This window comes from Aulonocara stuartgranti (assembly GCF_965226115.1).
Source record: "Aulonocara stuartgranti genome assembly, chromosome: 4".
NCBI lineage: Eukaryota > Metazoa > Chordata > Actinopteri > Cichliformes > Cichlidae > Aulonocara > Aulonocara stuartgranti.
Genome location: NC_138942.1, coordinates 26,149,031 through 26,270,926, shown reverse-complemented (window position 1 = coordinate 26,270,926; position 121,896 = coordinate 26,149,031). Strand labels below are relative to the sequence as shown.

General features: G+C 41.9%; 6 protein-coding genes and 2 long non-coding RNA genes across 17 annotated transcripts; 4 read left to right on the top strand and 4 right to left on the bottom strand.

Annotated features, from left to right (window-relative positions):
* Positions 1-1,038: 1,038 nt before the first annotated feature.
* LOC309705831 (transmembrane protein 184B-like) lies at positions 1,039-17,746 on the bottom strand. Of its 2 annotated transcripts, XM_082531840.1 has the most exons (10): positions 17,229-17,746; positions 14,645-14,878; positions 9,389-9,554; positions 4,740-4,830; positions 4,517-4,592; positions 4,203-4,294; positions 3,918-4,087; positions 2,889-3,083; positions 2,542-2,568; positions 1,039-2,027 (listed from the first exon to the last, which is right to left on the bottom strand). In XM_082531840.1, the coding sequence occupies exons 2-10, from the start codon at positions 14,876-14,878 to the stop codon at positions 1,798-1,800; spliced, it is 1,281 nt and encodes a 426-aa protein (XP_082387966.1). In that variant the 5' UTR covers positions 17,229-17,746; the 3' UTR covers positions 1,039-1,797. The 2 variants fall into 2 exon arrangements, with proteins under 2 accessions (XP_082387966.1, XP_082387967.1); XM_082531841.1 differs by lacking the exon at positions 2,542-2,568 and having other exon boundaries at positions 17,229-17,744.
* Positions 17,747-17,822: 76 nt separating this feature from the next.
* Positions 17,823-31,613, bottom strand: LOC309705832 (casein kinase I). Its single transcript, XM_082531842.1, has 11 exons — positions 31,386-31,613; positions 28,804-28,894; positions 28,421-28,531; positions 28,072-28,220; positions 27,077-27,305; positions 22,017-22,187; positions 21,689-21,837; positions 21,381-21,576; positions 21,111-21,250; positions 20,175-20,242; positions 17,823-20,076 (listed from the first exon to the last, which is right to left on the bottom strand). Exons 2-10 carry the CDS (start codon positions 28,877-28,879, stop codon positions 20,210-20,212), a joined length of 1,254 nt encoding a protein of 417 aa, XP_082387968.1. The 5' UTR covers positions 28,880-28,894; positions 31,386-31,613; the 3' UTR covers positions 17,823-20,076; positions 20,175-20,209.
* A 2,393-nt stretch (positions 31,614-34,006) lies between these two features.
* LOC309705813 (trinucleotide repeat-containing gene 6B protein-like) lies at positions 34,007-59,623 on the bottom strand. 5 transcript variants are annotated; one of them, XM_082531804.1, is made up of 21 exons: positions 59,458-59,623; positions 51,932-52,019; positions 51,108-51,129; positions 50,420-50,854; positions 47,337-50,138; positions 47,051-47,203; positions 46,669-46,856; positions 46,476-46,538; positions 45,882-46,037; positions 44,404-44,541; positions 41,971-42,162; positions 41,681-41,797; positions 41,202-41,409; positions 40,657-40,809; positions 40,343-40,510; positions 39,928-40,074; positions 38,935-39,027; positions 38,549-38,764; positions 38,363-38,433; positions 36,200-36,339; positions 34,007-36,103 (listed from the first exon to the last, which is right to left on the bottom strand). In XM_082531804.1, exons 2-21 carry the CDS (start codon positions 51,986-51,988, stop codon positions 35,530-35,532), a joined length of 6,093 nt encoding a protein of 2,030 aa, XP_082387930.1. In that variant the 5' UTR covers positions 51,989-52,019; positions 59,458-59,623; the 3' UTR covers positions 34,007-35,529. The 5 variants fall into 5 exon arrangements, with proteins under 5 accessions (XP_082387930.1, XP_082387928.1, XP_082387932.1 ...); XM_082531802.1 differs by lacking the exon at positions 59,458-59,623 and adding an exon at positions 53,361-53,704; XM_082531806.1 differs by lacking the exon at positions 59,458-59,623 and adding an exon at positions 53,361-53,704 and having other exon boundaries at positions 47,051-47,197.
* On the bottom strand, positions 54,518-74,143 carry LOC309705819 (caspase recruitment domain-containing protein 10). The gene is given in 25 exon segments (XM_082531824.1): positions 54,518-58,388; positions 60,025-60,140; positions 60,624-60,736; positions 60,832-60,990; positions 61,107-61,209; positions 61,323-61,392; positions 61,606-61,846; positions 61,973-62,096; positions 62,247-62,424; positions 63,236-63,302; positions 63,305-63,355; positions 63,487-63,533; positions 63,617-63,705; positions 63,793-63,830; positions 63,994-64,030; positions 64,422-64,526; positions 64,626-64,805; positions 64,924-65,049; positions 65,145-65,264; positions 65,377-65,547; positions 67,111-67,249; positions 67,965-68,151; positions 69,264-69,401; positions 70,528-70,773; positions 73,925-74,143. Coding segments are annotated over 25 exon segments (3,060 nt in total). The 5' UTR covers positions 73,932-74,143; the 3' UTR covers positions 54,518-58,180.
* LOC309705851 lies at positions 64,465-65,032 on the top strand. The gene is made up of 3 exons (XR_014276621.1): positions 64,465-64,588; positions 64,689-64,842; positions 64,945-65,032. It is a non-coding gene; the product is annotated as an uncharacterized lncRNA (long non-coding RNA).
* Positions 69,346-70,609, top strand: LOC309705852. Its single transcript, XR_014276622.1, has 3 exons — positions 69,346-69,435; positions 70,249-70,374; positions 70,531-70,609. It is a non-coding gene; the product is annotated as an uncharacterized lncRNA (long non-coding RNA).
* An 8,034-nt stretch (positions 74,144-82,177) lies between the features above and the next one.
* LOC309705838 (cdc42 effector protein 1-like) lies at positions 82,178-92,895 on the top strand. Of its 5 annotated transcripts, none has more exons than XM_082531853.1 (4): positions 82,178-82,400; positions 86,776-87,291; positions 88,282-88,836; positions 91,707-92,895. In XM_082531853.1, exons 3-4 carry the CDS (start codon positions 88,383-88,385, stop codon positions 92,336-92,338), a joined length of 1,086 nt encoding a protein of 361 aa, XP_082387979.1. In that variant the 5' UTR covers positions 82,178-82,400; positions 86,776-87,291; positions 88,282-88,382; the 3' UTR covers positions 92,339-92,895. The 5 variants fall into 5 exon arrangements, with proteins under 5 accessions (XP_082387979.1, XP_082387981.1, XP_082387980.1 ...); XM_082531855.1 differs by having other exon boundaries at positions 88,246-88,836; XM_082531854.1 differs by adding an exon at positions 83,004-83,174 and having other exon boundaries at positions 86,776-88,836.
* A 4,021-nt stretch (positions 92,896-96,916) lies between these two features.
* LOC309705835 (uncharacterized protein) lies at positions 96,917-104,222 on the top strand. Its single transcript, XM_082531847.1, has 5 exons — positions 96,917-97,399; positions 97,980-98,011; positions 99,264-99,366; positions 99,448-100,041; positions 102,639-104,222. The coding sequence occupies exons 2-5, from the start codon at positions 97,985-97,987 to the stop codon at positions 103,055-103,057; spliced, it is 1,143 nt and encodes a 380-aa protein (XP_082387973.1). The 5' UTR covers positions 96,917-97,399; positions 97,980-97,984; the 3' UTR covers positions 103,058-104,222.
* Positions 104,223-121,896: the final 17,674 nt, after the last annotated feature.

Here is a 121,896-nt window from a genome sequence, read left to right as displayed (position 1 = left end):
ATGAAACGCTCAGAACAAACACACTCGACCTTGATTTTAACTGAAGCAATGCAGGTTTAGTAGAAAGATACACAAGTAATGCGGTCACTGGGGCAGGAGGCGGCTGGATGGGATGTGGGTCACAGATGGAATCCAAACACTTTCACCCACCTTCTATTGGCTGAATATGATTTTCTCATTAGGACAAACTGAAAACGCACACATCACTTTGGCTGGTTTGACTCCTTTTCTCACAAAAGGTTGGGCTGTGATGTACTATGTGTCGACCCACAGTCACTAACTCCAGTCTGTTAAATCAATATACACTCAACGTAAACAGAATCTCAGCTTTTATACAGCTGTGCTCTGCCATTCAAACATTTAGAGCCACAAACCACATGCAAGTTTCATACCAGCCACTGTGTAAACGCATATTAAACATAATTGGATAAAATATGAATGCATAACTTAAACAGTTCCAGCCATCTTTTGGAAAAAGAAAACATAATGCCAACCAGAGGATTTCTGGCCAGCCCGAAGGAGTTTAGTCACTTTTCGTGTCCCTGTAAATGTACTGACAACCAATTTTAAAATGCTCAATATATTCAAGTACAAATGTGATTTCAATCTGATTTAAAGCCTTGTTTTCACCAGCATATCTTCGCATTCTCTATCTGTAGCGGCTAACAACGTGACTTATTTGCCGCTGCTGTCGTAGTGATGCCATTACAAATGACACCAGCAGAGGCAGGGCCGATCTGTGCAGTACGTAATGCCATTAATTATGAGATCACAATCCAGGGCGCATCACAGCTGGGCCGACTATGCAGGAAAGTGCTGCTCCATCAGTAATCTGTAATCTGTGTGGGCGTTGTCCTTCCGTCAGTCCTCCTGCCTACGCTAAAAATCTCTCCTACAGCTGTTACCGTGCTTCTCCGCAAACAATATAGAGTCTGGCCAACAGCTGGAATGCCATTACATTACATAATGATGACATCCACAGTAAACTCGTAAAATTTCTAGGATAACAATAACATACACCTTCGAGCTCAAACAACATTTAGATAAAATATTTATTTGTCATTGAAGTCATATATTAAAAATAACCCCTGCAATTCAAAGGTCACTTGAAAAAAACAACAAACCTAAACTTTAAGACAGTGTCTTGTTATTTGGAGCAAAGGGTGCTATTTGGCAATATATAATTACAAAGAGCGAGAGCGCTAGCAGAGAGGTGAGGAGGAATATTGATACTGATTATGAATCAGTGTAAAGAGTAAAGAATAAAGAGGCCACGTGTCTCAGAAGAAAATGGCACTTATTTTCTCCAGCTCATATCTAACTTTTTTAATGCCATAGTGTCATTAGTGCAGGATTAAGATGGTATAATGCAGGCACGGTTATCTGTACGAATCCATTTTCCACGGGTGAATACAAAAAATGCATTTCTTTTCAGCGATGGCCTAAAATCACAACTAAAACAACACAAATAATAGCTTGGACAGTTAAAGAATCAACCTCACTCCTCCCTCACTTTATTTGTAACATCTACATTCTTTTCACGCTCCTCATTTCCGTGCTGTAGCAAACATTTCCTTTTTCCTTAGAAAGAACTCTGCCCTGCCTCGGTTTCAGCAATCTGGCAACCATGTGACATGAATCTGATCTTTCACTGTTATCTAAATGTGAAATAACCAGAACCACAGCCTGAACTTCCATGTTGAGGTCGGGGAAAAAAGATCCGATTCTTCCGTGGCTGCTAAAAACTTGAGAAGGGCTACAGGAGTAAGGGTTAGCCTCTGAGTGTGTGTTTGAGTCTCAGAACTCATCATCAGAGCTGAGTAGAAGGGTCTTTTCATTGTCCCCGCGGGTGCTGATGTTACTGTGGCTGCGGGAGAGCGGTGGCCCTCCACTTCGCTCTAACGTAGACTGCTGGGTGTACTGCTGATAAGCTGGGGAGAAGTTGTGGATGGCGTCCTGGACCATGTCTCCTGGATTCATCGTCTCCTTCAGGCTGCTGGAAATGCTCTTCATTGGGGCACAGCGACCTGGAGGTGTGATGGGAAGGTGGTAAATATTAAAAAGAGACACTGAATGGAAGCAATACATGAGCGAAAAAGGAAAGAAACTAAGTTTCCATCCCAACTGCCAGCTGGATTGTCCAAATAAACCTAAGCATTGTTGCAAAGAATATAAAATATATTAAGATAAATATTATCCCTCCATCTGGCATATTTATTATCAAGGCAAGGGTTTACGACAAGGGTAGGACCACAGACTGAACAAAGTGGGAAGGTGGAATTAGCTGACTGCAAAATAAATGAGAGAACACAAAACAACACAGCGAAATATCCATCATTTCAAAATCTAATGGAAACATAAATATCTGTATTTTCTATACAATGCTGAAAATGAAACACTGAACTGAAACACATAACACAAGCGATGGAAATGCAATATTTTTTTAAACCACAATCAAGGAGAAAAAAAAGACATCAAATTCCATTTTAACATAAACAACTGAGTCACATACAGACAAAACATAGCTAACATCAGACGTACCGTACTGTCCATAGATAGGAAATGAGCCTTGAGTGCCGCAGAGTGAAGGAGGAGGAAAAGGAGAGAAAGAGATAAGAAACACAAGAAGGTCAAGATGAAAATAAAAGAATAGAAAAGAGGGCAGATGAAAAGAGAACAACTCAAAAATAAACAGATTGTTGAAGATAGGAATCAAAGTAAAGAGGAAGGGACACAAAGAGTGAGGTCAGATTAGCTTTGAAAGACTTCATCAAGAACCCTCTGTTAATCACATAATAACAATACTATAATACTGTTAGTTGCTCTTTGAACATTTCACTCTCTACCACAACCAGACATCAACGCACACACATAAACATGCCGCTTACCATATGAATCCAGCCTTTTGTCCATGTAGACCTTGTAAGTAAAAGCATGGCGCAAAGCAATAGCAGCAAAGAACATCTCAATGCAGATGATGAAGTTTTGGTAGCCAGCAGCAACTGTTCCTTCCCCCACAGAGAAATCAGCAGAGTTGATCTGGGGGATAGCGCCACACTTCTCCAGGATGGCCAGCAACATCCCTGAAATATACAAAGATAAGATATGAAAACATAAATCAAAACACTGATGTATTACTCCATGAGAGTTCAGCAACATTTGAATCTGTGCATGGAAATGCCCAAAACTGGCACTAAAATAAACATATTTGGACCTGGCACAAAAAACCTTTTTGGTCTGTAAAGCTAACAGACAGGTTGCTTTAAACAGTAAAAACTCTTTCAATGTTAGCGCCAGAGCCACACCGATTAGTGAATACTGAGAGACAAAATGAGCAGCTGTCTACTGGGGTTCTTTTCCATTAATTAAAGTCACTATGTTTGAGGTTGCAGTTCCTTATATGACATATATTGTAGTTTCCTCTGTGATTAATTCTTCAAACAACCCATCAAAGAATTCTGTGTTCCAGTTTTGGTGGGTTGTTTTTAGCACAAAATAGCAGGTATCTGTGTTGGTATGAACCCTTCATGGAGTCTAACCAAGCTTGGTAGGGTTAGATGAAAAATTTGCACTCCACCACATCATCCAAAATTGTCCATTCTGGCAAAAGCACAGCGGCAACAGCAATGATGCAAGAATCAAGGCTTCAAAATGTAAGAGAACCAGTGGCTATATCCATCTGTTATATACAGCCTAGGCTAGGGAGCCAGGGACTGAAGAGATCACCTCTCACCGGGACTGTTTCTACAGTATCTACAGTATAGTGACTAGAATGAGCAGTCTTCCTTGTTCCAACTCGCAACTCTTCAAGTCTGAGTTTACATTGGTCACCTTTGCTAGGTTTCCAGTTGTGTATAACAAGCTACTTCCAAGGTGAATTAAGAGAGGATGTATAAAGTTAATACACACACACTTACCCTGCCAGAAGGAGAGAAAGATGACTGACTTGACCATGAAGAACTTGAGCACTGGGTTATACGGGACGAGCAGCTCACGTGTGGCAAAGTAGAAGAGGAAGAGAGCGTAGAGGGACAGACTCACAGAGATGTTGTAGATAATTGTGATATACAAGTAGCCACTAGCCACACTGGAGGAGACAGAAAAAAAAAGAGATTATATAAATGCAAAATCAAACAGTCATTTCAACTAAAGCTAAACACTAAGATGCTGATGCTCTGGTTGACAGTGCTGTGGAAACATACTTGAAGTCTCCATCTCTGTATTTCCCAAAGGCCTGAAGGATGACAGTGATCACTGCCATCAGTGGTTTTACCACGCAGAACTGGAGAGTTGCCTGCACAGAAGTGAAAGACATAACAGTTGGTGATGTGTGATACCTACAGTCATTCAAGCTTAAAATATTTGCAAGTAGATATTTTGGGTATGCTTACGAACACGTTACACTTTTAGTAAATGGAGAAAACATGTATTAATACTTGTCTGTCACAGTGGACACCACAACACTCAAACAGAGTCAGTACAACCTAAACCTCCACCCAAACTAAAACACTCATACCTGTTTGCAAAACCTGAGGAAGCCAATGGAGTAGGTCCTGCCCCACAGACAGCATGTCCCATACATACAGCTTGACCTAAAGTGACATACAGGTTAAAAAATACACACACACACACACACACACACACACACACACACACACACACACACACACACTTAACATGAAACAACTGAAGTAACCAATTATATGGGCAATTATACTATGAAAAGGAATCAGACTTACTCGATGGGTTTCCCTCTGATTTCAGCCATTATGGCGCTCTCTCCTCCCAGATACTCGTAACACAAACTCAGGAAGTTGTAGATGACAAAAGCTGGAGAGGATGACACAGAGAAAAGGTTACAGTTTTCCAAAGTGGCTCTCTGCATCTGGAAAACAATTGCCAGATTTAAATTTTTTTTATTTTTTTTTAACTGGAGTTAAGCTGCATCAGAAAGCACAAATGAGAAACTGCGTCATCAAACTAAGGAACTGCATATCAGTGATATGACAGGAAGAGAAACCGCAACCTTCATAATCTTGCAGGATTTAGAACTCCAAAAACTAAGCAAACAAGCTAAAAAAAATACACTGAAATGACAGATATACAATGTGATCAACACACAGTGGTAGAGCTCAGGCAGTAGAGTAGCTCACCTACTAATCAGAAGGTTGGTGGTTGCTGCTCCAGTCTGCACGGGCAACATACTACTAACCCCAATTTGTTATCCAGCAGAGTATGATTGTGTGTGAATGTTAGGTAGAAAACACTTACACAGGAAAGACATAGAAAAAAGTACTTGTGTGAATGGGTGAACGAGGCAAGTTGTAAAGCACTCTGAGTGCTCATTTAGTGAGATATAAGAATCAGTCCATCTATCACACTAGTAAAGGAATTACTATGCTTTAATAACTCTGTGTAACTCTAATAGTAACAGTTAGATTTTGCTGACTCTATTTCAGAACTGCTGAGACTGCCATTTCTAGACAGGAAGTGAAACTTATCAGTAGTCTTATGAATGACTAGCAAACACAGAACGAGCCTTTGACTGTGCATCCAGGCACAGTAATTCTTCTATGCAGCAAAAAACACCCTGCAACAGTAAAAGCTTGTGACAGTAAACGCTTACTGAGAGCAGTGTTGGTCAAGTAATACCTAATTACTGATTACTTCCCCAAAAAAGTAATCCCGTTACTTTACTGATTACTTATTTCCAAAAGTAATTAATTACTTAGTTACTTTTTAAAAACACGATTTACAACCTGAATAGGTGATAAAGTGATAGATCTTTCAGCCCAATTCTACTTTTTCTACATAATCCATCATACAGAATGTAATCAAATGGAAAAGTCTCTTTTTAAAACTTGTTTTATTAGTTTTAATCTTTTAACTTTATGCATCAAGCAAAAATTTAATTATATGCAACATTCTCTGACTGGAAGAAATTTGTTTAATATTTAAACCTATTTTCTGCACATTCCAGCACATAAAATATATATATATATATATATATATATATATATATATATATATATATATATTTTTTTTTATTTTTATTTTTGTGTTTACATTCACTCTTTCAAATAGATGCAAGTAAAACACAACAGACAATAAATAGAGTCAAAGACTAGCGGTCCTGTTGCTCTATTTTCACCTGTAAAGCAGGAGTGGGGTAGGCGGAGGTTTACCCTGGTGCAGGTGAGCCGCGGTCAGTTGAAGAATCCGCGAGTTTCTCTGTGAGTTTCCCATTACGTCGTTGCGCACTCAATGCTTGCTCGGAAGTTTTAGGGTTTTTTTCGCTGTAAAAAGAAGTTTTCTTCCCACGCACAACGGACGCTAATGTTTTTGTCACTTTTTATGGAATCAAACTCAAAGGTCAGTACTTCCACGCTTTAAACTCTGCACGCTCATACTCTCTCCTGCACTCGATATATGATCCATTGTTGATCTGCACGCAACTGTTGTCACAAACGTCGCACTTGCTTACGTCACTGTCATGAGACATTCTCGCAAAAAAAAAAAAAAAAAAAAAAAAAAAAAATCACGGTTTTAGTAACGCAGTGTTCCTACGTGAAAGTAACGGTAATCTAATTACCGTTTTTGCAATAGTAATCCCTTACTTTATTCGTTACTTGAAAAAAGTAATTGGGTTACAGTAACGCGTTACTGCCCATCTGACTGAGAGAGAACATTTTTTTGCCAGAAATAAAAAAAACCCAAAAAAACAATTTACAGTTATATATGTAGACCATTGTGTAATTCATCATTATCTGATATCAAAAATGTAAAAACATTCTCCTGGATTTAATATCCATTATTCTTTAAAAATCTAAATATTTTTAGAAAAATCTCAACAAAGCATATAGGGCAGTTGCATCATACAGTGGGGCAAAAAAGTATTTAGTCAGCCACCGATTGTGCAAGTTCCCCCACCTAAAATGATGACTGAGGTCAGTAATTTGCACCAGAGGTACACTTCAACTGTGAGAGACAGAATGTGAAAAAAAAAATCCATGAATCCACATGGTAGGATTTGTAAAGAATTTATTCGTAAATCAGGGTGGAAAATAAGTATTTGGTCAATAACAAAAATACAACTCAATACTTTGCAATAACAGAGGTCAAACGTTTACTATAGGTCTTTACCAGGTTTGCACACACAGTAGCTGGTATTTTGGCCCATTCCTCCATGCAGATCTTCTCGAGAGCAGTGATGCTTTGGGGCTGTCGCCGAGCAACACGGACTTTCAACTCCCGCCACAGATTTTCTATGGGGTTGAGGTCTGGAGACTGGCTAGGCCACTGCAGAACTTTCAAATGCTTCTTACGGAGCCACTCCTTTGTTGCCCGGGCGGTGTGTTTTGGATCATTGTCATGTTGGAAGACCCAGCCTCGTTTCATCTTCAAAGTTCTCACTGATGGAAGGAGGTTTTGGGTCAAAATCTCATCCCATTCATTCTGTCCTTAACACGGATCAGTCGTCCTGTCCCCTTGGCAGAAAAACAGCCCCATAGCATGATGTTTCCACCCCCATGCTTCACAGTAGGTATGGTGTTCTTGGGATGCAACTCAGTATTTGTCTTCCTCCAAACACGACGAGTTGAGTTTATACCAAAAAGTTCTACTTTGGTTTCATCTGACCACATGACATTCTCCCAATCCTCTGCTGTATCATCCATGTGCTCTCTGGCAAACTTCAGACGGGCCTGGACATGCACTGGCTTCAGCAGCGGAACACGTCTGGCACTGCGGGATTTGATTCCCTGCCGTTGTAGTGTGTTACTGATGGTGACCTTTGTTACTTTGGTCCCAGCTCTCTGCAGGTCATTCACCAGGTCCCCCCGTGTGGTTCTGGGATCTTTGCTCACCGTTCTCATGATCATTTTGACCCCACGGGATGAGATCTTGCGTGGAGCCCCAGATCGAGGGAGATTATCAGTGGTCTTGTATGTCTTCCATTTTCTGATGATTGCTCCCACAGTTGATTTTTTCACACCAAGCTGCTTGCCTATTGTAGATTCACTCTTCCCAGTCTGGTGCAGGTCTACAATACTTTTCCTGGTGTCCTTCGAAAGCTCTTTGGTCTTGGCCATGGCGGCGTTTGGAGTCTGACTGTTTGAGGCTGTGGACAGGTGTCTTTTGTACAGATGATGAGTTCAAACAGGTGCCATTCATACAGGTAACGAGTGGGGGACAGAAAAGCTTCTTACAGAAGACGTTACAGGTCTGTGAGAGCCAGAGATTCTCCTTGTTTGAGGTGACCAAATACTTATTTTCCACCCTGATTTACGAATAAATTCTTTACAAATCCTACCATGTGGATTCATGGATTTTTTTTTTTCACATTCTGTCTCTCACAGTTGAAGTGTACCTCTGGTGCAAATTACTGACCTCTGTCATCATTTTAAGTGGGGGAACTTGCACAATCGGTGGCTGACTAAATACTTTTTTGCCCCACTGTATTCTGTGCGGTGGTCAGTGGTTTACTTTCTATTTTGCTGAGGAGTAACACGCAATTTAAAAAAACTGACTGGGCTGCACAGTGATCGCAGTTTTCCTGCTGGCCCAGGTGTTTGTCGGCTAATCTAAGGGTAATCCACAGACTCAGGCTCCCTGCTGCCTCAGCTTTCTTTACAGTTGAAAGCTGCTGAGCTTAAAAGTAAGCCTGTGATTGCAGCACATGGACGACAATTGGGTCCTGGGTTTTTCAGTACTGCATAATTACAGATACAGTATGTTTTAACTCTGAAACAAGAACATACGAAGAAGCTAATATTCTTTTGAATGGCTTCTCCACGTAAACCTAAGGTTTGAACAGTGGGTGGGTTGGGCTTTTGTGCCTAGATCACAATGTCATCATCATAAAGGGTACAAAAAAACTGACATGGAGTCCTTAGAGCAGTTTGAAATCTGAGCTTCTGTCTCACTGGGGTTGCGTGCACGTACACCGACATCCTAACCTAAAACTCTGTTTATGTTTATTATAAGCATCCACTACTAGTTACCAACAATATACTATAAATGACAGAAAATACCAAAAAGCACTTTGAATAATGGTGGGATACATCATGATTTATCTGCTTAGAAGTGAGATGCCTTCTCAAGCATTTGCTCTTTTTCCACTCAGTTGCTAGGATACCTGTCCCCCCTCCCTGCAATCCCAACAGGCCATGGAGACATGAGAACAAAGATGGCAACCTTTGTAAATGAACACACTGTAAAGGCCCTCTGTTAGTGGGCACAGCACATAAATTCTTACACCCTCACACTTACTCTCATTGTTGTGTTAAATGCTGACCATACTGTGATGGCACATGTGGCAGCGTATATTCCTGCGTGCAACATAATAGGCTAGTGTATTTAATTTGACTCTGTTACTTTGTCCACTCACCTTCATAGCAGTCTCGGACTGTGTCGAAGTACACGTAATACTCCTCGTTGGTGAAGAAAAGCAGGCTGAGCCAGGAGTCAAAGGCATAGATGGGAACTATGAAGAGGATCCTAACTATGTGCCGCTGCTCGTTTGGAGAGCTGTAGTAACGTAGGTGCATGTAGATCTGAAAAAGAAAAAGAGGTTAGAGAAACATAAGTTCATCTAAACATATAAAGTCATTTATTTAGAAATCTAAGATTAAACTGCTCCTATAAAAGACACCATCATCTAACAAGGAGCTCCATATGCTGGAAAAAGCCTCCATAACTTAAAGACAAAATTAAACGAGCAAGTAAATATTGTGCAGCACTGGCAAAGGTGTATCTACACTCACCACCCATTTGATTAGTTACTGAAGTTAGGTAGTTGCTGAAGTTCGAATTGAGCATGAGAACGAAGAAGAAATGTAAATTATGTGACTTTAAACTTAGCATGGTTGTTAAGGCCAGATGGGCTGAGTATTTCACAAAGTGCTGATCTATTGGGATTTTCCCACACAACCATCTGTAGGGTTTACAGAGAATGGTCTGAAAAAGAGAAAACATCCTGTGAAAATGCCCTGTTAATGTCAGAGAAGACCGAGAAGAATGATCAGGTTACTTTCAGCTGATTGGAACACAACAGTAACTCAAATAACTACTTGTTACAGCCAAGGCACAATACGGTCGACCTTGATGAGCTAGAGCAAATTGGAAAAACAATGCTTGATCTGATGCAACATTCAGATAGTAGGTCCACACAACATGGATGGACCTATCCTGCCTTGTATCAAAGTTTAAGGCTGGTGGTGGTGGTGTAAAGGTATTCAGGGTTATTTTCTTGACATACTTTGGACCACCAACTGCGCATCATTTAAAGGTGAAAGCCTACAGTATATCGATCTTTTAATGACTGCTTCCAGCAGGATAACGCACCTAGAGCTGGGCGATAGAACGATAACGATATGTATCGCGATATAACTTTTACTCGATAGAGAAATTAAGCTATCGCGATAGACCTCGCCGCTCTTGTCCTCTTAAAGAAAAAAAAAAAAAAAGGTCAGCCGATCCAAATTCAGTAGCGCAGAGCCGAACCAATCACAGCCGCAGCGTCACGTCGCGTGACTTGTTACGTACAGCACAAGTGCCAAGCCGCACGTGTGTTTGTTTGGGAAGCAGCCAGCAGGTAATGGAGCCAGCGCATAATGGAGGAAATGAGTGTGCCGACTAGAAAAATCAACCGAGCGTGACCGAAGAGAAAACAGACGATGGTTCCAATGCCGGAGAGATTGTCGAACGGAAGAGCCAAAGAAGTTCCGTAGTGTGAAGGTATTTCGGCTATTTCAAGTCTGACAAAAAACACTGTAAATTGTGCCGAAAGCAAGTCTGGAAATACAATAAACTGGTGCATGCGTCACACTGTGCGCCGCGTTATTGTTTCGGTGAAATGAATTTCTACAATACTGTTACTGTTAATTCTACTCTCTGCAGTGTTTAAATGCTTACATATACACACAGTTACTGTCCCTCCACACATACGACTCGGTTCTGCTTCTATGCCGCAGCTTTGTTTACTTTTTCCCACGAGGCTTCTAGACTTCTGATTGGCCAACATTTCTGCACGGTTAGGAATCTAGCGCCACCTGCTGCTTTGGCATGTTCATAGCAGCGTTTTCCTTCATTTCTGCCTTTATGTGTGGACGGGATTATTTTTTAAAACGAAAACGGAAAATCTCAGTTTTCAAAAATACCCGTGTACGTGTGGACGTAGCCTCAGTCTCTGACTGGAAGCGCTAATTCGTCATTCGGCTTTTGTCAGACTAAAGTAACTGTTAAAACTGTTTGAAAAGCTAAGCTATACAACAAGGAGAGATTGAGAATTTCCTTTTAGTTCTCAGTTTATTTGATATTGACAAAAGTTAGTCAGTTTTGTCTGTTCTTCTGTAAAACAAACTAAGATTTATTTTTAGAATTAATATTTTGTTTCTAAGTGGAATTGACAATTTAGTCTGTTTCGTTTGTTCTATTTTGAAACTTAAACGCTTTAGCGGCTGCCTTTTGTGTAGTTTTCAATATTTGCCTTTATTTATCTGAAAAAGTCTCATGTTCCTTAAGTACATCTACCCTGTTGAACTTATTATGGGAAATAAATATTTAAAAACAAGCTGCTGATTATTTCACATTTTACTTGTGAGCAACGGCACATTTAAATCTTACAAATATAGTTATTTGGCTTATATCGTGATAGATATCGTTATCGCCTGAAATGAAAAAAACATATCGTGATATGAAAAAATCTCATATCGCCCAGCTCTAAACGCACCACGTTGCAAAGCTCAAATCATCTCAAAATGGTTTCGTGAACATGATAAGATCACCGTACTGAAATGGTCTCCACAGTCACCAGATTTAAATCAAATAGAGCTCCTTTGGGATGTGGTGAAATGTAAAATTCACATCATGGATGTGGAGCTGACAAATCTGCACCAATTGTGTGATGTCATGTCAATGTTGACCAAAATCTCTGCTAAAAATCAATGCCATGAAGAATTCAGGCAATTCTGACGGCAAAAGCAGGTCCAACCAGGTATTAGCAACGTGTACCGAACAAAATGGTCAGTAAATTTAAACCTGCTCATGAGAGCATCTACACCTATAAAAACAGAGATAATGAAAAACCCTGTTGACATGCTATGTATGGGCTGCATAAACAAAGAAGGAAAATGGTATCAGGTTTCCACCAACAACCTAATGTACCACGTAATATTTCTAATTTTTAAAATGCAAACATACTGTATTTAAACTTGCCTATATAATGATTAAATTTCCTAAACTTTATTTAAAGTTTAGTTTAAAAAAAAATAGGACCTAAACTAAAACATGGTAAAGTCTGGCAGGGAGCGTGTTTGGGGCCTGCACATAGAGTGAGACAAAAGCTATCAGTGTCATGGAAAAGGGCGTGCTGGTACTGACCAAATAAAAGCGTCAATGCAAAAATGAAATGTGACCCAATAATTGTTTTATCTTGATTTTCTTGTTTTTATAATAATTGAAGCCAAAAATTGTAACTGAAAAAAAACGGGTTAGTAGTTGTCACATTAAAAAACAACAACAAAGAAACAAAAAACAACTAAAAGCACAACATGAGATCAACATGGATCAGTTTTCTCACTGCAAAACCACAGTTCAAAATGTGCTAGGTAATCAGGGTGGCCCAAAGTAATGGCTACCTCATGAAACCTGCATGTGTGCAGTCAGTATACACTTGCCAGAGTCTGATACTGGAATAGAGTGAGTTTGCAGGGTGTGTGTTGTGAGTGTGTGCTTGATGGGGGTAACTGATACTGAGCTTTTATCACTCCTTTTCAGAGAAGCAGATGGCAGGAAGGACAGGGTGGGCTGCTGTCACCAGCACCTCTGTCTGCGCCCTGTGGCTCTTTTCCACTTACACAATGTCCACACCTATCACCTTTCCTGGCCTGTAAACAGACACACCTCTGGTAAAATAACAAACATTGAAAGGGGAGGGGGGGACAACACACCAGGCCAGACAGTGCACTCACAGGCAATCGTTGTTAGGTGACCCTACTTTCAGCACACACATCTCCTGCTCCTGTACGGTGTTATACTCAAGCCAGGAGCACCTGTTGCCAGAGCGACACAAGGCTATTCTTTAACCGAGTGTGTGAAGAGCATCGGCAAACAATGGAAGAGAAATCATTCAACTATGCCTCGAGGTACAATAGATCCCCCTTACATAAAAGGGATGTTACCTGAATGCTTCAGTGTAACATGAGGGCTGACAAACAAAGAAACCTGACAAGGTAAACTGCTCTTATTCCATGAATTGCAGTTCTCTGCAGGGCTCACACACAGCACTCCACAGGCTTTTAGTACTGCTGAGGTCTTGCCATACAGCCATCGTAAATTGTCCCAAGCTGGATAAATTTAAGAGGGCCGGATTAAATTCAGTCAATCAAACTTGGCACTCTCGTGTGTTCGCGCTCAAGGTTGCCACAAACTAGAATATTCCAAGTTTTTACAGCCTGCAAGGAAAATTTATAGCATGTTGTTTTGCCCATCTCTTTTTCACTGCACTTATGTAATCGTACTACTGCCAGCCCCAAATAAAACACAAAGACATGTATTCGTTTTACTTGTTTCTAATGTTTAATGCTTGCAGCCATCTTAAACCTGGCTCCTAAAGGCTGCTTTAAAGATTTAAATGTGGCTCGGTGACTAAAGACACTAGACTAGGACAAAACTCAATGTCAGCAATTTAGGATGACTGTCTCCCTGCTCCCCGCAAGTCAGTGGAATTAAAGCCATAAAGAAGTAAATATTTCTGAGCTGTGGCAATGGGAGCTTTTTTCATATGATGTCTCCTGCAGCTAACACAACTGGGCATGGTAACAAACAGCAGAGTAGGTTTAGCTGTCTGTGTCAGTCCACATTTCAGCAGGAATTGTCAGTATACAGCCTAGATGCATCAAACTTGTTTTCCAAACAACAACAAATTAGATCCACGTGGCACAATTTGGCTTGCAATGAACCTGTAATGTTGCTGAAATCTCACCATGTGTAGGAGCCTTTAGAAAGCAGATTGTAGATGAGAATAAGTACTTATTTAACTTCTTCACGAACACAGTGTAGCCAATTCATGGGAATGGGATGTTATTTATCACCTTCACATCAAAAACAAAACAAATTTGCAGACAGAAAATCCCATAATATTTGGAAGAAGAATATTTCCTCATATGAAGCACATAACACTACATGTGCTTGGTGTGTGAACATCCACATAAAGAGTCAACCAACCTTTAATTAAGTCTAAATAAAATCAAACAATCATGATCATGATTCAAATTTGGGTTTTGAGTCACTTACCCAAAACACTGACATTGAGATCAATGTTTCGGGTAAGTGCTATGGGCAAAGACGGGAAAACAGATGTAACCACATTGAATGAAACCATTAACAACATGTTAGCAAAGAGTGCATTTGAGTTTTGCCTAGTGACATATTTTGACCAAATAAAAAGCATAACCTGGTTATTCCTTTAGTGAAACCACCACATAGTCAACAGGTTCCCAAATACCCTTGGACTGTAGAAAGAACTCTCAAAACCCTGTAATTATTATTATTTAACCTCTTAGATCACAGTTTACCCTCTCACAGGTAGCTGTTAGTGGAACATTTCATTTAAACCCGCTGACCATTTAACCACTCTGCTTACCTGGTGGCATGTGATCAGAAGAGCTGTCCAAACAAAAAACCCTGATATAGTTTGGGCAGTGGAGGTCATGAGGAAAATTGGCTCATCTGGTGTTACCACTGGGGTTTTAGGCACCCATGATGTGTTGGATCCTTGTGGGGCTGTAGTGGCTGGGGACCCCAGGGTGAGGCCGCTAGGAGAGTCATTCTCCAACCTCTCTGACAGCCGCTTGACTCGCCACCAAAGCTGACTCATCTGAATGAAGAAAGGACACTTCATCAACAAATATGCTTCTTGTATCACACTTAATTTACCCTCGACATTTTTAATAGCATGCATCGATCAACAGAACATGTTCCAGTTTGTAAAGCCTGAATAAAACACTCTTGATGTGTAAATGCATCTCAGTGGGCTCGTGCGGCCAACGACCTAAATCTCATGCCAATATCTGCCGAAGCTGGAACGAGAAAACAGCAAAAGATAAAGAGCAGAGCAAAGTAGGACAGTGCACAAAAAAGTGCAAATGACACTGCACGGCTGGCAGACGTATGAAGCCAGATCAAATGGAAGGAGTGAAAAGAGGAAGCACAAGGTAGGCGGGTGAGGAGGCACTGGTGAAAACGGGCAAAAAACACACACATCAAGACATGGAGCAGAGGGCTGAAAAATCCCTAAATCACACAGTGACAGATCCGTAAGATCTGGTGACCCAGTTTCTCCTCTTCTTGTTCCCAGTGCTCTGCTCTGGGCAGAATGAAGTGGAGTGCAGCTAGAAATAGCACTATGCACAAACATATCTCATGAGAGTAGTGAAACACCTTTGCACAAATTAGTCAAAAAACGCAGAACTAACACGATCATGCCTGTGGCTGCATGTGGTTGGTGAAAGCTGAAAGCAGTAGAAATTAAAGGAAACAACTGCACGCAAATGTACATTAGGAAAATGGATAAAGGTGTTCTGAAGTTTCTATTCCACAAAGCTAATGGAACAGCCTCAGAATCTTGGGGGCTGGAGGGTATCCAGGCTGTGCATCCTGAACAGGCCCATCACATGGCCAGACACATCCATGCTCTCATTCACACCTATAACCAATTTAGGCACAGGGGGAGCACACAAACTCCACACAGCTGCCTGAGTACACCACTTCTGCAGCTCATAATGACATAATTATGAGCTGCAGAAGTGGCATTCATCTCATAATTACACAGGACTGATGAGGACAAGTGAAAACTAGACAGGCGACCGGCCAAACCGGCACTCACAACATCACACACACATCGAGACAGATGCTCTGCTACACTCCCCCGCCCCCAATCATCAAATTACATCTCCCTGCAACCGTCATCTCTCCACCTACGTCAATGTCTTGGCACAGATTTTCAGGAAGGCAATAATCTAATAGTTTGCAGTGAAAACTAATTTCACAATGACTTTCAAAGCCTCCTGAAACACCAGCTAAATATAGGGTGATTGCACAGTGTTGTCATGGATGACTCATGCCACTTTGCCAAAGCCTAAATCAGCTTGTGGCAATGCAGCAACTGGGAATGAGCCAGTGTGTCGCTTTCTCTCTCTCTCTCTCTCTCTCTCACACACACACACACACACACACACACACACACACACACACACACACACAAGAATATGTTTTAGTTGAAAACAAAACAAACAAACAAAAAACAAACAAACCCAGAAATAAATTTAGAACCCTACAGACAAGTCTAAATGCTTTGCTTGTTTTTAATACCACCACAAAGACACAAGTAGAATATTGTTATTAGCATTATTACTGATTTTAGTTGTACTAGTAAATATTATTATTTGAGTAATTAAAGAGGTTTCAGTGTGATCAGGATCACGTTGATTTAACAGCTGAATTTCTATGTCCAAAATGATAATGTTATGTTTGGTTTTGCCATGTTCTGGTAAGTAAACAGTTAGAAAATGACTTTATTTATAGTATGTAAATCAGTTAAAACATGCCATGTTAAAATAAACATACAAATGATCTGCATATTATCCGTATTAAAGTCTGTGCTCACTGCTGTGCATACGCAATGGAGATGATCAGCACCTTGGACTTACACCTCGCTGGTTCCCAGTGGGCCACAGACAAGACAGATCATCAGTCCTGCTGACTGCACCCGGGGAAAGATTTCAAAACATGCATTGTACTTCGACATCAATCGAATTGGCAGTCTTTGTGACAAGAATTAAGACTTCAGGCCAGGAAAGCTGTCTGAAACATACTGTAACACACCAGGGCACCGAGGCTGTGTTCAGCCAGATGAAGTGAACACAACAGGATTCAGCAGTGGTTACAAGTCATTTTTATAGTGTTAAGAGCAGATTAAAGAAAATACACAAAGGACGAGAAGTCAAGCTTCCCAGCTTTCAACCCTTCGTATTAGTGCACACAGCCGTGCTATACATGCAATATCAGACAGGTGAAAAATTCAGGCGGGATAACAGTTAGCACACAAATGCTGATTTATGACAAGGTATTTGAGCCATTCCGTTATGAGTGTTAGGAAAGACACAATAAAAGCGGAAAATTACAGCCGCTGATCGGCGCTCATGACTCCGTGCTGCCGCTTTGCTTACCTCCTCTGCAGTTGTTTGATGTGCGCCGATTTGAATCCAGGCATCAACTTAGCTCATCGTCTCGAATCCAATCTCGAGCCTTTCGGGAGTATAAAAAGTTACCGAGCCAAGCTATTGCATTCAAACGAGGGAAAGCCACGTATGTAATCACTGCATCTTTCTTTCAATTCCGGAAACTGGCTTCTTCTGCGGGAAGAGTCGACAGCTGAGCTTTAATGACGCCGACCTCAGCTGCTAACCAGTGTTAGCGAGCCCTTTTCTAGCCTAACACAAACTTAGCAGTTACTTCTTCCAGTAGAGACAAACCAAAGACGTATAACACGGTTTTAGAAAGCTTTAAATAAAACACGACGCTGAGGTGTAAACTGAGAAAATAACTGGTATTAGCTTGCCATTTCCAATCCAATGCTAATGGACTACTAACGCCGTTATTTCACCCACATCAGCAGCAGCAGTTCTCTGTATCAACAGCAGCGACTCCGCTCAGCGCATGCGCAGTCACGCCTTTGTCGTTCTCCGTGCTTGGCCATTGAACATAACGCAACTTTCTATCCACACCCAGCACCCGATAACAAAATGATGAAAAGTCAGAAATTGTGAGCAACGTTATTAATTTTTATTACTTCATAAAATATACACAAATACTGTAAATAAAGAGTGTTTAAGAACTGTACATGATATCAGTACACAATACATAAAGTGAAATCCCCCCAAATAGGCTCATTCTCCATACCATCCCCAACCCAACAGTTACAATGCCACTGGGTCATGGTGGCCTGTACAAAGGTAATTACACACAGTACACTGCTATTTACAAATCCCTGCAAATTGCATCAGTTAAGCTTTCTTCTTAATGACATCGTCAAGGTTTCTGGAAGTTAAAAAAAAAAAAAAAAATCCAAAAGGTGACATCACACTATTGGCATTTTATTTTTGCAGGATACTGAAAGCCCTAAGTATTGAATAACGATGAAGGTGGACAGGCTTTGAACAACTGAGAAACAAAGGCATTCAAAAAACATAGAAGGTACGTCCAATAAATTACAGGATGATGAGTGACAGTTTAACATAAATACAGTTATTTAAAAAAAAAACTGCATACAAACTAAGACAAAGGGAATTTATTATTCTTTGCAGGGATTCACTGTATCACGCTTCCTTTCACACATACACAAAATGTTGGATGACCCAGCTGGCACAGCAACAGTAATCCATCCCACAATTTAGCATTTTAAATACCCAAACTTCAAATGCCTATTTCTGTTGTTAGTTTCCATTTTTCTACTTTACACTTTAAAACAAAAATTACCACATTTGGCTTTACATTGAAATAAAAAAATATTTACAGTGGAGTAAACAAACTTGGGTGTGGGAAAAAAAAAAAAAAAAAAAAGTATAGTTATAGTATATTACTGGATGCCCCCCCTCCCAGACCGCACCCTGAAATGTGATCCCAAATGTTGAAGGAGCCTGCCCAGTACCCCCTATTACCTTCAATAATAAAAGAATAAAAAAAGGTAATGTTAAGAACTATCATAAAAATTGCAGCCACTTTTTGTTAGCCAAAGTGGGCAGCTGTGGTCTCTGGTCGAATATAATCAGTTTGCTGAAAATTTCCTGAGGAGCTTCCCTCAAGACTTCAGAGTTCTGTCTTTATTTTTTTAAATTTTTTTTGTCATCTACCGTCATTCTTTACCATTTCCACTAACATTTTTAAAAGAAAAAAAGATTCAAAACAGGCAAGTAAGGGGTGGCGAAGACTTCCATGGCTACGTTTTGAGGGGCAGCAAGTAATCACAAAAGGGATGAAGGACAAGCAATCACCAAATGCTACTTCACCAGAAACATTACAGCAGCTAAAAACATCACTTACTATTCCTTTTTCAAAGTTACTCTTCATTTTGCCTTCTATCACCTGACCTACATGTCTCCATTTATTTATATTTATTTAAGAGGTTATTAAAAACAAACAGTAAAGGGGACCTATTATGCTTCATTTTCTTCCATAGTCTGTATGTAGTTTCCCTGTATAAGTAATCCATGAGCTAAATGTTTTGGCTTCAGACTGCTCTGAATGCCCAATTTCAGACAGTTTCTCTCTAGTCTTGGCTCTTTGTGATGTCATAGAGAGGGCATATCCTAATAAAGTTGTTATGTTTGGCAGAAACAGAAAAGTTGACTTAGAGGGGGAAGCCGTTCAGGGAAGAGATGAACAAAGAGGCTGCAAGGCCCAGTGTAAGACAAACATGGATTATTATAAACTGTGAATCATGCAAAGCTACTTCTATTAGTAGGCTCAAAGAATTCAAATATGGAGCAGGAAACGAGCATAAGAGGCCCCCTTTAAGAACAGGAGAGTACTCCAATGTCATTATGAAAATCAAAAGATGTTTTTGCTGTGTCTAAATTGAAAAATACATTTTTTTGGGGGAAAATAATGTCAGCTTATAATCAACCTTTGATTAAACACATGCATGTCCCGGATACCCTTCTGCTCCTTTGATGCCAACAGTTCTTCACATTTTTCAGAATGCTGAGGGAATGTTTTGAGGAAGAGGAGGGCAGGTATGAGCAACTGTCAAGGTGCAGCTTTGTCATTTGTATTGTGGTAGTGATAATCCAGGGTTCAGTAAAGAAAGTTCATGGAGAAGGAAGGAAGAAGCAGAAAAAAAAAAGTAAAAAAAAATAAAATAAAAAAAATTGCTGGATACCTTCGTGTATTTTCCTGGATCCTGAAAGAGTTACAGTCCTTTTCCAAAGACCCATGTGTCCATTTGCAATCATCTTTTCTTAGAACAAAGTAAGAATGAAGGAAAATAAACTGTAGCAACAACTATACCTTGAAGCCCTGAAACAAGAGATGTATTGTCATTAAAGAAGAAATTTACAGATAAATAGCAAATATTTAAAAAAACTAAACAAAACAAAAACCACGCTACACCTCACCTGTCAGTTTTACTTGCATGCAGAGCTGGAAAATTCTATTTTCCCATGTGCTCAAATGGCACGCTGACCTGCAGAGGACAGTACAGATTCAAGATAAAGAGTCAGCAATTACAGCTCTCTTTCTCTTTCTCGCACGCACGCACACACGCACACACACACACACACACACACGACAAAATTATCCCACACTGAATCATGTCCTAACCCCATTAGGTACAGTTCAAACAACACTGATAACTTTGCAAGCTAATTACAATGTTAATGCTTTCGTATTTTTTTTAAATCTCGTTCTGTCCTTGCTGTTCTTCTTCGTTAGTATTGAGTGCAGTCTTGGCAGACAGTATAGGCGATACTACACCATAGCGTCCTGTAGTGTATTGCAGTTACAAAAACATATATGGGCGAATCGTTGCAGCCCTACATACCATGTATTAATTTATCCTCTCCCAATTACATCAGTCATCTATCTGCCTGTCCTACCCCCAAAGTCTAACCTTCTGTCACCCTTGTATGCCGTTTTTTCTTCTGTTAAGTAGGAGGGGCTAAAATGTCTCTCTCAATGTCGAAGTTTGGCGACTCCAGTTTAGACGAATCAATGCTGTACAAAGTGGCATTATATATATTATTTAAATAATCAGGCCTGAGTCAAAAGCTCAAGCTTCAGACTACTTTAAACACTCTGCTATCTACTCTTAGAGGTTTATGATGCCAGAGCTAAGCCTAAAAGAAGAAATCTTTAACCGAACGGAACTAAAATGGCTAATTACAGACTGTGGATGAACACAGATGTTGCAAAAAGTCCCAGTATAAGAATCAAACAAAGCTACTTTAGTAGGGCTCAAGAATAAAAATGTAGAGGTAAAAAAACAAGCAAAACAAATTATTATCATCACCAGCCTTGTGGGTTACCTGATCAACCCCAGGGCCTTTTCTCACCTGTGACGTAGAAATTCTCGATTGGTCGTGGCGGGCTGTGAGGTCAGAGGATGATACGTTGGCAGGAGCACCACGGTGGAGCCGCATGCTCACCTTCCTCTCTCGCTCTGCACGAGAAATTGCACGTGGTGACGTGTTACCTAAAACACAATAAAAAAAAAACGCCTAGATTAGATAAAAATATTCAAGAAAAAAGAAAAATACTCCGGTGTCCGTCTTATTCTGTTTCCTCTTTTTTTCTTGTAATGCAGCAGTTGGCTGAAAACTCACCAGACTGCTGGACCCGAGAGGCAGGGTTAGAAATGGCTTGCTCAGGGCCGTTCCTGACTCTGTTGGGAGCTCCAGGATTTGGACCTGGAGGGAGGCCTCGTGATGCAGACCCCCTAGGGACTCCTCCGATCCGCTCATCTCTCTCATCCGCAGTCCTCCTCTCCCTATCCCCATCCTCAGCTGTCCGACTGGCACCCTTTTAGATGAGATAAGCCACATTCAAGCCTAACTACTGACAGGTAGCCGTATTATAATGTGGTGAAAATACAAATCAAAGTTCAAGTTAGAAACTGTAGATATAAACTTACAAATTTGAGCATGTTCCAGTCAAAGACATAATCGTAAGAGAAGCCCTGTCGGTGGAACAGATTCCTGAAGAGCTGTCGAAGGTAGGAGTAGTCTGGTTTGTCATCAAAACGGAGTGAGCGGCAAAAGTTCAGGTATGTGGAGAACTCAGCTGTAAGAGGGTAAATAAAAATAATGAGAGTAGAACAGAAAGTTCACTGTAGCGGTAAACTTTGTGTGATTAGATAATTGTTAGCATTCAATTTCATACTGAGAAAATACAATACAACATCTTAAAATAATTTCAGAGGTATGTGTAGTACGCAGAGGCGCCCTGTGAGCCTCACTTACATGGGTATCCTTTGCAAAGAACTTCAATGGGTGTGGACATTTTCTTCTCGCTGATCCGTTCATATTTCTGTCTCTTTGTGGCAGCCTTGAGGCCCTGCCACGGGAGTGACCCCAGGTTGAAGTACATGAGGACGTAGCCAAGAGACTCCAGGTCATCACGCCTGGACTGCTCTGTAGACAGAACGCATGAGAGAGAGGAAGAAAGATCATTAGTCATCATAACAATCATTACAAAAAGGCCTGTAAATTTGTTTAAAGAGCATCAGAATGAAATTACAAAGCAACGGGAACCCTTCCCCCCTATCCCCACAGTCCCAGATAACTCTTCCTTCTTTACAGCCTGTATATATATCAGATACAGTGATGATAAAACGATGCCGCAGCGAAGAGGCACATCCAAAATTAAATGGCTGAATAAGAGGGACTTTTCACTAAACAGAAAACAGAGCTAGAGTCAGTAAATTTCTACACAGAAGAAATATTAAGCACAAGGAAGAACTTCAAACAACATAAATTTTTTTTGGGTGCTTTAACTCAATCATGTTACGATTTGGTGAAAGGGAAAAGATCATAGTAATTTGTAAGATTCCAAGTATTCCACAAATCCAGGTATGTGCTAGAGGGTTTAAAAAGAGATGAGTGCCATAGAGTGGCTCTAAAGAATCACATTTAAAGTAATGTTTAGATGAAATCTCTACATCTGCTGTGGAGCTGATGAGATTTCTTTGAGTCACAAGTCTAAGGCTACTGAGACCACATCTTCATTAACACAGTCACACCAGTTCAATGAAATGTAAACCTTATGACAGAGAGAGTGCACTTGCTGTCAGCTCCACTGTGGAGCCTGCCCACCTGCCTGCTGTGAGCTCTGTGGTGAGATGGAGGACACACACACACACACACACACACACACACACACACACACACACACACACACACACACACACACACACACACACACACACACACACACACACACACACACACGTTGTTGTTGGTTCGTTAGCCGGCCACGGAGAAGAGCATAGAATGAGCTGAAGTGAAACAGATGAAGAAAAAAAAAAAATACTAAAGTGTGGACAGAGGACTCTTAAAGATTTTTTACTTTTTTTTTTTGCGCCATTTTCCCGTTCCTGATCAACTCCACTGTCGCACCCCACTATACTCCTGCCCACTTGTCAACCAATCAACATTCGGTAGTCGCATACATCATCTGCTTTAAATGGCACGCAGTTAGGATCTTGGAGTGGTGCATGGCCGCACATCTCACATGGGTGAGAACCTCTCTCCCTTCTGTCTGACCAAAAAGTGTACACAGATGAATATATTTACAAGGATAAACCCGTTTTAAGGTATATCGTCTCCATTGGTCATGATCACACAATTATTTCTTACGTTACAGTGCTCCATTTTAAACCAACATTAAGACAAGACGGACAATACACTAACTAAGAATAGTACAATATATACATATATATATATACACATACATACATACATAAGTCACTCATAAATAAATAGTTGGAAAAGAAACATGTGTAGTTGTAGCAGCAAACAGTGTGTTAAGTGGATGCGTTGTACAGGGAGATGGCCACAGGCAGGAATGATTTCCTGTGTCGTTCAGTGGTGCTTTTCGGTAATCTCAGTCTCTCACTGAACGTGCTCCTGTGACTGACCAGCATGTCATGGAGTGGGTGGGAGGTGTTATCCAACATTGTCTTTATCTTGGACAGCATCCGCCTCTCCGACACCACCTTGAGGGAGTCCAGCTCCATCCCCACAACATTGCTGGCCTTACGGATTAGTTTATTAAGTCTGTTGGCATCTGCGACCCTCAGCCTGCTCCCCCAGCATGCAACAGCATAGAGGATCGCACTGGCCACAACAGACTCATAGAAAATCCTCAGCATTTTCTGGCAGATGTTGAAGGACCTCAGTCGCCTCAAAAAATAGAGACGACTCTGGCCCTTCCTGTAAAGTGCTGTGGTGTTTTTAGCCCAGTCCAGTTTATTGTCAATGTGTACTCCAAGGTATTTATAGTCCTCCACAATGTCAACACTGACCCCCTGAATTGAAACAGGGGTCAAGTGTTTCCTGGTCTTCCTGAAGTCCACGATCAGTTCCTTGGTCTTTGCCACGTTGAGCTGCAGATGATTCTGCTCACACCACGTGACAAAGGAGTCGACCACAGCCCGGTACTCTGTCTCATCATCCCTGCTGATGCATCCAACCACCGCAGAGTCATCAGAAAACTTCTGAAGATGGCATGTCTCTGTGCAGTGGCTGAAGTCTGTGGTGTAGAGGGTGAAGAGGAAGGGGGAGAGGACAGTCCCCTGTGGTGCCCCTGTGTTGCTGATCACCTTGTCAGACACACACTGTGGGAGACGTACATATTGTGGTCTTCCTGTCAGGTAATCAACAATCCAGGACACCAGAGAAGCATCCACCTGCATCGCTGCTAACTTATCACCCAGGAGGGTCGGCCTGATGGTGTTGAAAGCACTGGAAAAGTCAAAAAACATGACCCTCACAGTGCTCGCCGGCTGGTCCAGATGGGTGTAGACACGATTGAGCAGGTAGATGATGGCGTCCTCAGTTCCGAGACGAGGCTGATAAGCGAACTGAAGGGGATCCAGATGTGGTCTTACTATGGGTCGCAGCTGGTCCAGGATGAGCCTTTCCAGGGTCTTCATGATGTGGGAGGTCAATGCCACGGGCCTGTAATCCTGGGGGCCACTGGGACGTGGCGTCTTTGGTACAGGGACGAGGCATGATGTCTTCCACATCACCGGGACCCTCTGCAGACTCAGACTCAGCATAAACAGTTTATGAAAGACTCCACACAGCTGGGGGGCACAGGTCTTGAGGACAAGGGGACTCACTCCGTCTGGTCCAGCAGACTTGCCTGAGTGAAGTCTCCTCATTTGCATCTCAACCTGGTATTGAGTGAAGGTGATGGGTGGGGGAGGGGTGTCAGGAATCTCACAGGAGGCAACATGTGAAGAGAGAGGCTGGCACAGTGGTGTGGTTCTGGATTCCAGGCTGACTACAGGTGAGGTTGTGGGGGTGGGAGCAGACACTGTGGTGTCGAATCTATTGAAAAACAGATTCAACTCATTGGCTCTATTCTCACCTCCCTCAGTTCCCCTGCTGTTGGTTGGCCTGAATCCAGTGATGGTCTTCATGCCCCTCCACACCTCTCTCATGCTGTTCTGCTGGAGTTTCCACTCCAGCTTCCTCCTGTAATTGTCCTTAGCCTCTCTGATCTTGTCCTTTAGTAACACCTGGATCTTCCTCACCTCCTCTTTGTTGCCCCCTCTGAAAGCCCTCTTCTTGTTGTTGAGGAGGGCTTTGATGTCCTTAGTCACCCACGGCTTGTTATTTGGGTAACAATGAACAGTCTGAGCTGGAACAATGGAGTCGGTGCAGAAAGTTATGTAGTCTGTGATACACTCAGTAAGCCCATTGATGTCCTCGGCGTGAGGCTCACAGAGTGTTTCCCAGTCGGTCACCTCGAAACAGCCCTGTAGTTCTGCTAAGGCCTCCTCTGACCACCTCCTGACAGTCCTGGTGGTCACAGGTTCCCTCCTCACAATTGGCACATAGCGGGGGGTGAGGTGAATCAGGTTATGATCTGACCTACGAAGTGGGGGGAGGGAGGAGGAGCTGTATGCATCCTTGACGTTAGCATACAGTAAGTCTAAAGTTTTCTCTCCCCTGGTGGGACAGTCCACATATTGTTTGAATGTTGGTAGTGTATTGTCCAGTGATACATGGTTGAAGTCACCCGAGATCACAATAAAGGCACTCGGGTGCTGAGTCTGTAGCCGAGCTATGGCAGAGTGGATAGTGTCACATGCAGCTGTGGGGTTAGCAGAGGGGGGTACATAAACAGCCACCAAGATGACGTGAGAGAATTCCCTGGGTAAATAATACGGCCTGAGTCCAACAGCACACAGTTCAGTGTCCGGGCAACAAATCCTTTCTTTGATTGTTATGTTGGCAGGGTTACACCACCGGTTGTTAACTAAAACAGCAAGCCCACCTCCTTTCCGCTTACCGCTAGCGATGCTGTCCCTGTCCGCCCGAACAGTGTGGAAGCCTTCCACGGAAGCATTCTCATCGGGAATGTCCTGGTGCATCCATGATTCGGTGAAACACATCAGGCTACACTCTCGGTATTCCCTCTGACTCCGTACCAGTGCTGAGAGCTCGTCGATTTTAATTGCCAACAATCGCACATTACCCATCACGATAGACGGCACACACGGTTTAAACCTCCTCCTCGCTTCGAGCCTCCGCTGTCTCACCGTCACCTTTTTTCTTCTCTTCTGTCCTTGACCTCTGCATCCCCGATGTGTTTTCCTCCAAATTTCAGCTGGTACTTCTGCGGGCCTGGCCAGCGAACCGGCCGGCATCAGGGCGATCAGCTGATCTCTGGAGTAAACAGTCCGTGCGTGTAGGAGATGTGCCGCGGTCCCGTTCCTTGATAAAAGTAACAGTTCCACGGCCACCAGAAGAACAAAAACTCTCTCAATCCACATGATTGAGTAAGAGATAGAAAACGGAGGAAAATACAAGTCAGGAAAAAAAAGAATACGTAGAAAAAAAAAGCTAAACTAAGAGAAAAGCAGGAGCGACTGTAACAGGCTGCACGCTGGTTGGCGCATGCGCACTAAGTACTTGAGAGGTGCACGACCACAAACACTGTGGGGCCACAGCGAGCATAAGAACAACATTACAGAGAGACTGTATCAGTTTAAATCATATAACTGATTATTTTAAAAAGGAAAGATCTGGTGCATCAGAAAATCTCTGAACTTGAACTAACATGGCACCTTAATACAGTTCTTTCTGCTTAAGGGAAGCTCTCTCTACTATATCAGTAAGAAACATTAATCACAATACAGAGCTGTAAGATAAATGCTTCAGATTATGTCTAAATAACTCAATAACAGCAGTACTCTGCAAAATTTAACACCATGGTTTCATATCCAACACACCAAAGCCTTCATTAAAATGCAGGCAAATTAGGCTCACGTGTCTCCTCCAAGTCTTACCGATCCCAAGATGTGTGTTGATGGAGGCATAGCGCGCTGTGCCCGTCAGGTTCTTGTTCTCCCGGTAAGGAATGTGCTGGTGTGTGCGGGCATCACGGTACTTCTTGGCCAGCCCAAAGTCAATGATGTACACCAAGTTGCCTTTCTTGCCGAGTCCCATCAGGAAGTTGTCAGGCTTTACATCTCGATGGATGAAGTTCTTGGAATGGATGTACTCAATGCGACTTATCTGGAGAGGAAAGGTGGGAGAGTGGTGAAACAATGTTAGCAGCACAAAAAGCCTCTAGGTAAAAACAAAGGTTACAATGGGACATGACAAGTCATCTTATATTTTACATCCCATGAGTTCAGCACTGCCCCTGTGGAGTTTCCCCGACTCAGAAAAACAGTTATTGTCACATGACCATTTCTTTTCTGAGTATATACTATCAAAACACTATATAAATATGCAAAAACAAAAAGTTCTGGAATCCAAAAATTTCACAATTTGTGGTTGTTATGAATGTGTCATAACAACCAGCGTGAGACTGCATATCACCTTCCGGCTGTCCTTTACACTTTATGACTTCCTGCCCAGCATATGCAATTAATATCTATTAACTGAAGCTACTGGTGTAAATGATCTCCACAACAGACTGAGCGTCACCACTTCCTGTGGAGTTTGTTTTTTGTTTTTTTAAAATCCCTGCAACCAGCAATGAAAGCTATGTAGACAAAATGTGTTCTCATCCCATCTAAAAAGCCAGCCATACCCTTAGTGCCCTCAATACATCTTGGCTTTCTCATTCCATTGATATGAAAACAAGGCAAAATGTGCCAGAGGATGTATAAAGAGAAGCTTCAGCTGGAACAAAAGGTGAGATCAGTTGTGCTTGAGAGAGAGCCACCAATAAAATCTAACATCTAGGCCAGCAAAGTCTACAAAAAGGCCAATATTACAAAACACACATATCACAAAATTATCCCTGACTTTAACTGAAAGGTTCGTAGCATACCATCTGGTCAGCCAAAAGCAGGACAGTCTTTAGGCTGAATTTGCGGGAGCAAAAATTGAAGAGGTCCTCCAGACTAGGGCCGAGCAGCTCCATCACCATCACATTGTAGTCTCCCTCTGCGCCACACCACTTTATAGATGGAATGCCCACTAGTGAAGACACATCAAATCAGAACAAAGCCCCCGAATCGTGGCGCACACACTGCTGGTTGGACATTTATCGTCATCTTCACTTTACACATTTAGCAGATTTCATAGGATTTGCATCTCCTATGCCGTCTTGGCCAATAAATTCAAGAAGGAATGTGTTGAAAAATCTTGACAAGCATGTCCAAGCTCCAATTTCTTACCTCCTCCTTGCATCATCTTGTAGAACTTGCTTTCAATGTGCAGCTGTGGGTGTTTGGTCTTCACACATTCCAGCTTGATGGCTACCTCCTCACCAGTGGCGATGTTGGCACCTGAAGAGACACGTGCAGAAATACCCACAGCAGTCAAGACAATTGCACCTTTGCATGTACGAGGACCAAAGACGAATGAGCATAAAGGAAAATCTGAGTTCAGTCCCCGGAAAAAGGAGGAAAAAAAAAGAAAAAAAAGGAATGGCACAGTTTGAAAAGAGAGGCTCTCCACACACTAATGTGGAAAGAACCTCACCGGGCAGAAAGCTGGGTAAAGCGTTTAAGAACTGAAGAAAAAAAAAAGAAAAAAGAAAGTGGATGCTTCAACTTACCGAGGTAAATGTCTCCAAAAGAACCACTCCCTATCTTTCGCCCGAGCCGGTACTTGTTCCCAACTCTCAGCTCCATGCTTCCAACTTGTCACTGTCACAGTGGGAAAACACAGATATTAAAATAAAGCAACAAACATACAAACTGAGCATCATCGCTCCTCTTTCACCACTTCAGCTATAACCATGACCATTTCCTGAACTTTCCCCTAAAGGCAGAAAGAGGGAATTTATCCTCAAGGGTCAGTCAACTGCTCACATGATGTGTACCGATCCCTCAGCACTCAAGTGTTCACATGTTTTTGAGACAGAATGTGGCCCAAACAGGGCCACTTGATCAGCAAACAGCTGTCTGGTGCCCAGAAATACAAGATCAGATTTGTAGGGCAGCTAGGGGTGAGAGAGAGGCGGCTGCAGTGAGATCAGCAAAAACATGGAAGGGAGGAGAAAGAAAAACAGGAAAAAAAAAAAAAAAAGAGAGAGAGAGAGAGAGGCCATGCACAAATGCCAGTTTCCACTTGGAAGTGGAGTGAACCAGAATCAACGGACTTGGCACACACGAGGAAATGAAACAGCTTTTTTGGGGGGGGGTTTGTGTGCGTGTGTGTCGAGCTGATTTGCACGTGATGCCGGAGCAGGATCATCACTTATTTAGTGCTCGCTCCACCACGCCACATTGTGCAGCCATTGCAAAAGCAAGACTAAGCTCTCTGCCGTTCTGCGCTGGCACTGCCAAGCGAGTGAAGGCATGAGCAGCCAGCCACTGACTGGCTTTATCTATGTCAAGGCCCTCACACAATTCTGTGTGATGAACTCCACAAAGCGCTGCACAGACTTTATCAGCATGGACATTTCTACTGTCGCCACCCTTTAACACTACTGCAACAAAACATCATATTACACTGACGCTCGTTTATAAAATGCTGTCGCTTTCGAGTTTCAACCCTCAACTTTCCAACCGAACGTTTGCAAAGCACAGAACGCCCTGCATCTTCTTCACCAATCCCTGTGTTGCATCTGCCAACTCAAGAACCTTTATAAAATCCCAACTTTAAATGACTCCACATATTAGTTTTGCTGGAACGCAGACACAAGCTCTAAAAAACACCCAGGAATCACCATCATGGATCAACTGAACCTTGCTTTTCATCAGCAGCAACTGCATCACAAAGGCCGTACATATCCTGATGAACTCTACCTGATGAGGACAGCCTGCTAGGAGATGTGATAGAGGCAGATGGATCTGGGTCATTAAAGAGTGAGAGTTCATGTCTCATGTGCTGCAGCCAGGTCTCCCGATTTAGGGAGGAACACTAACACAAGGTTACATCTAAAGGGTACAACGAAAGTGCCAATGGTTAATTACTGCATATAGGAACAGTGGCACAAGACGCTAAATATAAGACTCTACCCATATTATTTGAGATATTTTCTCATGAGCTACTAAAAGACTAAGACAGACTTTAGTACAGCAAATGCAGTTATTGCAGTAACGTGAAGAGTCTGTGATTTGAGGTTTCAAAGGTGCCTTGTGTGAAGTGAAGCAAGTGGAATTAGCCTGTCACACTGCACTGGAAAAAACACCATGTGCTATTACGGTAGTAATCGTCTACACGAGAGTGGATTGGTTAAGATGGTACAGTACACATCTGCTGGTTGGGGGGAGTCTTAGTGGTGACTGCTGAGACAGGATGTCCTGAGGATGTTGTACACTGTGGTTGAAAAATCACACACACAGACAATATATCACTAAAATGACCTCAATCTGAAGTTAAATTATCGTGCGTTTTCCGTACATGTAATCGTTTAGATGGATGTTTAAAAAAGTGCTATACTTGGAAATGATTATCGCTCTTTTAAAACAAACAAAACAAGTACTGTAACAGAGCCAAAAGATTTCACAATCACACGAAGAACAGAGCTAACGTTATGCCTCTCGCACACGGACAGCTGTCACTACTACACAAACAACTCGCGTGTTACAGACTCCACGCTGAATGCGTGTGTTAATATCGCCTAAAGTTGCAACAAAAATGTATGTTGTTGTTGTTGTTGTTGTTTTTTTATAACGGCAACGCTACATTTCTCTTTCCTGTTTGCAATTTGACAAGTAGCAAGCCAGTGGCGAATAGGCAAGAGCAACAAATCTGCCGTAGTTTCAGTTACGTTTTTTTTAAAATTGCTAAGATTTACTGAGTATTTACTGAGTGTTTATTGAGTGTTTCTGTATAATTTGAGGACGTTTCGAGTAACGTTAGTGAAAAACATCAGCGCTAGGCTGCTACGTTAGTTAAGAGTTAGCTGCTAAGAGTAAGCTAGGATAAATACGTAAACGGAACCGTGATGCGCGTAGCCCCGTTAATACTGTAAAAAATAAAATAAAGAAAGCTAATAATATTTAATATTATACTTCGTCACATTTTATATTATAACCGCACCCATGTATGTCACTGGACAAGCCTGTGCAGATCCCTACTACGCGCCCCCTCCCCCTCTCTTGGAAGCCGTGAATAGGAGCGTCTGATTCGGCCGAATCTGGCCCCTTTTCCCCCTTGGTTTCTCCGGTTCCCTGACCCAGCACTCACCCGATATTAGGTTCGTCCGAGAGCTGGGTTGGTGAAGGTTCTGATCCGATGGTTGTCAGTCGGACAAGAGCCCGGGTAGTGGAGGATGGAAGCGGATTCTGGTGGCTCTCATACCCCCAGCTCTTAGCTCAGTCGTCGACTGCACTCCCTGTTAATAGTCCCTGAGATGCTCCGGCAGTACGACGGCCGTTCTCCGCTCGAGTCTGTCTCCCCCTCTCGTTACTTAACGACGTGCGTGTTCACAGCGCAATGATGTCATTCCCTGAATGTCAGTGCACTGCCATTAAAGGAAAACGCCACATATAACGACTCCTATATCTGCAAATTTACCATTCACGAATAACTATCCAATACCATTATTACTGTCATTCGTTTTTAGTGTAAATAGTCAAGTGTGTGCATACTCCTGCATTAATAATGAGATAATTATGTAGTACTACTACTAATTATGCAAGTTTTTTTGTTTTTTTTTAAATCCCTGGTTATGTCCCTGCACAGTTTTTCACTTTGCCATTATTCTTGTTCCTACCTTCCATGTGTTAAAATCTGATGCCAAAGGGCGTTTCTTGAATCCAATCATTTTCAATTCAGTTTTATTTATATAGCACCAAAACACCAGTTGCCTCAAGGAACCTTGTATTGTAAGGTAAAGAACCTAAAATAATACAGAGAAAACTCAACAGTCAGACTTTAGCGCAAGCGCTTGGTGACAATTTTAACAGGAAGAAACCTCCAGGCTCCAGCAGAACCAGGCTCAGGGAGGGGTCAGCTAGGACCAGTTGGGAAAGAGAGAGAGAGTGAGCTCATCCTACATACAGCCCTAATCAAAAGTTTAAGACCACTTGAAAAATGGCAAAAAAAAAAATCCTATTTTGCATGGTGGGATCTTAACAAGGTTCCAAGTAGAGCTTCAACATGCAACAAGAATAATTGGAGATGAGACAAAAAAAAAAATTTGAGCATGCAATTTATTGAAAACAACCCTTAAATGGAAACAGGCTGCTTTACAGCTGATCTTTAAGACCACACCACCAAAAAAACCTGTAAACCCTCCCAAAACAGAAATCAAGTTCCCTACATGAACTCAGTAATGAGTAGCTCCACTGTTATTGTTGATCACTTCAAAAATTTGTTGCAGCATGCTTGATGCAAGCATTTCCATGAAGTGAGTGGGAACATTTCTGCAAGTGGTGAAGATGGTCACAGGAAGATGGTCTGGAACTGTTGTACACTTTTGTAAACTTCCCTTGCCATTGATCTGAAAAGGTTCTCAATTGGATTTAGATCAGGCGATCACGCAGGATGGTCCAAAAGAGTGATGTTATTCTCCTGGAAGAAGTCCCTCGTCCTGCAGGCATTGTCTACTGTAGCATTGTCCTGTTGAAAAACCCAGTCATTACCACACAGACGAGGGCCCTTAGTCATGAGGGATGCTCTCTGCAACATCTGGACATAGCCAGTGGCTGTTTGACGTAGTAGGCCGTTTTGAGTAGTGGGATCTACTTGTCATGCCAGTAACGTTGGAAACAATCAGGGCCATCAAGGTTACATTTTTTCTCATCAGAGAATAAAGCTTTCTTCCACCTTTCAATGTCCCATGTTTGGTGCTCTCTTGGAAAGTCCAAACAGTAAGTTCTGTGGCGTTCAAGGAGACAAGGCCATTGAAGACGTTTTTTGTTTTTAAAGCCCTTCAGTGTCAAATGCCATCCGATGGTTAAGGTGCTGCAGTCGGCACCAGTAACGGCCTTAATTTGGGTAGAAGATCGGCCTATGTCTTCACGGACAGCCAATTGGATTCTCCAGCTCAGTGCTGGTGAAATTTTTTGGGGTCTTCCACTTGAGTTTTTTGTTCCATAACCCTCAAGATCATTTAAGAAATTCCAATGACTGTCTTACTGCGTCCCACCTCACCAGCGATGGTGTGCTGCGAGAGACCCCGTTTATGAGGTTCAACAACCCAACCACGTTTAAAAAGGGAAATATTTTGCCTTTTCTGTCAGATTGTCATGACAGTGTGCCTACCTGACAGAAAATTACAATGAAGCCACATGTTTGCACAGATTTGTCTCTTTAAAGGCATGTGGTCTTAAACTTTTGATCAGCTGTAATCAGCCTGTTTGTTTCCGTGTTGTTTTCAATAAATTGCATGCTCAAAACAATGTTTTGTCTCACTCCCAATTCTTCTTGTTGCATGTTGAAGCTCTACTTGGAACCTTGTTAAGATCCAACCATGCAAAACATGATTTTTTTTTGGCCATTTTTCCAAGTGGTCTTAAATTTTGATCGGGACTATATGCAAGGGCACTTGAAAATTATATCAAGCCATAAAATTTAAGGTGTATAATAAAGGTTACATGGACAACCTCATACAGGTTTAACACAGGATGAACCCATAAAGGTTATCAGTGTGGGTAAATAATTTCATTCAGTAAGCACTGGCTTACCAGAGACTGACGCAAGTGTTAAATAGGATTGGTTTGTCAATAGTGATGAGAGGGTGACTGACATGTCCATACACCTTTTTTCTTTAGTCATGATCACCTGCTGAGCCAAGTGTGGATTACAGCAGACAGACACCTGAATTCACACACACAAATGACATAACAAAGAAGAAGAACAAGTTTAGAAGCCAATACTTTCATCTTTATTAATCTTGTTCTCATTTTGTTTAAATAAATTTTTTTTATTTTTTATTTGTAAAATCTCAAAACGAAAACACTGAACAGGAGTGTTAAAGCCTGTCTTAATTTAAAACGAATACACAACAACAGAACATTAAAAACGTACGGTAACGCTTACTCTGCATCTGTAAACAACCCATCCCACCCCTCCCTCCCGCTCTACACAGTTTGATAAGATTTTGGCATGTCCATCTTTTTTTCTCGACGCGTATGCCTTCAGCTCTTTGTGTCATCAAAATGTTCTTTTTTTATTATTGCAGGTCGGACAATAAAAAAAGACAAGTCTGCTTTTAAAAAAAAGAAAAAACAACTTCAAATGAGAGAGAAAAGCATTAGTGCGAATATTTCTTAACACACAGTCAGCAGTATACTGAATGCACTCAAAAACATTTTTGTATAGACCTTCTGTATAAGTAAGCAGCCTTGCCCACATTATGACAGGCATTAACATGCACACACATCATCCTCACATTCACGCACACGCGCACTCACGCATGACAACTGCGGTGGTTTAATCCACTTACTTGGTCTCAGTCTCACTCACGCTCAGTGTGTACGACACTACGCGTGCACACAGTATCAACACATGGAGAAATGCATCATAGCCTCAAACTGCCTGCAATTTAACATTTATCACTGCAACAGTAACAACCATGTTCAAGAGAGAATAACAGAGAAAAAGAGTGCGTGAGATACAACAGTAGGAGGTCAGCATTTTGAAAACAGAACAATGACATTTCAGTATTTTCACTGTTTAAAAATTAAAACCATACAAACAAAAACAAAACAGAAAACAAACTTAACATACACAGTAAGATACAGTTCTGCTGTCAATCAGAGCTGTTTGCATGGGTTTGGATTCGATCTCCATCTTTAAGGGGATGTGAATACAAACTGCACTTTAAACCTCACATCATGTAGTAGTTTTAAGTTCTCTTTTACGATGAAAGTAATGCTGTTTACAGTGCCTATCTGTCTGAAGGCTTCTCTGTATTTGGTGTGTGCATGTGTATGTAAATCTGCTGAAAAGTCACCTATTTACTAAGCACATTGCAATCCAGTCAAGTCTTTCAGACCAACTGACTTTTCATTCTTTTTTTTTTTTTTTTTTTTCAGGATTCAAGTCTAAGCAGTTGAAATCTTCATCTGTGGAAAAAAGGCTGTATACACATCTAACAGTCCCTGCATTTGTTTTATATAATAGCTTAAGTCTGGCCACGAGAATGTGTGTAAGCATGTCTCACATTTCTGCTTTGTGTGTGCACATAAATTTGCATACTACGTATACGTATGCACACGTGTGTATATGTGTAGTACATTTATATGCATACCATGTAATGCGTGTGTGTGTATGTGTATATGTGTGTGTGCGCGTGTGCCATAGTAAGTACATATGAATCCCAGTGTATGCTGTATCAGTGTGTCCAAACCTACACGTACAAATGGAAGCGGGGGGGGAATCCTCAGATGGAATCGGTTCCTCCCCCCAGTAGGTCGCCAGGCAACAATCCAGCAGGGCTGTCCATTTGGTGCCTTTCCTCCATCTGCGGTGCCCCCCACAGGCTGCTGCTGGGGTATCCTGCAGTCATGCCTCCCCAAAGCCCAGACCTCCCAGACTCTACTCCCCCGACGCCTCCTCCCTCCCCAGCCCCGTTGGTGCTCCACTGGGAAAATATCCCCAGCCCGGGTCCTTGGGCTGAGGAGCTCTCTGAAGAACTACCTGTACCATCAAGACTCTGCCAGCCAGAGCCAGAGGACCTAACTCCAGCTAGAACTGCTGCTCCACTCTCTCCTCCACTGCCATTTCCGTTTCCACCTGAAGTTGCCCCCACAGCTGCCCGCTCGCTCCCCGGAGAACTTCCTCCACTGCTGGCCACCACAGTTGTGCCTGTTCCGGATGAACCCTGTGCCCCACCGGTCGCTGCCCCTCCTGAGCTGGCTCCCTCTGCCCCTCCGGCCTGGGAATGTGCAACATAGCGAGCAACCTCTTCTTCGCTCACAAACTCCGCCAGGATCGTGGTGTTGCCCAGGACACACCTGTTTAAGAAAATTATAAGACAAGGTTCTTCAGGTCAGTATGTGCAGAATTACCGTTTGCTTCACGCGGAGCAGTGAGGGTATAGGTAAACTTACATGTGCAGTGCACCCTGGGCCTTGGCTGCTTCCTGCCGGGTGCTGTAACGAATCAGAGCACTGCCCTGGGTCAGGCCAAGGTGGAAGGTCAGCAGGGGGCCATGCTGCATACAGATAGTCCTCAGCGTGGAGCCATCAATCTACAGGGAAGAGGGAATAATTGTATAGATACCGTATAGGATTAGACTCTGGAGGGTGTTTGTCATATTTAGAAGGACCAATTTTGGTGAAAAATCTGTTACTGTGAAGAGACTCTTGATTTCTGAGGAACCCAAACATAACGCAAGACTTTTGATTAGAAAAGATTACTGATAGTCACTTTGTTGCAATGGTAGAGGTAAAAGTAAGGAGCGAGGAGTTATATTACATCGACCAATGTCCTCAGCAGAACGCGTGGATGTGTGATGTAACGTTCATAGGGCAATTATCCACTATCTTGAGTGATCACTTATCGGGCCAGAGAAAGGTCAGGTAAGGAGGCCACACAACAATGATTATGTACATGAAAAACTGTGCACTAATAAATAATGTGAGTGGTAAGGTGTGGCTTTATGACATGTAATAAAGTTACATTTACAGTAAGATCTTCAAGTTGTGCAAGCCTGCACGGGAGATTCTAACAAGAACAAACTTGGTCTTACTCTGGAAAACACTTTAATTTCTATGATTTTCACAGAGGAAGTCGTGGAAGTGTCATTTATACAAGCTCTAATTGCTTAAATGGCTCATCCAACTTGGCAATCAAATTACAGCTGGGTCATTCATGGGTCCGTGTAATTTGCATAGGACAGAGTGAAGGGGAATGCAAATGAATGAGAAAAGCAGTTTAAAGTGCCTAAACCCTGACCGATCTGTACATGTAGCTGTTAATATGGTCTAAGTATTTATGGCCATGATCAATTCTGTTGTGTCAAAGAGGTTTAACCCGTGAACACATGAAGTACTTAAGAAAATCGATTTTTAAAACTGAGGCCTTCAATGAACCATTCGAGGTAAAAACAAAAAACACTTTAAATAATTTGAATCGCATCTATAATTTTATCATAGCGTACATTATTCCTCATGACTATTTTATACTACACAAAGTCAATTGTGCACATTTTCATGTTGCATATGTAAACAGCTATGGTTTAGATACCTGCCTAATGAGACAAAGATCCCTGGTTTGAACCCAGGAGACAAATCCCACTGGGATCATTGTCAAGAGTGTTATTCAGTGTTTTTAAAAAAAAAAAAAAAAAAAAAACCCTTGCCAAATCAAACAGACACCTGCTTTTAAATAAGGGAAGAGCTGAAAGTAGCTACACTGGCTTTGGGTATAGTACTGTATAGCTTCCAGGTTTCTTTTCTTACCAAACAAGTCTATACACTTCGTTTTTTTTGTTGTTTTTTTTTAAACAACCTATTCCTTCATCAACTCTCAAAACAAGTCTCAAATTAACAGGACCCTTTGTTGTGCCACTTACTGTTGCACTCGTTTCTCTTCTTTGTTGTCTGCTTCACTGTGCACCTTTAAAGGTTGTGCAAAGATCACATTCATTTTATTAAACCGGATGATATAGTTCTGCTACTGATGGCAGGGAAAGCTCGTCCTGGTCTGACCACCAGCAGCAGCAGCACCTCTCTGCCTGTTAACGCCTTTATTGCAAAGCCAGAAGAAGAATAAGGGGCGAACAAAGTAATGGCACAGTTACTCTCCTTTTGGAATATGTAATAAAAACCACAAATATATAAATTACACAAATTTTTTTATATTAGAGTGTGATTATTACTGAATCATCATAATAAATTTTCCATGTGACTGCTTCACTGATTTTTAAGGTTTTCCAGCTGTAGCTTGATTGGGGGGGGGGGGTTCATTAATGCCATCACAAATCCCCCCCCCCCCCCCCTCCTCCCCTTTAAATTCCTTCTCTTATGTTTCACGAGAAAAGCTCATCCAAATTCCTTCAAGCTATTAAATTGTCGATCATTATTTTTTCACATAATTATATGAATGACGTGGCGATCATCAAACAAATGCATGAAGTGTGAGACACACTGCTCATACAACACGGTCCTGTTACGATTTTACATCACCCTTTCGCACAAGTTCAGTTTCTGAAGATGGCAATAACTGCCTTGTTTAGTCGTTTCTCAGTGTTTGCTTCTCCTCCTCCTTACCTGAGGGGTCAGGTTGCTCAACAGCAACCAACAGCTGCCTCTGGAGGCTGCACCATCACTCCAAGCTGAGCCTATAAATTAGGGATAAAATGACAAATGTAAGATTTCTTTATTTACACTGACTTCATCCTCTACATCATAAACAGTTAAGCTGTAAACTATGAAGTAAGGTCCCTGTAGAGGTACCTTGCCCAAATCTTGACTCTTGATTAATCCCACCCCCTCCCCAGCTCCGGGCTAACCGAGGGCCACCAGTACCCCATGGCGAGGGTGAGGCTTGCTTCTGATTGGTTAGGCCAGGAGGGGGGCGTGGCAGCTGGGAGCTGTTGCGACTGGTCTTCCACAACTTGTTCTGTCCAATGGGCTCTGGAGGCCAGCTGGGCTTGTAATCAGAGTACTTTCCTAAGAAGGAAAAAGTGAGTGGAAGAAAGAGGCATTAAAAAAAAAAAAAAAAAAAAAAAAAGAACTCAACTTGTAAAACACAGTGCTAACACATGACAGAAACAATATAATGAAGCTAATAAGTCAAAATGTAAATACAGTTTAACAATATCCACCAATCAAAAACCCACCTGTGCTGTGTGCATTGCTGAGGGGGCTGTCTGAGGCACTGTAGGGCCAGGCACCAGGTGAAGGCAGCGAGGTGTTGAGAGAAGGATTTGGCCCTACAAAACATTACAATATTATCTAAACACCACTACACTTCTGAAAAGTTTATACACAAAGGCCATCGCCACCCTGAATGCTGTGACTTTGTCATTGCCAAATCATTGTCTTTCATTTTATATTTAAAGCATAGTCTACCACCTCAAATTACCACCTTTGTGTGAGAGAATTTTTATTTGCTTATTTTCTCCATTTTTTTCCTCTCATCTCTTCTACTATTAGTAGTTTTTCCTATTTTATACTATACAGGGTGAGACACTGTTTAAAGCACTAGTGCAGCTTTTTTTTGTTGTATATGACAAATGCAGAACTAGGAACCTTAGGGGATGCAGCCACTATAACTTATACTGATTAAGAAAAAGCAGCAATATGCTTAAAATTGCTTTATCCGGTCCTGAGCTTGGCATAGCAGACAACTGTAGGCTACAAGAGAAACAGACAAAATAAAAATGTCATTTTCAGATCCGAGTCCCTGTTTTCTGGGATTTTTTGTTTTTAGTTGGTAGAAATCTGTGAAAGAGAGCCAAACTAACAGCTCTGTAGTAAGAACTAACACAAAAGAAATGCCTGCCATATAAAATAATCACCAGCTGACAGCTATAACAGTAAGTGGTGAAAAGATTTAGTACTTAGCCTTAATCCTCGTAGGGATGAGCTGCAGCCTTCAAAGGGGAACTTAGATTGTAATGCAGTCTATTAACAACTGCACCTTTAGTGATATAGCAGATTAGACGGCAGAATTTCAGATTCATGTTCATTCTCAAAATGACTAATCATTAGCACAGTGAGTCCCTGTAATCTATTCTGGGCTTTATTTGGGACAGAAGCAGAGTTCTTGTAATACAAATCATAATACCAGAGTCAAAACCAACACCTATGCTCGTCAAAACTTCAAATACCTATGTTGTCTCGCAGTAACTGGTGGTCAGAGTCGTTGAGGCTTGGGGATCCTGGGGAGCCAAGGACACTACCAGGGGTCATATAGGGATCAGACTCTGGGTCTCCACTGTTCTGTATGCCCTTCCAGGGCACACCGGGCTGGAATTCTGTAATTACGGAGGAAATACAACAAAAAACAAAACCCCGATTAACAAATATGCCGTGCAAAACAGTCCAACTTAATAACCGTGTGCCTGCAGGGTTTGTTAACTATGCTGGCTCCAAGTCTTCAACTTAAGTACTACACATACTGGATGTCCCCAGCATTAGAAGCAAATTATTTATTTTAGTTATTAAGATGAAAAACAGCTGTTTTGGTAAGTAGCAGACAAAAAAAAAAACAAAAAAAAAAAACCAGAAAAAAAAACCACTCACCTGGAGGCCAGCTTGATGTAGCAGATTTGTTCCCCATTTTACTACCAGGGGTCCGGTGCCAGCTGTCTGCAGAGCCCTGAGGGGGAATCCCCAAACCATCACTTCCCAGCATTTCATACTGGGAGTAAGGAGACCCTCCTCTAACCTTTACAGCACTGGGTAAAGGGCCTTTAAAAATGGGACATGACAGAGAAAGGAGGTCAGACAGACTGACATGAATATGTTTCGCAACATTTTGGTTCACAGCGGCTCATTCAGATACACTGTGAACAAAGATGATTACCAGACCAGTTGCTGACCATCTGTTTACCTACCGTTCTTGTGAATGGTTGAGTCGGGGGGAGAGGGAGCTGGCGAGTGTCCCTCCATCATCCATTTAAAGCGGGACTGCTGTCCTCCTAGATCCTTCATCCCTCCCATCATGGGACCGAGCTCCAGTCCTGACAGGTTATTTCCAGGAGTAAGCCCTGGCAAGATGGAAAAAAAAAAAAGTGTCAGCTTTAATGCACACATAATATTTTGATAGTCAGAGCCTTGAGCTTTCAGCATTTCTTCTTCACTCAATATTTACACACCACTCTGCATTTAACCATTGTTATTATTAATCTCTGGCTCTCTTCCACAGTGTGCCTTTTATCCCGTCTCCCTCTCCTCACCCACTACTGGTCACAGCAGATGGATTTGCCTTTCCAAGGCAATTGTTGGGATTTTCTGTCTATTATTGTAGGGTCTTCACCTTACAATATAAAGCGCCTTTAGGTGACTGTTGTGATATTTGGTGCTATAAAAAAATTAAATAAAACTGAATATTATGCAAATCCAGGGAGCGCTGAATTTACACCTAACCACAAGCACTCACCAGAGTACATCCCTGGTGTTTTGGTGTGAAGGTCTGATAAGGTTCCCCCAATTCCAGGATGTGGAACAGGGTCTACCATGGCCTGTTTGGATAGGCCTCCTCCCAGGTGAGAGGGGGACAGTTTGGAACTCCCTCCTGGTGCTGCTCCTCCAACTCCACCCTGCTGATGCTGTCTCTGTTGCTGCAGAATAGCCATAATCCTCGCCAGCTGACAAGATGAAATTTAAAAAAGTACAGTTGAATAGTCACCACTAATCTATATTTATATTACATAGTTTCACATATTCTAGTCTGACGTGACTGAAGCAAACACTAGTGTCACATCTGTCACCAAAGGTTAAAAATAAAGTGATGGTTCTGAACTACACCTCAGCTAATTAGCCTAACAGAACTTCTGAGTATTTCTGACCACATTTTACAGAGTACTATTTATAGTGTTGTTACTGCTCTGATGGCATTTTATTGGCATGCACGCTCACCTGCTGTGGGTCTGGCTGCTGCCTGAGAGGCTGAGGCTGAGGGAACTTCCTCTGGTTCTGCAGAAACTGCTGCTGCTGCTGTTGCTGCTGCTGCTGTTGTAGCAGGAACTGACAAGCCTGTGTGTTGGCGGACAAACAAAACAAAACAGCTGTTTTCACAAACATTTTAATCCATTACAAAGTGACATTATTTAGTCTACATCTTCTGCTTCGACATCAATGTTTTCCACTATAAACTAATAAGAAAAACTACTGACAATCAATCGATGACGTATCATTCAGGCACTTACCAGATGGAACTGCTGCATTGGGGGGTAAATGTTGCTGAGCATTGCTAGCTGCTGTGGGGAAATCTGGGGAGGGAACACGCCTCCGCCAACCCCTCCGACACTTCCAACACCACCGACACCTCCTACTCCTCCAACTACACCACCCACACTTCCACCAGGAGAGGGCATCTGCTTCAGCATAGGACCCGGCACCTGCAAGCCACAAGAATTCACAAGTATATGGGTGCTGAAAGACACTCCAGGCAAAGCACGTTATGAGAAACAGGGACACTCTATCAATAAGCCCTGTCAGGTTTCCAGCAGTGCAGGATAAGCTGGAGCATCGAAACCAAACGCAAGAAATGTATGAAAGCCCTGTCAAAAACTGATATTCAGTTTAAAAACATTTCAAATTGGTGTCACATTTACATGAGGCAGATTATGTGCCTGTATCACATGTGCTAGTGCATACTGCAGTGACTCTGCACGCTGTAGGCAGGCAGCTTCTAGTTCGATAAAACTGAAATTTTTATAGTCTGTGATTGCAGAATATGACTAAATATTAGTTGGCGACTAGAGCAGGGCGATATGGCCAAAAATATTTATCACGATATATATTTGAAAATTTGCGATAACGATATAACCAACGATATAATTGATGCGAGACAAAATACAACTCCACAACATTACTAGCGCAAAAAGACAACCTTCCATTTATTTTCACTTAAACAAGAAGCTGGTTTTTATGTACATTAAAGCTTTATAAAAATGTAACAGTGCAAATGCAAATTCCTTGCTGAAAGTTTAACCAAAAGGCATTTCCAGTAGAAATGGGCTGACATATCCTGAGCATAACCATGTATAATATCCACTGAAGTTAAAAAGAGGTGCTTTGCAACATTAAACTGCAGTGTGCAGTACGTATTTTTCGGACCATAAGGTGCACGGGATTATAAGGCACATTAAGCGAAACAAAGCAGTCAGATAAATCAAACTTTATTAAACTCATTCTTCTTGCTTCCTCCACTTCTGTACCATTGATTCATTAATGTTGAATTCTCTGGCAGCTGCTCTATTCCCATGTTGTTGCAGTATATTAATGACTAACCTCGTATTGTGGATGGATTATCTCAGTTGTTCTCCTGACTGAAGTTTGGTCCGTTTACAGTATCCTGCCATGCGATTGCATTTGTCTCTAACCATGAAGAACCTTCACGTTAACTTTTATAAGTGGAAAAGTGTTAGTGTTCGTCCTCCAGCTTCACTGTTTATGTTATGCTAACATAGCTGTGTCGCTAGCGATCACGTAGCACATCATTATATACCAGCTAGCCCAACTTCAGTAACCCTACAAACGTCACTGCTGTTTAGTTTCCTGTCTTCATTTATGTTGGAAGTGATAGCAGAGCTGTACGTTTGATTTTTTTCAGAAATCTCTCAGTCAGAACATGCTATATCATGCTTAGGTAACTAGCGAAACTAGCGAGCTAACTTCCGCTAGCTTCCTGCTAACTTCTAACTCCGTTAAATGTAATAACTTTTGTTTTCATGGATGCCTGGAAGTTAAACTTTATAGTTACACCTGGTAAAGCAGCAATGCTGATTGTTTTATTAAAGATGAAAGAATTTAGACAGTTTTTAACTCTCAGTGATGCTGCAGTGTTGTTTGACCTGAAGAATTACGGAGTTTAGGACCCAGATTACTCCCAGATTTAAGAGCATCTTAGTCCGACAAATATGACAATAACAACGGCCGCTTGCATGTTCTGCAAAAAAATGTGCTTTGTTGTGTATCTGACGGACAAACACCAAACCAGTTCCACATCACTGAAGTTGCACCATTTGTACAAACCAATTCTGGTTCATCTGTTTCACTCAACAATCGGCCATGTGCGTATGAAAACAAAGGCACTGCGCATGCGCGTTTTACTCCCATTCTATCGCGATATTTCATTTTCCTATCGTTGCCTAACATTATACCGGTATTACCGTGAACGGTATAATATGGCCCAGCCCTAGAGGCGACGCCATTATAATTACTTTAATAAGTGGTGGGAGTAGTCAGTAAAATAACTAAGCTAAAGTTTAATTAGTTGTTAAAAATAATATAATTATATTATATATAATTTAATATTAACTAACCAACTGTAATGCTATAATTTGTTTATGTCATGTATAGTGAAAATCAATTGTTTTCTTTACTTAATGTCACGTACAGGTTTCAGTTACCTTCATAAAATTGGCACAAAGTTTAATGGACTATGTTATTATATATATTTATTAATTATGTATAAACTCTTCTCAAAAAACTTGTGAGACCACCAGATGTGTGAGGTTAGCTGACCTTGATGACCCATTGCTCTGCATTTGTATAAGATATCCAATATACCAAAAAAACCAAACCAAACCTTGTACAAACAGCTTCATCATAATTAATAACAACAGGAAACAAACCTGAGCAGACAGGAACGGATGAGGCACTTGTGCACGTAACCCCTGGGAGGGGTTCATCGAATGCATGCCAGGCTGGTGCATCCCTCGAGGCTGAGACATCCCTCCACCACCACTGACAAACACTCCGTGGCCACCCATCTGGAACAGAATAGAAACAATTTACAACTAAAGCCAGGGCTCTCGAAGTGTGGCCAGTGGAGGCCCTTGGTAACATTCTGTGCAGTCCCTGAGCACAGCAAGAGAAAACGAAGCATCCACAATTCATATCATCCTATCTTTAAAAGGAAAGGAGCATTTCTCTTCAATTTCAGCTCCATGGTTCTACCTGCCATAATTGATTAAATCTACATAACACTGATAAAGCTTGCCAAAGTGTAGAAGTGCCACTTGACATCTAAAAACTTTCCAGCTTCCTTAACCCTTTAAGACCTACCATAGAACCAAGTCCGCCAGAGCTTATATTATATTTTTACATGCTGTGGAGCCATTTTTGGGAGCATTTCAAGTTGATATACATCAATACAACCATTATAGCCCAGATTTTAATAATATGTATTCATCAAGTGCATAGTAATTACATAAATTGCAAAAAAGTGCAATAAACTACAAAAAAATGGAAAATCGTTTTTGCTTTTTTAACATATATTTGTAGTTAGAGAAATTTAAGAGGCTTATCCCTCAAAACTGTAAATACAAAAAAGTTGCACAAAATAGTTTCCCACCACAGGAAATTTATTTTAAGTGTCTTCATAGTTTTATTTTTGAAATACACCAATTTATGCAGGAAAAACGAAAATAAATATTATACTGCAAATTTGCAAAAAAGCAGCATATGCATCAAAATAAACTATTTCCAGCAGTGCAATATGAGTCCTAAGCATCCCAGAAACGACACAGAAAGTCATAAAGTCAAAGATAACTTTTAAAAAGACCAGTATAGGCCCTGAGGCCCTGATGGTAAAAAAGACTACATTTCCGCGAAAATGACGTCACTTCCGGTTTCGGGCAGGTAATGGCGGAAATGCAAAAGTTCGCGCTGACGTCTATTCCAACGTAGGAAGTGTTATGAACAGCTGATCGGCTCGGCAAAGCGTGTTTCTGGAATATTATGTTTTTGTTCCTGCAAGCGCTTTTTATGCAGTTTTTGCAAAGCTTTATGTGGAAGGAAACCGTGACCTAGGACAAACTGATGGCATGAGATGTAAGTACAACTCCTCCGGTTTCATATGCAAAAAAAATTTTTGCGCTAGCTTACGTGGTTGCAGTGCTACCGGGATTTAAAAATAGTTACACAAAACAGAGCGTGCCCGCTCCGATCGGCTCTAAAGGGTTAATTGGTCATTAAAACCCTTACTTTATTTGTGGTAATATTTTATAACACTCAGTCGATACTGTGAGTACTAAAGTTCAAATTATTCAAACTGACAGCTACCTTTGTTCTTATAATAATTAAAGACTACTTAACACTCCCAACACACCTTTTCACCATAGGGCCCCATGTCAACAGGGCCCATATCTTTGGAACTAGGCATGCGGTAACCACCTCCACCTCTTCCTCCCCTCCGCATTTCTCCATTATAGTCAGTTATTCCTCTCTTGTCTCCTTCCATTTTTTTGTCGACACCTGGATCATCCTAGAGAGAGGTAGAAAAAAGAAAAGAAAATGACCTCACTCTTTAGTAGTACAGTGATAGCACCCTCACTGATAATGTAACCATTATAACAACATTAGTGATAGAGGGGGAAACAAAATCATATCAAATCATACAGCAGCAATGGCACTAAATACATGAAAGCTATAAATCCATCCACTCTCTTCCCTTATCTAATTCAGAGTCGGGGTGGGTGGAGCCTGTCCCAGCTGTCTTAGGGCAAGAGGCGAGTTACACCCTGGACAGGTCACCAGTCTGTCGCAGGACTAACACACAGACAACCATTCGCAATCACATTCACACCTATGGGCAATTTAGAATTACCAATTAACTGAACTCCACTAATTGCATGTCTTTAGACTGTGAGAGGAGAGCTAAAAAAATGTTTTTTCTTAAATAATTATCTTATTCGTATCTTACCAGAATGCCCATATTTGAAAACTGGCGTGACACTGGGTTCATCCAACTGTCCCCTCCTCCGGCCTTTAAGGAAAAAAAATCCAAACATTACCCTTTAAGTGCTAAACAAAAATCAAAGTGTTTTGTTGCAGTACAATGAACTTCAATTTGTAGTTTATAGCCGTTTGTGTGTCCTTGAATCTTTCTTCCCCACCTTCATGTTTCCTCTTTTCCCCCCATGTGTCTGACCCCAGCCTCCAGAGTTGAAGGAAGAACTGCTTCCCTGTGAGCCTGTGCTGTTCCAGGCTCCGCCACCACCATCTTCTTCCTCATCCCAGCTTGGATGACGGGAAGCTGAAATAGAGTCTCCTTTTCCAATCCAGTTTTCAATAGACTTGGCACCTGCAGTGAAAACAAAACAGATGGTTATGATAAAGTCAGCTGTTTCTCTATTTGGGGATTGTGGAGTTAACATTCATGAAGCCTAGTCATACTAAGAAGTGCAATGTTGCTAAATGTCTGATATGTGGTTGAGGCATCATCAACACATGAAAAACAAAATGCTGGGGTTTTTTTTTTTTGTTTTAAATCCTTACCAGGTTTACCAGGGTTGGGTGAAGGATTCCCCCAGCCAGAAGCTTTACCAGGTTCATCTGGATCAACCCAACCTGATGTTGCATCTGAAGCCTGACCCCAAGCTGCCGTACCATTATCCACAGTTTGTACACCTCCTCCCCACATGCCTGCACCTTGATAAAATTAGACATTGTTGTTTAGAAGAAAGTACTACGTAAAAGAAGCTTAATCGTTTATGATTTTAATAGCAAATGTCCATAAGGTTGTTAACAAGGCTGACACTGTGAAATAAAAGCTTTTTCTTACCCATGGCGCCATTGCCAGGAGTTGTGCTGCTGGACTGCATCCCCTGTTGTCTTCTAGGTGGTTGTTGCTGCTGCATGGATGGTGGTGGGGCCTGCTGACTGTGGCTCTGGCCTGGAATTGCACTGTTCTTGTCCCACAAGTTCACGTTCTTGGTGTTGTAGCGGTTTGGGTCTCCCCAGGCTGATGTGCCATCGTCGATTTCCATTTTGCGGCTGATGGACTGAGGGGAGGGCTCTTCCCAGCCGCTGGGTTCTAGGGTGTCACTACTGCCACCTCCGGAGATTTGGGGAATCGGGCCAGAGGTCCAGCCTGAACTTTGGTTCTGATTCTTGGAAGGTGGACCTCCACCTCCAACATTTGGCCGGCTGTTCCACCCTCCTTGTATGGGACCTCCTGGTGGTTGCTGACCCTGTGATTGGTGCTGCTGCTGATTTGGGGCTTTCATTGGTGTCGCTTGGCTGTTTGGTATCTGTGCTGCTGCTGTATGGGGCTTTGTACTCCCCCAGTCCGGGTGGGATTTGACGCCACCCCCATCTCCCCATCCTCCTCGCTGAGACCCTCCTTCATCCGATGCACCCCAGGAAGATCCCTCATCAGAGTTGCTCCCACCTCTACTCCTCCCATCTCCCCACCCACCTCCAGGTGTAGAATCTCTCTGTCTCCAGTCTCCTCCCCCCCAACCACTTGTCTCCCCTCTTCCACCTCCTTTCCACCCCCCTTTTCCTTTATTTTCTGGACCATCTTTCCACCCACTACCCTGTTCTCCTATGTCTCTCCAGTTACCTCCTCTTTGATCCCCCCATTGTTGTTCTTCAGCCCCCCATGTTTTGCCCTGGCTTTCAGGTGGGAGATCACCCCAGCCTCCAGCTGCCTTCCCCTGGCTGCCCTCTAGATCTTCTTCTGGTGATCCCAGCTTCCTTATAGTGCTACTTGGCATATGAGGACCACAGGTGGACTGTGCAGCGCCACCATCCCAGCCATCCCTTACTGTAGAGTTCAGGCTGGTTTCATGGCTGCCACCAGATGTATCATTAGTTACTGAACCAGTGTTAGATGGGTACCTAGGACTGCGAGTAGTGGTAGTGTTCATGGTTGCTGATGAAAACGCAGAGGAAGATGATGTGTTTCTTTCATTTCTGTTTCCGACTCCTGATGAGGTGTCCAGGTCCCAGGCCACATTCTGTCGAATCTGGGTCTGCCCCCAGCCCGTGTTTGACAGAACCTTGGGGTCCAGGTCAGGCCGATTGAGCAAGCTAAGTAAGGCCACTTCAGCATTGGAGGTCTGATGGGAGTGGTGGTGCCCAGATGAGGAATGCTCTTGTTTCTGTTCGCTACCACTCCCTCCTCCACCACTTCCAGCTATGGATCCTCCTCCACTAGAGGATGGTCCTTCACCTCCAGTGCCTCCACCCCATTCCATAACTGCCCCTTCCCCAGTATCAATCCCTTTCTGATTGTCCCAAGCTTTTGTCATAGTTGCAAACTTTGGTGAGGAAGAATCCTCCAAACTGCTGCCAACAACACCAAGGCTGCCTGCACTACTGCTGATGCTGCTCCCCTCTTCTCCTCTTCCACTGGCTATTGCTAAATTACTTGAACTTGCACTTCCTGCAGTTTCACCCCACTCTGCATCTGAACTGCTTCCTTCCCACGGTCCCTGAGATACCACTGGGGTAGTTGAACCACCACCATTTCTCCTGCCCCACCCCGTCTTGTTACCTGGGGTACCAGAGCCCCAAACATTCCCTTCCTGCCCCTGAGCTCCAGTCCCTCCTCCACCCCACCCATCTGCCTGTGAGGCCCCTGCACTGAGGTCAGTGGACACTGGGGGTATGGATCTCCAAGAAGAGCTGGCAGAGGAGGAAGACGTAGAGCCAGAAAGATTACTGCTCCCTTCTCCTTCACTAGCAGCCCCACAATCCCCCTCACTGCCACCTTCTTGATTTGGTCCTGCTTCTCGTGCCGCCCCGCCTGAACCCAGCTCCTGTCCTGGGTTTCCTAAGTGCTGCTGCTGCTGTTCTCCACTCCTGGCACCTGCAGCTGTTTCAGTGTGCTGCTGATAAAGATCAGTTTGATTCACAGATGAAAAAGTGTGAGTGGTGATGAGGGTGGTGTTGGCGGAACATGAGGAAGATGAAGTAACGGATGAGTGTAGTGGAGCACTGTCCCCAGCCGAAGTTGATGTCCCACTCTGCACCAGGGCGGGCCAAGCGGAGGGGTTCATGTCAGGGTTGAAATTGGCACCAGGGACACTGCTGCTGCTGCCACCTACAGGGCTCTCCTGAGGGCTAGGAAGAAGATGGGAGACTTTGGAATTGTAAAATGCTGCTAATCCTAGCCCCGCATCCACCTGAGATGAGGTGGGAGAGACCCATACACCACTGCCGCCACCACCACCACCACTTGACTGAACACATTCGTTTAGTGAGGAAGTGGAGGATAGAGGAGAAGAACGAGGGGGGGAAGGATTGTCCATGTTCCCTGCTCCTCCCTTCTGCTGGATGCTTATCTCACTCCATGAGGCACTACTGTTGTTGTTTCCGGGGCAGTCCTGCACCCCTCCTCCAGCCCCATCGGAACTCACTTTGGCCCCCCCTATAATGGTAGGCCAGTCCTCCAGGTCAGTCCCATCCACAAACACCTTCCCGCAGCCCTGAGAAGAGGACTGGCTGCCAGAGCCTGCCCCCCATGTGGAATTTGCATAAGTTGAAGTAGTAGTAGTAGAAGACGACGGAGCAGCGACACATAATGAGGATGAGGAGGAGTTTGGGGGTGAAGGGGAGGATGAACCCAGGTTGGAATCTACGGAAAAAAATCATGAACAACACTCAAAACTTTCAGAGTTTACTACATGTTGCTAACACTACCTGACTAATAAGAACAGTGAACGTATATCACTACTGTCATGAACAACTTTATAATGAATAAATTAATTGTAAAGGCCACTGATTGATTCTCTTCATTGCGTTATCTGTAAAAATTCACCTTAAAACAAAGTTTCTGTTCTAATGTAGGACAAGACTACTACTGGGTTACTGGACTACCTATTAAACTTGATCGTATGTTCTGAAACATTAACCCACCTGTGCCTCCAGCTGTGTTTGCATTGGGGTTATCTGCTCCCTGTGAGGGAAGAGGTGGGGCGGCCCCCCAGCCGCTGCCTCCTTCAGCCCCTCCAGAGCCCCCCTCACCTCCACCCAGCAGCATGGAGGACAGCGGTGGCTGGCCCCTCTTCAGTAGCACTTTGTGGTCCTGCTGGCAGCGAAATCTTGGTGGAACCTCGCGAGACATGTATCGCTGCTGCTGGGTGGTCTGACTTCCAGAGGGTGAGGTGGAGGGCTGTCCGTTGGCCACAGCAGTCCGCTGCTTTGCATTGTTCCCACCACCAGGAGGAACTTGGGCAGAACCCCCAGCTGCACCAGGACTGGGGGATGAGGGGGCAACAGGGCCAGGGCTGGGGGACACTGAGCCTGGGGTGACAGGTGGCTGGGAACAGGAGGGCTTGGCTGATTCTGGCACTGGCAGAGACACAAATGAGAGAAACCATCACTCTGTAGGTGCGTTACTCAATTTATGATTAGTTTAATAACATTCACTATGGGTCTAACATATATGTATGCATGTGCATAACCACATCCAACAAATTCCCTACGTCGTTACCTCATACTGAAGTTCATTACAGCATATTTAAGAAGAAGAAACAAAGTCATTAAACTGACATGTGGAATACTCAGTGATGGAGGAAGGAAGAGTGACATGAAAAACACATACCTTTGATTTTTTGTTCTGGCACCTAAAAAAGAAGAAAGAAAGAAAAGAAACTGAGATGTAAAGCAGGAGATAATTAGATTTTTTTTAATGCAAAAAAAGGTTTGCATTCATGTGACTACCTATGTCCACAGGGGACATTCCATATAAAATACCCATCTGAGAAGCTCAGATTTTTGTTCAGTACCTTAAGTTTATTTATGGAAGATTCTGCCACAATACTCTCAAACTTTTATGAGGTACAGGCCCTTGAAATAAATAACTTTTGATTTTGATTTTAGAGTGTTATTTTCCAGCCTTTTTTAGTCCTCTACAATACAGGAAGCTGGCCATGTGTGCACAATAAAGCAAACTGCAATTTTATATCTGCTTCAAGTGTCACAATCTAAAGCCAAAATCTTATTTCTGGTCGACTCAACATTTTTCTATGACCAGCATTAACAAAATATATAATGGGATATAATAGCTTCACTAGCAAATATTTACCAATTCAATGTCTATGACACAAAGGAAGAAAAACAATCGTTTGGCATGCTTGGTTTTTGGGAGGGGGTTTATTTCTTTGTGTGTGTGTGGTTTTTTTTAAAATCTTTTTTATCTAAACAGGGCATTTCGGCTAAACTTTCAAGAGTCATACCAATGTGTGGGATAGGCAGCTTGTCAAGTTACAGCATGTTAAAGCAATTTCAGCTCTGAAAATTTCAAATGATGTTATTAGGGCTCAAAAATCTGGCAAATAAACTGTAAATTTTATCAACTCCTGTTCAACACAAACAGTTAGTGATACAGAAACAGACTTTCTGCAAACTAGACAGAGCACAGCTTACCTTCTGAGAGGTTTCCCTTTTCTTTTTATCTTCTTTCTTCTTTTTCTTGTCTTCCATGAACTACTGTTCCCCTTCTTGATTCTCCTGTCTGAAAAGAGAAATATACATGTTCAATTATTTATCTAACTAAAGCCTCAATGAATTTGGCTTGTTGCTTAAAAAGAGAGCATACCATTGTTTCACACACATAAATTCTGGCTCGAAATTTATAACATGCCATCACGAGATCACCGCCAAATGTACTCCTACACAGTCAGTGTTGTAAGAACTGTAACGTTAACCAGAAGCAGACAGCTTGACAACAGCCCTTGGTAGTCTTGTTTCTCACTGCATAATTCATTAACCAGCAAGCAACTGCAATTCAACCAGTGGACAAACAGAGCAGCAGCCAAACAAACATGACTTTATAGTCTATGGCATTTCTGGGAAAAAAGGGAAAAAAAACTGGGATTTTTTTCAGGCAGTAAAGTAGGAAGTAAAATGGCTGCAATGACCCAAGGGGTACAAAAGAAAAAGAAATAGCGACCTGTCCACTGTTATGAAGGAGACACTTGTTTATGACCTCCTCACCATGCCAGAAGTAAACAAATGACATATGCAAACGCACAGCTCGCATCTAACAACAAAACAGATGACATTAAAATAGCAAAAACGGCCACAGAGGGAAACATAAAGGGATCCCAGCTTCTACAGAGCTGTAAATGTGACTAGGCCAAGTAATTCTGTTAGCCAAGCTGTTGATAATTAGCCCCACGACACAAGACGCTACTGAATGCTAACCCGACAAGTTACAGCCGTGACCCTTCACTGTTTAATGTCGCTCGCTGACATTACAGGTAATGATGAGAAGCACAGCCGGACATCTGCGCAGTACTGGGAGCAACCAACCTGCACCTCATGTAAATATCGGTCGGTAGGGAACAGACCTGCAGTCACGAAGGGGCACCGGGAGAGCAACTGGCTAATGGTAGCGGGTTTTAAAGCAGCTAGGCAGGTGAGCTCTCGCGCTTTGACCCGAGAGCCCGGGCTCGCGGCGGTGAGCTGTCACAGAGGAAGGTGCCTCTGTGGCTCCGCGCGATCGTAACCTGAGCGAAGTTGACTGCTGAGGCACGTCAGGCCCATTATTTCCACACGCTGCCCCCTCCTTTTACACGGTTTATTCTTGTAATTCGTAACGTCACGGCGGGCGCAAAACCCAGGACTAACATGTCAGCGAATACACCGAAAACCAGTCCGTAGCAAGGGGTCGACAGGGCCAAAACACACGACGAACCTGTGACGTTTCCCCAGCTTTTCAACGCCTAACAAGCGAGCCTATTCCAAAAACCGAGAAACCTCGAATGCTCGCCGTGTGAGTGAATAAATACTTCGCGTTTCTACTCGGTACTTCTGTTGTGTGAAGGCCAAACGTCCGTGTTTTAGTACTCACCTCGGGAATCACGCAGGACATAAAGTGCTTCTGTGCAAAAATTCTTGCAAACCTACCGCTAGCAGGTTAGCAAGGTAGCTACCCTAGCGAGCTAGTTCTTCGAGGCTTTCAAGGCTAAATTGAATAAGAAATGACATCACCGAAAGGCGAAATGTTAATCGTAGAAAAACTGAAGAAAGGCGAGTATCCTTTTTTGCGCGACTGTAGCTCTCAAGCTGTAAACAAAACATGCATAACCCCTTGATTACTGTCAGACGGTCTGTGATCGGTTAGTTTACTATCGGCCATTTTGCTTCTGTGTGGAGGTTTTTAGGCAGCGTATTATATCACCAGGCTCGTTGTTGATCAGAGAGGGGAGGAGGAGCAGAGCTCGCGCCTAAACTGTCCACCAGAGGGCGCTTTAACTCTGGAACATGATAACTCTGGAACATGACGTCATGCATAAATAAGTAAACAAATGTGCTGAAAAAACAACAACACAGCAAGCGCCTCCCACCCCACCCCCCCTTTTCCATGTTTGACATTTAATTAGTTTAGATAAAATAATAAATGTGCTCAGAAGTATTTATTTAATAATGACTTAATTAATACTGTAATAGGATATTGTACAAGATATGGTACTATTTGGAGCTTGTACTGAATTTTCTTATTCCTGTGAGCTATACATTAAAATGGTTAACACTGTGACACACTACATTTATCCATCAACCCACCCATCCATTTTCTTACACTCATCGAATTCAGGATGAGGCCCGGAGCTTAAATCACATCTGTTCTATAGCACATGTGACAAGCTCTAGGTAACCATTACTGCTCAGATTTACACCTACGGTCAACAAACTCAACACAGAAAGATCCCCCAGCAGGGTTAAAACCCAGGATCCTCTTGCTGTGAGCCCACAGTGCTGACCACGCTATAACCATTTTGCACACTGTATTATGTCACATTTTATGGCATTGTATATATATGTATTGCAGTAGAAATTAAAATGTAAATTATCTGCCTTTACTTTCTATTACTTTGTCTACATCTGTTTCACACTGTACACCGACCATGCAGGGGAGGCACTCCCCCTCTGGCCGCCTGTGCCTCATTCATATATATATATATATGCATTTCAATAATTAAAGAGAAAACAAATCACTTTAGACATGAGTGAAATTTAATTCATTTATTTTTTTAAATGGATACAAAAAGCAGTTAAAAGGAGTACACTATAGCAGAGAAATGCAGTACTCCCTGACTAGTCAAAAACAATCCACTTAAAATGATCAAAAAACGCACAGTTTGTGTTTTAAAATGTGTTCACATAAAGTCACATTGTTTAACACCGAAATATGATATGTATAGTTGTTTAGTGTCCATGCTAGAAGACATTTGAGGTCTGGGGGTGCTCCGCCCCCCGGTCTGGGGTGCTGGCCGGGCCTTGGGGGCTTGGGTCCTGGCTGTTGTGTCGCCGGAGCAGTGGGCGGGTGGGTGCAGGGGGGCTCAGCCCCAGTGCAGGGGACCTCCGGTGCATCGGCCCTACTAGGGGGCTCTCTAACTGGTGGGGAGGTTGTTATATTTTTGCAGGTGGTCTCCTCACTACAGGAGCTCACTCTGCAGGTGGGGGGAGAGATATAGGAGAGGTGGAGAATGAACTCAACCTGGGTGTCTATTGTCTTGTGTAGTTTGGGAGATGATTGGATGATGGGGTGGGTGCAGTTTTCTCTGGGGTGGAGTCGGGTGGGCTGCCCCGGACTCTGTGGGGCTGGGCGGTGCTGCTGCTGCGGGCCCCGGTCCGGATGGGCCTGGGCCCCCTTGCCCTGGTGGGTTCCAGAGTGTGGGGGTGCCTACTGGGGTCAGCAGGGGAGCTGGCCCCAGGGAGGGGCCGCTTGCCCCTCCCTTTCTTCCCTCCCCATCCTCAGCTGCCTCCCTATTCCCGCTCTACCACACCCACCCACACGCATGGCTTGGGGTGCAGGTATGTCACCAGGGTGCAGGGGAGGCACTCCCCCTCTGTCCCCTTCTGGCCGCCTGTGCCTCAATTTTATTCGGCAACCTAGACATCCACATTACTCACACTCTCACATAACACATACATATAGGGCCTTGGGGGTGGGCACGTTTTACAGCATCCAGAGGATGGTCGGTGTACTCCAGCCCACCTTTGGCGCTGGTGCCCTACCCTCAATTTTAAATGCATTTATACACTAAGGGTTTTCAGGAAGAGCTGTGCTGCTCTCTGAGAGGAAGCTAGTACCATGCTCTCCTGAGTTTTAAATGCACTTTAGAACAGCACACAGCAACACTACATATGAGCGGGCGTAGGGAGGTTTGAGGTCTTCCTCACCCCGGTTCTGTTAGCCGTCAGGGCTGGGGGGCTGGGAGGAGGTGCTGGCCGTCAGACTGGGGTCTGGGATGCGGGGCCTCCCTGCTACTGCAGATAAGGAGGTGGTCCGCTTGCCTCCACCCCAGAGAGAAGGGTTACATGTCCTGGGTCTAGGTGCGGCTTGCCCCTCTGAGGGCGGGGGTACCTGGACCTGGGATATAGAGTATGTTTGGGGAGTGCGACTGTCTGTGCAGTGTCTATTTGTGTCTGTCTACACGTTGGGTGAGTGCCGAGTATTTGGTTGTGCATAATAATAATAATAATAATAATAATAATAATGGATTGCATTTATGTAGCGCTTTTCGAGAACCTCAAAGCGCTTTACAATTCCACTATTCATTCACTCTCACATTCACACACTGGTGGAGGCAAGCTACAGTTGTAGCCACAGCTGCCCTGGGGCAGACTGACAGAAGCGAGGCTGCCATATCGCGCCATCGGCCCCTCTGGCCAACACCAGTAGGCAAGTAGGGTAAAGTGTCTTGCCCAAGGACACAACGACCCGGACAGAGAGCCCAGGGATCGAACCGGCGACCTTCCGGTTACAGATGCGATTCCCAACCCCCTGAGCCACAGTCGCCCCCAATATGGGGTGGGAATGCACGTCTGTGTCCGCGTGTGCCTGTTCGGCTGTGTCTATATGTCAGGTTGGGTCTTGGACTCAACCTCTCTGGGTACATCTCAGGCCCTCTAAAGTACGGAGGCCTATCTCCCCTCACCACACTCCCTGCCGGTGGCTGATGCCCTCAGACGTTGGTGTGTTGGTGGTCCTTGTCGTCTGGGGCTGTGCGCTCATGTATGTACCGGCGGGGCCGGGCGCCTGTGGCCCGGCTGGGCTCCTTCCGGGGGGGTGGGATGCCCTCAGACCTCTGGGCCTGAAGCTCTGTCCTCTCTGGGACAGCTGGCTGCCGGCAGAGCCCGCGGGCACGCCACTGCAACCCCCTCTGGCCTCTGCTCCGTAGCTGCGGGGTGACCTCTCCTTTGGGGCTCTACTCAGCTCTTCCCAGGAGGGTGGCACGGTTCCCCCCCCCTTTGGTGGTCCTCCTCGGGTCCTTGTACTCTGGGGCCTCTGGATATCTGGGGCCTGGATCTCCTCCATACCTACTTCATACCCTGGTGGACGGGGCTATGGCTCCCCACACTCCCTAGCAGATCATTACATGGAGAAACCTTTGGAATAAAAGCATGCTGATCCACACAGGTATGCACACAGGTGTACACACGGGTGTTCACAGACGCGGACTACACCTTTCTTGGCTGCTGCCTCAAAGCACATTGTGCGCTGTCTATCTTGCGTGCTGCACAATATCGTTTATTATTTAGTATCTACTGCTAGCTAGTTTATTGTGATGGTGCTGGTTTTTTTTATTATGTTGCTCTTTGTTGTTTGCTTTCTCTTCTGTTTTTTTTTCTCCATACAGGTGATCCAGGTGTTTTGTTTGTTTTTCTTTCTCTTTTTTTTTTTCTTTCCCCCCCCCTTCTCACCGTCTCTTCTCCCCTTTGGTTTTCTTTCTCTCCCTCTCTTTCTTTCATTCTTTCTCCCTGTCCTATCCCCCAGTCATGTCTGTCCCGTTTGTAGCAACTGAAAATAAAATAAATTCATAATTATAATAAAGGTCAATCAAATGGACCAATATGGCAAGGCCATGATGATCCACTTGGTAAAATAAATCCGCTTGGCATCTTTCTTGGCCTCAAGACAACAATTCTGACAGCTAAAGATCCAAACGGGACACAAAAAAAAAAAAAGAAAAAAAAAAAGAAGACATTTGAGCAGCTAAACCTATTGTTTCAGGCTCTTTGCTTTGCATTCAGTTCAGTTTGCAGTACATTCAGATTGAAATACAATAATGAATCCACTCCGTCTAAACTCGACACCTTAATGGAGCGTTCATTATTTCACTTCAAATGAAAAAAGCTGAAGAAAACAGGCTGACATAAAATGTAACTGTCCAAACAAACACTGGCCTAGATCTATAATGCACAGATAATATTGTATGAAAAAAAGCTTCAGTTCCCTTAACCTACAACATCTGTCACACTTAATATTCTCACAGCTTCAGCTTTTCACTTAAAACATAATTAAATGACCCGTAGCCTAAATACCAAAAAGTAGGCTCCTTGTGTTATTGAATATAGTTTTGAAGTACAGAAGTATAATAATAAAACCTTAGGTGTGGTAAGTTGAAGGGAAGATTGCAGTTTTAATGAGGTAAGTACATTTGTACTTACATGTACCTTCCTTGTGCGGCTCAAATAAGTTGCAGTTTTTTTTATTTATTCTAGCCAGTCCAGCTTGGCTATTATAGAGACCTATAATTATGAGAATTTCAAAATTATGTTAAAATGTATGTACACAAGCCTAGTGTGGGCTCCTTTGAAATTCTTAGTAGATACTGGCACATGCACTAGTCATACATGGTACCACACACATTCTCTCTCTCTCTTCTACTGCAGCCTATCCAGTTCAACCCAGACCATCGCCCTCTGCTGGCTGTGGATGTTGGTACGTAAAGCAGCCAGCAGCTCATCAGTGCAGCTCCAGGTGTTGGGCTCCAGGGTGTAGTGAAGCATGGGCAGTGTCTCCAGCTGCAGCTCCTCGGCGTGGCACAGCTCCTCCATCACACTGTCCTCCCCACAACGTGGAAAAAACTTTCTGTTTCAAGTGATGGATAAATAATCACCGAGTATCTAAGACATGACTTTTCCAAATATATGTATTTCAAGTAGAGCTGGGCGATATGAGATTTTTTCATATCACGATATGTTTTTTTCATTTCAGGCGATAACGATATCTATCACGATATAAGCCAAATAACTATATTTGTAAGATTTAAATGTGCCGTTGCTCACAAGTAAAATGTGAAATAATCAGCAGCTTGTTTTTAAATATTTATTTCCCATAATAAGTTCAACAGGGTAGATGTACTTAAGGAACATGAGACTTTTTCAGATAAATAAAGGCAAATATTGCAAACTACACAAAAGACAGCCGCTAAAGCGTTTAAGTTTCAAAATAGAACAAATGAAACAGACTAAATTGTCAATTCCACTTAGAAACAAAGTATTAATTCTAAAAATAAATCTTAGTTTGTTTTACAGAAGAACAGAAAAAACTGACTAATTTTTGTCAATATCAAATAAACTGAGAACTAAAAGGAAATTCTCAATCTCTCCTTGTTGTATAGCTTAGCTTTTCAAACAGTTTTAACAGTTACTTTAGTCTGACAAAAGCCGAATGACGAATTAGCGCTTCCAGTCAGAGACTGAGGCTACGTCCACACGTACACGGGTATTTTTGAAAACGGAGATTTTCCGTTTTCGTTTTAAAAAATAATCCCGTCCACACATAAAGGCAGAAATGAAGGAAAACGCTGCTATGAACATGCCAAAGCAGCAGGTGGCGCTAGATTCCTAACCGTGCAGAAATGTTGGCCAATCAGAAGTCTAGAAGCCTCGGTGGGAAAAAGTAAACAAAGCTGCGGCATAGAAGCAGAACCGAGTCGTATGTGTGGAGGGACAGTAACTGTGTGTATGTAAGCATTTAAACACTGCAGAGAGTAGAATTAACAGTAACAGTATTGTAGAAATTCATTTCACCGAAACAATAACGCGGCGCACAGTGTGACGCATGCACCAGTTTATTGTATTTCCAGACTTGCTTTCGGCACAATTTACAGTGCACGCTACTCTGTTTTTTGTCAGACTTGAAATAGCCGAAATACCTTCACACTACGGAACTTCTTTGGCTCTTCCGTTCGACAATCTCTCCGGCGTTGGAACCATCGTCTGTTTTCTCTTCGGTCACGCTCGGTTGATTTTTCTAGTCGGCACACTCATTTCCTCCATTATGCGCTGGCTCCATTACCTGCTGGCTGCTTCCCAAACAAACACACGTGCGGCTTGGCACTTGTGCTGTACGTAACAAGTCACACGACGTGACGCTGCGGCTGTGATTGGTTCAGCTCTGCGCTACTGAATTTGGATCGGCTGACCTTTTTTTTTTTTTTTTTTTTTTTTTTAAGAGGACAAGAGCGGCGAGGTCTATCGCGATAGCTTAATTTCTCTATCGAGTAAAAGTTATATCGCGATACATATCGTTATCGTTCTATCGCCCAGCTCTAATTTTAAGGTAAGAAATAATCACTCTAGAGAAGTTAAACGCTCCTTACTCCACAAAGTGGATTGCCATTAAATACATACAAAGCTTGGATAAAGTACAGTAGTGCTGCTATGGTGAGACCAGAACTTACTGTAGCACTGAACTGAAAACTGCCTGTGTGTGCACTTACCTCAGCTTCTTGTGTTTTTTGTTCTTGGGGCGAATATGGATGACGATGGGGTAAATCCCAAGTCTCAATAAGCCTTCAACACTGGACAAGCCCAGCTCGAGCAGGCAGTGTTTATCCTGAGACAAAGAGATGGCATCTGTTTATCTACAGCTCGTTTAAGGTCCCAACACACCATTTCCATCAGGTTGGGTCAGGACTTTGCCTGGGCCATTGCAAAACTCGCTGTGTTTGGTTTTCTACAAACGTGGTGCCTTCCATTATGACCAAACATCTCCGTATGTATGCTGTCATACAACAAGCCATCCTTGTTTAGTCTTTTTTAAATCATGCTCTCATGAACTTTAACATTTAACATGCTAACTGAGCCTAGTTTTTTAAAGGATTTCAGAGTCCTGTGGAAATTTCTCCCCGCGATTGTCGGTAATTGACTTTTATTGGTTACTTAATCGTCCTAAAAACAGCATTCTTCATTGTCCTTGAGGAAGACATTTAGTAGGATGGTTGTAAAGCAAAATGTGGTGACATTTTTGCATTTTCGTCAGGCAAAGCAAAAGCTTCTTTTTGAAAACCACACCCCCAGAAAACACCGCTGACCTTACCTGGCTGATGACATCCTGTATTGACTGCAGCCTTATGCCAAGGGCCTTCTCTGGACTGCAAGAATCCAACAAGAATATTCTCTTGTCTTGTCTCTCTGAAGCTGGAATGGGCTCTGAAAATATTTAATGTATGATCAACAAATCAGCACCAAACTTTGTGCACTGTTGGGTCACTGTGAGTGGATAGGTCTGTGTGTTGCACAGATACCTGGCTGGCAGGTGTTAAACTTTAATCCAGACTGTGCTGGTTGCAGGAGCTTCTCTATCAGACCACGGGACAGCAGAGACGGTGAGAAGATGACTGGCCGCTTGGTCTGAACCTGCACTGACTGTACTAAACTGTAAGGGATTAAGTGGTCCTCATGGCCTGACATGGCAAAAACAAGTACAAATACATCAACACAAAGTGTGCACATACACAAACAATTCATTTATGACACAAACATGCTATTTCATTGAGGGAGCGACAGGGCTTCAACTTACGTTTGCTGAGCGTGTAAAGGACCTGTTGTGTGGAACCAATCCCACGGCAGTTTGGATCCACCGCTTTGACCAATCGTACACGGCCTGATGTTTTCTTTAAGAACTACGCAAAGAAAAATATACATCTTCCAATGAGGAAACGGGCAAAAACTGTAATATGAGGCACCACAGCCGTTGTGCATGCTGATCATGTAATTTAAATATGCATCAACTTACCATCTTCTTCTTAGAGTCCTTTTGCTCCACTGACATTTTTCGTAACCTTATGAGTAACAACTGTTGAGCCCTGAAAGAGAAGTCGATATATTCTTAGTTATTTACACTAGTCACACAGCTATTTTGTTATCAATCTAAATTTATTCGCCAGTTTTGTAAATATATCTACCTTCTCTTATATGTACTTGAACTAAATAACACTGGCCTTGTGGAACTTTCAGGACTGAATTGTGCCTTTAAAATAATAATAAAGCAAAGTCACGTCAAAGTCTGACTGACATACCGGTTGTAGTTGGGCATGGATCCTGTCTGCAAATGCTTGGCTGTGCTCGGGTCCACCAGGGAGCAGCGCCATTGGTATTTTCCATTGTACCTTGTATCTGTGACATGTATAATGTCATCACAAGAAACACCCAAAGATGGCGGGTCACCATGAGGCTCCATGCTGAGATTAACACGCACATAGAAAGAGTCGGGACCCAAAAAAGTTGGCGATGAAACCTGCGAGGACAGGTTTGAGTACCCTGAGGATGAGAAAGCATGAGAGGGGGCACCTTAGCGCCACCTTTCTGCACCACGAGGGGAGATTTCAAGAGCAGACTGACCGGCCTCATATGAATTTTTCAAACCTCCTGAAGTAACAGACTCACCCTCTGGGTTGCTCTGGAATTTAAGTGTTGACGGCTCGGTCCACCACTGCAGAGAAAAGTGGGCCACCTCAGCAGTGCACTGACTCAGCAGCACACTTCCCCCACCAAACAGGACTTGCTCCAGCTAAAAACAACAGGACAAAAACTGCATGTCATTCTACAGCCTCATTTTCATAGAAGCAAAGGCACACACTTGTCCTTGTGGTACACGTATTTCCACATGCACACATTAAAAGTGCTCATATATGATATAATCGCATATGCAGACGCCAACCTCCAGCAGCTGGCTGCCCTCCTTCAGTCCACATTGTTCAGCTGGGGAACCTGCTCTCACATGGCTGACAAATATCCCCGTTTGGCTTCCTCCAATGATGGTGATGTCATCGGCAAGACTTGGTCTCCTGTGCTTTGGAGAGGTTGGGGGACTTGGAGATGGTGAGCAGTGTAGGTTCCTGAGAGATGGCAGAAGACCGTCAGAAGCAGTAAGGATGAAATTACATAACACTAGTCTGTGACGGCATTCACTTTGCTTTGGTGCCACTTTTGTGCTCTTTACATTATGTTGTACACTATGACAGAAAATTGCACTTATATAATATTAATCACATTCAAAACTGTTTAAATTTTTATCATACAGTAATTATGTAATGAACTCCATTTTTTAATACCAAAAAGATAATAATAATAATAATAATATATAATAATAATAACAATAACAACAACAACAACAACAATAATAATAATAATAATAATAATAATAATAACAATGATAATAATAACAATAATAATAATAATAATCCACCAGGAGAAAATAAAATGAAGGACAAACCAGATACATTTTAAAGACATCTAAACATTTAAACCATGAAGTTTTTTTCTTTAATTGTTTAAATTTGAAAATTTTACTTCATGTGCTGGAAAGATTTTTTCCTTTGAAGCTGTAGATTGACATCTGCTCTTCCTTTTTTTTTCTTAGCTCTGTTGGTTTGTTCTCGCCTGTTTGTTTACAATAAATAAAGTTATTTTTGAGTTGTGTAATGGTCTGTGGCCTAATACCCACAACGTACCTCTGACAAAAGAAATGTTAATGCTCTTCTATACTAATGTTAATGTTAGGACCTTTTAGGACCATCATTCTCACCTACGAAGATTAAGAGATTGCCCTGCAGAAATTAATATTACTTGTAATTAAGGAGGAAAAATGACAGTTTAACAGAGCTTTTACTGGTTTCAGTGACAGGCATCAAAGCTGTAAGTTTGTACCTGGGCACTTTGGGACTGGGCTGCTGTGCAGAGACTATGGGCAGGTTGACCAGGTCAGGGGGAAAAAATGAGACTGCAAGGAGCTCCACGAATCTGACAAAGAAGGCTCACTCTGCTCACCTGAAAACACCAGAGAGCCTTTTAATGTACACTTACATTTTTTACACTTACATTATTAGATTGAACATGATTAATCACCAACACATTGATTAAAAAAAAAAATGGTTGTAAATGCAAAGAGTCAAATGTACCTGGAATGTTGTCATTCTCATCACTGCCCCATGAGTCCAAGTCAAACCTTTGTGGAAGCAAAACGAGGAAAATGGTAATCAACGTGAGAATAACGGGGAAAATTGCAGGGTGAAAAATATATGAACTCACTCTGTGTTGACTCGACGGTTGATGGAGTTCATGCAAGGAGGAAAGGGGAATGTGGAAAGGCGGTTTATTTCCTTTTCATTGGTTTCTGTCTGAGGGTGAGGAGGTAAACATAAAGATGCAGATCTTTAGAATCTTATTTTTATTATTTTTATTATAAGCAGGGCTTTGATACTCACTGACAGCAAGAGGTTCTCCTCTGAGTTTGAACCAGAATCTGTGAATCAGCAGAAAAACACCGTTTACTTTAACCTAAAACACTTGTGATGAAATCCCCCACCGACCTTCCTACTTTGTGTAAATGAAAAGTACAAAAGCAAAAGGATTGCACAAAGAAACACTAGATAAGCATCATCCAGCTGCCAGTGTGGTTGACTTACCCTCTGAGTTTTCATTGGCTGGGCCACTAGAGGGCACCTGTGACACAGAAAAGATGCTCAACAGAGTATGAGCTCGCAGATAATGAGATGTAAGGTACAGGCACGAACATGCAAAGAGTTGCACAAGAATGCATTGCAACATTTCCTGCTCATAATAGGACCCCTTGCCTTGTCTAGCTGCAGTGAAATGTTTCAGTCAGAAAGATACATTCTCTGCATAGCACACAAACAGCATGAAAAAACAAGTTTTTATCCTGTGGGAATTCCTATGATATAAAATGAAGTGGTGATTACACAGCAGTTAGGTCAGTAAGGCCTGTTTCGATTCCTTCTGATCTTAATTTAATCAAACAGGGCAGTTGTGATTCTGTTGTTATTGTCATTCTCATCATAATAACTAAACTACTGGTATTAACCGCAGCACTGACCTTTCTTAGTAACAGATTGGTTCTTCTCGGCTGCGGGCTCAGATCCAGGCCGGGGGAACAGCAGGGGCCAAAGCACTGTTCCTCACTACACAGAGACAGGTGGGACTGGGGGGCAGAGATGGAGGACAACATTTGCATTAAAAAGTTTCTGTAGAAGGCAGGGGAAGGTGAGCGCTGCCCTCATGACTTAGTGTTTGAACTCACACAGTGCAGGCAGGAGCTGTTTGGCTCCATTTTCTCCTGGCTCCTCTCCCTCTCTTTGTCCAGCTCTCTCTGCTGCTGCTCCAGGTTGGCCTGCAGCTCAGCAATGCGTTTACGCAGACGGTTCTTATCCAGCAGACAGTCGGTGTACTCAAGCTGCAGGCTGTCTCGACTGCGCAGGGCCTTGAGATGAGAGGACAGAAGTGCAGAAAGTGAATAGGTTGGTGATGTGCGAGAATAAGCCAGAGCAGCTAAAGTGACTGATGAACTCTTTGTGGTTAGACAGTGTGCTCTCACTAACCTGGTCTCTCTCCTTTTCCAGCTCCATGATTTGGTTGAAATAGGACACACTCCTCTTCTGCTCTGTCTCCCAGTCCAGCTGGAGAGTCCTCACCTTCAGCTGTAGCTGTTCGCACTGAGACTCCAACTGCAAGTACAGTCCAGAAAAGAAAGTATCATGAAGGAAAAGGTCATTATAATGTTATAATGTATTATATAATATGATGGCAGACAACCTCTCACCTTGTCCCTTTGCTCTTCAGTGTTTTGGAGCTCGCTCTGTAGTTTGGTGATGATATCGCAGAACTCCTGTCTCTGCTCGGCAGCCTCCCTGCGGTCCTGCTTCAGGATATCCATCAGAGCCTGAGGTGAACCAAAACAAAATGAACACAGATAAAAAAAAATACAACAAAGAATGATAACAGCTTAAAAAACATGATTTCAGATGATACACAATATGCAATCAAAAACATACAACGACTCCAGTGGGTGGGATCGAGTTCTTCATCTGACTTCCTGTAGTCTCAGTTTTCTTAGGCAGGTTTTCTGGTAGAGCAGGTGTAGAACCAGTTACAGCTTTAGAGGCATCAGGGGCACCACTTGTTTTTTTCTCTGCTGCTGCCAGCCTGGACTTAAGCTCCTCTACCTGCATGTATGGAGAACAAGCAAATAATAAGCATATCAATAACCTGCTAGTGTGGGACTCTTTTATATTTTAATATCAGGAGCTAATATCAGCTGCTCCTTTATTGACAGTGGGTTACCACGACAAATGTTTTTTCCCCTGATATTGAACCAGGGATCTTTTGTTTTTCAGGCAAATATGTGAACAATAACACAAAGGTCCCACTGATAGCAGTATCTCTAAGTCTACAAATATTATCCATTAAGGGGACTTGTTACACTCGTAATCCACAACCAGTTCAAAAGGTGAGACCCAAGGAAAGTCACAAAGAAGACAAAATGAATATAATGCAAGATGATATTGGCAGTGCAAAGGTGGAGGTGTGTATATGAGGCAGGGTGATTGGCTATTTAAAAACGGGTATCAAGAACGATAATGTGGGGCATCTAGCCACGAAGGATGGAAAACAGGAAGGGAAATAGATAACGATGTGACCTAACTGAGAATTAAAAAAATTAAAAAGGGAATGATGTCACTGAAATGTTTTAACCACTTGGTTCTTAAAATAGTCGTTGCTGCTTTTAGGTCAGCATGATGTCGGTCAAAGCGGGCATACCTAATATGGTCACACAGATCAGGCTGGGAGCACTGAAGCCCCACCCACCGCTAAACAAACTCTGTGTTTACGAGGGACAGCAAACAGAAGTAAAGTGGCTTAAATGGTGTGTGGCCTTCAAAGGAGAGAAACCTTAAATGGCTCATTTTAGACAGTAGACAGCAGCCGCTGGCAAAAAGATCCCACTTTGAGATAAGAATGACTTTCAGTAAACAGCTGGAAATGAGCTTAAAGCTTTAAGGTGGAACATTTAAATGCAAAAACCAAAGAGAATTCCACAAGTTGCTTCTTTCAGAGTTTACGTTTCTGTGAAAATCTTTCAGTAATCTGAATTCAGAGGCTGGGACTCGTGATAAGGTGTCAACTGGTCCACTATGGCTCTTCAGAAGATGACAGGAAGGGCTATAGGGTGGGTGGACCTCTCTTGGTTTTGCCATTTTGGACTTAAAATAATAAGAAAAAACCCAGGGCTAAATAATGATGATTTCAAACTATTCTAATAAAAATATAGGATTTTAAAGATCATAGATAGACTGTAGATCATACACTGACTTGCAGCTATTAATATCGCCTTATTTTTACAGCCAGCTGGCTCATTCCTCAGTGGTTCTGTCAACATGTTGTAACAAATCCTGGGGTGGCTGATAACATCTGCCCCTGCTGGCTCGAGCCGCTTCATTTATCTCTTTTGCTGCGTGCCATCCAAAGAAGTTTCGTTGCCTCAGGTGCTTTTATTTGTTCCCTTTTTTATGCCTTCAGACACCACATAACTTCCGAGAACAGCGCTTGTTTCTGTTATATGCATGGCAGCAAGAGGTATCGAAGTCGTATCAAAGCAAACAAAGCTCTTTCTGGCTGACATGGAGCACCTAAAACAGCAGCTTAAAAGTGAAATCAAACAGATGCAAAATGCAAGAGAACTAACATTAATATAAAAATATATTTTTCTTTCACCCAAACCAACTGACCTGACTCAGCAGTTCTCTCTCTCTGGTTGAGGCTTTGCCTTGATCCTCCAAGGCTCTGGAGTACTTCACAGCCTGCTCCAGGTGTCGGTCTTTCAGCTTTCCCAGCTCTCGACTGGCTAACTCCCAGTCTTGACGCAGCCTTGAGATCAAAAACCATCCAGATCAAACATTTTCACTTTTTGTTACCAACTTGTTTTTCTACAAATGTAAAGATGAATTTTCGTGGCTCAACAATTTTAGATAACTCTGGAATTGGCAGAGGTGAAGATGTTGAGATTTGAATTTGGAGTGAGCAGGATGGACAAGATTAGAAATGAACATCAGGTGGACAGACCAGATTAAGTGGTGCAAAGACAAAGTCACAGGCTGGAGGTGCCAGGCTGGAGGACAAGAGGAAGTCCACAGAGGAAGCTCATAGATGTAGTGGAGGAAGACTCGTGGAGAGATGGTGTTTCAGAGGAAGATGCCACCACAACCAACATGTTTATTTTTTTTGTTTTTCTCAGTGTTTAAAATGATTTCTGCAGAATGAGAGTAAAACAGTTTGAAGAAAGTAACATGAAATGTTCTTAAAAGTGTTTTTTTATTGTTCAAAAGTTGTTTAATGACAGAGAAACACATTCTGGAGCCAACGCTGTAGCAGCACATCAGGTTTCTTCCCACTGGGATATAAAGTAGAGGGAAAGTAGGCGGGAACAATGGTGCCCTGACCCCTGTAGCTCTGACAGCCTTTGTGGATTATTAATGTCACCTTGTAAATTCACCCCATGTGAATTTACAGGTTTATATGACATATTTGATTCTTTGACAGAAAAGCTTTAAAGGAAGAAACTGGAAACTAGAAAAGCCCAAACCTTTCCAGCTGTAGTTTGTCATGGCGTAACTCCTGAGCTTTACGCTCAGCGCGGCTTCGCTCCTCCTCCGCCATCCGGCAGCGCTGAGACATGCGCCGTTCGCACATGCGGCTGTTTCGAAGCTGCTCCCTCAGTTTACGCACCTCCAGCAGCAGAAACTGAGTCAAACCCTCTGGACCTTCCTCATCTGCGTAGAAAGAGAATCACACGTGGAGGTCATTATCATGGAAGGAGGGTATTGTGAATCAATGGAAATTGTAAACTGAATTGTGAGCCAGAGAAACTGGCTTTAATGTGTGGGGAGAAAGGACAAATACATGTTTATATGTTGTGGCTGTCAGTAAATGGCACGCAAGAGAACATTAATGCCAAATGTGCAAATGTGTTCACTCTTTTCTCTGCTCTTGGGCAACATAATAGCTTTGTAAAATAATCATATGCTCACTTTCAAAGAAAGCGCTTATGTTCCAGTTATTTGTTAACCATTTCTGTTCGTCAGCAATGAAAGTAAATTAGATGTGTTTGCGGTTAAGATTCACATACGGTCCCTTTTAAGTTTAAATGTCTTGGCTTTAATTTTGTTGCCAGTAAAGAAGAACTCATCGAACTCATCACTTTGGGCTAGGCTAGTTTTTGCAGTCCAGAGCTGAATTATGTGAAAATGAGTGTATTCAACCATCGATGTTATTATCCTGTCATAGCACCACTGTGAGAACCCCTATGACAGCTGGGATAGGTTCCTGGCTGCCATAGGGGTTAGATGTCAGGTACATCTGTCTGTCACAGGGCTAACAGAGAGAGATAGACAACCATTAAAGTTCAAAGTCACAGTTTAGAATCATCATTCAGCCCAATGTGCATGTTTTTGGACTGTGGGAGAAACTCAGAGTACCCATGCATCACGGGTAGAACATAAGTGGGTTAACACTTGGGACTGAATGACTGTGACGTGACAGACTAACCATTGTACTGCCTAAGTATAAACCTTAAATCCTTAAATGTAATCATCAAAATACTTTAGTAGTCTTCACAAACACTCAGTTGTTTTTAAAATTTATAGTGAATTAAGCTAAAATGCATTAAAAAAAACACACCCACAGTAATTTGAGTGTATAAGTTCATCATGAAATCTAGAATATCCCCATACATGGAACATTTTCCATGTCACGTAAATGCTTTGGGGGATTTTTCTTAAGCCTGAGTTACTTTAACTTTAAAGTTTTAATTTAAGGTTAATTGATGGTTAAGTCCCCCTACTATGCCATTCTTCTTTCTATCCACAAAAAAATCTCTGCTTGCCTAGTATGAGGGAGCATCGGTGTGTTGGCTGTTGCCCGGTCAGCTGTGTGTACTGCTCTGGATGGTAAAACTCCAGTGACTCCATGAAGGCCTGAAGACCTCGCTGGCCCTGACCGCGCAGGATGTCCAGCAAACGGCCTTTTTGTGACAAATAGGGAACAGAAAACATAAGGTGAGTAACACTGCAAGTGTGGAATAATTTACTTTCCGTTGCATGACATTATACAGTGACAATGCTGAAAGATAGGTGCAATGACAAAAGGTCAGCTTAGGGTAAAGCAGCACGTTTAACTAACAGATTAAAGAGTCTCAGCACAAGAATGCTACCTCTTTGATGTATGTGTCATTACCTCTGTAGTTACATGCTGTTGGTATTTCAAACACGACAATGATAAAAGACTGAAACAACAAAATTCTCCGGGGGTTGGACCAGGTGTTTGCCTTCAGTGTCTCTTCATTTACAACATACCTTTCATCTTTATCCTCATCCTTCTCTCTGCCTGCCTCGACTTAGCAATGAAGTTCCTGCTCTTTTCTCTCACTGGAGCATTTATTCAGTTTTCCTGTTTCTGACTGATGAACTGTTAGACAAACATTCACATCTAATGTTTATCATTTTGAAGTTTCACCAAAGAACCCACTTCTTGTAGTCTTTTAAGACTGCAGCTCAGCGTCAAATGAGTAATCACGTGTTTGCTTAAATTTCAGTGCTCTGACACCCTTGAAACGATGCTGAAGCACAGATGTCACTTTGACTCTAAAGAAAACCTGAAAATGACAATTTATGAATCATTTCCTCAAGGCGTCGCTCGCACTGAGACTTTAAATGTGTTTATTTATATTTCAGTTACAATCATTTAACGGGCCAAATGAGCAGGCCAAATTCTCTGAGCAACGGAGAAAGGCCCAGTGTTATGTTACACTCCCATGAACTGTAGTAGACCATTGCTGGTTGTGACTAAAGCTTGGATTACTGCACTTTCAGCTGTGGCAGTACAAGTCTGTACAAGCGGATTAAGAAAGAAAACTATAGGAAGTGTGGGATGTGACCCATATCTTGTTATTGGGCGTCGCACTGACTGCGGAGGATGTACGCTGATGGTTTTGGTGGGTGAGTGCACTGTTGAAAGCTACAGCACTTCTGAACCCCTGTGGTATGGCATGTTCGTATCGTTCTGAAGCACCATCTTTTCCTCATGTCTCTATAAATCTGTAGGTGCTGATCACTGATTTGACTTTTCAGCCGAGCTCTTCTTCCTCTCACCAGCTTTGCTGATGCGCAGGGGGTACTGCGTGGAGTTGAGCACCTCATCTTCATCCTGCTCGTCGATGACCTTGCACTGGCGCAGGTACGGCGTGAGTTTTGCCGGGTTGAGGATCCGTGTGAGCTTGTGTCGTACTCCCTCCACGCGGTCCCACAGCTCCTCGCAGCGCTCCTCTGACCACGAGGGAGAAGCTTGTGATTCCTCCTGAGCGATGTCGTCCTCCTCCTCCATCCAGACGGTGACACCTGCGCACGACCAAAAAACGTATCAGTTCAGCAAAGAGCCTGGTCTGGAAAGATAAAACAATGTCCCTTAGTTCATGTTTTTTTCCATTTACCGAAAATATGCTTGTTGCCTCGGGCCTTGCTCATGTCCCACTTCAACTTTACGAGCCAGATTTCCAGACATGCCCTATGTCCACTCCCAGACTAAATATTTTCCCAAGCAGAATTCCTTTGTGAATTTGTTTTTGTCTGACCCCTCTTATCTGAATTCCTTTAAACATCAAAGTAGGTCAAACATTGTGTCATTTATGCTCTTTCTAAACAGTAACTATCTGTTTTTTAACAAATAATAATAACAAAAACCTTTTGAGAGCAAGTTTAATATAATTTCATGCCATAATTCGCTGTGCCTAACACTGAAAGGCTATAAATCCTGGTAGGATTACTGGATTAATCTGCTGCATAGCGAGGAAATGAAATGGGGCTCCTTTACTTAGAGGAGTCTACTCACTACAAAACAGCCTGACAGGTCTGTTGTGGAACTGAGTCTCCAAAAAAAGACTAAAGAGACAAAGAGAAACTGATTTGATGAAGTAAGTGAACAGGAACTTCAATATAACAAATCAGAAGTAGTTAAATTGTTGTAGAGCAAAGGGTCTGCTGTTGAAGTAGCAGGGAGGACTCCGAATCATGGGCTCAGAGGACAGGAATGCAAAGATAGGTGTGACTCATATTGCACATCAACAAACACTCCAGGGGACCACAGACAAAAGCTTTCTCAGCTTGATTCACTTCACGAGACAAGGGGAGAAAGTGAATAGAAACTGTCACACAGAATTCCTCCATATTAAAGAAGAGACAACATAAAGGGCGGTGATTCAGTTATCAGTGAACTATAAAGTACGAAAATATACCGTAAGGCCCCCAAAAGCTGCATGGATCGCAGACATATGTCATTTTTGTTGGGGGGCAAATATAGTGGGGTTTATATTTCCAGGAAGGCAAACAAACTGATCCATTACAAAAAAGAGAGATTATTTTTCCCATATTGATGCCTGAGTGATAATGGGAGTTCCTGCCACTCTGTGCAGGTGATCAAAGCAGTCTGAGGTAACAGGCAGGTTGAGGCAGGCTTGGCTGATCTGTTTTAATGGGATTACGAAGCAACTCCTTACACTCAAGGAAAACAAATACTGGATAGTCATTAGCTGTAGGAAGTAGTTCATCTGCACTGCTAACCAAAGACCTGTTTTATATTCAGAGTAAATAAAAACAGCGGCACACAGTAACACCGATAAGATAAAATTAAGTATCGTTTGGTTCAATGAGAAGATTATGCTTGAAACCTGTTTATCACAGGGTTCATCTCCATATCTTTCAGTAAATTTCACTTATTGTTTGTTTTGGAAATGCGATACACCCCCACACCTTCTGTAAAGTGCAAAAGTCTTGAGTCAACCCTGATTTTTTATATTTTGCAAGGAGTCAGACTTTCCTGTAAATATAAAAAGCAGTCTTGATCAATATTTCTTGAAGCTTTCTGAAGCTTTTTCAAAGTTTTTCTTTCTTTCTTTGGCTGCTTTTCCCACTTGTTTTCAGTCCAGTGTTTGTACCTGACAATTTTCAGGGGAATATTTTTTTTGTTTGTTAAGCTGCTTAGCACTGACCTTCGAAGCATTCAGGCTAACTCGAGGGATGAAACAGTGTTTGTTGTGTCTACAGATAAAAGAAAATTTGGCAAAGAGCCAATTTAAAGTTGTATCTTAAGGCACTTTTTACTAGAAGCATGTCCCACATCATTTGTTCCCATTTGTTTTTTGAATCTATGGAAAATGTCTAAGACAAAAAGACAACACAGTCTGACAGCCAAGTAGTAGTACTCTAAAGAGCTAAAGAGCCATTAGGAAACTTGGGATATCTCGGCAGTATGTGCTGTGTGTGGTGTGCAGTGTGTCCATAAAAAACTTCAGAAGTAGATAAAAAAAGAAAAACTGGCGGGCCTACAAAACCATTTAAAGCAGATAAACAGTACCTGGAAGTCCTGTTGTTAAAAGTCCCGACACAGGACCTGAAAGATGCAACTGGCCCTTCCGTTGCTCCATGGACTGTAACAGACCGCTGAAGCCTAACCAAAAATGATCTCAGTAGAAGGCTTACTGTAACAAAGTCATTCTTAATGAAGGGGAATAAAGGCCGAGGTAGCCAAATTACAGAAGAACTGCAATGAAAGCAGGTCTTATGAAGTGATGTATCCAAGTTAGAAATTTTTGGCTAATCGTCTGTAAGTTTGGAGAAGATCAGGAAAGAGGTACAAAAGTGAGTTTATAAATCTATCAGTAAAACACGGTGGAGACTCTGTCAGTCAGTGGTGATCCTCCCTGAATTGATAGAATTATGAATGCAGAATAGTGGAGTACTATCTGGAAGCATTTGATTAGAAACAATTTCATTTTTTGGCAACAATAAATGATGCCAAACAGACTGCCAATACAGTAAAAGTGTAAATGGATAGAAAAACACACTGTTGAGTCTGGATTAGTCTGGAGAATTATTCTTGAAGAACTTAAAGAAATGTCAAGAAATCTGACTAAAAGATTAAAGGTGGTCATAACAAATATTGACTTTCAAGTATGTTATAATTATACAGACTCCGTTTTTGCCTTATAGTGTATTTCCATTTATGTTTGCATATTTTTTAAACTGCTGTAACCATTTTCAGTTTTCCGATTAAAACATAAAGCAATAAGGAGTGACTCTGTCGGACTTTGGGGAAATCCTTAGTTTGTATTTGAAATGAGTAAAAATATACTAGAAGTGTTCAAAAATCACCATGGTCTGAAATTATTTTGTTGCAAGAAACTGGCCTTTAAAAAAAAATCAAAAATAAATAAATAATGAGAATAATAAACTTGCAGAGACTGTCACTGCAGCTGTTACCACTTCAGCAGTTGTTATGCTTGTTTACAGAAATCAGACATAAAAGCGTACCACTGATAATAACCCAGTAACAGGAGCACACTCCTGCTGCCCGGTAACACCTGTTTATTCGGTTAATGATTGCTAGAAAAGTCTGGTAACCTGTTACTAGTAACACCGTTCAAGCTAATCAAGCTAAAAATTACGCTAAACAGCGACTAAAAATCTGTTACTTTAATCTTAAATGTTGACTTACCACTCATAATTTTCTCCTGTGAATCTGAGTCCCAGTAAACCGCACTGCGATCCAGTCTTTACATCCCAGTCAGGTCCACAAACACAGCCGAGGAGCGCACGATACACGCTCGCACACCTTTGCGCACTCTGCTCCAGTTCCTCCACCCTCAACCACAACATCCAATTGTCAGGCAAGAGGAAGGAGGGAAAAGTCCCACTCCTCTCCAAATCACGGCGGATTTCCTTATCGGGACTTATGATGTCAGTGTAGCAGAGGCCGGAGGCACTAGATGGCGCTTTCAACCAATGCTTGTCCACACACACACACACACACACACACACACACACACACACACACACACACACACACACACACACAGCTGTCACGTATAAACTCCGCATTTCACACTTTCCACGGCTGTCAGATGGAAAAATTAGACAGTCTACCTTAGGTTCTCACTGCTGCGTCAAATTGTTAGTTGCCACACAATTGTCATAAAGAAAACACTAGTCATTAACCGCCAGGTGCTACAAGAGTAAAAGGAAAAAAAACCTGCTACCTTTTAAAACTACAGGGGAGACGGTTGTTATTGCAGGAAGCCCTGCCCTGGAGCTCAGCAGGTTAGTCACCAAGACAAGGGACACCTGAGAGAGCATTTTTCCCAAAATACAGTGACGCACAGTTTCATTCTCAGACTTTTTTCAAACTTTTGTTTGGGCTTGTCCTCGGTATCTTCCAAATCTCTTAGTAAATATAGTCTAATGAATCAGGGTTTCAAATAAGTGGGAACCCTGACTCATCCATACAGGAAGAAAAGAGGTAACAAGCCTGTGGAAGGTGTGGAGGTGTGGAAAATCAGTGTGTAGATAGGTGGCAATTACCAGTCATATATAAGGAAGTAGAGGAGCAGTAAAAGACTTTATGACATCTGTGTTCATTTTTCCCTTTAAACTAAATTTAAGTACATCTTTAACATGTATGACATAAACAAAACATATGGTTATAAAGCCACCCATAGACTCTTTTCTTTTTCAGGGCAGCTAACACTTAAAGTGGGCTCACTCAGGGATTGTCATGTGAAATGAGTCCTTCAGTTACAGTATAATTCAGAGAGGAAATGCAGGGGGCCGGCAGAAGAAGGTTATTTTCCGTCCCCAGTTCTGGGCTTGGGGTCTCTGTGGTCCTGCTGAGAGACAGCGTGGGTTAATGCAGACAGGGGATTGTAAATGAGATACCAAAATATGTATTCATACACCCATACATTACAGGAAGCTAGGTGGGGAAATCAGCTTCCTCCCTCTATTTTCTATCTTCTGGTGTATCATTTTTCTTTGACTTTCAGTTTCACCCGTCTGTACTTATAGGTCAAAAAGTCATATCTTGCCTCTGCCTGTCTGCCTTCCTGACCCCCTCTTTTGTGCTCCCTCTTGCCCACTCTTTTATCTTCTCTATTCTTCCCTTTTCTCTTTCACTTCGCCTTCCTGTCTGTCATCAGCTTTCTTCTTCAGACAGCCCAATCCCTAACTCTCGGTTCAGGCCTTGGCCTGCGGCGTGAGGGAGGGCTGCAGTGAATGAGCATTCCTGTTGTTTCTGAGGTGACAGCGGCACAGAGGAGCCATTGATGACGGCACCGGACCCCACAGTTTGTTCATGCCGGAATGTGTGATATTGTGGAAGTTCAGTCAGACAGAAATAGTCTGCGTAGAGTTCCTACGTTCACTACACATATTTAATTTTTCTTCTCTTTGACTTTTTCTTTTATGAATAAAAAAAAAGTGCATGCTTCAACATCTGAAAAGCAAAATGCACTATCGTGACCACAAGAATGCAGTACTGATCCAACAACTTCAGCTAAAGCAATAAGAACCCAGAACAGAATGAAAACATCTCAAAAATGCTGATTTCTGTTGGGTTCATCTGTGTTGTTCTTCTCCGCTCCTGCTCAGAACACAACAGGCCTGGCTCTTCACCCGGCAGCTGACCCCACCGATGACTCAAGGCTGGCGGCTGCACAGAATCACCCCTTTGTGTCCACAAAGAATGCATCTTTTCTGGCTTTTTTAGAAAACAGAGGCAGAGAAAGCGAGCCGCGGGGGCATGAGTAACGGAGACAGATTTAAATCTGATGACATGTGATTTATGCTTCCTTTGGAGGCAGAAGATTGTGACAGAAGATCCCCTGACTGATCAGGCTGTTGATAAGGGATACTTTAAGATAAAGTTTATAAGTGAGAAATTAATATTAGGTTAATATTAAATGATGTGTAGCAACTATTCCCTACTGGTAAAGAGGAAGATAGATTTGTAAAAAAAAAGCCTGATTAGATTCCCACGACCAAGAAATACACTTGCTTTTCCTCTAATGTGGGAACTCCAGCATAGCTTAATGAGATCTTGTAAATATCCCACAGTTATATGCAATTTCCTGTTTAGCATGGAATCAACATCGATAATCACCAGAACATCAGAGTGAAGGAAGAAATTCTTAGCAAAGCAAACATCATGCCTAGAAAAACAATGTGTGGGATGACATCTGATAACCTTCTTGTTATGGTGGTATTTTTAATTGCCTTAAACTGACCTGCTTTTGTAAAATATTATTATACACAGTGCTGCTCAAAGGTCTTGTGCCACACATCATTTATATTTAGCTTCCAAGGAGCCAGACTTTGTTATACTTTATTAAAGGCGTCTTGAGCAATAGTTCTCTGGGTTTCCTGAAAGTCTGTGACAGTTTTCTTTAGACATTTGCTGCTTTTCACTCATTTTTTTAGTCCAGTCCTTGTACCTGACGTGGCACATCGAGGTTTGTACCAGTGTTGTGTCAACTTATCAAAAATATAACTTTTAGACACTTTGTAATTAGCAGCCTGTTAAAAATAATTTGTTCCCATTTCTTTAGTTGAATTTATGAAAAGTGCTAAAGATAATAGAAATTGAAATATTTCAATTCTCGTCAAAAATGTTGGACACAGAAAAGTACCGTCAGACTTTTATCCAGTATGCAATACAATTTAGAACGTGTCTCATTCGTTTGTCAGCATGACAGTGATACCAAACACACTACCGGGATAGAAAAACACACAATAAACACTGACATCAGTCATGGATTGGCCTCCCCAGAGGCCGGACCTCAACATTATTAAAGCAACAAAACAAAAGGCAGCCAGCATCTAAAGAAGAGCTTTGATGTCCTTCAAGAAACCTGGAGAACTATTCCTGAAGACTACTTAAAGAACAGAGGTGCCAAATAGATCAAATATTCACTTTCAAGCTCGTTAGAATTGTACAAACTCTATGTTTGCATATAGAATAGAATAGAATAGAATAGAATAGAAAACTTTATTTGTCAATTTCTTCAAATGTACTTGCTATAAACGAAAAATAAACGAATACTTCAGTTCGGTGTGATTTGCTCTGAGCTTTTCACCCGTGCAGCACGTTAACCTACACAAGTGTCTCATTGTTGTTTATTCACCTGACTGTTTGTTAACTGTAAATCTCTGACACAAAGGAATTGAAATTACGTTTCACACTGTCCCATGCGTAGACATTGACAACAATAAAGTGCAGATGCACAACAAAAACAGCCCTAACAATAAGGTAATATTAAATAGGTAACAGGATAGACAAAAAAAAAAAAGTGTTCCAACAGTGTTCCCTGGAAAATAGTATACTAGTCTACTTGAGGTAGTCCCAGGTTGTGGTTGGTAGGGGCATATGTATTTCCATATATTTTTCCTGGCAAAATATAAATGGCGGTTGGCTCTTTTGCCAGTATTGTAGTCACAACACAGTGCATAATCAATTTGGTGTCTCCTTCTTTATACAAATCATGCATTATTGGTCTTGGTCAGGCTGTTTTGCAGCTGCTGGAATGAAAGAAGAGGAAAATGTCTTTGGTTTGTAGTTGGGATTATACAACACAAACGGACGCACACATCTAGAGCTGTGTGAAAGGCAAATATAAACTCTTAATGTACGCTCTAGTAGTAAAAAAAGGTAGTTTAGTCCAAAAGTAACGTCAACCACTAAATGTAACCTTTCCCCCACACTAAAACACGGCATCAATCATCCTTAATTGACCCATTATGCTGCTTAGAGTCTGTTTTCACATTTAGATAAACCAACACAGACAAATATTCGCACACGCACACACAAACATCTTTGTGGTGCCAGTGAAAACTGGCGCCCCGGCCTGCTCCTCTTCCTGTCACTCTCCTTCCAGGGCAGTGAGGTTTGAGTAGAATTACAGGGTGTAACAGGGCTGTCTAAATCTGAGCTTCACCACACATTTGAAATGCAGACACAGACAACTTTACAAACCGCTGCACATCAATTTTCAGATACGCAGTGTTAAAAAGGCATCTTTTGCTATAACCGCATGCTAAAAGTTGCCTTAAAACAGAATCAGGGTTATATAGTAATAAAACCGTCACAATACACATTATATATATTTTTCTGGTCTTTTTGGATTCCACTCGTTTTTCTGAGTATTTAAGCTCACATGTCAACATGCCCGGTGTTATTTTCTGTGGCAGCTCCTGCTTCTGTGCTTTATGTAAAGTTGAAGAGGACAAAAGCAGAGATAGCATATGGGTGTCATTGTTTTCTGTCCAAGGTCAAAGGTTTGACAGATGCCACACCTGCTGCTGGGTCACATACCACTGGCTTTTTCATGTTAACTGGCATCAATGAAACTCACCAACAGGACAATCAACCCTCCTGGAGAGAGTATTAGTTGGGTTAAGTTATTCAGTAAGATTTCAAGAAGCCATCTAGTTGTTGCTCATAATCTTTGACATATCCTTTGTTTTCATATCCAGCTCAGCATCTGGGTGTACGCGCTGAGCAGGAGCAACTATTTCTGTGAGAACAATGGCTGGTTTCTCACCGGTGCTCCTAGGCACCGTCATCTGTCTCCACAGGCAGACATAAAGGGACAAGAGATTAACTCTTGCTGAGTCTTTGTATCTCTAATGATTCCTCCTGGCTTTTAAAAAGGTCATGCAATATCCCTGCACAAAACTGTGCCCTCACTTACTTATGCTGTTTTCTGTCACTGCAGAAGGTGAGAATCACTGAGCTGGAGTGTGGCTTCCTACAGAGCAAAGTAAAGCTTCATACATGCATGCACACTTTTTAGAAAATTGACAGAGACATGCAGCACACACATGCAAATTGAATTTTTGGACACTATGTGATGCAATGCATTGAAATGTCTTAAGAGATCTCAGTACTCCAGATTCTTGTTTTTCTAAAGCACACTGCAGAAACGCACCAATAATTGTGTGATACCCCACTCATATAAAAGCTCCCCACATTTTAAATCACCATTGTTATTAGGCACATTTTCAGTCTGATCTAAATTTATTTATTTCCTTTAAGACATAAATTAAGGTTCGAAAAGGGCTCAGCCGGGATAATTTGTTGACTTCTTTGTTTTTAACTGGTAGAAACTGGTTGAGGAAAAATGTTTTCTCAGGAACTGGTGAAAAAGCTGCTTTCTTTCCTTCTTTGTGGTTCTTCTTTTTTAAAGTGTTTGTTTGTAAAACTTAACCACAAAACTATGAATTGCACAACCCCATGGCTTTTGCTGAAGAACTAAAGAGCAACGTCCCTGAACGTGGGAGGATGTGTGGGTCAAATACTGGAATTTTGCCCTGGACACTGGGGTTCAACTTTAGCTCAAGCCAAATGTCAAGGCTTACCAATTACTCCTCATTATTCTCATATTTTTTCTTTAGCATCACAAACCCATGTTAGAGCATCTCTGGGGCGCATTGCTTTGTGTGAGACTACTAACAGAGATGGCTTTCTAGCAGGAGGTCACAGAAAAAGTCCTGTAATTAACCCTCACAACCTTAAGCCTTTGCGTGTTTTGGTAGTTTTAAATATTTTTATTTATATATAATTTCCTTGACCTCTAAAAAGAACCTGCAAAAGATCTGCATCATCATAAAAAAACATCTGGCTTGCCTCTCTGGGCTTCTCTTGGAGACTTAGTGGATCAACAGCTAAGAGGTAGATTACTTTGCAGGAAGAGTTTAACAAAGTTCTGATGCAAAAATGCTGATGTGATGCAAAAGGTGAGAAACTTTTTGTTGCAAAGTTTCCAGGGAATGATCTCAGTATAATTATAGAATAGAATAAACAGATAATCTGCGTCAGACGTTATTGTCTTAAAAAACACGGCTCTCCTAAATTTAAACCCCGGTATCTAAAAACAAAGTGTTTCAGCATGCGTCTTTGTGTTCATGCCTGTTGTTTTATTGCAGCCTAGAAAGCACTGAGGATTTGCTTTACAATACTCTATTGTCTCCGAGCCAACACTCAGCTTCCTGGCAGGCCTGAATCCATCCAAAACAGGAGCGTAGATCCAGCAAAGACAGAGAGATCAGCTTCTTTTTTGTCCCTTTTAAACCTTCCATATATCACCTTCAGAGTCTTCTACAAACGCACATCTGGGTTTGTGGAGATCAGGAGTCTACCCTGTATCTGGTCTCTAAATCAGGAGCCAAGTGCAAAGTGAAATCACCCTTATATTTAACCATAGCTAATTTGTTTAAATGTGTTTATACTGGATGAGCTCATTACACTGACAGGCCGATGGCGATAGTGAGACGTTAACTGCTAAATGAATTTCAGCATCTGAAAGGAGTTTTAACTTCTTGGCGTCCTCTCTGATTTGCGAGAAAGCCATTTCCTGTGCAGAAAGCCTTCGTCTGTCTGAGACTTCTCATCCTGTTTGACTAGCATTCCTTCCTCTTCACCCCCTTCTCTTTCCTCCTCTTTTTCCCACAAGCTTTGTGTGTGTTTTTTGTGGGGTTTTTTTGGTCAGTTTGTCCTCTTTAATCCATGCATGAGCCCATTTCTGCCATAACTTGCTTGTGCAAGAATTCAAAACGTGATCTCAAACACTCCTGAGCAGAGACAATATTTTCAGCACAATAGTTTATGGTGCCTGACTTCCTGTTATTGCTCACTCCCTCTGTCTTCTGTTTCTTTTTTTTTTCCACTGCTCATCAGAGAGCCTGTGATACTTGTCAGTGGGAGCTGCTCAACCACTCAGATTAACACAGCAGTGATGAAACCTTGTCTCGTATCCGTCCGCAGTACCGTCTCCCTTCATCACATCTGCTTCTCTTCAAGCGCCTCCCCTTTACCAACTTCATCTGAGCTATCAGCTTCTCTCCCACAATCCCCCCTTTTTTATCTTGCTCTTTAACATTTGCAATGAGATCGTATTTTGCAGGTTTCAAAATGATTTTTCATTGTCATATATACATCATAAGGTAATCAGATCAGACATCTGGGCTTCTGTTTATCCAGTCAAATCTTTAGACTTTTCTTTTTTTTTCATTTCTGGGACTACAACAGCTGGTGTGAGTGATAAGTAGGCATTAGTGGACCTACGGGGATAATTTAACCTCTGAATCTCAGTTTAAAAGAGCAAAACTAGTGAGAATAAGAAGCACCAAAACTCTTCTAAAAAGTCATATTAAAGAGTTTGATGGATGTCAACTGAAGCAAAGGTTTAACAGATTTAAAGTAAAGAATTATTCTGTGTCTGCTGTGGATATATGTGTGAGATATGTGCTTTGTTAAAGAGCTGTTCACACAGATATCCCACACAATCACACACCTACCTGCAAACAGATAGTTGCATGCCCACATAAGCTTGGCCACGAGTGTATTTTTTCTCCTCAAAAAGCCACAAACCCACAGATGACATCTATGCAGATATGAGGAAATCTGAATAAAGGTCAGGGCGTGTGCATGTGTCTGTGTATTTGCTGCACATATCAGGTCATGTTTTTGATAAAGAGTTACTGCTTCCTGCCCAAAGGCAGGGCCAAAGATGCAGATGAGTTCAGACAGGAAGTAAATGCACATTAAAAAAAATAAAATAAACAAGAGCAAAACTTCTAGACATGTGCTCATATTTATAAGTATAACCTCACAGTGGCTGGACAGTGTGGGTACGGCCACTATAGTTTCTTATTAAAGCCTCCAGCCCTCCATGAGGCTCACACCTGCCTGTGACTGTGTCAGCTATTTCTGCTGTTTGAGTCGTTCTGCTTTATCACAAGCCTGATGAACAGATCTGCACGTTGTTCACACTCTTTCTTCTTTTCATTCCTCTTATGTTGAGTTAATGTTGATCCTTCTCGGTCAGGTTTTAGCTTTGCATTGCTTCACCTATAACATACATGCATAAGGCAGGGTTTCACACTTCCGAGGTCCTCCTACCACCTCCACCCACACCCTTCTTTCTCTCTCTCTCCTCTTCCTCCCCATCCCCTTCCAGTTCACTTGCCAGCAGCAGCAGCAGCACCAGCACGGATCCGCTACGCTGCTGCGGTGCACTGATGTCCCAGCAGAAACTTACGGTGCACGCCGCAAACCGAGCAGGATGAAAACGAAAATAGATGGTAACCTCGAATTTTTTTAGAATCCGCTCTCTGCGTTTTTTTCCCTTCTTTTCTCTAAGGTAAGATTAATCGAGGGAGTTTGTTAATGGCTTTGTGCATGTGGCTTGAAATTTACCGAGAACTGCTAATGAGCCTGCGATAAGAACAGCAAAAGTTATAGCCGAGGTGCAGTTACGCGGTCTGAATAAAGTGTTCCTATGAATTTGTGTGCGTTTTTAGGCATGCATTCAGTGTATGAGAAGAACAGCATGGAGCTGTTTCACTTTTGCGTCTTATTCAGTTGTAATAACCTGTTACACGCCTTTGTTCCAATGACAGAGTCCGTTTGTCTCTGCAAAGTAACAAAGAAACAAACAAAAAGCGCTATCCAAGCTTCACACCGTTCATATATTGCAGGTGTATCAATCCAAATGCAGCATCATTGTTCAGTAAACGTCTCTCTGTATCCCCGAGCTTGTCAGTCACTTCATTTGAAGTGACTTTTTGCGTAACTTTTTCTGTACATCCTCTTTAACAGCGTCACTTCCCACAAACTCAGAGGTGGTTTGTGTTTTTAATCAAATTAAAACAGAAGTGACTGTAAAGCCCTTAACGTGCACTGAGGTGGTGAGATTTTGTTTGGTTTAAGCGTTTTAAATCAATTGGTTGGTGTTCTCCTCCAGCTGAGCCACAGAACAACTGTCCCAGATTTGTGCCAGGTCTCAGATCACTGGGCTGGCAGCCTGTCAGGGAGCTGGCGTCACTGTTAGAGAGGCTGCCCTTCAACCATCTAAACAACTGGAGTCCTTTCAGAGGCTTGGGCCTGTGTTAATCGCTGACCTCTCTTGAGGATGGTGAGTGAACGAGGACAATGAACTAAACATGCTTTATGTGCTTAATAATTACTCCTTTAAACTGCCAGTTTAATATTTCATCAACTGCACCTTCTCATTGTGTTTGCTTGATGGAAGTTTGGCAGATTTCATTATAGCCTTTGTCAGGTGATGCTCTCAAAGAGAATCAGACGTGTTTGCACGTAACTGTTGCCGGGCCTTGTTTCCCCAGAGTTTTGTTGACCCAAGTCCCAAACATAAAAAAAGGAATTCATGAAACTAGTGACAGATGGCGAGTGTTAAACAAGGCCACAGTGACTGATGTGTTTGCTTACCCTGCAGTTGTTTTGCAGTGCTTTCCTCACAGTATTTGTGCACTAAAAAATAAGTTAGTGAACCCGTCGGGGAGTGTTAGTGTTGTTATCTTCAGTGTTTCTGCACAAGTTTTGTTGACTCAAGAGAACATCAAGGTACGCGACAGAGGAAGGAAAAGAAAGGTCATATACAAGTGAGCGCTTCCATGTACGCACTGTGATATCAGTTGAATCAGCGTAAACCCAGATGTCACACCTCTCAGTCATCACTGACAGAGTCAAATCATGTATAGTGCTCTTGAACGTGTGCAGCACAGACACCCTCATGGCAGGCCGTGAAGTGCATTGCCACGTTGCAGCAGTCGATCCTTGTAAAGTGAGCGCATGCTGTATTTTTGAGCTGTGTGTAATGGTCAGGGTGCTCTGACCTCAACCGCAGTTTGCTGGTGCAGTGCTCTAAGAGGACGACGGCCCTCCGGTCCAGGGGAGGAAGCAACTTCAGAGCTGATCCACTCTGACTCAGCCTTGCATCTCCATATAAGTCTACATGCGACCATGTTTCGCTGCCAGCCTCTCAGATGTCTACAGAGCCCATTTTTGCAGTTTGTGGGTCTGTGGTACCAGATGTTTAACTAACGCGGTAATTCCACTTGCAGCTGGGTGACTGACAGAGACAGGAAGCATGTTTGACAGTGTGTGTGTTTTTGTGACATAGGGAAAGACAGAGACAAAGGACAGTGAGATTAATTAAAGTGAAAGCCTAAAATAGAAGCCGAGGGGGACACACACTTAAAGACGGAGGTATAAATGTGCTTCTCATCAGCGTCCCCAGATCCTTTATTTGATGCACATAATTGATGGCGTCCGGTCTGCTCTCCCAGCTGCACGCTGTTCCCATTACACTTTTCAGACCTGCATGTTTGCCACTGTGTCTGCAATCAGCCCGGCCGCTCATGTGAAACAGGTTTGTTTACGGATGCCCGCAGGTTCAATTTAGGGATAATTAGCATGTTTAGCACATCTAAACGTCTTTCTGTGTGTTCCTAACAAGGCCAATTGTAGGACTGAAGTTTCCAAACTGAGTTTATGTGCCGGAATTACACTTAATTTTACATGGAGAGCTGAGCTGAATTACTGCTCACAAAGTCACAAGAGGGGAGGGGGAAGAAGATTATATAAAAGTCTGTTATGTACCTAGAAGAATTTGGCAGCTAGAAGAGCTGGAGAAACATAATAGCTGCACCATGAGAAGCTGTGATTGATTAACACACTTAGTAGTAATAATTCAAGGAGACTTTGTCCCTGTGTTTGCTTTTCATTTGCATCGATAGCGATTCATATGGTCCTTGTCAAACATCGCTAGGAACCTGAGTGAGTGCAGCACCGAGTTTGAGGCCAGTTCTACCAGTGCTTCTTATATGTACGCGAAAAGTTGTTCCATGATGCCAGTGTTTATGCAGCGTTTACTCTAGAGCAGGGGTGTGCAATTAATTTTGCCAAACGGGCCTCATGTGGAACTGGGACTGTTGTGGATGGCTGCACCAAAAATGCTTACATAGAGATAAAATTCATAATAAGCAGAATATTGAGGCAGCTATGACTGTGAATTGGGGCTATGTAAATAAAATTGAATTGAATTGAATTGAGTTCATTGATGCAGCCCTCCACAACAGTCCCAGTTTCTAATGTGGTTAACTTGGAAAAGTTAACACTCCAACCCTGCCCTAGAGTGACTGCTAGCTGCTCCACTCTGTGTGTAGTGGGAGGGGCACATAGAAACACAGGTGCACATTTGTTTAGTTATCTTTGCGATCATTGACATTAAATAATTGCCAAGCTTCTTACTTCTAAATTTAACCATCAGAACAAATTGACAAAATTGTTAACTTAACCCCGGCCTAGTTCTAAACCCAAACCTAAAACTTAGTCCGAATTCTCAAAAAGTCTTTTTCAATGGGTGTAGAAAGTGAGGACAGGCCATAAAGTTGTCTTTTTTTAAATGTCATTACTCTGCTCCCCACAAAGAAAGCTGGACATGTTTGGATCAGCAGTTTTTAGAAAGCTGCAAACCATTCTGCCTGTTCTACACAGCAACATGTTGAAGCCACAATCACACAGACACAAGCATTTACTGCAGCGACTGAATCTTCCTAACGTCCCTGTTTTCAAAACTCTGAGGTCATGAGTGCCTGCACGTGATGTGTTTATGGGACATCTGTAAATTTTAGCTCCAAAAACACAAGTTGCACTCTGCCTGAAAGGGTGCTCCACTCGTTCATATGTAATACTAATGTGTTAGGAAATAGGAATAAAAACAAAAAGCTAGTCATATTTTTTATTTTAATTGAAGGAATTCAAAAGTTGGGGATTTAATCTAAAACTCCCAACAGCACAAAGCAGTTTCCAATCCAACTCTTTCCAAGGCTGGTGTTGTCATCTACACTGCATGTTTGCCTCTGAGGTTAATGGTTATCTGTCACTCACCTTCTTGTGCTGCACAGGCCCAAATCACTAAAGCTAAGTATTATTAAGCTGAGCTGAGAGATCAGAAGTGGTCAAATCCCCAGACTTTCCCTCTTCTTGTATGAATGGATATTGGCTCTTTCTGCAAATATGTCCACTTTTTCCTCTGATTTCTTTCCCTTCTTCAGGTCAGTAAATGTTATCTGTTTCAAAATCTTTGTGCTGGAACTCTATCAGTAACCAAAAATGAATAGAAAGCGATCTTAGTTCATACCTATGCCCAGCAAGCGTGGTGCCATCATCTTACTTAAGTTCTTAGATCACACTTCCAGATTGGCCTGGCAGCAGCCTCGGCTAGTAACTCCTGCAGCCTGTGCTGTTAATCCATCGCTGGCTGTGTTGTTGAAAGGTCTCGTGTTTGGAGATTACTAGTGCTCCTTTTGCCTTGGATTCATTCGTTCAGCAGGAAGGAAGACAGTCCTCTAAGTGTGTCCAGGAAAAACAGAACCTGGGGACCTTCGGATGTTTTTGGAGAGTCGTTTATTCAAAGAGCTGATTATTTCCCCACCTGTCGAGTCACTGCTTCAACATTAAACTAAATCAGATTCTAAACTACAAAAGTGTGTAAAGGGTAAGGAGGTGAGTCTAAGTACACACAGAAGACCTCTGTAAGCTCCCCGTCAGGTTTTATTTGTCAAGTTCGGTCACAGACTTCCCAGCAAATAATCCCAGCAGTGCAACATATTAGAGCTCTGATGCATTTATGTCTGCCTGAAAACTCCTTGTTTAGGGTTTGGTCTTGCGTGTAACTCTCATCTCTCTCCTTTTTTCTCCCTAATCTTTAGCTTGCCCCATGTGAACTGAATGAAAACCTACCTGGCAAACACTGAAGTCCTAAGTGGATTGAAGAAGGCTAGTAAGGGAGTCCGAGAGGGAGGGAAGACAGAAGGGATTAGCAGCTAATCCAGTGCACGGACAATCCTGAAGGAGCTTTATCGTTCTCCCAGAACGATGCAGACGAAACAGTTACTGGATTACACCGCTTTACTTTATTGCCCTTTCCAAGAGCGCATCAGCCTTCTTCTTTTGCTCTGATTGCTTTCGTTGGCTCTCAAAAGGTTTTACCTCTTGGGTGCACAGGGAACAGGGAACAGAGGACAAAGAAGCCGGGCGACAAGGCCTGGGGACAGGATGTCCTGTGGACAGTGTGGTGCCACACATGGATAAATCTTTTCAGCGGTAGACTGTGCATGGCAGCGGACGCTCTGTTTTTTGTTTGCTCGGACACTAAGGAAGACAAGTGGAGAACAGCGCAGTGGATAAGACACTTAAGACCCTCTCAGAACAAACACTTAATGCCAGTAAGCAATATCGGAAATGCAGCAGTGTTAAATTTCAGCTGTATTTTTTGAGTCTTTACAGAAAGTACCTGAAAGCTTGTGAACCTCAAGCAAGATAAAGCTCACTGACCAATAAAAGCAAAAGACTGACAATTTCCATTCAGTGATTCAGGATGCATGCATTTCATCACTGCTTGCCCCGTGTGCATGCAATGTTCATGGGTTGCTAAAGTGCGGTTAGAAACCACAGAGACCTGAGTAACACCTCAGGCACACACTCAAGTGTTTGTCTCAAATTTAGGCTAATTTAGGCTATCAGCAATAGTGAGAAGAGAAAGTACGTCAAGTGAAGGAATGTAGTAATATTTCTGTTATACCCTTTAATGTCTGCTGTTTGTTTCTGTGTAAAAGCCTCATAAAAGGGAAATTAAGCACACCTTCATAAGACTTCCTGGTGACACGATTCTCTTAATGTGTGCAAGCAAAATTTAAGTTCTTCAAGAGTAAACAAAGGATTAAATTAAGTGAAAGCACTATAAAAACCAGCCTGGTTTATTGTTTTCAAACAGCTGTCTGACAGCTGAGTGTCCTTTCAGCTGTGAAGTGATTTTCTTTTCTTAATTTGCTGAATAACTACTCAGTCAGCCTTATGCTCTCAGGCTGAGGTAACCAGAGGAAGCGTGGTTTGACGTTTATCTTTGTTATTTTTATCATCACCGAAATCTACAGTTGCGCAGTAGAAGTACGTTTGGTCATTTTGGACAAAAGCAGCGGTGAATGAGTGGAGACAGAGAGGGTGAAATAGACGGGGATGGCTCTACATTCATTTTGGCATCTTAGAGTGGAGATGTAAAAGGAAGCCGGGGGCAGGCAGTGGATGAATAGCTGGCTGTGACTGTATTGAGAATTGATTATACACACATTCTCTGCTGACTGAACGACCACATATTTCTGTTCTCTCTCCTCGCTGTCCAGGCTTTTCAATTTTTCCTTCTTTTTTTTTTTTTCCAGTGGACCCCAAACTGGATTTCAGACTTGACTGACGTGTAATCAGAGTCCAGGCGTTTCCATTCAAATTTTAAAGGGAAATTACGCAACTTTTCTTTGCCACTATGAGTCTTGGAAAGCTGCCAGGGATTAAAGGCCTTGTGTCTGGCTCTCAAGGGAAACGTCGCTTCAAGAGCGACCTCTCTGTGGACATGATCAGCCCACCGCTGGGAGATTTCCGCCACACCATGCACGTCGGTCGTGGCGGGGATGTGTTTGGCGACACTTCCTTCCTCAGCAACTACGGAGGCATCAGGGAGCCAGGAAGTCCAGACTCAGCGAGCAGCTCCAAAACAACAGGATTCTTCACACGCACCTTTCGGCATGTGCGCAAGACTTCTGGTCCGCGGCCACGAGGGGGTTCTCGCGATTTGTCTTCCCCGCCGCCAGATATCTCACCTATCATCAAGAATGCGATCTCCTTGCCCCAGCTGAACATAGACTCATCTAATGGGTGCCTGCAGAGGGTGCTGTTCCCCAGCTCCATCAGCTCAACAGATGATTCCTTCTGCACATATGGTGAGATAATACAGATAATCACTTCCAGCATGGGACTGGACTTATGTAAAGCATCTTAGCGGTGAGATTATCGTCATTAAAAGTGAGCAGAGAAAATGTAGAGGCGGCGATCATACGCAAATATAACGGTTTATTAAGAAGGCAGCAGCGTGTTATCTGAAAGAGTGTCACACGAGCTACGGCGGCACAGATTAATCGACTTCGAGCACAGACTGCGTGCGCTCGTGTTGACAGTGGGACTGCACAGTTGGCTGAAAAGGTCAAAGGTCACAATATAAGCCATTAGAAGCACTATCCATTTACAAATTGCTTGTTCCTGTTACGTCAGATAAACCTGTGAGGTTGTGACAGAAGCTTATTTTGAAACTTATTTCTGAAACCTCACAAATAAACCCAGCAAGATAACCAGAATTGTTACCTCTTATAATAATGAATATACTTTAGTCTTCAGCCCCTCCTTTATCTCACACACATTCTTGATCTTTTTAGTTTTTATTATCCAACAGAGGCTACAGAGGCTAGACTACATGTGTCAAAACATGCCTACGAACATTGCCTTGACATTTGAAGGTTTTGAGCGATTAAATGCCAAAAGGCACAGTATTCATAAAATAACAGGTGGAAACAAAATTAAAAGTTAATACATCATAGAATTAAAGATCAAACAGAGCAGGGAAGCTTTAAAAGAGAGAATTCCAAAGAAAAAAGCTCCACAAAAGTTTGTGGTGGTCAGAGGAGCAGGTGGTTTAAAGAGATCAACAGAGGGATCCCATGAGTATATAAAGGAGGGGAAGTGTGCAGAACATCAGAGAGAAAATAGGAATGGAGGTGCGATGCTATGGTGAGACTTTAAAGTAAGAAGCAGAATCTTAGACTGAGTGTGGTATTTTACAGGAAGTCGGTGAAGCTGTTAAAGGACTGGAATAATTAGTTCTATGAACGATGTTTTTGTATTGACACCAGCAGATGCATATTTTTAATCCTTTGAACTCTGTAGAGAAGTTTGTGTGGTCAGCCAGAGAGGATAGAACTACAAAAAACAATACAATATGTAACCAGAGCATGCTTTAGAGTAGCAGTGCTGTTAGCTGTGTGGATAGAGAATACCACATTTGTCCAGTCAGACGGACTGAATGTCGAAAAACTGCATCCTGTTGCTGAAATTGTAGTTATTATTTTTTACGACACATCAGCATCGTCTGGTTTTTTTTTTTGTACTTGGTCTGACATTTGACATTTGACAGCCTTGATAAATGTGGAACTCGTGGTTTCGCCTCACCTCACATGGGACAAAGTTTTCTATTGTAGCATAAGAATGATTAGTATTGGCAGGAGGGGCACAAACCAAGGTGATTATATGAGTTTGACGTCGTGATCTTCTAGTCTTTTAGAAGCTTTCCAATGCCACATTAACATCACAGCCAATTTGTGCTATTTTGTTGTTGAGATAGAAGTTCCTGCAAAAGGTATTTATATAGAAAATTAAATGTGATGCTCCAAAATAACCAGGCAGCGAGCCAGTATCTAAGCCATGCTGTCATATTCAAGATGAACTATGTTCTTCAAATTCAAACTGTTACTATGATACAATTTCTCATTGTCGTCTGAGCTCACTCTCCAGCAGACTTTGACTATAAATACAGAGGGTGAGGTTGCCCTTCTTTCAGCACCATTCCCACATTCCTCCAGGACAACCGGTAAACACGCTGGCATCTTCTGAATCATTTGGAATCACCAAGGCAACCCCTGTACACAATTAGGCCCATAAACACACACACTTACACATACACACAGCTGGTTTGGAAGAAAGAGAAAGACTCGCAGGGCTTTTCCTGTCATCTCTGTGTGCGTGTGCCTCAGTGAACGCCATAAACACACCATTCATTATATCTGCTGAGTGTTCAGAGCTTATCAGGCAGCGGTCTGCAGTGTGGAGACTGGAAATCCCCTTTTGCTCTCCAGATTTATTACCCACCTCATAAGGAATGCACACAAAGTTGATGATGTAAGCCATCAGAGAGAGAGTCAGTGAGCTAAGGCACGAGCTTTTTCTTATCAGTCTTGAATTCGCCCTCTGTTGTCATTTGCAAATATAGTTTTTTCACTGATGCTCTGCAGTCTGGATTTTTTTCTTAAACATTATTTCTCAAATTTTTACACATATAATTTAAAACTAAATCAATCAAACATCACCAGCACTTCACTAACGTTGCTGGACTTCCATTATAAAACATTTAACACCCTTCACTGCTCTTGCATTTCTGCTGACTGACAGTTAACAGTAAGTGATGGTGACACTAATTCACAGTGTTTACGACAGCGTGAGTTATCGTTGGTTAGGCACCGTGGAGCCTGACATTACCAGTGGGTTGTTACATGCTGCCCCCTTCTGGTCAGAGAGCTAAACTGCAGAACATAACCTCCAGCTCACACAAGAATTAAAGCTTATTATTATTTTTTTAACATACAGGCATTATTCTTTTTCTGATCGTGATATTCAGACTGCAAAGATAATTGTTTTTGAAGTAACTCAAAAAGTGTAAAAAGCAGCGAGGATCTGTCCTCACCTCACATGTGCATACATGGAAAGCTGGAGGCAGGACCAGCAGCAGAAGACCAACAGACTGATCAGAGTAGAGAGCAGATATGACACTGATCAGTATATGGCACTGCAGGGAGGAGCTGGAGGGGAGATGTGTTATAAAGCAGCTTGTAGTAATTGTAGGCAGATATAAGCAACTTAAGCAACATGTGGTCATTTCATGATCAGCTGAGGTTCAGCCTATGTTTGTTCTTGTTCGCAGATCAAAAAAAGGATTCGTTTGATTTGGTAATATAATTAATTCACATCTTTTTGTCTTTGTTTGCAGGTCTGCAGTCTGGGTTTGTCACTCTGCCGCGCCTCTCCCGCATCGACAGACAATTCCATGATGGAAACGCGCAGAAAGGCTCGGCACCAGACAGTGGCAGGCTAACACGTACGCGCTCGGACTCCCTCACTTCCTTCACTGTGGACCTCGGCCCTTCTCTCATGGCTGAGGTCTTGGGCTTGATTGACGACCCCAACCGCCTTCAGATATCCAATCACAGCCAAGAGGCAGGGGAGGAAGAGCAGGGTGAGGAGGGAGACGACAACAGCTCGCTAACAGAGACGCCCGTGCAGACCCCTCTAGTCACCTCACCTGACCTTTCCGTGTGCAGCGGGTCAATCGGGCAGGACACAAACAACAGGCGGTGCTCTGGTACGTCTGATTTGACAGAGGAGGAGGACAGGAAGTCTGTAAGGACACCGGATGCGTCCGCTCGATCCCCTCATAGATCGGAGCCTGTCATGGAGGCAGAAAGGTTCCAGAAGGCTGCTGACGTGCTGTCCCGCCACTACGGTGGAGGATCCTTCACGAAGGGAGTGAGGAGGAGCAGTAGCGGTACAAACCAATCTATTTCCCAAAGCCGCGAAGCGTCTCACGAATTAAGTGAAGAAGAGGAGGAGATAAAAGTATAGATGTCAAAACTCTGAAACTGTCCAGCGACCTGGGTTCACGAGGGAGGAACGTGTGACTTTCTGTTCCTCAGAAACATCCTTCATCCTTTACACATGCATATACACGGAAATAACTGACCAGTACTCAGTCATGATGCCAGACTTCCCCCCTCTTCCTGGACAACACTGCTGTTGTGATATTAAACTGTCTATTTATTTGTTGCTTTTCAGTATACAGACAACTAACACTATGTAGTCATGATGTTCTGAAGCAAATTAAAAGAACAATAAAGAGTTCGCAGGGCTGAGGTGTCAAAGGGAAGCTGGGATTTAAAGGAACAAAGTAGCTGCATTATGTTTCAATATTAACACATTACAGTCCCTGTAAATAAATTTAACAGAAGGGATTGTTTTGTTTTTATTTTGTTTTTTTACAGGTTCAATTCTAATACTAATCCAAAGTCTATATGATGACCTCCTGTAACAACTATAATACTCAGTAAACATGTATCAGTGTTAGACTCGATGTTGAATAAAGTGTGGGCTGGTGTAATAAAAGACTGATTTAAAACATGAAATATCTGCTTACATTATCCATTAATGATGTAATCCCACTCCCACTATTAGTCTGTCCTCTGGATTTCCTTATCTTAATGTTTTACTGCAAACATAAAACGTGGCTGATCCTGATACAATGCAGCTCAGTCTACTGTGATCCTGCCTCATAGACTCTGATTGGCTCTGTGAACAGTCATGAGTCAGACTGTAAATCACTTTGACTCATGACCTACTTTGAGAGGGGATGGTCTGCACCACTACAGTGGCCGGAGTCAGCTTATTTACAAGTCCTGTTTAAATGTGATAAAGTGCTGCACAACGTCAGACATCGGTGATAATAAATAAGAAACTCTGAGAAGTGTTTCAGCTGTGCACCCTGCCTCATATACACTAAAGGTGACAACGCTTCTACAAAAGAAGTGTGTCTGAATTAGAGGGAGACAGGTGGAAACAGAACATGCAAGGAGCAGAGATAGTTAAGGCAGAGGAGTTTAAATACAACCATCCAAAGAAATGGTCAGTGCACAAGAGAGGTGAAGAAGAGAGAGCAGGCAGGGTGGAGCAGGTGGAGACCTGTGTTAGGGATGATGTGTGACAGAATGATAGCAGAAAGAGTGAAAGCAAAGGTTTATAAGATGAGAGTAAGATCTGCTGTGATGCTTGGTTTGGACACAGTGGCACTAACAAAAAGACAGGAGGCAAAACTAAAGACATGAAGAAGAAGAAAAACAAGAAAAAAAACACCTGTGCATCCTTGATAATAACTCCTCCACAAACCTCCTCTTTTATCTATCTTCCAGATTAATTTTAGGAACTGATACATCCTTCAAGGTTGTGTACTAAGCCTGACTTCTGGTCTGGTTTTTATTTGGAAGAAGTAATGTTGAGGCTGCTGCAGCCTCTCTTGGTAAACCGTAATGGAGCTGCATGTCCGGCAACTTCATTGTATGCATTAATTTAACAATCATAATCTCTTAATCTCTCAATTTTCATTTATTTGAAAACAGTTTATGATTTTTTGTCACTTAAGTAAATGTTTAATAGTGAATGTAGTAGACCGATTCTTTGGGTTCAGTCATGTCTTCGACAACTCTGTGTTCACCACGCTTGTTGCAAAGACGTGCAAAAGCACACCTGAAAATGTGTGTGCAAAACTGAATTTAAGACGAATCCCTCAAAAACAGCAAAGCTCTGCAGCTGCACAGGTCATGTGGTGATAGAATAAATACACTGGTATGTGTAAGTACATTTTTTTTGTCAGCAAGCGAGCTAAAATGTATTTAGCTGCCAAATGGAGATTATCAGTGTGATTAAATGAGTTTGTTAGGCCAGCTAGAAGCCTGCTGGACACTCCTAGGTGAGGTGTTTCAGATATGTCCCATCAGGAGGAGCCGCTGAGTTAGAACTGTTACATCTTTTGGCTGGCTTGCGAAATGCTTTGGGAGCATCAGTAGCATCAGGAGCATGAGTAAGACCAAATTTTCACTCGGTGCTACCTCAACACTCAGCATAACTGCTGTTACAGTCGATCTGATGTGCTTGCTTTGCCTACAAATATAACAATGACAACCCTCAGATCAATGTATTTTCTAAAACTACCTTACATAATAACCAGTAAATAGCCGAGCCTTAGTTTAGTTCAGATTAAACATACTATGAAGAACAAAATGGGACATCATTGAGAGCCGCATTTCTTCATGGGAGACTTCATTTACTCACTCATACACACATGAATCTTTTTCAGGAGGGTTCCAACCATTAAAGACAAACTGGAGCTACAATCCGTGTTGTGTACCAACTTGAAACCATTTGTGGTTGATTTTATAGATCTCACTAAAAATAGGATGTATGCCATTCAAATGCAGTGGAGAGTCAGATGATATAACCAAACACGACGTCAGGTATAGAAGCTATTGATGCATTTGATGCCCAGAGTGGACACCAAACATACATAAATATAAAATTTATTTAATCCCACACTGGGAAATTCACTTGTTACAGCAGCACAACTGACAGCTAGAAAAGTGAATTGGAGATATATTATATCAGCGCATTAAAAAAAGCCAAAATCCTATAATATTTACAGATGGTTACTATATACAGTAAAATACAACATTTTTTTAATAGTGATAATTATATACATGAATTTTTAAATAGTATTATCACCTCAAACAAAGAGATGCCTACTGGGTTTAGGCTCTTTAGGTCACCAGTTACCCTGGACGTCTATGGCTCATGTGTCTTGTGATAATTACTTTGGTCCTAAAATAGAGTCACTTTGTTGGTATAAATTAAATTAAATCAAATTTTTAATGCTGGGAGGTCAGTTTCTTTATCATAATTATGCAAATTCTCCTGACAATTGATCAACAACCACTGATCAGGGCCCACTGATCAAACACCACTGACCTCCCAGTCCATTGTTCCTTCTGTGGGCTGGTTTCAGTCATTGGGGAAACCTGCAGTCAGCTGAGACTGAAGGAGTCACTTGGATGAGTGATGAAACGTTTCTCCCACTGAAAACGCTGCGTCCAGACTAGCACTGAAGTGTTTGTCACACCTTCTGCAAATACCACCTTTTCCACAGAATGCTTCAATGAGTCTGGTAATGCTTGAAGCATGACGGCTTAATCTGGTTCATTTTTCAGATGTTTCTTAGTATTACTGTTTCATCTGAAAGCTGGCAGAGCCTGTTATCACGCCCCTTTGCCCACATAGTGTTTTTCCAATTTTTCAACAATAAATGACCTTTGGACTGCTCTTATGTCTATTTGCCCCCGATAGTAAAAGACTTAAAAAACAGGTTTAAACCCAGGTCTATAAGGTCTGTGTGATTTGTTTTAATCATTGCTTGTTCGATTTTTTCCACTTCTCTTCAAATGACCTCAATTCAATTTAATTCAGTTTCATTTATACAGTACCAACTCAGAACAACAGTCGCCTCAAGGTGCTTTAAATTTATATTGTAAGGTAGACCCTACTATAATACATGGAGATGAAAACCCAACAATCACATGACCCCCTATGCACAAGCACTTTGGCGACAGTGGGAAGGAAAAACTCCCTTTTAATAACAGGAAGAAACCTACGGCAGAACCAGGCTCAGGGAGGGGCGATCTGCCATGACCAGTTGGGGTGAGAGAAGGAAGACAGGATAAAAGACATGCTGTGGAACAGAGCCAGAGATGAGAGAGGTGACTGAAGAAGACATACTCAGTGCATCATGGGAGTCCCCCAGCAGCCTACACCTATTGCAGCATAACTAAAGGAGGATTCAGGGTCACGAGGTCCAGCCCTAACTATACGCTTTAGCAAAAAGGAAAGTTTTAAGCCTAATCTTAAAGGTAGAGCTAGTGTCTGTCTCCCAAATCCAAACTGGAAGCTGGTTCCATAGAAGAGGGGCCTGAAAACTGAAGGCTCTGCCTCCCATTCTACTTTTAAATACTCTAGGAACAACAAGTAGGCCTGCAGTGCGAGAGTGAAGTGCTCTAATGGGGATATATGATACTATAAGGTCATGTGAGAAGCAGGATTTTAAATTCAGTTCTGGATTTAAGAGGGAGCTGATGAGGGGAAGCCGTATAGGAGAAACATGCTCTCTCTTTTTAGTCCCTGTCAGTACTCGTGGTGCAGCATTTTGGATGCATACATACAAGTGTTTTTAACTGTGGATCATATCAGAATACTTTATTAATCCCGAGGGAAATTTGGGTTAATTAGGGATATTTCAGGTGATTTGAGATAGTGGACAGAAACAGCAGGCATGGTTGGCAAGTTTTAGCATGTCAGACAGAAATACTTTTCTAAGTATTTTTATGTACTAATGATTTTATCTGTCTCTTGTTTATGAGTCATCTGCATGAAGGAGAGTTTTCTTTAGCTTCCTCTGTTGTGCATTGTGGTCTATTGGAAGTATTCCCTCATATCTTGTCAGATTCCTATTTATTCCAATAAGTAGAGCAGCCACCTGTGAGAAAAGATAAAATCTGTGTGTGTGGGTGTGTGTGTGTATTTGCCTTCAATAACAAGTTGAAAAGGTAAAACCAAGCGAGCATAAATGTAGGATTTAACGCTCTATGTCACCTCCATGTTTCCAGTAAATATTGTATCTCTTACTATAATTCCTTCTTGGAGAATAGTACCTGCTTCACTTGGGCTGCACTCAGCCTACAGTTTTTTTGTTTCCAGATAAATCTTGCAATCAAGTCCCTGTCGCATTAGTTCACACCATAAAACCAAAACCCAATTGGTGGTATTTTAAAATCAAGTCTAACTAGCCTTACAGGTCTCAGTATCAAACAGCAACAAACGCGGGGTTTTCTGTAAGTTGCAAGTCTTGACTTGAATTTTGTTTCTCTCTCTTTACCTGTTTTCATCGCTGAATGGCCGGTTTTATGTACAATTAGTTTTCCTGGATCACTGCACACAGTTCCGTCAAAAGAAGGTAGGAGGGATTTGTTAAGGTAGGGAGTTAAATAGTACCTCAGATCTCAGATAAAGCAGACCCGAGGAAAGGAACACAAGGTGAGTCCATGCTACAGAGCTTACAGAATACGCTTTCAAATATATGATTCAAACTGAATCTTTTCATTTTATCATTTTGAATAATGTGAAGCTGCCTTTAGGTCTAAATGATACTAAAAAGCTGCCTGAAGTCACATCAGTAAAAAGGAGCACTGTGAGGATGTTGTTTGGGCAAATTTACTCAGCGGGGTAAATCAGAAAAATGCTGATGTGAGAGAAAAGCGCAGAGTATTTTCTACTAATAATGCGCTAATTTGTTAACAAAGATGCAGTCAGTTCGTTTCAGTAAAGAACTACAATCTATGAAGAAATCAACAGCAAATCAGCGGATCAAACACGGTGGTGGAGCAAAAGAAACAGTAAAGGGTTCTCTCTGAAACACGGCAGTCAGATAAATGAGAGGCTGATGAAGCGGAATTGAAATGATTTTGAAAAAGGGGTTATATTTACACACCGGTGCATATTTACACACTGGATCTTATAATAGTGAAGTGCATTTGTCATGCGTTTCATTTTTAAATAGCTTTTATTCCTGTTACTGCAAGATATCTGTGTTTCTTTCTCTTGTATGACTCTGCAGCTCAGATGGAGGAGACGGCAGCTGACAACAAGGTAAAGGAATTTCACCGATGTCCTTATCTCACAGTTACATCGTCGTGGTAATAGGATTTTCTGTCACTTTGAGTTTTGGATTCATCTTTTATTATCATTCTTACATTTTTAGTTTAACTTTTATTTTATTTTGCTTCAGTTCTTTCTTTTTTTTTGACTTGTTCCCCTCACTGTTCTGTGTTTGCACCTTTGTCCTCCTGTGGTCCTGTTTATTTGGGATCTTGTTTAGTGTTAGTCTTTGTGTGTCAGTGCACTTGGCTCTTGTTTATTTCTACTTCCACAAGTTACTTTGGTGGCTCGCGTTCGTTTGTTTCTCCTTTGTGATTGTTCTGCATGCTTTCAACTGTGTGAAATTACTTTCACAGCTTCTGTCTCTCATTCCCCATCAGCCCTCATTGTCACAAACACTGTGTACGGTCCCTCGTGTGCTCTCCAGAAGGAGGTCCTTGTTATTCATCACTGGCTTTTGTCTTTGTTTTTGTTAATGTTGGGTTTTTTTTACTGGTTTTTAAAGGCTCGCTTACTGTTGGAGCAGTTCAGCCTGCATGCCACATTTGGATGCTCACCTCCACATTCCACACACCTGTTGTGACCTGCATTTGGTTTATGGTGTCAGATTTGTCACAAACAAAAATGTCACTAAACAGAGTCATAAATACAGGATTCTAAACAAGACTATGTAGTATTTTCTATGTAAAGATTTAGTAGAAAATGGCATCCTGTGTAAATAACAAAGTCACACCAACCTGGTGTGTGTTATAGTTCAGGTTTCTCTGTTCATGTTTAGATAACCAGTTTTGGCCTTTTTATACAAAGAAAGAAACATAATCTTTACAGGATGCAGAGTAAATGTGAGTTTACATCTAATGTTTCACTCTGAACACTGAAATACTGGTGGAAGTAATGCTCAGGATTTAGAAAGTGATTAAGTGTAATGATGTGGGCGTTTGTTGTCTTTGTCTGAAGTCCAAACCTGTTGGGCTGTCTGTAAATAAAACACACCTAACTGTTTTAGTCTGAAATCCTACTGTGATATGAGTGGTTCTAGATTTTTATCATCTCATATTTAAGTTCTTTTATTTTTCATTCAAATGAGCATTTATTAAATATACTTGAACCTCTCTTTTTCATTTGAGATTAAAATGTTTTGATTGAATGTTTTGCCCTATAATAGAAGAACAGAATAGCTCTTTATTGTCATTGTACATGCACAATGAAATTATGGAAAAACACACTGTAACTCTTTTCTTAGTGCCTTCTAGCGAATGATGCTCATGAAGCTCAACAACCAGAAGAGAATGAGGAAAAGGGCAAGACTAAAACTACGTCTGAATCAGTTGCAGATAAAGACAAAGGTAATATTTTTAATCAGAAGCTTGGATTTTATAGCTTATATTTGCATTTTAAACTTACTGATTTTGTTTGGTTTGTTTCAGAACTGCCTGAGCTCACAATTGTGTTACTTGGTGACACAAATTCCATGGAGATTGGGCCAAACAACATTTTACTTGACCACGAAGAGAAATCCAATGTGGATCAGTTTTCATCCAAGTTGTATGATATGTGTGGTCGGCAAATCTCTGTCATTAATATGATCGGTCTCCAAAATGTTGCTAAAATCCCATCAGATCAGGCATTTCATGTCTTTCTCTTACTGGTGCCATATGGTCTGCATTGCAGCCATTACAGCTCAGGGATTCAGTGGCTAGAAAAGACGTTTGGAGAAGGATTTCTTCCTTATGTAATGACTGTTGTAACTCGTGAGCCAGGTGAAAAATGTGAAAGTGCACTGGCAGACCTGAAAGCTAACAGTGGTTTGACCGAAAAAAGATTCCACACATGTACAAGAAATATGACAGATGAAGATGAGATAATAGCTCTGTTAGAGAAAATAGATATCATGGTCTCTGAAAACAATCCCCACTGCTACAGTGGACTGATGTGTGATGAAGACAAAGACGAGGATCATCTGCAGCCAAACAAAAAAGCGGATGAGATCAGATCTTCAGGTTATCAGCATAAACAAAAAGGTGAGATGTTATGATGGAGAGAACTTAATTCCCATAAATACAGGTTTTTATGTTGAATGTTGTTGTTTTTATTTTACTTTTAATGCTTTTTATTGTTTTTCCCCCTGATTTTTGCTCTTGGCTTTCCAAAAATATTTTTATTAACATCCAATTCCCAATTACTGTAGAAATTAGCAGTAGATGTAGTAGAAGTTTTATGTTATTAACTCCATAACTGGTTTTCTTGAATGTTTACAGTGACCATTTCGTTTTAACAGGATTTACCTCATGTCAGCAAAATGCCCCCAACTATATATCAGATCCCCTCATTGTAGGAGTCAGTTTCTTATTCCTTAGTTTAACATTTGAGGCACTGGTTTATAGTTATTACTTTGAATACATAAACCAAACAATCCTCACCAGTTACTACCAGAACATATAGCTTTTAAATAGAAACAAAAACACGAATAACATGCCTTCACATAGAAATAAAAAAATATAGCTTCCCAATCCCACTAACACTTTCTTCCCTGAGAAGCTCATAAGAGTTACTCAGTCCAGGATCAGGATAATTCATTTAACTGTTCAATGACGCAGCTGTTACAGTAGTCCATGAACATGGGTTTTCTGGGTTTCAGGAATATCTATTACGCTGTAATTAAATATTTTAGTGGAGAAAGTGGCCTTTTGTATTTGTGGCTATTGGTAGCTGTCAAAGCTGAGCATTGGTAATTATGGCTACTGGATCCTGTCAGGGGAATGCCAGTGGCGGCTGGCTAAGGAGGTCGTGCCCTGCCCCCACCCAGCTGCTTCCAGGTTGACCATCTCAGGGGAAGACCCCCCATTTTCAATGTTTGTATGGGTGTCAAGCACACACAGTGTTGCTGCCAGACCTAGACTCCTGCGAGCACTGCTGCATAATGCAGATTGTTGGAATGGTGTTGGCAGCCTGAAAAGCCATTGCTTGTGTTTCTGACACGACAGCGAAGCCTAGTGGTGAATCCAGCTCAGCTGCTGCTTGCAGGGTGGACATAGTCAAGGACACGGAGGCTCATTTTCCTCCTAGACTCTAAAGAAGGGCACAGAAAAGATGAGGAGGAGGATATTAACAAACATATCCTTGGAGATGAAAATTAGGTGGATGAGGAAGATTCCATTCTTTTTTCCCTACAACTATAGGCAGATCACACTACTCAGCCTTCCCAGGAAGGCCTGTGCTAGGGTACCAGAGAGGGGAGTCCATCCATTAGTTGAACCTCAGATTGAAGAACAAGTCATGGAATGCTAAACCAGCTCTTTGTCCTCTCTGGGCTGTTTGAGTGTGTATGGGAGTTTTTCCAACCACTTTACATGTGCTTTGTAGACTTGCAGAAAATAAGTCACCATGTTGAAGGATTCTGTGGTGGGTACTTTCGGAGTATTGGGTACCTGGCCCATTCTTATGAGCCTTTCGGTCCCTGCACAATCTCAGTGAGACCCTAGTTTGCATTACCAACAGTAAGTCATTTTTATGAGGCCATGGTTCTTAGCTGGAAAAGGGTTAGTGCCCAGGGATGAGTTGCAGCCCCAAGTGGAAGTGTTTAAGTTTCTTGGAGTGTTGTTCACAAATGAGGGGAACAAGAGAACTCTATGGATCCCAAAAAGTTGATTCTGTTCATCTGGGCATAGGATTTTCAGTGGGAGAAATGTTTCGTCACTCAACAAAGTGACTTCTTCAGTCTCAGCTGACTGCAGGTTTCCCCAATCGTATAAATAGTATATTGGGGAAGATTGGGGAAACCTGCACCCAGGACCCAGGAGAGGGAGGTCTGGGCTTCACTGCATCTTGGCCTTGGACTGGACTGGTTAGATCTAACTGAATGCAGGCAACCCCACAAATAGAAACTGAAGATGGCTGCATTAAAGGCCTGGCAGAGCATCTCAAGAGAGGAAACAGCATTTGGTCCATGTTTTTTAGAGTTCAGTCAGTCATTGACTGCAATGGATTCTCATCCAAATGATAAAACAATCCTGATCTAAAATGATGTCATTCTGTCCAATTAATTTTGAGTCTTTGAAAACGGAGGCTTATGAATAAAAATGGCTGTAATTCCTAAACAATTAACACAACCTTTTTTGTAAAATCCCTTTAATTAAAGCTAAAAGTCTTTGCTTCCATCACATCTTGATTGTTTGATTTAAAATCCACTGTGGAGGAGTATAGGGGCAAAACTACAAAAATAGTATCTTCATTTAACTAATTATGGAACCACCATTCCTAATTATTTAGAGAACTTAATTAGCTCCTGATATGGTCGACATGGGTCACTTCTCTCAGTTAGGAACTTTAAGTGAAACTGTTTGTGTTTGTCTGAATCTGCATGTATGTAAACTTACAGACTTTTTTTTACACTAATTTTACTAGTTGGCTACACAATGCTTCCCCCAGCAGATTTACCTCATTATGCATTTCAAAAAAGTTCATGAAATACTTTTGCAGCAGTTTGACTGTTTATTTACTCATTGTACAGATTATATCAGATATGTTCTTTAATTTTTCTTATATATAATTGTGCTGCTACTATAGTGTATTATACCATTATTGAAATGTATTTTGTCTTTATTATTATTACTTTTAGAACTAGCCTCTGCTCTTCGACAGTCGGCCTCTGCTGTTGGACGATCAGCATCTGCTGTTGGACAGTCAGCCTCTGCTTGTTGGACAGTTGGCCGCTGTTTTTGGACGGTTGGCCGATGCAGTTGGGCATTTGGTCGCTGTGGTTGGAAGGTTGGCCGCTGCGGTTGGACGGTTGGCCGCTGTTTTTGGACAGTCAGCCGTTGTGGTCGTGCGATGAACTGCTGCCTTTGGTTGGCCACCCGCTGCTGCTGGGTGGTCAGCCACTGTGGCTGGGCATTCAGCCGCTGCTTTTGGAATTTCAGGCACTGGTTTTGGGCAGTCAGCCGCTGCTACTGGAAGGTCATCCGCGGATGCTGGAAGTTCATTCGCTGGTGTTGGATGGTCAGGCGGCATTGTTGGGACTGTATGCCACTGCTCTAATATCTTGTTTATATTTTAAAGACCAAATTTCCAAATGCAGAATTTGCTTTAAACAGACTAAATTGTTCCCGTTTTGATCTAGATTTTGTATTATATATGATGCGATATTGTGTCCACCCAGTAGTAATCTATCCCAGTTGGATTTTTGTGCATTTTCATTGTGTTTTTATGTTCATTTATCATAATGTCTGCTTCCTTGTTGCCCAGGTCACTCGGGAAACTAACTTTTTAAATCTCAGGGAATTTTTTTATCAAAAGAAATCATTGAAATTACCCAATGGGCAGAAATTACAACTGCGATAATGATGACTAGCTCCCCTATTTATCTGGAAAGTTTTTTTCCTAATATCATCACTTTAATTATGTAAATTTCCCCCTGAGACATTATGTCCTCTGTAGTTGACACAGATAAACAGAGAGGTGCGTTTTTTCCCTCAGTTCTTAAGAGGTTAATAATGTTAAATCATATACAAACACCAAAAGATTTTGGTTTAATCGAATATATAAAACAATATATGTGCGTCATTGAGTGTTGTAGTTTCCTAACTCCTTTACTCTGCAGTCTCTAAACAAAGGCCGTGTGAGACTACATTTTAATAGCGCCATATGTGATTTCAGTCAGTAGAGGGCACTGTTTACTGTTAACTTATTTGTAGTGGCTCAGCATACAGACAACTAATATTATACAATCATGAGTTAATTTACAACAGCAAGATGCACTCCAACAACACAAACCTTCACCAAGGCAACTCACTGTCAGGGCAGTACTTACTATTAAGGGAATAGTGCTGTATTTTGTATATTTTCATTGTGTTTTCTTTGATATTTTGAAACCTTTTTCATGTGAATATATACATGCATGACATTTATTTCATTCTTTAATAAAATTCATTTAAATGTTTAATAATAAATATTAAAAGTATGCATGAGAATTCTACATGTATTCAAACTGTTATGTATCTAAACACTTATAATCTGTTACTGTTGTGTACATAACAAAGTCATAATAAAATAAATGTTACCAAAACAAACAAAAGTTGCACAATTTTAAGCCTATTTTTAAAAGATAAAAGAAATTTTATGAATGTTTCACCTTATTTAATCCTACAGAAGAGGTCAGAGATTCAAAGTAACAATATAATTAGAATCATTCCCTAAATGTCTGTATGTTGTCAATACAAATGTCAGTGAGAAACATAGATTTAACTAGCTATAGCAGTTTTTATCACTTTGACGGTCTATTGACTTTGAAGGAGAGGTCAGAGGTCAAATGTGACATGATATCTGAAATCTGCATATGGCCAGGGACTTGCAGGGAGCGTGAGCACCTGCCCATTTCCTGATGGGTGCCCCAAGTGCCCTTTTCATGAGGCATGTTTTTAAACTTTATTTTATTCTTTTTTTTTTTTTTATGTCTGTGTTTGTGTGTGGAGTCCTGCCTGTGCCCCTCAACAATAACATTTAACTATTATTCACAATTTTGCTAAATAAAATGATCCGGCTTGCATTAGTCACATGAAAACCATGAACCAAAGCTCACCTTTGGCAGCAGAGCGCGCTGGTGGAACAAGCTTGCAAAGCGCACGCTCGTTTTTTGCTGCCTGGGCGATGCGGAGCTGTAGGGGAAGCACCGTAATTAATTGGGAGACGCAGACTGATGCAACAAAAACCAATAAGTAGGGTGTACAGCGTACACTATAGTCTATAACAACAGGAATATTAGGTTATTGTGTGCACGATGAAAGCTGTCTTGTGGCAACTGACGAATTGAAACAAATGAGCGTGCTGTGTGTGCAAAAGTGCGACAAAACATTACCTGTCCTTTTATTAAATGCTCAATTAGTGGTGGTCATTAGCTGACCCTGTGCGATTCCCAGGTAATAACTAACTGGGTAAGGGTTACAGGGGTCTTAGTCTGGCAACCGTTTTAGGGAACATATTTAGTTTTAAAGTAAGTTACAGGGCGTTCCCCTGCCTTTCTGGTATGCATATCCACATAATTATGGATTATTATAATTACGATATAAAAAAAACACAAACTGTAATTTAAAGAAAATACACTAAGAAACAGATTATATTACATTTATATTTCGAATATGACAAAAATGCAGATTTTTCAGCAGCAAAATTATTGTATCTCTACAGTTTAAATGTTTAATAGGCTTTCTGCCTGTACAGATAGTCAAACAGATTGAATCATCATAAATGCATTATTTTATATTTATTATTTATTTTTTAAATTCTTATCACTTAGCACTAAGAATGAATAATAAGGGAAGGATTCTGGATCAGCACCATGATACAAACTTGTGGCCATAGTATGTACAGTATTCTGGAGAAGGTATGAAATGTAACTGTATATGCATGTGTGTATGTGCGTGTGTATTTTATGTGCATAGATTTTTTTTGTTACATTCTTACCCTACTATGACAACCCCTTTCTTTTGCCCTACTAATACTCCGGTTTCAGTTTATTTCCCACATTTAAAAAAAAAATCTGTTGTCTTATGGTTCCAAGAGCTGTCACCAGTCTTTGCATTTAATTGTTATCTCATTACATTTCTTTAATTAGCTACCCTCTCTCCTATGGACTTTTTAATGTCTACAGTCTCAGATCAACACAGCCCTGTCCTCCAGCAATATCAGCATCAGGAGCAGCAGTAACCCCTCAACAGCAACATTGTACCCCATCAGGTAAAACATAGGCTACGTTTGCTTTGCATTGTCCCCACCCGATTACAGTGATATAGTTTGATGCGTTTTCATATTAGATGACGAATATGGTTCTATGTGCCCTTTTTAACTTTGAGCACCTGCCTCTTCGGAAATCTCTGCATGGCCCTGCTCAGCAGAGCTCTGACTTTTGGTCAGTCTGGCTGTAGTGCTGAAGAGAAACCAAGGGTTGTTCTTATTTCCTTCAATAAGTGATGAATAGTAAGATGTCTACTACTGAGGTTTTTTTTTTTAAAGCAGCAAATTGGCTTAAACTGGCTCCAGGCTAAATGATGATCTTCTAAATTAGTGAGAGGATATTTCTTCTCCAGCCTACGAGTTATCTGCTTTAAAAGAAGTTGTTACTTGAGTCACCTTTGCCTTCCTATCAGGTTAAATGCATCTGGACATTGTCCTCTGGCATAAACAATGCATTTTCTTAAATTGTCACTCACTGGGTATTTTTTCTTTTTAAGACCGTTCTTTATAAACTTCTGAGATACTTCTGTGGGGAGTTCCACTTTCTGAGATTCTCAGACTAACCAATCTAGCACCAACAACTATGCCACATTAAAAGTCACTTAAATCACCTTTCTTCCCCATTCTGATGCTCGGTTTGAACTTCAGTGAGTCGTCTTGACCACGGTGCCTGCTTAAATCCTAAATATACTGAACTGCTGCCATGTGATTGGCTAATTAGATATTTACATTAACAAGCAGTTGAACAAGTACACTTATTGAAATGGCTAGCGCCTGCCTGTTTGTGTGTGTGTGTCTTTGTCAGTGTTGGGACTAACGCGTTATTAAGTAACGCGTTACAGTAATTATGTTATTATTGTGATAACGAGCACGGTAAGTAGTTATTATGCCAAAACCAGGAACGTGGATTTAGAGAGGCTCGTTATTCGTTACTTCGTGTGGTGGCAATCGCGGAGCTTCCACAGATTCAGTAACATTAGCAAGTGGTGGAGGCAGCAGGTGGATGAGGGAAAAGGGAGGCAGGAGGAGGAGAGAAGTTATGACCTGCAGTCTATCTGGGTCAGATATAAACCAAGTTTAGTTGGAGTTATGCTGACTTTTTCGTACTGCGTGCTAGCTAGCATGACGGGGTTTCTATACAACTGGGTGAGTGCTATGTTACTGATGTTGAACTTTATTTTGTTCATAAGGTTAATTATTAGAGTTGCCAGCCATCCCCTCAAAAACAGAATCGTCTCATATTCAGAGAAAATATTACGTTTCTTATTGAGGTGAAAAGAAACAGTTTGTCTCGGACTTCAGCTACAATGAAAAAGACACAAAGCTGGAGTTATTCTGTGTCTTTGCTGCACAGCTGCCTCTTCTTCTCTCATTCTCCCCCCTCCCTCTCCTGTTTCTACTTCAATCATGAAACTGATCAATGATCAACTGATCGGCTTTTCTCTCTTGTTTGTTTATTGCCTACTTCGTGTGGACGTCGCATTAAACAACAGCAGCATGTTTGATCAGCTGTTGTTAGAATTTATTTAATATTACTTTCTAGTATCAGCTGATGTTTGCTGGAGCCACAGCTGTAAAAGCTGCTGGTCATGATGTCGGTTTGGATATGTGGTGAGATGGAAACATGAAGGTGAAACCAGGAGATGTCCTTACTGAATCATTAGAGCTGAACAGGTGATGGAGAAACAGGTTTACCTTTTAGGTGACATGAATGAGTTGAAGGGAAGTTATGAACTGTTTCTGAGAGACAAATAACACCAGGATCCTTTTTTTACTTAGCTGACAGCTGGTAACTGTGCAGGGGCGGGTCTAGCAAAGTTTTGCCAGGGGGGCCATGTAGGGCATTAACAGGGAAAGGGGGGCAGAAAGAAATACTTTTCTTTCTTATTCTCATTTAAAATGTCTAGCTTTTAAAAAATAATTATCTGAGTCTTACCACAAACGATTGATAGATTGATACATATAAACCATCAAGACAGTGTACATCACTGTCACAACAGTGTTTGTTTTCATTCAAAGGCTTTATGATTTTTCCTATAATGGTGGGCTGGTCTCTAGTCAAAATGCCCGGGCCGATTTTTTGTCCCAGTCCAGCCCTGTATGCAGCTCATCTGCAGTCTGGTGTTGCCTACATCTTCCTATTCAGAAGGCAGAATTTCCGAGTTCCGAGTACAATCGAAAGCACCACGACTGCAGTTTTTGTGTTGGATGTAAAAAGTGCACATGACGCTGTGACGTAGGCTAGAATCATGGCGGCAGTCAACGACGGTCCAGGCGTGGGATTTCTCTCGTGGAAATGTGCACATTATCTTTTTCTTTCTATTGGTAGGTGGCACAGAGCACTTGTGGCAAGTAAGCAAGCTAGAAGACTGGCAAAGTTATGGAAGAAACACATTAACAAGAGAAGTCTGAGTAAAACCAAAGTTACTTTCCCTAGTAACTAGTTACTTTGAAAGTAATGAGTAACTTGAAGTAACTGAGTTACTTTTGATGGAAGTAGCTAGTAATGTAACTAAGTTACTAATTTAAAGTAACTTACCCAACACTGGTCTTTGTGTATGTGTATGTACACAACGTGAGTGCTGTATTTTTTGTTTTTATTTTTGAATGTTGTTATTCCTGAATAATTTGCCAGTGTGTTGTTGTTGTTGTTGTTGTTGTGTGTTTTTTTTTTTTCCCCCCTTATTTTTATTTTTTCTGTGTTGCACGCCGGTTGCCTATAGGCCGGGGTGTAACAATGAAGACTTTTGGCTAAACTGTGTATTGCACCTTTTTCGCCCCATAGTCCCTTAATCTGTCCCTCTGCTAATCTGGTAAATCAATTGTCTTGTGCATGTACCTCCAATATGACAAGGAGTGTAAGCGAGGATAAGGTCAGAATCTTTTTTATTTACTTATTCATTATTGACTTATTTATTTATTTGTTTTTTAACGTTTATCCCACACAGTCTTAATAATTTGTCAGTTCCTAAGTGTGCTTTATTTCTTGCAGCAGTCAGTGACTCAAGTAAAAAAAGGACAATGTACATGAAACATTGAAGGACTTCTCAGCAGGCTTCACCTTCAAGACAAAAAAACAAAGATGTCACCAGCAGACTTACTTAAAATATGTCCTCCTGTGAAACAGATCCATGACACATCTGAGAAAGATCTAGCGCGTACATTTCTTCAGAAGTTATCAATGCTGGACTATCGAGTCAGATACATTCCTGTAAGACAAGATGATGCTGATGTGAGCTATTCACAAACTGTTACGATTTCTGACAGTGATGACTTAGATGCTCTATTTAGCACCGGTGTAGATTCCCAATCAAAAGAGTGTCATGTGCATCCATGCTGGGAGTTAACCGCCAAGAAAAGACTGAAAAGATGAAGAGAGAATGAACAGAGAAGAAGAAACGGCTGATTTGGGCCTGTGTTTGATTTGGGAGGCCACACAGGAAGCTGTGAGAAGAGGGGACGAGGACCGGTGAGAGGTGAAGGCTGGACGTGTTCAAGTGAAAGTATAGGAAAATTGGGTTGAAAATTGAGGCTGAACTTGTGGGGTTTAGAAATGTCCAGAGCATCGCAACAGAAAGGTGAATTAAAAAAAAGAGAGAGAGCGGGATGAAGAAATAAATAAACTAATAATACATAAATGAATAGAAAAATCTTTTGTATATGGCGAGGTGCTGTGGGCACCTAAGTCTTTGATAGTGTAGAATTTTCAAGTCAATACCATGGTTGCATCTACTGAAAATCTCTGTGAAGCTTAAATCTCAATGACCTTGACTTCAAGGTCAGAGGTCAACTTTTCTGAAAATCAGAGGAGTTTCACATTCATAACACAGGTATGTCTACTAGGAGGCTGAAGGGTAGCTCTATATATTTATAAACAATCAAAAACAACAATTATTACACAATTTATTTCCAATTTGTATGGAATTTATTTCTGTAAAGGTGGTGTTTTAGGTCTGATTGAAGGACTGATGTGATGGTAAGGTGTCCACTGCTGCGCTTTGAAGATTGGTAGGCTTTTTTTTTTTTTAAATTTTCACAAGAATTGCTACTTCCCCTAGAGTTTTGGCCACTCCAACAATCAGAAGATTTCCCTATGAGCAAGCATTTAGCGACAGTGGGAAGGAAAAACTCCCTTTAAAAAGGAAGAAACCTTCAACAGAGCCAGGCTCAGGAAGGGACAGCCCTCTGCCACGACTGGTTGGGGTGGGGGGAGTGAAAATTAAAAAAAAAGAAGCCAAAGTGATCATTATTGAAGCAGCTTAATTAATTTTTGCATTGTAATTTGCTGTTAATGTCATTTTCCAACCCCAGTTTGTATTTTTATCACTTTTGTCCAGGGTGGAAGATGCCATGCTGGAGACTGATTCAGTATGGTCTTTCAATGTTGATACATGGGAACCTTTTAGAGAGGCCAGGGCTGAAAAAGGGATGCCGGAGAACCTGAGAGGGTGTTATCCGCTGGTGTGCATCCAAGGCCAACATCTGTTTAATTAGGCTGACAAATAAGCGTTGGCCAGCTTCTGGTCCTCGTCTAAACATCATTAGCTGTTCGAGGTCATCCAGACGTGTAAGTATTATGTATCTTGTCTCCAGGGATTCATGTCCTGTCCCTGGAACAGAGTCTTTATATTGTTCTTCCGTCTTAAATGTCCAGCGCTGTTGCTTGTATTTGTCTCCAATGAAATAGTTTTCAGTGTACACGCCAGAGTCTAGCACATGATCTGGTGGCTGACCCTGAGTCTCTATGATGAATTTCAGATAATCATAGTCATTCTCCGAAGGGTAGAGTGGCACCCCTGTAGCAAGCTCCACAGCCACCAGCCCCAGAGACCACATGTCACTTGCTTCATTGTAAGGAAGGCCAAGCATAACCTCAGGTGCACAGTAACCAACCGTCCCCACAAAGTCACCAGGTATCACTGCAGACGCAGGACATGCGAGGCCAAAGTCTATAAGTTTGACTTTGATGGGAGACTCATGGCGGTTTACAACCATGATGTTTCCAGGTTTGAGGTCAGCGTGCACTATTCCCACAGAACTCAGGTGGGACAGAGCATTTGTGATTTGACCTAAAATTGGCCTGACTTCGCTTATGGGGAGACCCTGTTTATTCCGGTCCCCTATGTAGTCCCACAGGCATTGATCAAGGAGTTCAAATTTCAGGCAAACCCGCTGTCCGTCGTGGAAAAAGCCGTTCCATTGAACAATGTTGGCGGCATCTGGATCCAACCTTCGCAGCTGCTCCAAGATGAAAATTTCCACATGTGCCTGTTGCAGAATATCAGGGTCGCTCTTGTTGACTTTAATGGCAACAGCTTGGTTGGTTGTTGTGTCGCGACATTTGGCTACAATACCAAAGCCCCCTTCTCCGAGGAAAGCCTCTACCTTGTAGTGCTTTCCCAAAATGCTCCCTTTAACTAATTCAAGCTCATCTGAGCTGAATGATGGACTGGCTGATGTGTGGACGAATACTTGATGAGAAAATTCAACCGAGTTTTGAAAACTGTAGTTGATTTTCTGTGATCTCTTGCTTTCCAAGTTTGAAGGGTGCTGAAAGACCACAGGGTTTTGTGATCTTTCAGCACTCATGTCAATGCACAGGGAACTCTTAGGGCTGAAAAAGGGATGCCGGAGAACCTCCGAGGGTGTTATCCGTTGGTGTGCATCCAAGGCCAACATCTGTTTAATTAAGCTGACAAATAAGCGTTGGCCAGCTTCTGGTCCTCGTCTAAACATTATTATTTGTTCAAGGTCATCCAGACGCGTCAGTTTTATGCATCTTGTCTCCAGGGACTCATATCCTGTCTCATACTGAAATTGTTGGTCAGTCTTAAATGTCCAGCGCTGTTGCTTGTCTTTGTCTTCAATGAAATAGTCTTCAGTGTAGACGCCAGAGTCTAGAACATGATCTGGTGGCTGACCCTGAGTCTCTATGATGAATTTCAAAACATCATAGTCTTCATTTCCAGGGTAGAGTGGCAGCCCTGTAGCAAGCTCCACAGCTACCAGCCCCAGAGACCACATGTCAATTGCTTCATTGTAAGGAAGGCCAAGCATAACCTCAGGTGCACAATAACCAACCGTCCCCACACGGTCACCAGGCATCACTGCAGACGCAGGACATGCGAGGCCAAAGTCTATAAGTTTGACTTTGATGGGAGACTCGTGGCGGTTTACAACCATGATGTTTCCAGGTTTGAGGTCAGCGTGCACTATTCCCACAGAACCCAGGTGGGACAGAGCATTTGTCAGTTGACCTAAAATTGGCCTGACTTCGCTTATGGGGAGACAGTGGTTTTTCCGGTCCCATATGTAGTCCCTCAGGCATTGATCAAGGAGTTCAAATTTCAGGCAAACCCGCTCTCCGTCGTGAAAAAAGCCGTTCCATTGAACAATGTTGGCGGCATCTGAATCCAACCTTCGCAGCTGCTCCAGGATGAAAATTTCCAATTTCGCCTGTTGCAGAATATCAGGGCGGCTCTTGTTCACTTTAATAGCCACAGCTCGGTTAGTCATGGTATCACGACATTTGGCTACAATACCAAAGCCCCCTTCTCCGAGGAAAGCCTCTACCTTGTAGTGCTTTCCCAAAATGCTCCCTTTAACTAATCCAAGCTCATTTGAGCTGAAGGATGGGTGAGCTGACATGGTGAAATGTGTCGGCTTGGTCGGTGAATTGCTAAGTAAAATTCTCTCAAAACTCTCCAAAAAGGGTTTGCTTGCTGTCAGGTCAAGGTCCGTTGAGCATTAAAGTTTAACAGAGCAAAGCTCCTACTTAAGGGTTTTTTCTCTCAGCAAGATGATGACATAACAAAGGATCTATGTCATCATCTTGTGATGTCACAAGATGTCACCTTTTTTCACAAGATGCATTCCATTTGGATCAAAGGCATTCTATTTTTTCAGTTGAAACACTAAAAAAAAACAATGTTTCAACAGGCCAGGCTGCATTTTCTGCTGCGACATCTCAACAGGAGATAATAAGATAAAGACAAGGAAGACTGGTGATCTATCCATATCAGCAACATCGGCAGGTTTCTAGTGCAGGAAGTAATAAATTCAGCCCTCGTGTTTGCACTACAGGTTGCTTTCATGAGTATTTCTGTTTTTGTGGTGGGGGAATTTTTCCTCGTTCCAACGATGTAAACAAAAACATTAATTGTGCTTTCCGCAATGACTAGTAATCATTTTGTCCTACTGTTCATTTACAGAACAGGAAAGGTTTTGTTTGGTTATGATTGTTTTGCAAGAAATACTTCAATCACAGTGGGGTAGTCTTGATTAAAATGTTATATGAGAACTGTGGCACCATGTGTGACCAGATATTGGCATGTAGTCGTCGCCAGACTGTCATCAAAAGTGTGAAGTTTGGGACAGACTGGACAAAATACATTTTTAGAGATGAAAATCTTATGTCCAGTGATAAATGATCAAAATTCCACCACAAACATGGCTTTGACGAAGATGTCCCTTTCTGAAGTAACCCCAAAAAGTTCCTGAAGTAACCAAATGGAATTTAACCAGTGACCTCTCACTTTGCAGGCGAATGTGTAAACCAGCGATGCCTGGAAAACACTAAAACTGTGCCAAAATGTCATTTTACATTCAAAATGGCGGACTTCCAGACTTCCTCTTTGGATTGGGTTCACTGAATCTGTGTGTAATAAATGTCATACACGTATTTCAAGCTGTAAATAAGTTGTTAGAAGTTTATTAAAATTTCTTAAGTGGTGCTGTAGATCCATTTCCGCAGTGCCAGTCACTTTTTAAAAAAAAGTACATTTTGACCTGATGTGAAGAATGCAAAAAATGTCATTAGTTTGGAAGCATGTTTGGTATATGATATACTTGCCTGACTAATAATAATTTATTATTACTATTACTACTGTTGTTGTTGTTGTACAATGGAGCCTTTCCCCTGTGAATGACCAGCTCCCAGCTAAAATGTGTATTTTGTGCCATTTATAAGGTCAGTGCTTTATCATACCTTAAACTGTGCAGGGTAAAAGCCTCAGTTGCTGGGAAAAGCACAGGTGTATTAGAGTTTTTCTGAATTGCTAAAACACTAAACCCCATTGTAAAAACTAAACTGTCAACTATGAAAACTCTTTCATCAAATCAGTCCCACTGTTGCCAAAATCTTAAACACTATTCAAAGCTCAGTCTCCCATTTAGCAAAACTCTAAACACAAAACACACTTAGCAGTGTGGTGCACCTGTTGTCGTGTGAAGGCTGTGTGCAGTAGTGATGTCTCCTGTGTGTCGAAGCTTTGAAGCATGTGTCGGGTAATCTCGTGGTAGTTTTGTAAAGCGCGTATCGAGGCTTGCTTTGATTACGTATGCAGTGATGTTCGAGGCCTCGCGGGCAGTCCGTACCACGTGACTGATTCAGGAACTGGCTCGCCGGTTTGCACCAGATTCTAAATAAATTGGGCAGCAAAACACAGCTGATTCCCCGTCACATTGTGTTGTGGAATTGGATTACGTCCCAGTTACATACTTACTTGAACATTTCTCCTTCGATGGAACCAGCAAGGAAGAGAATATTTGTCTGACAACATTTAATCTCATCTCTCCTAATAAAGTATGCACACAGTAATAAATATCACAAATGATAAGTACCATAATATAAATCAACAACACCACAGATCTTATAATCTGATTTTAGTTTATTAAAAAGTGAAGCACCACACACTAGTTTGTGTCATTGTCCAGATGTACATAAGCATGATTACACAGTTACACAATCATACCAAAACTCTGTCCTGATAGTTTCCACTTTCTCTTTTGTATCAGACATACTGAGACAATATTCGGGATAAATAACCATGAAAACAATTTATTTATTAAGTTTAGAGGTTTACACATCACATCATTATAATCATTGAGCCTGTCTGACTTTAATCGTCCACTTGATGGCGCAGTAGAGCCAATGAATCGTCACAATGCTTCGAACCATGAGTCGACCAGTTGGATGGAAAGCTTCAGTTCATCACAAGGCTTCATCTCACCATCACTAATGAAAGCTCTTATAATTTGGCTGCTATTAGAGACCATTGATTTAGTCTCTCTTTGGTTACTACGTGGATCTTTTTTCAGACAAATTAATGAAAAAAATATAATAAATGGAAAAACAGAGTACAAATGTGGACAGTTAACTGGATATTACAGCGCGATTTCAGTGCATAAATACATACATACAGGTCTGAGACGTAAGTGGTGCAATATTGATAGAGCTCACATGACTCCGTCCTGTTCGTATCCCAGAAATCCACCAGGATTTTAGTGCCTCATATACTGCACAGGTCATTGGCACACCTGAGATTCAGGACGACATGCTAAGCAGTGCTGTGTCACCATCAATAATACACCATATTAATGCAAGGTACAATTACAGCTGGGCTCCGCCACATTTTATTTTAACAGAGGAAATAAAATATGCAGAGCTAGCTGAGTTGGTTGAAATTCAGTTGCTACTTTAAGAGAATTTCATACAAGAATAATTGAAGATAAAATAGGTTATTAAAGCTGTCATCATTGCTTCAGTGCCATATTCTCTCTGCTGTAACTCCGATTTGAAGAGGGCTTGTTTAGGCAACAACTCAGAGCACTATACGATCACTGCCGGTCACTTAGGTGATTTGTTATAAATGTGAAAACAGCTATGCAGGTTTAATGCAAGGAAGTCTTTACTCAGTGTTTGGCATGGGTCCTAAATGAAGGAGGGGTAGTCTGTCAGTCACTGCATTCCTCACCTGCATGGGAAACTTCCCAAACTGGAAGTTATCAGAAACATTGGAGACAATACTGAATCCACCAGAGACAGCTGGGACAGGTCCTAGTCATTACCATACAGAAAAGAACGGATTTATTTCAGTTCAGTTCAAATTAATAAGGTGAAGAAAAAACAGAGACTGCATCTTATGTGTTTTCTATTCTATTCTAGTAGTTTTAGAATCCAATAACTACACAAACAATCATGGCAGTGAGGTGTGGAGGGCCAGGAGTGACAAAATGAATGAATTAAATATGCCATTAATTATTGAATTAAATGTTTCATTATTTAATTAAATGCCCATTCACTTCACTAGTGTTTGTAGTTGTTGTTGAGAAATGCCCACTGAAAGAATGGCCACCAGGGCAAGTGCCTGTAATCGGATTACAGTAACACGTTACTTGTAACGCATTACTGCCCATCTCTGTTGAGAACAAATAATGTAAATGAATAATAGTGTTCAAATTGTTCGTTAAAACTCTGCATATCTCAGAAAAACTAAAAAAAAATCAGCTTTCTTCACTCACTTCTTTACAATGCAGCCATTACAGTCTTCTTTGATTGGTCGCTGCAGGATTGCCATTCTTCTCATGTTTAGTTTTTTTTCCTATCAGTGTTTTAATTCTATGAAATAAATTTTTCAAAGTCACTTTTTGCTTTCACTAGCTTGTTTTTAGTGTCCCACTTTTGGATCTTCTGAACTCACTCTGATTAAAGTTGTCATTGTACTAATGTTATTCATGTGCAGCTGACTTCACAGCTGTGTGTGGGTTTTTTTTTGCTTTTTTGCAACTTTTTGTGATATCTAAATGTTTAACCTGTTCAATAACATTATTACTATTCAGTGATTATTATATATGATTATCACTTGGCTACGTGAACATACATAAATCTGTTCAATCTCAGCGACACAAGCATGTCTTCATGCGCACACACAGTTTCTACTCCCATTCATTCAGGTTTATATTTACACCTTTTACAGGAAGAATGGACAGCCATCACTTTAAGGAAAAACAAAGAGAGAGAGAGAGAGAGATTATAAGTTCAGGGCAGGTCAGTTTTTATAGAAATGCATAGATGTGTGTTGTACTTCCATCTGGCTTATTACTTTCTAATGCAGGGGAAAGACATTGGCAAAGAAACACCTACTACATAAATAGTTTGATTTGAAGTTGCTCTTTTGAGTCCTCTCTATTGACTCTGACATCCTGCTGTTAACAGTTTCATGGTATTGCTTTGTTTGCTTTAAACAAACCTCACAGGGTGGTAGAATATGTCTGCGGTGCAGAGGTCCTTGGATCGCCTCTCTGTTGTCTTTGTTGACAGCAATGAAGGTGGTGAAAGAACTGCTCACTCCTGATTGGACACTGAGCTGCACCACCTTCTCCTTCACTCCTCCATCTTGCTGTCCTCTGAGCTCTCTCTCCTTCATCTCCAGGGAACGAATCAGAGTGCGAGCACCCAACCTGTGGACTGTTAATCTGCAGACAAGGAAGAAAACATTTACAGTTCTAATGTTTCCTATTTTTGCTACATTTGTACATCACTGACTTTTCTGTTTTTCTGTGCTGAGGGTGCATTCTTTTTATATTAGAATTAGTAGAGTTACAGAGGGTATATAGAGTGTGAACATAAAATAAGAGCTTGATTAGGCTGTAGAAACGGATGAAAATCCAGTAAAGTGAAGAGTGTGTGTGTGTGTGTGTGTGTGTGTGTGTGTGTGTGTGTGTCTGGCAGGAAGTGAAGCAGGAAGTCTGAATATAGCTTGTGAGCTTGTGAGAGACGTTTCAAAAGGAAAACAGAGGAATTAGAGAGTGAAAGTGCTAAGAAATAGTAATGAAAATGATATTAAATAAATGTCTTAGTGTGTTAATACAGGTGCCCATGGACTTGGCTCAACCTCAGATGAGTACAGCGGCAAAATGATAGATTAACATAATTGGAACGACAAACAGGCCAGGCTTTGGCTGAAACTTTACAGCTTCACCTCTCATCCTGCCCTTATCCTGAGAAGAAGCTTAAAGGACAGTCAATCTCCTGATGAAGACAGAAGACAGACAGAACAACACCGTAGATTTGAAGAATTAACAGCAGGCAGAAGACAGTACAACTGACCTAAAACACTGAAGGGTCCAGCAGCATGTATGTTAATGGAACATGTGCTCTGAATTACAAGCTGGAAAGTGTACCAGTGACATGACTGTGTGAAAGCACTGCATTGGACTGTCTGAGTTCATATTTGCCATGCTGGGAGTTAACCGCCAAGAAAAGACTGAAAAGATGAAGAGTGAATGAACAGAGAAGAAGAAACGGCTGATTTGGGCCTGTGTTTGATTTGGGAGGCCACACAGGAAGCTGTGAGAAGAGGGGACGAGGACCGGTGAGAGGTGAAGGCTGGACGTGTTCAAGTGAAAGTATAGGAAAATTGGGTTGAAAATTGAGGCTGAACTTGTGGGGTTTAGAAATGTCCAGAGCATCGCAACAGAAAGGTGAATTAAAAAAAAGAGAGAGAGCGGGATGAAGAAATAAATAAACTAATAATACATAAATGAATAGAAAAATCTTTTGTATATGGCGAGGTGCTGTGGGCACCTAAGTCTTTGATAGTGTAGAATTTTCAAGTCAATACCATGGTTGCATCTACTGAAAATCTCTGTGAAGCTTAAATCTCAATGACCTTGACTTCAAGGTCAGAGGTCAACTTTTCTGAAAATCAGAGGAGTTTCACATTCATAACACAGGTATGTCTACTAGGAGGCTGAAGGGTAGCTCTATATATTTATAAACAATCAAAAACAACAATTATTACACAATTTATTTTCAATTTGTATGGAATTTATTTCTGTAAAGGTGGTGTTTTAGGTCTGATTGAAGGACTGATGTGATGGTAAGGTGTCCACTGCTGCGCTTTGAAGATTGGTAGGCTTTTTTTTTTAAATTTTCACAAGAATTGCTACTTCCCCTAGAGTTTTGGCCACTCCAACAATCAGAAGATTTCCCTATGAGCAAGCATTTAGCGACAGTGGGAAGGAAAAACTCCCTTTAAAAAGGAAGAAACCTTCAACAGAGCCAGGCTCAGGAAGGGACAGCCCTCTGCCACGACTGGTTGGGGTGGGGGGAGTGAAAATTAAAAAAAAAGAAGCCAAAGTGATCATTTTTGGAGCAGCTTAATTAATTTTTGCATTGTAATTTGCTGTTAATGTCATTTTCCAACCCCAGTTTGTATTTTTATCACTTTTGTCCAGGGTGGAAGATGCCATGCTGGAGACTGATTCAGTATGGTCTTTCAATGTTGATACATGGGAACCTTTTAGAGAGGCCAGGGCTGAAAAAGGGATGCCGGAGAACCTGAGAGGGTGTTATCCGCTGGTGTGCATCCAAGGCCAACATCTCTTTAATTAGGCTGACAAATAAGCGTTGGTCAGCTTCTGGTCCTCGTCTAAACATCATTAGCTGTTCGAGGTCATCCAGACGTGTAAGTATTATGTATCTTGTCTCCAGGGATTCATGTCCTGTCCCTGGAACAGAGTCTTTATATTGTTCTTCCGTCTTAAATGTCCAGCGCTGTTGCTTGTATTTGTCTCCAATGAAATAGTTTTCAGTGTACACGCCAGAGTCTAGCACATGATCTGGTGGCTGACCCTGAGTCTCTATGATGAATTTCAGATAATCATAGTCATTCTCCGAAGGGTAGAGTGGCACCCCTGTAGCAAGCTCCACAGCCACCAGCCCCAGAGACCACATGTCACTTGCTTCATTGTAAGGAAGGCCAAGCATAACCTCAGGTGCACAGTAACCAACCGTCCCCACAAAGTCACCAGGTATCACTGCAGACGCAGGACATGCGAGGCCAAAGTCTATAAGTTTGACTTTGATGGGAGACTCATGGCGGTTTACAACCATGATGTTTCCAGGTTTGAGGTCAGCGTGCACCATTCCCACAGAACCCAGGTGGGACAGAGCATTTGTGATTTGACCTAAAATTGGCCTGACTTCGCTTATGGGGAGACCCTGTTTATTCCGGTCCCCTATGTAGTCCCACAGGCATTGATCAAGGAGTTCAAATTTCAGGCAAACCCGCTGTCCGTCGTGGAAAAAGCCGTTCCATTGAACAATGTTGGCGGCATCTGGATCCAACCTTCGCAGCTGCTCCAAGATGAAAATTTCCACATGTGCCTGTTGCAGAATATCAGGGTCGCTCTTGTTGACTTTAATGGCAACAGCTTGGTTGGTTGTTGTGTCGCGACATTTGGCTACAATACCAAAGCCCCCTTCTCCGAGGAAAGCCTCTACCTTGTAGTGCTTTCCCAAAATGCTCCCTTTAACTAATTCAAGCTCATCTGAGCTGAATGATGGACTGGCTGATGTGTGGACGAATACTTGCTGAGAAAATTCAACCGAGTTTTGAAAACTACAGTTGATTTTCTGTGATCTCTTGCTTTCCAAGTTTGAAGGGTGCTGAAAGACCACAGGGTTTTGTGATCTTTCAGCACTCATGTCAATGCACAGGGAACTCTTAGTGCTGAAAAAGGGATGCCGGAGAACCTCCGAGGGTGTTATCCGCTGGTGTGCATCCAAGGCCAACATCTGTTTAATTAAGCTGACAAATAAGCGTTGGCCAGCTTCTGGTCCTCGTCTAAACATTATTATTTGTTCAAGGTCATCCAGACGCGTCAGTTTTATGCATCTTGTCTCCAGGGACTCATATCCTGTCTCATACTGAAATTGTTGGTCAGTCTTAAATGTCCAGCGCTGTTGCTTGTCTTTGTCTTCAATGAAATAGTCTTCAGTGTAGACGCCAGAGTCTAGAACATGATCTGGTGGCTGACCCTGAGTCTCTATGATGAATTTCAAAACATCATAGTCTTCATTTCCAGGGTAGAGTGGCAGCCCTGTAGCAAGCTCCACAGCTACCAGCCCCAGAGACCACATGTCAATTGCTTCATTGTAAGGAAGGCCAAGCATAACCTCAGGTGCACAATAACCAACCGTCCCCACACGGTCACCAGGCATCACTGCAGACGCAGGACATGCGAGGCCAAAGTCTATAAGTTTGACTTTGATGGGAGACTCGTGGCGGTTTACAACCATGATGTTTCCAGGTTTGAGGTCAGCGTGCACTATTCCCACAGAACTCAGGTGGGACAGAGCATTTGTCAGTTGACCTAAAATTGGCCTGACTTCGCTTATGGGGAGACAGTGGTTTTTCCGGTCCCGTATGTAGTCCCACAGGCATTGATCAAGGAGTTCAAATTTCAGGCAAACCCGCTCTCCGTCGTGAAAAAAGCCGTTCCATTGAACAATGTTGGCGGCATCTGAATCCAACCTTCGCAGCTGCTCCAGGATGAAAATTTCCAATTTCGCCTGTTGCAGAATATCAGGGCGGCTCTTGTTCACTTTAATAGCCACAGCTCGGTTAGTCATGGTATCACGACATTTGGCTACAATACCAAAGCCCCCTTCTCCGAGGAAAGCCTCTACCTTGTAGTGCTTTCCCAAAATGCTCCCTTTAACTAATCCAAGCTCATTTGAGCTGAAGGATGGGTGAGCTGACATGGTGAAATGTGTCGGCTTGGTCGGTGAATTGCTAAGTAAAATTCTCTCAAAACTCTCCAAAAAGGGTTTGCTTGCTGTCAGGTCAAGGTCCGTTGAGCATTAAAGTTTAACAGAGCAAAGCTCCTACTTAAGGGTTTTTTCTCTCAGCAAGATGATGACATAACAAAGGATCTATGTCATCATCTTGTGATGTCACAAGATGTCACCTTTTTTCACAAGATGCATTCCATTTGGATCAAAGGCATTCTATTTTTTCAGTTGAAACACTAAAAAAAAACAATGTTTCAACAGGCCAGGCTGCATTTTCTGCTGCAACATCTCAACAGGAGATAATAAGATAAAGACAAGGAAGACTGGTGATCTATCCATATCAGCAACATCGGCAGGTTTCTAGTGCAGGAAGTAATAAATTCAGCCCTCGTGTTTGCACTACAGGTTGCTTTCATGAGTATTTCTGTTTTTGTGGTGGGGGAATTTTTCCTCGTTCCAACGATGTAAACAAAAACATTAATTGTGCTTTCCGCAATGACTAGTAATCATTTTGTCCTACTGTTCATTTACAGAACAGGAAAGGTTTTGTTTGGTTATGATTGTTTTGCAAGAAATGCTTCAATCACAGTGGGGTAGTCTTGATTAAAATGTTATATGAGAACTGTGGCACCATGTGTGACCAGATATTGGCATGTAGTCGTCGCCAGACTGTCATCAAAAGTGTGAAGTTTGGGACAGACTGGACAAAATACATTTTTAGAGATGAAAATCTTATGTCCAGTGATAAATGATCAAAATTCCACCACAAACATGGCTTTGACGAAGA

Excerpts from the sequence above, each read along its gene's own strand:
- LOC309705813 (XM_082531804.1), bottom strand. The coding sequence starts at position 51,988 with ATGGAAGACAAGAAAAAGAAGAAAGAAGATAAAAAGAAAAGGGAAACC. Across the intron at positions 46,857-47,050 it reads ACCCAACCCTGGTAAACCTG|GTGCCAAGTCTATTGAAAAC; the intron begins GTAAGGATTTAA and ends TTTTCACTGCAG. Across the intron at positions 40,810-41,201 it reads AACACCAGGGATGTACTCTG|GGCTTACTCCTGGAAATAAC; the intron begins GTGAGTGCTTGT and ends CCATCTTGCCAG.
- LOC309705835 (XM_082531847.1), top strand. The coding sequence starts at position 97,985 with ATGGAGGAGACGGCAGCTGACAACAAG. Across the intron at positions 99,367-99,447 it reads AGTTGCAGATAAAGACAAAG|AACTGCCTGAGCTCACAATT; the intron begins GTAATATTTTTA and ends GGTTTGTTTCAG. Across the intron at positions 100,042-102,638 it reads TTATCAGCATAAACAAAAAG|AACTAGCCTCTGCTCTTCGA; the intron begins GTGAGATGTTAT and ends TATTACTTTTAG.
- LOC309705838 (XM_082531856.1), top strand. The coding sequence starts at position 88,383 with ATGAGTCTTGGAAAGCTGCCAGGGATTAAAGGCCTTGTGTCTGGCTCT. Across the intron at positions 88,837-91,706 it reads TGATTCCTTCTGCACATATG|GTCTGCAGTCTGGGTTTGTC; the intron begins GTGAGATAATAC and ends CTTTGTTTGCAG.
- LOC309705832 (XM_082531842.1), bottom strand. The coding sequence starts at position 28,879 with ATGGAGCTGAGAGTTGGGAACAAGTACCGGCTCGGGCGAAAGATAGGG. Across the intron at positions 27,306-28,071 it reads TGCTTTTGGCTGACCAGATG|ATAAGTCGCATTGAGTACAT; the intron begins GTATGCTACGAA and ends TTTCCTCTCCAG. Across the intron at positions 21,251-21,380 it reads CTCTCGGGTCCAGCAGTCTG|GTAACACGTCACCACGTGCA; the intron begins GTGAGTTTTCAG and ends ATTGTGTTTTAG.
- LOC309705831 (XM_082531840.1), bottom strand. The coding sequence starts at position 14,878 with ATGAGTCAGCTTTGGTGGCGAGTCAAGCGGCTGTCAGAGAGGTTGGAG. Across the intron at positions 4,831-9,388 it reads AGTCCGAGACTGCTATGAAG|CTTTTGTCATCTACAACTTC; the intron begins GTGAGTGGACAA and ends CATCCTCTCCAG. Across the intron at positions 4,593-4,739 it reads ATCAGAGGGAAACCCATCGA|GTCAAGCTGTATGTATGGGA; the intron begins GTAAGTCTGATT and ends ATGTCACTTTAG.